Source organism: Phoca vitulina, unplaced genomic scaffold (genome assembly GCF_004348235.1).
Source record: "Phoca vitulina isolate PV1807 unplaced genomic scaffold, GSC_HSeal_1.0 scaffold7, whole genome shotgun sequence".
NCBI classification, from domain to species: Eukaryota; Metazoa; Chordata; class Mammalia; order Carnivora; family Phocidae; genus Phoca; species Phoca vitulina.
This window is the reverse complement of record NW_022589710.1, coordinates 28860441-28992039: the sequence shown is the minus strand read 5'-3', so window position 1 is coordinate 28992039 and position 131599 is coordinate 28860441. Positions and strand designations below refer to the sequence as shown.

General features: G+C 36.6%; 1 protein-coding gene across 6 annotated transcripts; it reads right to left on the bottom strand.

Moving 5' to 3' along the window:
- Positions 1-11466: 11466 nt before the first annotated feature.
- Positions 11467-118653, bottom strand: KTN1 (kinectin 1). 6 transcript variants are annotated; one of them, XM_032405172.1, is made up of 44 exons: positions 118507-118653; positions 82252-82802; positions 78654-78791; positions 77050-77220; positions 75699-75829; positions 70055-70171; positions 67794-67934; positions 63594-63700; positions 62653-62785; positions 61194-61281; positions 58514-58680; positions 58024-58092; positions 56529-56566; positions 55768-55858; positions 55334-55402; positions 54783-54820; positions 54550-54631; positions 53673-53741; positions 48414-48448; positions 47910-48000; positions 47178-47246; positions 46522-46559; positions 45538-45628; positions 45309-45377; positions 44187-44224; positions 43221-43311; positions 43076-43144; positions 42568-42608; positions 40260-40350; positions 38044-38112; positions 36939-36976; positions 34971-35061; positions 32856-32942; positions 29431-29520; positions 24963-25043; positions 24090-24179; positions 23868-23960; positions 22818-22889; positions 22499-22582; positions 22256-22339; positions 19765-19848; positions 18005-18097; positions 17036-17156; positions 11468-11966 (listed from the first exon to the last, which is right to left on the bottom strand). In XM_032405172.1, the coding sequence occupies exons 2-44, from the start codon at positions 82772-82774 to the stop codon at positions 11962-11964; spliced, it is 4077 nt and encodes a 1358-aa protein (XP_032261063.1). In that variant the 5' UTR covers positions 82775-82802; positions 118507-118653; the 3' UTR covers positions 11468-11961. The 6 variants fall into 6 exon arrangements, with proteins under 6 accessions (XP_032261060.1, XP_032261063.1, XP_032261061.1 ...); XM_032405169.1 differs by lacking the exons at positions 45309-45377; positions 118507-118653 and having other exon boundaries at positions 11467-11966; XM_032405170.1 differs by lacking the exons at positions 22256-22339; positions 118507-118653.
- Between the last annotated feature and the right edge of the window lie 12946 nt (positions 118654-131599).

Below are 131599 nucleotides of genomic sequence, written 5' to 3'. Positions count from 1 at the left end.
AAATAAATAAATAAATAAATAAATAAATAAATAAATAAATAAATAAAATCTTGAGGGGAAAAAAGACTCTAAATCAGACTTGTTATTTGAGTAAGCTTATAAAATGTATGTGCACACACATAAGCCCACAGATGTTCAGAGCAATTATAGGCTCATGAGATCTATTTGGGGATGGTGTGGAGTAATTCCTATAGTTGGCTACCAAAAATAGGTCCAGCACCTGAAATGAGCAGATGTCAGGATGAAAAACAGTTTGTTCCTGAGCAAACCCCTTTGACACCATTGGAGTCACCCAGGCAGCCCTCCTAACAAGGGTCAACTTCTGTCTCTACTCCATGACGAGGTCAAGACTTGCCAGGTCTCTTTGCGGTCTTAGGAGGTAATAAGTTGGGGAGAAAGAAAAATGGGAAAGCAGGGACTACAGAAATGCTTTTATCCTGATGCTTCCTTCCTCCTGCTAAAGAAAACACCACCCTTGCCACCTCCAGCATGCAGAGGACTGGAATAATTCCTTTTACAGCACAGTAGGAAGATACTTTAAAAGAACGATGCTCTGGGACTCAAAACATCAGCCACACAACCAAACCCATGCAAGCTTCTCTGCAGTGAGGTTAGCGATCTTATACTCCAGTGCCTAAAAGGGCCAGCAGGAAACTCCATCATGGTCTCAACTCCTTCAAAGCTTCGGGACGGCCCTGCAAGCCCACACCAAGGGCGGACAGAACTGTAACAAACCGAAGACCCACTCTGCAGACCCACCCCCAGGAGCCAGGGTCACTTGGAAATCAGAAACCATCTATTTACACGCAACAAAAGTCTGTTAGATTGAAGTATTCAAGTTACATGTATTGTCCATAATTGGGACATGATAGAGTGTTTATACTCTGCTCTTTCAAGAAGTAAACTTCCAGATTGAGTATGAGATGAAAAGCACTTCCTGTAATACAGAGGCAAGAACTCCCATAAAATTCCTGAGCAGCAGTGTCACGAGCTCCAACACAGTGAAAAGGAAACGGCCAAATCTTGACCAGACCTGGTTTCAATCCTGGTTCTACCTCTTCCTGGTTGGTGGATCTTGGAAATGTTCTTTAATCTCATCAATCCTCAGTTTTCTCATTCTTAAAATGGGCATAATAATAACAACTCACTCTTGCAGGGAAATCAAGAGGATTAGAGGAACATGTAAAATACTGGACCCTCTTAGGCATGCAGTAAGTGGGGCTTTTGTCGTCGTTCCCTTGTAACCTAATCAAAGGCCCCTGGTCCCATCAGCGAGAGCATGGTTGCTCTCCCGCCATTTTGCCCTGCCTGATCACACAGGGTCCTCCACTGCCTCGAGGCTAATGGCCCTCGCACGGTGCCTCTTATGTTATTCTTGCTCTTAGGCTTCATTAATTGTTTCAAAAATCTGTTAGGCACAAGCCTCCCGAGATTCCTACTGTGCCCCAGAATAGCTTACAACGCTTCACATTAAACATGAGCATCCTCCACTCTTCATTTCTTACTCCAGGCCCTCTGGGACATGTTTAAAACAATAATCAAAGCAGCATAACCAGTTGACACAAGTCTTGAATAAAAGCAGGCTCTACCTAATCCCATTCCTCTTGAGCTCATTAAATGACTTTCAGTCCCGCTTTAAATAAAGTCTGTCTTTCCAGCGGCTGAGACCAAGAAGCTGCTGAACATCTTAAAGTCACTGCTAGCTACTTGGGTCCTCCTCCTCATTCCTCCTGAACCCCCACCCTTCCTGCTCATCCTCACCCTCCTCTCTTTCAACACCCTGCCTGCTTTCTTGCTCTCCTGTCACGATGGTGACAACTGATAACATGTATCGCAAACTTACAATGTGCCAGGCACTGTTACAAGCAGTTTACACACGCTGTCATTTGCCTCCTACAACAAACCCACGTGTGCATTCCTATTATCCCTATTTTTCAGACGAGATGACTAAGGCACCCACATGTCTGAGTAACCCAAACCCAATGGGCACTGAAGAGCTCTCAGCCATCTTAGAGCCCTTTCTCTTCCCCAAGCCCTAACCAGGTCCTGTCCCTTCTGCCTCCTGGGTAAGCCCTGTCTCTGTCCTCTCTCTCATCTGCATCATCCTGCTTTAGCTCGGGGTCTCGTTGCCTCTTGCCTGGATTCTTACTGCTCCAACTTCTCCACTGGCCTCACCACCACTAATGTATGTCTCCTTGCCCACACCATCCCCACATGGCCACATCGCTCATTTGGTCCTTCACTCATTTGACAAAATAGTCCTAAGCAGCTATCATGTGCCAGGCATTGTAATAGCTTTGGGGTCATCCAAACGGTAAGATAGTCCCTGACCCCAAGGACATCTCAGTATTGGGAAAGTCAGACAGACAAACCAAAAATAATACTCAGGGATAATGGAAAGGAAGACTGTACAACAGGTAAGGCGGAAATTCAGAGGAAGGACTACTAGGTTCTACCCAGCATTGTGTAACAATTACGATTGATTTTTGCTGCAAATCACTATAGTGGTTTGAACATAGTTGCTGTTTTGTTGTTGTTATTTTTTTTTAAAGATTTTATTTATTTATTTGACAGAGAGAGACACAGCGAGAGCAGGAACACAAGCAGGGGGAGAGGGAGAGGGAGAAGCAGGTTTCCTGCTGAGCAGGGAGCCCAATGCGGGGCTCAATCCCAGGACCCTGGGACCATGACCTGAACTGAAGGCAGACGCTTAACGACTGAGCCACCCAGGCGCCCCTGTTGTTGTTGTTTTAAACATACTCAGAATTCTGTCTGGAGGTGAGAAGTTACAGGGGTAGGTCAGTTTCAAAGATTTGGGGGTTTCTTTTTCCGCTATTTCTTTGGTTTGTCCTACATGCCACAAGATGACTGCTGCATCTCCAGCCATTGTGTCCGTGTTCAAGGCAGGTTAAAGAGAAAAGGCAAAAGGGCTAGATCAGCTCACGTGTTCCTTTTCTTTCTTCTTCTTTTTGACTGAAGTGAGATTTTGCTTTCCTAGAAGCCCCTCCTATAGACTTCTACTTAGGGTTCACAGCCCAGATCTGGGTTACATCACCACCCTTAGCTGCAAGGGAACCTGGAAAAGTGAGTATTTGGCCTTTCAGCCTCTATAGTGGGAGGCAGCAAAGGAGAGGAGGTTGGGTGTAGCTGTTAAGTGGACAGGCCACATGTGCTCAGAAAAGTTTCAGAGTAGAGATTATGCTTGCTATGGTCTGAATGTGTCCTCGCAAAATTCATAAGTTGAAATCTCACCCCCAGGTGATGGTATTAGGAGGTGGGACCTGTAGGAGGTAACGAGGCTATAAGGAAGGAGCCATCATGAATGGGATTGATGCCTTATGAAAGAGGCCCCAGAGAGCTCCCTTGCCCGTCACTTCCACCATGTGGGGACACAATGAGAAATCTGTGACCGGGAAGCTCTCACTCCACCATGCTGGCATGCTGATCTCCAACTTCCAACCTCTAGAACTACGAGAAATAAATTTCTGTCTTCAAGCCACCCAGTGCATGGCATTTTGTTATAGGAGCCCAAACTAAGGTATGTTTAAGCTGAGTCTTGATTCCTAATTCACATTCCAAAAATGAGTGCCATGATGGATGTGCTGGTTCTCATTCAGAAACACTCTAAGAGTGAAACTTTATGGACAGAACTGTCTTATCATCATTATATGTGCCTGCTCAACAATAGGACAGAATGACTTAGATGAAGGTGGAAACACACCTAACATCACCGGTCACCGTCTCTGGTACCCCCTGCTTCAGCCTCTCCTCCCACTCTGCTGCCCCCCACTCTACATTCCCTTCTTTGCCTCTGCCTCCCACTTCAGCCCTTAGTTTACACGTTATGTTCTCCTGAGAGCCATCCCTGACTTGGCTCAGTGGACCTCCCACAGGAGTTTCCATGATTTGTAACCCTGTGGGGCCCCCTGAGCTCTGTGAAGACACCACCAAATCTCTTGTTCTCTGCTGTGTCCCAGCCCCAGACCTTCTAGAAGACTTAGAATAAAAACTTGTTGAATGAATAAAAGTCACACATCTGCCATAAACATATTGTAGCATACCCATATTCACAGGAAGGTGCCTTTATTCCTAGCCAAAAAGCAAACAAGCAAACAAAAAAACACCTGAGAAGTGAAGCCAAGAAGGAATGGCTTAAACTTGATATGGTCCAATACCAAGAAGCTACTTCCTGTTGAGATCTGTAGAAAATCCTAACACTGGAACCAAAATTAGAATAAAACAAACCAATAAGGCTGAGAGATGGTGCTCAAAGGATCTAAATTGGTTTCCAGGCAACAAGGACCCAATTCCCCTGCCTCAGACACACCTCAATGCACATGCCAGCCCCTTGCAAGTGTTTACTATATGAGGCTGATCTAGTTCACCATGGGAGGGAGGAAGATTAACATCACCCAGAGCACTGCACACATGGCATCTCACTTTCCCCACCACAACTCAGGGGTAAATAGCTGTGCTGTATGTGGGACCATGCTATGAGGCTGTTACATGCTGTGGGAACAAAGAAGCCCCAGTGGCTAAACTAAGATGATTTCTTGCCCACCGAGTATGCTTCTGCACAGCTCTCCTCCAAGCACTGAATCTGGGATGTGAGCTCTTTGGTGTGACTCCATCAACCTGATCCTGCATTCCCAGCCATGGAGATCTCTCACCTGCACTTGCATTGAGGGCAAGAGCATCTCTATTCCAACTTGCTGCTTACTTCTTCCTCAACTCGTAGGCAGCTGGTGGTACCTTTAGCTTTTGTCTGCTGAGGTCTTTTCCTCCTTCCGATGGTCCCTCTGGACAGAATCCAAGACTTTCTGGACAGAATCCACTGGCTTTCTCCCTCCTGTGCCTCCTGTCTGGCCCATCGCAGTTATCCACATAAATCTTTCATTCTGAAAAATGTGGGTAATGCAAGCCATTCAGCATAACCACCTCTCCTCTAACCTGCCATCAACGCAACCACCTTTTGGCCTTTAGATTTTCCAGGAGTCATTCCCCAGTCCACTCTTTTCCAAATGCAGAGGATGCATTACAAGCTCTATAGACGGGCCCATTGAAAGCCTTCCCTCTTGACTGAAAATGAAGGAGCCCCTCCGCCCACCATCTATTTCTACCCTTGGTGGAGGTGTGACTCACAGCACAAGTAGAGCAATCTCTGAAAAATCCTCTTAACTTGTTGCTAACTCTGAACCCTTTTATGACATCAGAGTGGACATGGGAATTAAAAGCAGTAGCACCATTTCCCCCATCTTCCATTTTCAGTCCTGCAGATTTCGGAATCTCACCACTTCACACATTTGCTTCCACTTTTTTCAGATTTGGAGCTCTTTGCTAGGCGTGTGTGAGGGACAGGGGTAATGGAACTTAGTTTATCACAAAAGAACTGGAGAGATGATGGACCATAGAGAAAGGGATAAAGTCAATAGGACTTTTGCAACTTTTTTTCAAATGTTGTCAAGGGGCTAAGGCCTCCCTAAGGGCAAATGAACAGGAACAGTGGCATTTAGAGGCCAAGAGATCTAGAATGATGTGGGATTGTATCAGAGGATAGGGTACTGGAGAATAATTACAAGGTTCAAGGTTTGGTTATAGGTATGGAAGAGATGAAGGTCTTTGGAGTTGCAGTCATTTGAATAATGCCCCTCCCCCCAAGACAGCCACATCCTAATCCCCAGAACCTGTGACTATGTGATGTTACATGGCAAGGGGCACCTGCAGTTGGGATTAGGATTTTGAGATGGGAAGATGATCCTGGATTATCCAGGTGGGCCTTCAAAGTACTTACAAGGGGCCCCATAGGAGGAAGGCAAGAAGACCAAAGGAGGAATTAGATGTGACAAGAGAAGCAAGTGTTTGGAATGATAAAAGCAAGGGCTGCTCACCAGCCAAGGAATGCAGGAGGCCCCCAGAAGCCAGAAAAGGCAAGGAAACAGATTCTCCTCGACAGCCTCCAGAAGGAACCGACCCTGCTGACACCTTTCGTCCACTGAAATTGATTTGGTGCTTCTAGCCTCCAGTACTGTAAGACAGTTAAGTTTGTATTGTTTGAAGCCTCTAAGTTTGTGGTAATTTATTGTAGAGCCATAATCAACTCTACAGGAGTCAAGGTCTAAATCTTTATTCCAACTGATTCTTCCTTTAAGGAGAGAAAAATCCTAACAGTCAATATGAAGAATAACATTCATGCACATTCAGGTTTGGAGTAGTGGGGATAGAGAAATTCACCAGATAAACTTGTTTTTCAAAAAAATACTCCTTGTGTGGCATAACCTGGAAATATCAAGAAACACCAAGAAAACCACCAATTATCACTTTACATCGTTTTTTAAGTTTTGGGAGAATTCTGTTTTCAATGTAGTAGGCTGACATGCTGCAATCTCTCTCCACCTCCCCAAATTTGTAGAAATTATAGAAAGGATATAAAAATAATAAATATTTAGCAGTGTTAAAAAACGAGAACTCTTTTGACAAGAAACTGCAAAAGAAAATTAAAAACCAGAATGCATGATTTCCAAGTGTGGTCACCAAACCCACATCAGCATCACTTGAAACTCATTCCAAACTGCAAATTCTTGAGCCCCATCTCAGACCTAATAAACTAGAAACATGGTAGGAATGTATCAATCAACAATCTGAATTTAACAAATAGAAAATATCCATTCTCTGGGGCGCCTGGGTGACTCAGTCGTTAAGCGCCTACCTTCAGCTCAGGTCGTGATCCCAGGGTCCTGGGATCAAGCCCCACATCGGGCTCCCTGCTCAGCGGGGAGTCTGCTTCTCCCTCTCCCTCTCCCATTCCCCCTGCTTGTGTTCTCGCTGTGTCTCTGTCAAATAAATAAATAAAATCTTAAAAAAAAAAAAAAAAAAGAAAGAAAGAAAATATCCATTCTCTTCACTTGGTTGGAATATTTAAAAATACTGACCACTGGCAACCAAGAATTGGAAGAAAATTCACTGTTGCATTTGTTAGAATTTACTAGAGCCATATTGTTTTATTACTTGCACAGCTAGCAAGGAGAGAAACTAGATGCCCAGGGCTGAAAAGCCTGCACAATTTAGATATGGAGATATGGTTATCAACCATATGGTTATCAACACAATCCATCAATGTTAAGTAAGAACGAATTTCCATTTCCTACAACTATTATCTATGGATTACAATACCATGTTTTAGATATTTTGAAATGAATAAACAGAGACTCTGTATTTTGGCAATGAATGAAATCCCAAGAACTCTGTACTGAATAGCTTAGAGAGAACCTGCTCTTAATTCAAAAACTCATGACTTCTTGATTCTTCATAGCAAGAGAATGCATAAATGTAAATAAGACCTTACCCACCTCTTTGACTCTGTTTCCTGTGTTCCTGAGATCACCAGAAAATAAATATTACCCAATTCTTTCTCATTTTCTAACTGAAGAGGATAAGAACTAGCCTGGTAAAGTAATTTGAGATTTCGAATTACTTCATTTAATGAAATCATTTCCTGCCAAAGCTTAGCATTCTTGCTGATAAATCCTCTTTTATTCTAAAGCTAAATGACTTTTTGTTTTTGTTTTTAATTTCTTTCTTCTAACGTCTCCACAAATTCAGGAAATTGGTGTCATACAAGTCATATTCACAGACCAAATGCAGTATTAGGAAACAATACTTAAAAAATCCATGATGTTGGCCACCTGGATGGCTCAGTCAGTTAAGCATCCTTGACTCTTGATTTCTGGTCAGATCGTGATCTCAGGGTCGTGAGGTCAAGCCCCACACTGGGCTCTGCATGTGCACGGAGCCTGCTTGAGATTCTCTCTCCCCCTCTGCCCCTCCCCTTCTTGCTTTCTCTCTCTCAAAAGAAAAAAAGAAATCCATGATGTGAAAAACACACACTCCAATAATCTCTTATCTTAAAGGAAATAAAAATAAATTTACATAAAATTTTCATTAATTGGTGATATTTTAAATGTCCCTTAGAGGAATATACCAAGTAACTTGTGGCATATCCATAGTTAAAAATGAAGAAAATCTCCATGTATAAATTTTAAAGCTAATATTGAGCAAATAAAGCAAATAGTAGAATGATTTATGAAGTTCAAAAACGTGAAATTCATATTATTTCTGGATACACTTATATATGTTAATTGCATAACACCATGAAATTAAATGATAAGCATCCCCTTTGGTGCAGTGGCTACCTCTGGAGAGGGAGGGAAATGGGACCAAGGAGGGGTACACAAGCTATTTAAACTGTACCTTATGTTTTATTTAAAAAAACCTCAAGTAGGACAAAAGGTTAATATTTGATACTGAGAGGATACATAGGTTTTTTTCCATTATTTTCCATGATTTTCTGTATGTTTAAAATACGATTTTTAAAAATTAAGAACTGAAAGACAACAAAATCCCCACATATCAAAATCTGTGGGATGCAAAGAAGTACAGAGAACTTACAGTCTAAAATGAATTAGAAAACAAGAATTGAAAATAAATTTTAGGAACAAGAAGTTGGCAAAGTGCAACAAAATAAACAAAAAAAAAGACTGAAAATGTTTTTATCATTTTTAATTCATTAATAAAGGAATTAAATATAAAACAAAATATAGTAAGAAAGTGCTCACAGAGTTGCCCAGTGTTGGGGAAAAAAACAACACGCTAAGAGCAGCAGCTCTAAAATTTTTGGTCTCAGAAATCCTTTACACTTTCAAAAGCTTTTTTGTTGTTTCTATAATATTCAGTGCAGTAGAAATTGAAACCAAGAAAAATTTTAAATGTTCATTTCTTAAAATAACAACATAATGGAACATGTTTTCATGATATGTAACTTCATTTTCCAAAATAAAACCAACCAAAAGGATGTAGTGAGAAAACTGGCATTACTTTACATGTTTGCAAATTTCTTTACTATCTGGCCTAATGGAAGCCAACTGCTTCTGCGTGCAATCTGCTGTGGTGTGCTGTCTGGGTTGAAGTGTATGAAGAAAATCTGGCCTCTGTACACAGATACATCATTGGAAAACAGAGCAGCATCCATTTCAGACCACTGTGGATATTCTCAGACACAAGAGCAAAACTCAACATGTTGTAATTACAGATTAATTGCCACATGGAGTCTGAAACCCCATCAGTGAGCTTTTGGCACTGTTACACTGAAATCCATTAGAATAGATCTTGTTACAACACATGCATGACTTTGTGAACATTGTGCATTGGTCATTCTCCCCTCCCCGTTGGTTCTCCTCCACCTGAGAAATTTTCTCAGGGCTTCCCGCCTCAACTGGCTCCAGTAGTGGCGTAGGGAGTCACTAGAGACAGAGGACACAGGACTCTCTCTGGACGCTCCTTTCCTCTCTCAGCGATCTGCTTATAACACACTGGGGAAAGGTGGACAGTTGAGGATGGAAGAGACAATTATAAAACTGTCCCAAATTGGAATAGGCCATGTTGTGAACTCCCTGCCACATCAGAAGCAAGAAGATGAATGTGTATTTGGTTGGGATGTTGAGGGAGGGGACACAATAAGAGATTGGACTGAATCCTTAACTTAATAATTTAAAAATTATTTTAATTTTTTGAAAATTCAAACATACGAAGAGGTTGAAAAATAATACGATCACACATTTCTTCTGAGGAACTAATAAGCTATGAAAGAGAATGGCAAAAGAAAGGTGGGATTTCTGTTTGCTTTTTTCAGATGGCAAAGACATGGGTATCTTTATAGACAATAGTCAAGTAAAAAGATTGAGAGATGATGATGATGATGATGATATGGTATCTGGCCTTCAGATCAGTTTTCCAGTGGTTTGCTGAAAGCAGCAAGGCCTGGGGTAGTCCAAATCCTCAGCCAGTCATCACTGTCCATGAGCAGCCTCTTCAGTTTATCTCTACATACTTTAGGACTACTATCTTGTGGGGGCGCCCGGGTGGCTCAGTCGTTAAGCGTCTGCCTTCGGGTCAGGTCATGATCCCGGGGTCCTGGGATCGAGCCCCGCGTCAGGCTCCCTACTCCGCGGGAAGCCTGCTTCTCCCTCTCCCACTCCCCCTGCTTGTGTTCCCTCTCTCGCTGTGTCTCTCTCTGTCAAATAAATAAAATCTTTAAAAAATAATAAATAAAAAAGAAATACTATCTGGTGTACACGGGATGATATGAAAAGGCACCACTTCAGATAATTCTCAAACTACAAAAATGAATTTTATCCATTCATTCATTTCAGTACCTGAGCACAAGTGTCAGGCACTTGCTCAGGGCTGGGGAAAAAGCAAAGAATAGAAGAGAGGATTCCTGCCCTCATGGAGCTACTTTCTGGTGGGAGGAAGAGGTATGACCAAGTATATACTGGAGGCTATAGACATTATAACAAAAATAGGTAGGTGGAGAGGGAGGCAGAGGGGGATACTGGATGGTCAAGAAAGACCTGATGAGAAAGGGGACATTCAAACAGATTTCAAGATGGTGAAGAAGCAAGCCAGGACTGATATCCAAGAGAAGAGAGCTATTTTAAGCAGAAGCATTACTGAAATAGCAAGGAGACCACACTATGGCCTCACAGGCACTTTTATACTCAATAGCACAAGATAGCTTTCAGTGGTTAGTTAGCGTCTGCAAGGTTCAGTGCTTGCATCAAATTATTTAATTAAAAAGAATTCTTAATCTCAGGAAACAATCTGAGGGTTGCTGGAGTGGTGGGGGGGTGGGAGGGATGGGGTGGCTGGGTGATAGACATTGGGGAGGGGATGTGCTATGGTGAGCACTGTGAATTGGGTAAGACTGATGAATCACAGACCTGTACCCCTGAAACAAATAATACATTATATGTTTAAAAGAAAAAAAAAAAAAAGAAGATAGTAGGAAGGGAAAAACGAAGGGGGGGAAATTGGAGGGGGAGACGAACCATGAGAGACTATGGACTATGGGAAACAAACTGAAGGTTCTAGAGGGGAGGGGGGTGGGGGGATGGGTTAGCCTGGGGATGGGTATTGAGGAGGGCACGTACTGAATGGAGCACTGGGTGTTATACGCAAGCAGTGAATCATGGAACACTACATCTAAAACTAATGATGTAATGTATGGTGATTAACATAGTAAAATAAAATTAAGAAAATAAAAATTAAAAAAATGAAGAAAAAACTTTCTTCAACAAAAAATAACATGTGCAAACTGTGTAACACAGTGCCTGACAAGGACACTAAAAAGTCCCCTATCATTGGTTATGAACAGTAAGTGTAAAAGCAGAGCTCTTCCACCTGAAGCTGGAGCAGTGGGTCTGAATGCTAAATTCTTGCCTCCTCCTTTCTGTGGCGCACAGCACTGCTGGACAAAGTTCACACCACACGGAGCCACGCAGAAGACCCAGAACTCCCCTTACAGAAGTCGTATGAGCAACAATACCTATCTTACCTTGTCCAAGAGTTGCAATTAATAACTGTGTTCTAAATTATGTTGATCTGTACGGCTAATGAGATCTGTTAAAGCGCAATGAAAATTAGAGCAAGTTTGAATAATAAGCATCCCTTTATTTGCTGACGCCATTACAAAAAACGGATTACATTAGCAACAAAAAAGTGTTTTCTTGAAGTCAGAGGCAGTTACTCCCCAAAATGTTAAGTAAAACAGTGTACAACATCAGTATTAAAATGTTAAATTTTATATTGTCTTTACCACTTTTGATCTTCTGAACAATTTTATTGAGCAAAATAAGATAAAAGATTACATGTTTATTTTATCTTCAGGAATGTAAAGGTCTAATTATTCAAACAGTTTTTATTATAAAACTAAACTCTGAAGGTGTCTACAGAGTTGGCTTTTTTTTCTCTCTTTAAATCAGTAGTCTAACAAGGATTAGAAAAGACAAAACTCTGTTCAGTGTTTCTGACAAAGTAGAAAGGGTGAAAACATAAATAAGGCTTTAATTTGGCAAAATATAATACAATGCCTTCTGTTATCCTTGAATGAACAGTTTCCCAGTTACTTCACTCTGTAAAAGATCAGAAAGAAAGAAATTCATTTTAAAACAAGAAACAAAAGAAGACATTTGTCAAACACCAAAAATACATATTCTATTTGATCTAGCGTGGCTCTTTCAACTAGGATCAAAGCAATTATACTAATGGTAATCAAAAACAAGAGAGAAATCACAGGATTCAGAAGCTTTTGAGGTGGATTTAAAAATATGAGTGAAAACCTCAAACCAAACAGAATAATGTGGGGATTTAAAAATACTATTAGAAAATTTAAGAGAACATTGGGAATCCATTTTTATTAGTTCTTCTCAAGAAAATATAAAGCTAATAAAGTGGGTAGCACTGAAATTTACAACTCTCCCCCATGAATAAAGTTTCAGACAGAAATTTTCTGAGGTCATGGGAAGCTTTCCAAGTCAGATAAAATGACTATAAGAAATTAAACTTCAAAAGTCATTAGAGAGACTAAAAAGACTTAACCAAATGCAACATATAAATTCTGACTGGATCCTGGTTTGGGAAAAATAGCTAAAAAATACTTGCGGTATACCTAGGGAATTTGAACATGGGTTTAATAATGGATAATTTTATGTAACTACTGGTTTTGTTTTGATGTGATAGTGGTTCTATGGATTTGTAAGAGAATGCTTTTGTTCTTCAGAGATGCATTCCCAAGTGCTTAAGGATAAAATGTCGTATCTGAAAGTCACTTTCAAACGGTTTGACATTAACCAAATACGTATATACATGGAAAGAGATGAAGCAGGTGAAGGATGTGCGAGTGTTGCACTATTCTTTCAACTTTTATGTGTGAACTTTTTCAAAATAAAAAGTCAAGGGGAAAAGAATGAGAAAGTGAAAAAGCAAAGTTATCACTGGCTATCGTGTTCTCTAATTAAGAACAAGATTAACAGTGGATCAGAAAGTGTACACAGCCCACTGGTACAGGACGCTATTGAGTGCTATGTAAACACACCACCGAAAATGAAAGCCTGAGCTACGTGATAGCCAAGTGTAAAGTGTAGAAATAAAAGCTAGTTTTTATCTGGAACACTAATCCTTATACTTCAATACCACTATAAAAGAACATCCTTCTTTCAGAAACGAGAGACAACAACGTCGTAAAAAAACCTATTGGTCACATGGAATAGGGAGAGCAAATACATACAAAACACACACACAAAACTTCACCTCAATTTTTTCTGGATAACATTAAGAGCCTCTCCAACTCACTACTGACAAACAAAATACCAACTTGAGGACAAAGTCAGAATTGAAAACACAAACTATAAGAGGCTGGCAACAAAGGATTAGACAGAATGAGGAGGAAAAAAAGCAGCAAGAAAAAGAGGTCAGGGCACAGAATGCCTGAATTAGAGAAGAAAAGTACTGATTAAGAGTGTATGCATTGGGCAAAGACCACCACAATTTAAATCCCAGCTCACCCAGTTACTAGTTGCATGACCTTGGGCAAACTATAGAACCTCTGTGGGTCTGTTGTAAAATGGAATAAAAAAACAAGTAATACCACCTACCTACCCAATGCCCTGGGTTGTTGTGAAGATTAAGCAAATGACCACAAGTCAGAAGCCTGCTCAAGCTTAGCGGGATACTCGTAAGTGCTGTTAAAATAAACTTCTTCCCTCCATAGGATTCCATAAACTGGTTCCAAGGGAAGAGAACCTGAGTGTTATGGTCTGAATGTTTGTGCCCACCCCTCCAATTCATATATTGAAATTCTAACCCCCCAATGTAATGGCATTTGGAAGTGGGGCCTTTGGAAGACTCCACCATCATGAATGGGACTAGTGTCCTTCTAAAAGGGACCCCAGAGAGCTCCCTTGCCCCTTCTGCCATGCACGGACTGTCAGAAATAAATGTTATTTAAGCCACCCAGTCTATGGCATTTTTGTTATAGCAGCCCAAACAGACTGGAGTAATGAAATCTTCTGATATGGTCAGACATACAGTTTGAAAACTTAGAAGACAAGCAAATATGAAAGAAACGTAAGGAAAAATAGATATCTGGGAACAAAAAAAAGCATACCATCAAGTACTAGTGCTGTTAGTCCAAAGCTTAAAAAAAAAGAAAAAAGTATCTTAATTCATACAAAGGAAGGTAAGAGGTGACAATCTTCTTTTTTTGGGGTGGAGGGATAGGAAATAGATAGGAAGACTTCCAAAAGAAAAGAAAGGTTAAGGTCTTACAAATTAAGGATATAAGATCAATACACATACCCCTACAGCTCAGAGAAATGCTAAGTAATGAATATTTGGATTTAGAATACTAAATAACTGCATATCATCATCCCATTTATGCCTTTTAAAAACTGTTTTTCCCTTATCAAATATGTATAGCATTATTTTAAACAATTCATATGTACTTGTGTACAGAAGTAAGAAGTAAGTTTCCTGACATCAGATATTAGCCTATTACCTACATTTCGATGATTAAACAAGCTATATTTTCAATTTAATCATTAGGCAGTAGTAGGTTTTTTTTGTTTTTTGTTTTTCTCATCCAATACAGGTACTAGTTTTAAAAGAATTCACAAGAGGAGTGCCTGGTTGACTCAGGTGGTTGAATGTCAGACTCTTGAATTCAGCTCAGGTCGTGATCTCAGGGTTGTGAGATGGAGCCCTGCGTCAGGTTCTGCACTGGGCACTGAGCCTGCTTAAGATTCTTGCTCTCCCTCCCCCTCTGTCCCTTCCCACCACCCCACCCCCCTAAAAGGAAATAAATAAATAAATGAATAATTCACAAGAGGGAGAATATATCGAGCAAAAATGATGGCTGAAGTTCAAAACTGCGTAATAAACATTTAAAGGGTACAAAGAAGGCTGTGGGGGCGCCTGGGTGGCTCAGCTGGTTAAGCGACTGCTTAACTGATCCGGGGTCCCTGGATCAAGTCCCACATCGGGCTCCCTGCTCAGAGGGGAGTCTGCTTCTCCTTCTGACCCTCTCCTCTCATGCTCTCTCTCAAATAAATAAATAAAATCTTTAAAAAAAAACAAAAACAAAAAACAAAGAAGGCTGTGGGAACCAAGGAATCTGTAGGGAGGGGTTACCACTGCCAATGCCGGGTAGAACCTATAGAAGAAAGAGTTCTCAAGTGCCTAGCAGACCCTGTCTTCATACAATCCATTCTATCCAACCCATTCTGCCCTTCACATTGCACTGCTGATGCTCAACCACCTTTTCACCTGCCGAACTTGGACTTACATTCATTAGCTGACCAAAGAGTTATCACTTAGGGGAGCTGCCTGCCAAACAACAGTTCAGTTTTAGCTGTGTTGCCAGGATATACATATTTAACAAGTTGCTACAATTTCATAAATCAGGAAGAAAAAATCTGAAAAATAAAAGTGTTATACTGCCAACAATCAGTATAAGTCTCAAATTTAATAGGAAAACGACCAATGTGGAAATAGGTTCCTAAGACTTAATATGAGCATACCACGTGTTTGGGAAGAAAAAGAAATATTAAAGAACACCTTTGAGATGCTGGAGAGATAATACCGACAAGGTTGAAAGGCACAGGGTAATAAGTAATCTTACAATTTTTTAGGCTCTCAGAAATGAAGCCCTTTTCTTATCACACCAAGGCCTATGGACTGACTTCAGCCTATTTAGCATATTTTATAACTACTTTCAGTCTCTTATATTAGAAATTTATACTTTCTTATACTTTCCGTATCAGGAAATCACTAATGACCTCAGCAAAAAGTTTTCATTGGAATGGCATTCTAGAGTACATGGAGCTGTTAATAGCAATTAAAGAAGTAGATATTATGAGAATAGTTTCTCATTTTAAGAATCTCTGTTAAACAGTGATGTAAAAAAAATTAAGGTGGGGGGTGCCTGGGTGGCTCAGTCGTTAAGCGTCTGCCTTCAGCTCAGGTCATGATCCCAGGGTCCTGGGGTTGAGCCCCGCATCGGGCTCTCTGCTCATCAGGAAGCCTGCTTCTCCCTCTTCCATTCCCTCCCCCCACCCCGGCTTGTGTTCCCTCTCTCGCTATCTCTGTCAAAATAAATACAATCTTTAAAAAAAAAAAAATTAAGGTGGTAACCTGAAGGAAGGTTAAAGTAAGACATTAGAGCAGGTTTTCAAGACTGAACAGAAGGAGCATGTGCAGGGAAGAGAATAAGGCTGAAGACATGGGAAAGAGTTACCAGCGACGCAGGAAGCAGATTATTTTCTAATTTAGAGAAGGGAAGTAATGTGGCAGAAGTTTAACTATAGGCAATGGAGAGGTTAGCTTACCAAGGATAAAAGATTAAGGTATAATTATTTTTGCGGACAGGTTAAAAGAATGAGCTGGGTTTGTCTACGAAATCTTGTGGAGCTAACTGACCTGAATAGCATTTTAAAGGAGAGTTTATGCTAAGGCAGACCAGATGACAATCATTCTATAAAAGTGAGATAGAATGCCCCTATAACCAAAATGGTGATCCATCCAACTTTTCCAGGACACCTAATATATCTGGAGGGCAATAAAATTTCATAATATGGTTTGGTTAATGATAGGTTTATTTATCTTCAATTAAGACTCACTTTAGGAGTTAAAAAATGGGATTTCTTTGATTACCTTATAAGCAGACTTAAGTAAAAACTCAGTTTCCCATTTAAAGAAATTGTGATGACTTGATTTTCAATTCAGCATCTACTATCAGTAAAAATATTACAGTCACTTTATTTTACCAAGTCATTAAGAAAAAAAAAAAAAATCACACAGACACTTTACCAGAACTAAGAGCAGGATCAACTAAAGTAGTTGCCCATATTATGCAACAAAACCTAGGTAAACAAGTCATGAGAGAGTCTGTTTTTTAAGATCAAAGGAGGCAAAAACAAAAGGTTTTCCCCCTCCAAGCTGCAAGACCAAAATATGGAAGAAATGGAAATAAAACTCCAAGAAAGCTAAAGCTGTCATCTGCGGGTGCTGAGAGAAAGAAAGAGGGACTACTTCCAAGGAGGGCAATGGGAGCTCCCGTAGTCCTGGTAAACGCCCACTACAAATACACTCACACACACTCTGTCAACTAGCCGTAAACAGACAACAGTACTTCAGTTATTCTTACCTAATACCTGGTAGTGTTCTTTCTCCTTTGTGAGCTGTTGGTTTACTGCCTGAAGCAACTGCTGTAACTGGGTGACAGTCTGATTTAGACTTACAGACATTGTCTCCTTCTCAGAAGACTCCTAAAAAGAAGAGGAAAGTGATAAAAAACAACTCCAAACATAAGGAAAAGGCATTTGCAACCTAAAACAGAAAATATTTTATTGTTTTAAATACAAACATGAAAAATCTTGAAAATGACATAAAAATTAACAAAAACCACATACAGAAACAGTATTTGCTATCTAGTGATGCAAATTAGGTTGCACCAAAGAAAGCTATGTTATGTCACTAGGCCAACAAAGGCAAAAATCTAGAGCCTGTTTAGTAGTTGTAAATCCATTTCTCCTTTCAGAAAAAAAAATCTGCCAGACACCAAAGGACAGCACATTTATAACAGTAAAAGTAAGCTCACATATATTGAGCCCTAAATGTTAGGCAGCACTGTTTTAAGTGCTACGCACTATTCTAAGTGTTTTAGATAGTAACGTATTTATTCCTGTCAACAATCCTTACAGGATTGGTACTATTATCATTGCCTTTCACAGATGGGGCAACCAAAGCACACAGAGGCTAAGGAAAGTTGTCCAAAGTCACACAGCTACTAAGTAGCAGAGTCAGGATTCAAGCACAGGCAATCTAACAAAGTCCACATTCTTCAGCAGTATACCATAATACTTCCAACACAAACATTACAATTAATGTACTATCTTACAAGCTAAAGTGAAAACAAACATTAATAAAAACAGCGCATTTCAGAGATAAAATATCTGGAAGAAAAGATGACCTTCAGTAAGAATGCAACATAACTGATGGAAGTACATTACAAAGGCGTTTTTTTTTAGTCAGAAACAGATCTAGCACATTTTTATTCTTCATGTAATTTACAAGGTAATTAGCCTAGAGATCTGGGGTAAAAGAAAATGCATACCATTTCTGGGGAAACATCACTATTCTCAATAACAGTAGTGTCTCCAGCAGCTTTTACTATTTTTGACTGGATAAGATCCAGCGACTTTTGAGCCTGTAAGGAAAAGCAACATGGTAGCCTCTAAATACTACAATGGAGTATTATGAGAAAAAAAAAAAGAGTGATTTTCTTAACATATTTTTTACAAGATTAAAGCTCATCTCAAAATACAATGGAAAGCCAATCTATTCAGTTTTTTCCTCCAAAATTAAAAGCTTCCTCCTTGACCAGATTAAAAACATATGCTGTTTTAAAAAGTTCAAACAACAGAGAAAAATGTATAAAGAAATTAAAAGAAGAAATAGCCACAGTTGATATTTAGGTTAACATTAGTCTAGATCACGTATCAGCCAAATCTGGCCACAGCCTGTTTTTGTATAGCTCACAAGCTAAGAGTGGTTTTTACATTTTTAAAGGGTTGTGTTAAACACACAAAGAAGGGTATGTGAGAGAAACCATATATGCCCCACAAATCCTAAATAGTGGCTTTGCTCTGACCCTCTTGTCCAGATCCCTCCTGTATACATACAAGTGCTAACAAAAAATTTGGGCAGAAAATTTCATAGAAATGGGCTTTTAAGATACCTGCTATTTTATACTTGCTTGTTTTACGAAGTATTTTGCTAACTTTTTATATCAATAATTATTTATGTACATTTCTAATCAAGTGTTGCACAGTGTTTCTGGTCTACAGATAAGGGGCAGTCACTGTCTTCTACTGTTGCATTAGCAATCATAAATAACATGGCACATCCATATCTTTGAGCACCTGTTTAATATCCTTAATACCTGAGACACGAAACTGCTAGGCTAAAAATGCATGTTTTATATTGTGATCAAGAGGTCAAAAATTAAAATCACCTATCAAAGTAAGTCAGATTGCTCATCCTTGACAATGTATCATGAACCTACTTCTGAAACAAACATCGTGAGTTCACATTTTATCTACTGGTAACAGTAACGCCAAAATAATTTGAAGCAATTCTGGATTCCTACACTTATTTTTTCATCATGCTAAATGTACTCTTAATGGATTCCTAGACTTTTACATAACAATTAGAAGCTGTATCATACAAAACAAAAATATTTCTTTCAACTTTTAAAAAAGTGACATATTTGTTTTGCTAATGACTCCCACAAACACAATCATAGCTCTAAAGCAGCTTTGATAAGCATGTGACTTGCACTATTAAAACTATCTAAAAACAGAATTACAAATAACTTGCCATTGTAATGTAGAGAGTAAGAAATGTAATCTTAAAAACTCCCTATTTATATATGAGATTAAGAAAGTGTATTTCCACAAAGAAATAAATGAAAGGAACAAATTTCTGAAACATCAGAGGTCTACACATTTTGAATCTATAAAAATCAAAAGAAACATACTTTGTAAGCAACTACATAAGAAAATCCCAACAAAACAATACATGGATGTAACCAAATTTTTTAAAAAGAGTACCTTCAATTGCATTTAAAACTTAATCTATACTTTATAAAGCAATTACTTATATAAATGTATTGAAATAATGAAGCAAATTAAGAACAATCGAAAAACAAGCCAAAAAGTTTAGTTCCAAAAATGCAACTGTAAAACAGCTTAAATTTATAAACACGTTAATATGCAAAAAAAAACAAATCCAGAATTAGCAGTATGTTTACTTAAGATTCAAGGCACAACACAGCATGATGATATGGCATCTTCAAGACAAGCAGTGTCTTACCTTATGCAAGTCACCAGCTACCTTCTGTCTTTCACTTTGTTCAGTTCTAAGCTTTGTGAGTGTTTCATTTAACTGTGTCTTTAACTGTAAAAATAAAGGAACACCACAATTAACTTAATTTGCATCCTTCTTTGATTGTGCTGAGACCTCTAGAAGAATGAATGAGAAAGAATGGGATTGCTAACAGTTATTATGCACAGTGGATTAGCCAATATGCTGCACCAGATGTATAGAAAAGCTAAGCAGTGGAGGTTCCCATCTGGAAAGCTAAATATAAGAAAAGCTACAGAAACAAACTAGGGTTCAGAGGAGAAAACTGTAAATGTAAAAATAAAACCATCACATTCCAGTAAAGTGCCTTTTAAAAGTATTACGATTCATAAAGTACTTCATTCATATTTAAATTAAATTAAAAGGCAAGTAGCCAGAAATTTTACTAATTAGTTTTTTAAGGCCTTCTGACCTATACAGTTAAGAGTCAATTGTGTAATATTTTAAAAGACATTGAATGGAAGATTACAAATCCAGTAAAATGAAAACTTCAAAAATTTAAATGTTGATCATCCTTTAAAACATCACTAAAGAAATCAGTGCAAGACCACAAGGGCCTAATTATACAATATGCGATGTCTTTTTTTTTTTAATTTTATTTTATCATGTTCTGTTAAAGCGATGTCTTAAGATACAATTCTCAAGAACCAATTTGTCCAAACAGTTATAAAGTTCTATAAACTCTAGTGCCAATATATAATGCCTCTTCTCATGATAAATGCTCCAATTAAATATGAATGAGGGAAATGGACTACACTGACAATAACTTTATTAAATTCATCAAGTTAATTGATTTTGCCTCACACCGACAGGCATACCATCCCAAACAGTTTCTGGAGATCCAAAAGGGAGAAATATAAGATACTAACCTTTCAAACTGGAGAAGGAATTAGTGAGGGACATTCCATTTGGAAATTTTATTTGGAGAACTCTCTAAATACCCAAATGCTTCAGTTTTTGCTCTTTCACTTAACTCTATTTAGTACATCAGATAATTATTCCTTTGACCCCCAAACATACAATGTATGTATAAGCAAACAAAATTATTTTATCTTAAAATGTGGCAACAGTTATCCTGAGCAAACAAGCAGAAAGACTAAAATAAAGATTACAAATTCAAGGCAAAAATAAGAAACAAGTACCATTTAAAATGGCCCCTTAACAGAAGTAAAGAGGCAAAAATACAAAGAGAACATTAGGCTGAACTCAACCATAATCCTATGGGTTTGATGCTACTGTTGGGGTCAGCTCTGACCAAGCACCAAAGTTAAAAGTAAAATCTCCAACAAACGGAGTTAAAAATGACTTTTTAAAAACACATTACAGGGTGAGGCTTATAGCTTGTAGCTATGGCCTAATCACAGTCCTGATGTGTGCAATATATAAGCAAGCATATGTATAAAACTAGTCACACGTTGCAGTGGCAATGATTCAATTAAATAAAATGAAGATAAGTAAAACCAAAATTTTATTTCAAAAATAAAGAGGGGGGGCTCTATGTGTACTTTTCAAAGAGCCCTCATTCCCATAAATCACTGCCATAATACAGAAGACCAACCACAAACGAATGAGTTAAGAAGTTTTCTTTCTTAGTACACACAGCAGTACTAAGAAAGTTCCAAACTAGGCAGGGTTAACTTGGGGTAAGGAGAAAACTAACTACAATCTTCCTAGAGTTTATTCAGATACTTTCAATTTAGTCATGTGTTGTAACAATTTTTCAGTCATAGAAAGACAAAATGATTGTTTGAAACATACAATGAGCTAGTCATATTTATCTAACAGCTAAGCTTGCCAGGAGGAGTGTAAATTTCCAGAAATTTTAAGAATGGGAATACAGGGTACTCTATGTCATTATAAGGCATTTAGCTAACCTTAGTTATCTTTAAGTTTTAGAATTACTATGCTCTAAATGTTATGCTGATGAGAATTTCACAAGCTTTTTGTTATCTATAATCTATAGAAAGACCAGTTAAATTAAGAAGCTGGAATGAATTATTGCCCTTGAGTGAAGAATACGTATCTTCAACCTTCAATCATCTCCTTCCAGGTTAGAAAATAAGAGGTCCAGTTAACTATCATAACTCTGAGAAGAGAATCTTCACAATTTAGGCTATCTTTATCTATTTGTTTCACTTCTTTATTCACTAAAAATAATACTGTCCAAGGAATTAGGTTTTATAAAGCATGAATTTCTTTCTGGAAAAGAGTTGCAAGCCAAACATGCCATTGTTAGGAGCTAAGAAAAGAAGGATCATCTTAGGAGTCAAGAAAAGAAAGATCATCTTAGGAGTCATCAGAATACGAAGATTATCTTAAACTTACAAAAATGCCAAGCTAAAGATGTTAGCAAGGAGAAAAAGTTTGGATGGTTTCTCCACATGTCAACACAAGTGTTTTCAGAGCCTACTTGATACCCAGTGGAGAACAAGCTTCTTACCAAATTTAGCTCTTCATTCTGTCTTACTGCTTCAGAATATGAATCATCAAGTTTTTTCTGCAATTCAGTCAACAGATCTTTCAGCTGCAATGAAGTTTAGAGTTTAAGATTGATCTCCTTATGATATCCCATGTTTTGTACGCTACTTGGACGCTCTGCCACAAACAACTTACACTGAAATACTTTATCATTATTATAAACTTAATTTAAACTGAGAAGCAAAGTCAAAAAAATTCTGAGTACCTCTCTGACTTCTGTAACATAGGTAGATCGTTCAATTTCTGCCTTCTCTAGTTCCATTTCCAAATGCTCTCGTTCTCTTCTCAGCTAGCAACGCAACAAAGAAAAGTTAAATATAAGAATTCCTTTCATGATGCTCCCCCACAATGGAAAGTTACTACACTTACAAATATAACACAGTATCATCTCAAACACTACCCAAGATATTCTTAAAAGCGTAACAACTGCATCATTAAAGAAATCTTAAAACACAGATCTTAAGACAACGTTTAATGCTAAAAATGAGTCCACAGGTTGTAAGTCAAGAGATGAAATAACATACATTTTCAATGTCTTTATTTTCTCTTCTTAATCGCTCTAGCTCTTGTTCTGAAGATGTGAATGACAACTGCATCTGAAATGTGAAACAACTATATGACCAAGTAAATCAAGAATACAGAGCTTCTATCTTGTAGAATTTTAATCAGACTCTTCAGAGGTTTTGAAATGCATCTCATTTTAAAGCCACACTGAGTTTCAAAAGACCCTGAAAATGAAAGTAAGACATTTAACTTGATTTAAATTGTCGTCAAAACCTATCCCATTGGCATGATATTATATTAAGGCCCAGCTAGAAGTGCTTATTTTTTTTTCTTAACAACCAACTAGTAACTGGCTATATTTAATCCCCAAATGCATTAACATAGAATACCACCAGCAATGCTAAATTCTGCACAGGTTGGCCCAGGAAAACAAGTGAGCAACAGAGGACACTCTTTATTTTCCCTTTATTGTAATATATTTTTATTAAAGTATAATTGGCATATCATATCCTGTTAGTCTTCGGCGTACATTATAGTGATTCCATACTTTCATACATTACAAAATGATCCCCACAGTAAGTCTAGTTACCATTTGTCACCATACAAAGATGACTACCACACAGATGACACTCTTTACCACAGCCAAGTAAATGGGAGAAAAATTAGGACTGCCCAAGAACATTCAAATCACATGAACAGAAGGACTCATTAACTTTTTCTTGAATACTATATCATGGGTCACATATCAACATTGCAAAGCTTGCTCTGAACCCCAAATTCTTTGCCTTATTTTATCGCACAGTAGTTCTACAACTTCCAAAGCATTTTACATTCTAGATCACTACCTTAAATCACACCCTAAACTACTGATTCTCAAACTCGGGTGGGCATTAGAATCAGTTGTGGAAGCTCTTTAAAACACAGACTGCTGTCCCCACAGAGTTTCAGATTCAGAAAATCTTGGGTGGGGCCCAAGAACGAGCATTTCTAACAAGTTTCCAGGTTCCTGATGCTGCTGGATCCAGGGCCCACACTCTTGAGAACTACTTGCTCTATGCTTTTTTAGATACCTGTTTAATAGTCTTCTGTGATTCATCAACTTTAACTTTCCATTTATTTTCTTCTTGTTCCACACTTCTCTGTAGCTTCTGTAAAATTCCTTCCTACGGGCAAAAGTATAGTTGTTTTGAAAAATTCATGTTCTAATGACAAGATAAACTATTTAAGCCACTAAGGAATAAGTTAATAATTTAAAAATAAAACCAAAATGTAGATTAAAAATCATTTCCTACTGTTTCTGCTAGGACGGATTTATATTTTTCACACTCGAGCTGTAACAATGTGTGCATTTCATCAGCTTCTTTCAACTTGTGCTCTAGAACCTACAAAGAATGAAATAAAGAAAAATTCTCTAGTTTTACCAGTTTTGTGTGCTTCAAATTTGTTGCAATATTTAATGGTATGACAAATGGTTTCTAACTGTTTTATAGTGAGACACTACATTTCAACCTTCTTAAGCAGCAATCAAGTTCAATAACCTTTTTGGTCATTCAGTCTTTACTAATAAAAATTCCTGAGTCTGATTACTACAAAATATATTACACAATTTATAATAGGCTTATCACTCTTTAGCAGGATGGTAAAATCAAAGCAGAACCACACGTGAAGTCAAGTCACAACACCTATGCTACACACATATGGAAAAGAGGATTTTATTCATGCCACTTGAGATACAAAAAAATCTTCCAAATTTTAGCAAAGATAAAAACACATCTAGATTCTGAACACTCTTAATGAGGTATCGGGGGATACTTTAGCAAACCAGTCAGTTTCTACCTACCTACCTCAACTGATCTTTACTTTTTAAACCCAGGCTAAAAAGAGAGTAAGAGATAGTTAAATATACAGTTTTAGAAATGATTACGATACAGAGTTAAAGAAATAGCAAACATTAGCTTTGTATACTTATCAAATGCAATGAAGACTTGTAGCATTTCTATCAAAATTTATACAAAATGAAATCACCTTCTTACACTTTCTCAAAAGGTCATTATTATTCTACTCATAATATGCACTTTATCTTTCCAAGCTCTTAAAGACAATTCTGATTTACTTCTTTCTTCCATGTCTGGTTACAACACAGATACTTCATTTCTTGAACTAACCTTAACCTCCTCTGAACCTGAAGTTTCAGCCACACATTCTTTTGCCTTCTTTTCAAATCCACGCAACCATTCACTATAACTCTGTAAAAAAGAAAAGTCAAAATAACCAATTTCCAAAAATATCTAAATGAAATAAGTAAAACATTTGAAACAACCAAATTAGATGACTATGAAAAAAAGCCTACAGACAAACACCACCTTTCTGGAAATTTCAAAGAACATAACTGCTGCATAAATTGTACCTACCCCAGCCTTGAAAATAAACACTGAAAATACACCTCTGTATTACCACCAAAATCACATCTTATTTACCTTGACCAAGGATATCTGCAATTGAACTCTGGACTTATATATAGAGATCTGGGCTCACTTAATTCCAGCCTCTACCACTTACTAGTGCCAGGACGAGTACATTCAATCTTTAAAACAGAGAAAACTGAAAATAAATTACTTTCAAAACTTTTCTCAGGTAAACCATTTCTCAAAAACTAAGTATTCTGAGTTCATAAACTAATAAAGTTCAAATGAAAATACTTTATTCAGAGGATTTCAAACACTATGAAGGTGTTCCAGGGATTCTGAAAATACTTCGAAATAAATACATATAATGAAGTGTTTTTAAAATCATAATGGGAAGTGGTAAGAATATATAAACATTTACTTATTTAAAACCAACAAAGGGACACCTGGGTGGCTCAGTTAAGCATCTGCCTTTGGCTCAGGTCATGATCCCGGGGTCCTGGGATTGAGCCCCACGTCAGGCTCTCTGCTCGGCAGGGAGTCTGCTTCTCCCTCTCCTCACCCCTACCCCTGCTCGTGCTCTCTCTTGCTATCTCTCTCAAATAAATAAAATCTTAATAAATAAATAAATAAAACCAACAAAAACTATTTGTGCTGACAGGTTAGCTGATGCAAACACAAGGCATACATATATATATTTTGGTTTTAGTCATTCTAGATTTTAGAATAAATGATGCTACATTTTTGATGCTCCTTGTCCAAATTTTAAACTCTGATAGAGTATTTGTTAGATACTTAAAAGAGAATAAAAGGAAATTTGATTTAAACCCCTTGGTTTAGTTTACTCCAAGAAAAAAGAACACATGAAATTTCTATTAACTGCTCAAACTTAAAGTTTTAAGTATATGGCTGAATCAGGATTCTCTATACTCCATCAAGTAAGAATAAAAAATAAATATAGCTGGATGCTGAGATCACCCCAAAGTACAAGACCCCATAGTACCAAGTGGTCAAAAAAGCCTATTTTTTAAAATTAATTTATTTATTTTTGAGAGGGTGAGAGAGCCAGTGAGCGAGCAAGCACGTGGGGTGTGGGTAGCAGAGGAAGAGAGTCTTAAGCAGACTCCACACTCAGTGCAGAGCCCAATGCAGTGCTTGTTCTCACGTCCCTGAGATCCTGACCTGAGCCAAAACCAAGAGTCAGACACCTAACGACTGCACCATCGAGGCACCCCAAAAAATGAATTCTCACATTATAAATTTGATCCAAGACTAAACGTATACCATTAAAATTCTACTTAGCTTCAAATACCGGAATTCAATAAAAGTTAAAAGTCAGCTGAAAAGATGATTTAGTTGCTTAAAGTTTCGAAACATTCCTCTAGGTCATATAGTTTAGATCTCTCCTATATTGATTTGCTTAGCAGAAAAGCAAAAGAAAACAGTAAAAAGATTTTACTTCATGTGTAAAATTCCTTTTATATCTACTGACTATATTAACTTAAAAACAAACTTAACATTGTTTTATCATCGTAAATTAAATAGATTATCCTATCCTTCACATTTCAAAAATCTAAAAATGCTACACTTTAGTAGAGTTAATATACTTCTCAAATAACAGACTACCTGCAGAAATATTCAACTTTTAACAAGTGGATGAAAAAAAGCCAAATATCATCAGCCAAGTCTTATGGTGATTTATAAATATTTATAGTGCCAAAAACTGTATGGCTGTTGAGGGTAATATTGCCGTTAAGAATGAGTCTATTACATTAAGAAGAATTTTTCATGCTGGTGATTTTACACAATTTTTTTTATTTAAAGATTTTATTTATTTATTTGACAGAGACAGAGAGAGAGAGGGAACACAAGCAGGGGGAGTGGGAGAGGGAGAAGCAGCAGGGAGCCCGATGTAGGGCTCGATCCCAGGGTCCTGAGCCAAAGGCAAACGCTTAACAACTGAGCCACCCAGGTGCCCAGATTTTACACAATCTGTAAAGAATAGATATTATAATCACTCACTCTCTCGGCTCAATACTGCCAAATAAATAAATCCAATTTTATTTCCATTAATAAAATTATAAAGTAGGAATAAAGAAATAAAAACAGGTCATGGCCACAAAAGAAAAAATATGAAATAAATAGCAACCCCTTTTTCTAGGCTTCATGTAAGACCAGCACTAGAACTAACAGTGTATGCTTAAGTCTGTCCAGTACAAGCTGTCTCATCAGTTGAACCCACAGAGGTAGACATTTACTATAGTGATCAAACCTGAATGTATCCGCAACAGTTACAAAGGAAACTAAAGAACTGTTGCTTCTTGTACAAGTTAAATGTAGACTGTATGTAGATACAATCTGAGAGCAACAGCTAAACTCAGACTACACATAAAACAGACTATTAAATTTACTTATACCACACACCTAGCACCCATAGAAAGAACGGCCGAGAGCTCCTTGGAGAAACAGCTGATTCTAAGTTTGGAGCAGAAAATGTAAATAATAAATCAAAAACATCTTGTTATACCACAAAGCAAAGAAGCTGTGAGAGTTTAGCAGTGCTGTGTCAAAAAGGATTTGATAACCAGCCTAAATAAGTTCCAATGGGCCAAAGAAAGAAAAGCAGACATTTTTAGACCTCATGATAGAAGTGCACAACACCACCATGAAGAAGTCTTGCCCCACTCCATCCTACCTCTAAAGTACTGAACCTGAATCTCATCAGGCCTCTACTGACCACCAATTTATGGGATATAAAAGGTACAGAGAACACACTGACACTACAGGGATGCAGTCAGTTAAATCCAGACTGGGAAATTTCTTATGAAACCATTAGGTTTAAAAAAAAAAAAGGTGGCGGGGGGGGCTGGGTGGCACAGTTGGTTAAGCATCTGACTTGATTTCAACTCAGGTCATGATGTCAGGGTCATGAGATTGAGCATCACATTGGGCTCTGCGCTGGGTATGGAGCCTGTTTAAATTCATTCTCTCCCTCTCCAAAAAAAAAAAGAGGGGGAGAGGGGGATGTTGCTGACATACAGAGGGATCCATGGAATCAAAAGGATTTAAGAGACCGCTTAAACCAATCACATATTGACCTTACCTAGGTCCTGATAACAACAAACTACAGTATGTGGTTATTTCATTAAAACTGAAAATTTATATGACAAAAGGGAGAAATGCATTGACAAAATGTATGAAATTAAGGATTTTTAATGTAATTTTTAAAGGAATCCTTATCTTTTAGAAATACATACTAAAATAATTACGGATGAAATGCTCTGATGTTTGACTTCCTTCAAAATAATCTAGGAAGTGGTAAAACAAGACTGTGTACTGCAGGCTCATTATACTATTCTTTCTACTTCTGAGTGTTTATACAATTTACCATTAAAATAAAATTTTAAAGAAAGACCCTACAACACCATTTTAGCAAACTACATGCACTCTCACTGGCTTTCTCTGCTCTCAAATATTCACTGTAGTAATTCTCTGAATCAAAGCAACTTTTCTCTCTCACTTAACCTTAAGTAAAGCAAGCTGTTCTGTATTATCTTCAAGGCTTTCTTTAAAGAAGTTAACAGGTGACCAAAATCTTGAGCTTTGAAATGAAAGAAGCCTGGTTCAAAGTATTAAACACATTTAATTAAAAAATGAAGTGTTCCTAAAACTAAATGCAATCATTTAAAATTAAGCTCTATTTGGGGCGCCTGGGTGGCTCAGTCAGTTAAGGGTCCAACTCTTGACCTCGGCTCAGGTCTTGATCTCACCATCACTGAGTTTGAGCCCCATGTTGGGCTCCAACCCCAGTGTGGAGCCCACTTAAAAATAAATATATAAATACATGAAATTAAAATAACAAAATTATGCTGTTTTGAATAAAGCTATTAAAAACATAACTGGCCTATTAAACATTAATATTTCTTTCCCAAATGTTTACAATCCTCTAAATAATTTTATATTTATATTATGTAAATTGTTATGTAAATATATTTATATTATGTAAAATTTATAGCATACAACAAAAGTATCAGTTGAATAAACAGAAATGAGTTTTGCACCAAGTTATTTATCTTACCTACTCAAAAGCACCCCATATTAACAACAGAAAAGATTAAGGAATAGATGTACTTCTAAACCAAGTGTAGAATGCAAATGCTGCTTATTCACAACTTCCTTAAGTAATGGTAAAGAGGACTTGTTTAGAGAAATAATGAATCAATCTTACCAAATTCGGAGGAACAGACACCTTTGGAAATAATTTTTTGAGAACTTCTTTAGCTTCTAATTCAATTGCTTCCACATGTTGTTGTCTTTCCTAAAGCAAAAGATGAACCAAGTCAAACTTACAAGATTGTAGAATTAAAAAAAAAAAGTCTTTTAAGCTCTAAGGGAGGAAAAAGTCACAGTATTTTAAAAATTCATCTTAATACTGACAAAAGCTCAAATTTATTTTGAAAATGTTAAAATGCTTCCATAAGAAAAAATCTGCAAAATCTCTAAAGCATCCTAAATAACGTCTCAAGTAAACCAAGGTAGTATCTGATAATACGGACATTTTCCTTGCTGTTAGAAATCAAGTGATTTGCCCTTCTAGAAACAATGCAAAAAACAAACAAGAACAAAAAAATTAAAAGTACACTTCCTAAGCTAAAACTTAAACTACATGCAAAAAAAAAAATCTACCTGGGCAACGTAACTGAGGCTTACTGGCTGGCAAATCTCTATAAAAAAAAATGCATCACTGATGGACTGTAACACCATGGGATTAAAATGGCAACTTTCACATTTCCAGCTTCAAGGTCAAGTGACATTACAAAGAAAAAAAAAAGGCCATCAAAATTTGATGGGTGGTACATATGAGAAAAACAGGAAAGAAAGAGGAAAAACTGATGACAATTAATTCACCAATACCAAGCATCAAGAAGACTAATTCTGACACTTACAGGGACTCTTGTCAGCTGTAAATTTAAAGGTATTACAAATGCATGTCTAAATTTGGTGATTTTAAAACCAACTATGATGGATATCAATTATTAACTCAAAATCATGGTTTGTCAAAATTAGGGTAATGACTTGATCACACGCAAAATAAAAATCTAATAGTCCAACTACCTCTACAAAATTAAAAAAAAACGACACCCAAAAAATGCACATCTAAACCAAGCCAAGAAAAAAACACTTGTGAAGTTCAACAGGTGACAAGAAGGCAAGCGAGCTAGCAACATCTCAACCTTATCTTTCCCGCACCATTTAAATGTGACCTTTGAAATCCATTACTGATTTAAGATGCATACACATCAATTTAGAAAATCTAAACATGAAAATCTAAAATTACACAATAAAAAGCTAGAGATTAATCACATTCTGAACACACACAAAAAAACTTAACTTTATTCAAGATTAGTGGCAGTATTTTACTAGATGTTTTAATGGAGTGTTTTCAGTGATTCAATAAAGTCCACTATTTTTTCAGAAATACACCTAACTGCCTAAGATACATTCATTCAAGGAAAATGATTTACTGCTAATTCAGAATTAATTCACAATTAAGAGGTCATTTTTATCATCTGACCATAGAAGTGGTAGAACAATCACTAAAGAAAAACAGGAAGAGAGCACTGTGCAACAAAGTTTTTTGGAAAACTTTCCAAGGGAAAAAGAATCTAAGTAAAAGAAATGTGCCTAATTTATAACAAGAGGCAGAAAAATGAGAAGTTAATTTTGATTTGCACTAATTTTGCTAAAAAGTTTCCATCTAGTTTGGTAGTTTGGTTGTGGATAGCACTTTCCATTCCACTTTAATACCCAGAAAAGATCTAATATTAAAAATTGCTATTTTTATCTAAGTGTAATATTTATGAAGTATCTTTCATGTGAACCTATCATTTATAGTAGCTCCTCAAGAGTACTTACTACTTTAAAGATAATCTTGAAAAAGCAGTGTATCACCCTCTCTTACATTTTAGATAAAGTTATTGTTACTTATTTCTATCATCTAAAACACTAAAGGAGTTCTACATAGTTCTTTTTCCTCCCAGCATAACTTATGGTTCTGAGTCTATCAACATCACTTTACCCCTAGCCTATCTGAAAACAGTCTAAATTCCATTAAAATAGAGAAAGACTGTAAATTCTATTCTCTCTAGATCATTAGCTATGCAAGAAGCCACCAGGCACTTGGTGCTGAGTTTTGAAATAAGGGTCAATTTTTATACTCATCGCCAAGCATATGATGAAACATGGATAAATTCTAGTTCTCTTTTGGAAACAATCTGCAAGAATGCCTAGAACAGTTGCCTATAATTTCTTGCCGGAATGGCATGATATTAAGTAAGGGATTCGCATTTAATGCAGTCTCATGAACAAAATAAAAGCGACAAAGGCAGGTGTTAACAGTGAAAAATAAGGTAACAGAAACAACCAGAAACTACACCAGAACCCCCCTGCTAATGGAACTGACGGCAACCACTCACAATAAAACAATAATGTCCTACCTACCTGGCCTCGCTTATTCTTTTCCCTGGCCTAGATTTCTCTAGTCCCCAGTATCTGCCACCTGTCTCAAATTTAGGTTTTAGCGAAAATTAAGGCAGGTGAATAGGTACAGAAGTAAATACAAATCTATTACACTAGAGGAAAAATAATGACAATCATTTATTTGATTAAAAAAGCCTTACAGAAACTATTCTACTTAAAAAAAAAAAGGTCCTTCAAATGTCATTAAGACCTACATTTAAAATTCAACAGATTACCATGGTCCACAAAATACTTACAGAATGCTCAACTAAATCACATAATTAACTTTATTAACCCATCTACAAAATTCAATACTCCTGTTCACATTTATTCTTGGTAGAAATTTTCAAAATGCTTGACTGAACCAGCACATTCATTTGTCTCCATCTTTAAAAACAACTCTTCTCAATTGTAAGTCATTAGAGTCTTCGAACCCATGGAACAACTTGAACTCATGGAGAATATCTTTTATTGTTTTGAAGACAGAGGGAGCTATACATATGTTTCAGGAGTACTTTACATACTCAATACTCAGGTCAAGAGAATTATCCCTTCTATTAATATTCCATACTAAACATAACACATGCCTCATTACTGTCCAGCCACTTCAAAACCTAAAGTTTAATTTTAACTCCACCTCTTCTAAGGAAGCACCCAGAATTGATCCCTTCCCTTCCCTGTACTTAACACTTTGATCATTTTCTACCTTGTGTGAGTCATCTTGGTGTGCCCCAAAGAACCTAGGGGAGTTCGTGTACATCTATGTATTCAAATGCGTTTGTTAATTCAGTTAGATTTTGGGGGGCCAGGGTTTTCACCAAAGTGCCCTTAACCAACCCACGAGGCGTACAGTGACAAGAGCTTACTCGGGTAGCATAGGTCTCCTGAGATTCTTCAGCGTAAAGCAGTAATCACCAAAGCTCAAACAATCAGGTAATCATAACAAACTGCATGTTCAAAATTAAAGCTTCAAAGAGTAGATGAAAAAAGCAGAGATGACAGAGATGATAAATGTGGATGATAAGGAGATTTTATATTTAAATTGCAGTAAAATTAAATGCTTTAGTCTGATTCTAAGACAAGCTGCAGATTTTCTCTGTTCAGTGGATTGCTTCTAGGAGTTAGCATTACAACCTTGGAAGTCTTGTTCACTTTGTCCTGCAGCATTTTTTCAGTTGATGCCAATGCTTCCATTGCTTCCCAGTTTTTCTCCCGAAGGTCCTAATCATTTTTAGAAAGAATGATTTCAGTTTATCCATTATTGAAAGATTTTTGCTTTTTTACTTCATCAGTATTTTGCACTGCATTTAAATGCTGGTTACTGCAAAATTATTTCAATGGGAAATATGTATATTAGCAAAAAAATAAAAAGCAATGTTTAGAAGTCTGAATGAGAAAATAAAGATGCCCACTTCCCATGTTTTAGTATACACACCAGATATGCCAGCTATAGAGTAATTACTGTGCACATGTGACAAAGAAGAAAGCATTCAAAAGTAAACACAAACCAAGATAAAAATATGATTTCAGGTACACCAAATATTAAGGGGTTAAGGACAGGGCAAATACACAAGTACTGCAAAAAGCTTTACATGTGATTCTTAATCAGGGCCCATTATCACTCAGACTTTCCAACATTTTTTCCTCTACATAGGTTTTATGGAATTAACGCATTTCCAGTCTACCTAGGAATAACAGAGTCACTCCCTGTGTCTGCCCATCTCTTTCGGCATGGTCAAATGTGTATGCCGTAAAGCAACCTGACATGAATATATGAGCTACTTGATCGAGGCTGAAAACAGGGAGGCTGGAAGGCTAAAAACCACATTCTCTTGGAAGAGAAACAAAGTCATTGGAAACTGAAAGATCTATTTTAACAGCATTTCATTAGCAAATACCAGTAAGGACAATCTGCTATATTTCAGTCTTTCTTCAGATTTAGAAATCTAAAGAGTAGATTAAAAACAAATAAAAAGCCAATAATCACCATCTCCTGAATGCTTACTTATGTGCCCAACACTGAACCTGGTGCTTCCCATAAATTCTCATTAATCTTCCTAACAACCCTAAGAGATGTTTACTCCCATTTTATAGATGGGGAAACCACAGCTGCGGTAGGTTAAGAAATGTGGCCAAATATACACAGCCAGGGTAGGGGCCGAACTAGCATGGACCGACGCCGCAATCGGCTGGCTCTTCTCACACGCCCCAGTGCCTGCAGCAGTGCTGCAGCGTTAGACTCGTTTCACTGTGGCCTCCTCATCTCAGAATCCGGGTGATAAAACACACTGAACATGTCCGCAGGTTCGCCTCAGGTTTTGTGCCAAGCGATGCTGTTAGGAATGTTACACAAACATACAAAGGGCAATTCACATACCTAATTTTGACAAACTCAGGGGTGCAAGTACATGTCAACTTGTTAAATTAACAAATTAATGCAAACTTTGAAAAATTAAACTTGCATTAGAAAACACGTATCAATTTCCTACCAATATACCCTTAAGAGATTTCACTAACATTTTTACCTTGCTCAAGTCTTAGCAATCATACTTTTGTGTGCAAAAATTCCTTCTCTAACAAGAATGTTTGGATTCTACTTACAGGTATCACCTTCTGGTCAGAGAGAATTCGAGGAAATCACCTAAATTCACTATTTGTCTATTCAGTAAAAGTATTAGGACTTGAATTTCTTAGGGCGCTATCCCTTCCCATTCTAGTATAAATGTTCTGAGGCCCCTAACATGCTTAATTACCAAAAATCTGAGCCATCTGTTAGTTTAAAAGAGGAGGTTCCAGAAGGCTCTGAAAAAACTAATTACTAAAAATACTAGGTTTTAATACTGGGTTACTTTTAATCTACAAAAAGGCTAGCCCAGTCAAATTTAAAGGAGATGCCATTGATTTTAAAATACTGAGATGAAAAAATAATTTTTTCAAATAAAAGTTCAACAGAAAATCAGTTGTATTTTAAAAAAATAAAAAATCTGAAGCTGTAATAATTATACTTTCAATATCTAAAATGATAATTAGAAGTATACAAATTAGTCTTTTCATTTATTCATTAAAATATCTGTTCTCCAATAAAATTACTCTAATAATCCTCCCAAAAAAAGGTACACACAAAATAGTACTTTCTTACAAATATTAAGAAAACTACAGTAGAAGTAAATTTTTAAAAAATGGTGAAGCATACTTCATTTCAGTGAAGTAATAAAAAGAAAAGCTTTATTCTGACAAAGATTTGCTTACATTGTTTTTCTTCCTCTGGTGTTCAACAGCCTCCTTCAAAGAATCTAACTCATTCTGAAGAACAGTTATTTCTTTCTCTCTTTCTGAAATTCTAAACCAGAACATGAATACACATAGCAACATTTTAGGTAAACAGTGAACATGGTATTTATTACTACAAAATAAAAACAGCCAGTAGATGATGCTTTGCAAAATGTATTAACTTAAAAGGCAAACTCTTTTAAGCTTAGCTATTAACTGTCACCATAGAAAACCTATTTGTGATGCATTCTTATTTTCAAAAATGACTTTTACAATATGGCATGCTGATATTTGTGCTCAAGAGAAATCATCCCCTTAAGAAGCAGTTCATGAATATATGAACTGCTGCAGTTATAGTTGTTTCTATTTTTATCTGTGGCAGGGAAGTAGCTACTTTCAGAAGAGTGAAAACTGATGTAGACACATTCCCTTCAATATTTTTCCCAAAAGGTAATGAAATCAGTTATGACTTTCTCTAAATGGCTAGCCCACAACAAAAGTATGATATTAATGTGAGGTAGGTATCATTTTCATAACATTCTCAGGATTCAGGTTTTTCTAATTCTAATGCATTAGTTAATTTCCAGAAATGTAGAAAGCAATGGCAAAGATTCACAATTCAATTCTGTTATAGCTGAGAGCAGGTTGGGTAAAAAGTTAAATTACAAACAGCTCTTAAGAATAAGGCTCTCTATATAAGAGGTTGGCAAATTAGGGCTCTGGGCCCAAATCACAGTCTTTTTTGGTCTGGCCCTCGAGCCAAGAGCTGATTTTATGCTTTTAAAGAATTGGGGGAGAAAAAGAGGGGGGGATACAAAACAGAACTCTCTGGCCCACAAAACCTAAAATATTCACTACAGGCCATTTACAGAAAAAGTTTGCTGACCTTTGCTCTGTACAAACTCCAGACTCAATTTACCAGTAAATAATTCTAAACTAGTAAACCAACAACCTTGTAAACGAGTCAAGATAAAAGAATATTTACTTTTTATCACCTAATACACTTAATGTGGTTGACATCTAGAATGCTCAAACATAACCAACTTAGCTGAAATGACCTTAAATATACCCTCTTAGAGAAAAATACAAGCCAACAATGAAAGAAAAATGCTTCAGTAAAAAAAAAGTCTCCTTAAGGGGCACCTGGGTGACTCAGTCAGTTAAGCATCCAACTCTGGGTTTCGGCCCTGATCATGATCTCAGGGTCATGAAATCGAGACCCGCGTCAGGCTCCCTGCTCAGCAGGGAGTCTCTGCTTTTCTCCTTCTATGCCCCTCCTCCTTTTCGAGCTTTCTCTAAAATAAATAAATCTGCACCAAAAAATAGAAAAGTCTCTTTAAAAGAAAGCAATCACAGGAGCGCCTGGTTGGCTCAGTCAGTTAAGCGTCTGACTCTTGATTTCAGCTGAGGTCACGATCTCAGGGCCGTGAGATTGTGCATGGGGGGCTGGACATGGAGACTGCTTGGGACTCCCGCTCCCTCTCCCTCTGTCCCCCTACCCTGTTTCTCAGCTCTCTCTTAAAAAAAAAAAAAAAAAAAGATAAAACTTTTTAAAAAAGCAAGCAACTATAAAGATTGAGATTTGTTTTTTAATGCAGAAGCAGAAACTTATTTGCATCATTCAATTCCACAATGATACCAGAAGGGTAACTAAGATAATTTAAGGTAAATAAGTAAAGCCTTAAATATATATTTTAACTTTATTACATGTTTTCTAAAGTCCTAAAAACCTCAAGATCTCCCTCAACAAACTCCAAATACCATAAAAATGTACAGCAGTTTGGCCAAGGGCACAGCTAAATGCTAGTGACCTATAGTTCAAGAAATCCATATAGAAATAGAAAAATTAGGTGCCATTAGAAGTTACATTAAATTCTTATCTGAGAACTGTTTAGCACATAAAAACAATTACCACTTTTCAAACTGTGAATCAAAATTATTACTTACACTTGTAATAGTTCTTCATGTGGGGGAAAAGATGATGCCTATTAAAAGAGTTAAATGTAATTTCAAAACAAAGTTATTTCTACAAGACTACAAAAAATTAAGCTCTTCCTCAGATATAAATTAACAAAGGTAAAAATACTACATATTCTGTATGCCTGTCACCAAGTAATTTTAATAAAAATATGTATAAATTTATAAAACGTACTGAGTACTAAGTCAAATCTTCCTTGCCACTACATAAATTCTTCATTTAACAAGTATTTATCAATTTCCTACTATGTGTAAAGCACTGAGTTAATGCCCTAAATCTTCCTACTGTACAATTCTTATTTGACTATATTAAGCTTCCAAAAGCCAAAAAAAATACTGTTAAGATGAAATCAAAAGAAAAACTAAGAAAAGTTAACTTGCATGTAAGCAAATTTTACATAATATGTGTAAGTACACAGACCTTCACATATAGTATTTACATTCCTTAATGCCTACAATCTCCCAAAGTGAACTACTATACTATAATCTTCTTGTTGAGAAGAACACATTCTTTGGCCCCTCATAATACTCTCTGGCTTACATATGTTCAGAAAAATCAAACTGTATTTTGGTAACATCTTAAAAAAAAAAAATTACACATTTCCATTTTATTTTTACCAAGCAGAATTATACCTTGAAAAAGTATTTTAAATAGTGGTCAACTATTATTCATAATATTACACATTTCCTAGTTTCTCTCCAATTACTAAATTTGAGGGGGGCGGTGGTGGAAAATATGGTATACATCTACATTTAAACTGACCTCTATAGGATTTTAACTGACTTGCTAAGAAAAGCATTCTGGAGGATGTGAAAACACAGATATATAAAAGAGCTGGAATATAGACAGTAATATTATTTGCATATATCTTATAAATTATAGATTATTTTATCTTGGATATGGCATAGCAAATTGCTTTTTTTTTTTTAAGGACATCTTCTAAACACTTATAAATAAAACAAGATACTTTAGTCTCCATAAAAAGGCAAAATGGTTAAGAATACTTACAGACAGTCACGGGTTATATAACTTTTTACGACATAAATGAAAGGCAAGCTACCTAACAGTACCTACCTGTTGGTAGTTCTGTTGCTTAAGTTGCTCGATTTCAGATTTGAACAATTTGTTTTCATCCTGTACTTCCTATTTAAAAAATTAAACATGAATACCTGCACAGAGATTATTTTCCATATAACCTTTCGAAATATAGCATACAAACCAGGGAAATTCTAAAATAGTTTTTTTAAAGTGATCATTTTAAAAGTAATAAGCCCTATTTTAAAATACAGTATAAAATTAGAATAAATTAATCTTGTCATTTGCAACGAGAGGTAGATGGAACTAGAGAGTATTATGCTAAGCAAAATAAGTCAATTATCACATCATCTCACTGATATGAGGAATTTGAGAAACAAGACAGAGGATCGTAGGGGAAGGGAGGGAAAAATCAAACAAGATGAAACCAGAGAGGGAGACAAACCATAAGACACTCTTAATCTCAGGAAACAAACTGAGGGTTGCTGGAATGGAGGGCGGTGGGAGGGATGGGGTGGGTGGCTGATGGACACTGGGGAGGGTATGTGCTATGGTGAGCGCTGTGAATTGTGTAAGACTGATGAATCACAGACCTGTACCCCTGAAACAAATAATACATTATATGTTAAATATATATAAACAAATAAATAAATAAATTAGAAAAAATTATTCAGTACCAATCTGGGAGTATGTCTCAATGGAAGAAAACAGGATCCAGAAACAAATCCAAATACCTCTAAGAATTTAGTATAGGGTAAGGTTTCAGCTCAGCAGGGCAAGTTCTAAGTGACATTTTGGGCTGAATATTTCTCTGTTAACAGGACTGTCCTGTACACTCTAGCATGTTTAGCAGTATCGATGGCCTCCAACCTCTATATGCACTAGCACCCCTCCACCTGCTGTGACAACCAAATGTCTCCAGACATTGTACCCTGGACAGCAGAACCACTGCAGTAAAGTAGTAATGGATTCTTTAATAATGTGGCTAACCTTTTTTTTCCCCAAGGTTAAAATGTTATTCTCATAACTTACTAAATTACATATGAATAAGACATCAAACAAAAAAGCAAATTATAAACATATCAAAACGTGAAAATATTTTTATAATCATAGAGTAAGAGATACCTTTCATTCCAAGACTTCTCAGGAAATTACTTATATCTGAATACATAAAAGTTTCAAACTTCCAAAAGCAGGGAGGAAAAACACAAATGAAATAAAAAGAAAAATTTAAGAAAACAAATCACTTCTTATGTGACAAAAGGTTAATTTCTATTATGTAAAAAAAAAAAAAAAATTATAATTTGGTAAGAAAAAGACAACCCAGAAGAAAAATGTGGGAAAAATTAAAGGCCAATTAATAGACAAATGAAGTACTTAACTTCTCTCACAATCAATGCAAATTAAAACAATCCAACCATCTTTCAATCATAATACCAAACAAATGTTTTCATCTTTGTCAGTGTTGGGAGAGAATAAAAAGGAAATGGCCCTCTACTGGTGTAAATTTGTTAAAACACTTTTGGAGGGTGATTTGATATTATCTAACAATATTAAAAATGAATCCACTTGGCAGAGAAAGAGAATGTAACAGAACTAACACGTGGAGCCAGAAATGTGAGCAAGAGTGGCTGGAGACAATGCAGCCATCTAAATTTTGCTATCATTTCAAATTAATGTTCTGTAAGTATTTTCAATATTAACAACATGGAGATGAGGAGATAGGGATTTTCAATTTTAACTACCTCTTTTCAAAAAGAAAAAGAAACTGCATAAAACTTTGACCCAAAATTTCACTTCCTGGAATTTTAAATATAGATATACTAGCAAAAGTACTGAAAATGCACACACAAGGATATTCACTGTTGTAATAGGAAGCACAACTCTAAAAAATCTAGGCATCCATAAACTAGGATTGGTTAATATAAATGATGGTAGATGCTACAACAGAATTAAAAAAGCCATTAAAAGTTGAAGACAGAAATGTGTTTATGTGGAAAGCTCTAAAAAAACATTAATAATTGAGGGAGAAAAAGCAAATACAAATTTAAAACAAGTACATACAACATATTTTATGAATGGGCACTTTCCTCAAAAGATACACAAATAATTGATAGTTTTCTGAAGAATGAGACCCAGTATCTGGCTGGGAGGAAAGAGTCTCTATCCTATTTTCTTTTGTGGTAGTTAAAATTGTTTAAAATATGCAAAGACAATAATTCACACAATAATTAATTTTAACTAAATATATTCACCTGTAACAGCTTTGTTTTGCTAGAAAGATCACTCTCCCTCTCTTTTAGTATAGTTTCTATTCTCTTCATTTCATTTTCCTTTTCTTTCAACCTAGAATTTTTATAAAGACCTTATATTTAGTTATACACATAAAAAGGACAACCAGACTTCAATATCACCCCTAAGGAAAAAAAGATAGCAGAAACAATGTCTAACAGCTCTTTCTTCCCAGATTACACCAACTTATAAATTTGTTTTAAAAAAACATTATTTCCAGAATCACTCAACTCAAAGTACATCATAAAACTGCTGCAGTTTATTTCATAGTTAACATTTCTTAAGCAACTATGGCTTTATCTAGGAAGAAAATCTAAAATCTAAAATAAAAAAAATAAAGCCATAATTAGTTGACCCAGGAACTTACAATATGCCCAAGCCTTTGTAAAGCGATGCTACATATAATTTAATCTAGTTCTCCCTACCCAACACAGATTTAAGTCTTTATCTACCTCATGTGAATCGCAATGCCCTTGTCATCCTAAACAGACCTCTAGCATAACACTCAACATTATTAAAATGATCTGTTTATCTATTTCCTCAGGGCATTAGCCATTTCAGTATTGCCGTGCCACAGGGCACAAAACAGATATACTCAGTATCTTTGCTGAATTGGAAGTTATTTTTATCCCACCTTAATGTAGAAAGAACTTCAAAATGTTTATAGGTCTATATGAAAAATGACAAAGAAGCATACACACATACACACACACACACACACACACACACACACACACACAAAAGTTGGGGGGGAAACCCCAGCAAAACTTAAATACATATTGTTAAGTGAAAGAAGCCATTCTGAAAACCTATATTCTGTAGGACTTCAACTATATGACATTCTGGAAAAGACAAAATTATGGAGACAGTAATTATGGAGATCAGTGGCAGCCGGAGACTGGGGGTGGTAGGGGTGGCGGATGGAAGAAGGAAGGGATGAACAGGTAGAGCCAGGAGATTTTTAGGACAGTGAAACTATTTTGTATGATACTGTAATGATGGATACATGTTTTTATACATTCCTCAAAACCCACAGAAGAGTGAACCCTAAGGGAAACTACAGACTTTAGTTACTAACAATATTTAGACACTGGTTCATCAATTGTAATAAAGGTACCACACAAATGCAAGATATAACAAGAGAAACAGGGCGGGGGTGGTGGAAAATAGGAACTCTGTACTTTTCTCTCAATTTTCTGTAAACCTAAAATTGCTCCCCCCACCAAATTCTTTATTTATTTTTTTTCAAAAGATTTTATTTATTTGATACAGAGAGCACACAAGCAGGCGGGGTGGGACAGAAGGAGAGGGTCAAGCCAACTCCCTGCTGAGCAGGGAGCTTGCCGCAGGGCTCCATCCCAGGACCCTGAGGTCACGACCTGAGTTGAAGGCAGACACTTAATCCATTGCGCCACCCAGGGGCCCCTATTAACTTTTTAAAAAAAGAAAACTGTGATGCAGAAATAGATCTAAAATCACATACTTTAATGAATTATATACCTACTACAAATGGGCCAGAAATTGTGTCTCTAAGCTATTAGCAAATGAAACAAAAGTACCTTGATAATTATACAATGCCCCCATGATAAACAATTAGCTGTACAAATGAGAATTTTAGTGTCAAGAATAGAGACATCTCCTTTGTCTTCATAAAGACAATGACCTAATATCCTCAATGTCTTACTTTTAAAGACCCAGTTTCAAAGCGCTACTTCTTAAACATCCATAAAGATTGATGGCATCACAGCAGAATCTCTTAAAAACAATTCTATAGCATGCCAAATAGATGAAGTCCAGGTATCCTTCTCACCACTGGGAACTGATTTAGTTAGCTTAAATTAAGAGAACAGACTTTTTAAGACAAAAATTTTCTAGGATGAACATCTATTAAGACCGATACCTCCTATGCTGATCAGACTCAATATTTTTACTCTTTAGCACAGTAACTGGTATGACAACAGATACTACTCTCCTCAATAATCAAGTTACTTTCTTAGAGATTCAATAATCTTCATCAAGGTTATAACTATGATTATCTTCTGGTTGATGGGTTTGAAGGGCTTGGAAAGGATAAAGTCCCCAGGTATCTGAAAGCACTGAAAGAGACTCTGTTTTATTATACCAAAAGAGACTTATTAGCTTATTTGCCTCTGGACTTTAATTCCTAATTTAATAAGAAATGACTAAAAAGAAACTCATCAGGATATTCAAGTACATTCTGCAAAATAATGAGAAGTTCCTCTTTAAAATGCTAGCTAAAATTATACTTACACAGTCTCAAGTTCTTCAAATCGTGATGCAGAACATGCCTCCTAAGAAACAGATTCACATTTTTAATTCTAACATCAAAAAGATCAGGTACTACAAAGTACGTATACTATATACAAAACACCAATAAAATAAAAACAAAAATAAATAAAAACATAATTATATGTTAAAATTAGGCCATTTATAAAACAAAGATAGAATGAACTTTATTTAACTGTATTTTTTATATCCATTTCTTAAAGGATTACAGATTAATATACCAATTAAACACAGATACTTAAGAGTCAATCTCAAAAAGGACAGGAAATGCTTTTAGGCTTAGGTTGACTAATCAGGCAAAAGACTTGACAAAGATAAAATTTAACTTATTTTATCAACAACACAACTATGGTACAATAATTTTTATGGCAAGTAAACTCAGAGAAGATACTAACTTCTTTATTTTCTAGCATGGTAAAAAAGAGACTCCTCATTTTTTATGTAATATGCTGGTAATCTGTTTATACTATACCTCTTTCAAGTTACGCTGTGCTACCTCCTGAACATGAGCTTTTAAAGATTTGTTTTCTTCTTGAAGATCCTGAAAAAGAATTGGTATGAATTGAATTGATATTCAAGTATAAAAAAGGCGTTTACTTTTGTTTTTAACTTCTCACCTGTAACCATTTCCCTCGATTAGCTAGGTCTTTCTCCTTCTCTTCTAAAACAGTCTTCATGGTATTCAACTGTTCCTCCTTTCCTTTTAATCTGAAAATAAGTTAATAAGAACTATCAGTGAAAATATTACAGAACTATACAAAGCAAAATTACTGGCGACTGGAGAAGTAGATTCTAGGTTGTACTTACAGCCCAAACTGACATAAAATAAACTAAAAAACAAATATTTTAAGTATAAAAGCATACAAGATTTTGCAGATAATAAATTAAGAAGTATAGGACGATTAGGGTGCCTGGGTGGCTCAGTCAGATAAGCGCCTGCCTTCAGCTCAGGTCATGATCCCAGGGTCCTGGGATCTAGCCCCACCGGGAGCCTGCTTCTCTCTCTTCCTCTGCCCCTCCCCCTGCTCATCTTGTGTTTTCTCTCTCTTTCTCTCTGTGTGCTCTTTCTCAAATAAAATCTTAAAAAAAAAAAAAAAAAAAAAGGTATAGGATGATTAAAGAAAAAAGTTCCATCTATCACTGCAGATCCAGATACTGAATAAATTAGGGTAGCCCTACTCTCACCCCGTATCATCCTGTTTAAATCAATACCAGCAAATTTAGATAGCTTATTACCTCTGCTTTGGCTATGAAATATATAGTCAGTTTCACAGTGGCTATTAAAATGGGCAAAGAGCAACATCTCAGTCTGAGGTCATATTCAGATTATAAATTATGAAAAATAAGACTTTCCACTCTATCCCCATTCCCATCAAAAAGCTTAAGTTAAATCCTAATGAAAAACTTAAAACCATAACTTTCTGAGATATAATTTCATATTCCTAAAAATACTACTTGAAATTAAATAAAAAGAAGCTATGATTTTCATTATAACTGTATTTGATTTGTATTTGACTTGTACATACTTGTATTTAACTTGTGGAAAAGAGATATTAAAGGGAAATGAGAGAAATGGTACTTACAAGTTCTGAAGCTCCTGAATTTGAGAAGTAATAGACAACTGAAATACAAAGAAAAAAGCAGAAAAAAAGCAATTTATAATTCATTCGACCTTTAGTTTTATGATAAACTTTAAAATGTGTACACTTCAAATTACAAAGATCCTAGCTGAATTATTCATGCCGAAATGAGGTGTTTGGATTTTGCCTTCTCTTGATTCAAATGACAGTAACAAAATAAAAATATGAATAATAAGTCTAAATAATGTGATAATTCTAAAGTTGTGAAAATTAGAGTATTAACTGTACATATACCTCTCTACTGTATCAGAGCTCTTCTTTCCAGTCTTCAAAGCCATCTATCTACTCAACAGTACTCAACATTGTGCTCCCTTTTTTTTTTTTTTTAAATCATACACAGTAATTCAACAGCAACTTTTACCCCCCACTGTCTTCTCATAGTTCCTTCAGATTTTGGCTTAAATGTCAGTTCCTCAAGAGATTTTCCTAACCTCTCAGTCTATATTAGAGAACTGTGATCTTTTTATCATACCCTGTTTCTTTCAACACATGATCTTAAATCATTAACACAGTGCTTTCACAAGTAGAACGAACTCAGGAAATACTGCTGAATAACTCTGTTGGATGAATGGATGAATCCTCATTTCCATGCAATCTCACTCCTTTTTCAGTGAAGCTTTATCAGATTAAATTCACCAAAACCCATCTATGTCCAGTAATCTCAGCTACCTCTGAAATCCCCCAACAAACTTTGTACTTTGTTCTCTAAACAAAGGTTGAGCAATACATATTCTATCACAAAACATTTTAATCCATGCAATTAAAAAAAAAGTTAAAAAAAGATTTACCAAACTGTTTTGTGTTTAAGTTGGCAAACTAAAATGAAACATTAATACAGAAAACTTTCTAGAAAAGAATCTTTAAAAGTAAAAAAATATATTAAATAAAATATCAAGAACACTTTCTCAAATCAAGCAAAAATAAATAAATAAATAAAAGTACATAACCCAAAATACTTACAGCATACTACTAAAAGTTTTTTCTGAGTAACAAGAAAAAAACCAAATAGCTCATAAATACACATACACTAAGAAATCTGTCATGCTATGGCTCTGGGATTTTTACCTGTTGAGCCTTTTCAAGCTGGGTATTTCCTATTTCTTCTTTTAGAGCCTCTATTTCCTGTTTCAAATCCTTGACAATGACAAAACAGACAAGATTGGACAATGGAAACACAGAAATTGACATAAAATGCAATGTACAGACAAACACATGAAATTAAATGATATTCACTAAAGTTGATAAACAAAAAAGAAAAAAAAAACCCAACACACAGTTTTCTCTCTCCCAATACCTGAATAGTTTTCTCCTTATTAGCAACTTTGAGAACTTCTGCTTCCAGAAGCTCTTCCACAGACTTGATCTTTCCATCCTTTTCATGAATCCTTAGATGAAGAAATGCAGTATTGAACTTTAATAGAAATCATCGATCCACCAAGACATAAAAAAACAGCACCAACAGGGGTCATCCAAATCAACTCTTCCCATTTTAAGTAAAACGGCAACGTATCTTGCAGATAAGAAGGGAAAAAAATACTTAAAGTCTTCCTAGAGGGGTGCCTGGGTGGCTCAGTTGGTTAAGCATACATACCACTCCCGATTTTCGCTTGGGTCATGATCTCAGTGTGCTGAGATCAAGCCCAGCGTCAGGCTCAGCACTAAGTGTGGAGGCTGCTTAAGATTCTCCCTCTCTCTCCCTTTGCCCCTGCCCACCCCCTCTTTAAAAAAAGGGGGGGGGGAAGTATTCCTAAATGAGAATTAATCAGTAAATACCAGATGGCTAAAGTTGATACACACAAAGAGAAGCAGGTGACCTGCTTCGAAAGTGCACAGAGAATGTTAGTAAGACTTGCACCCTGAAGAACACTGGGAAGAATCAAGTTTCTCTCAACAATACTGGCTTCCAGAGTTCTGAAAGCAGTAGCAGAACGTATACACAATATGGCATCAAATTTACAGAGTTCAAGAAGAGGATACATGCTCTCTATATCCAGTATAACCTAGTTGTTTTTTTTAATAGTTCTTACTGTAGAAACAGAAAATTAACAATTTGATGCCATAAGTTAAGAAAATGAATGGAATCAATTACAGAAATAGATGTTTTAGCAATCACACTGCACTAGGAAAGCACAGCTAAATTCCCTTAATCCATCAGTAAAAAATTCTAGAGTGAAGGTTAAACTAACATACAGCTGTTTAAATTGCACAAAACAAGATTTATGAGCACTAAGAAAATGGACCAAAAGAGAAAGACCAGTTTAAAAATGTCATCACTTACACTTTCTTAAGTTCTTCAACTAGAGATGCAAAAGAAACCTGGAAATAGGAAAGTATCCTACTTAGTAATTTGCTCAAAATATAAATGAATTCAGAAATAGAAAAGTATATTATCCTTAAATTTTCCACTATACCAAAATCCAAATGAGAACAGTAAACCCAGGAATTGATTCTTTCTAGGTTTTTTTTTTAATGTTATAATTATGAAAATTAAAAGCACTCTGAAAGTAGCTTTAAGGCTACTGATGGTTAAGTGTAGGCCAAAAGAAAAATCAATAGATACATGTTACAATTAAAAATTCTAACCAGATAAGAAGAAAATACAACTAGGAAATTGCCTATTTCAGACAGCTTCTTCTACTGCTATTTAGAGTCTTTCTTTATATTTGTACACTCAAAACTTTTATCACTTCAGTAAGCAGCAATGACATCCTATCTAAAGTACTCTACCCAGAGCCTGGAATACAGCTATTATTCAATAAATTGCAGCTTCTAGTACTGTTAATCAAGTCCCTAATCATTCACAGATTAAAACTATGATTGACAAATTCCACATTGGTGAAAGGAGGAATAAACAACAGACCTGCTCTATATGAACATAACAGGTCTGTGCATTGTTTAAAAGAGAACAGTTGCAGGATCTACTGAATACATTACCTGATCATTTTGCTTAGCCTTTAAGTCTTGAACTTCTTTCATCAGAGATGAATTTTCTGTTCTTATTGCCTTTTTCAAAGATACAGAAGCACAACAAACTTTTACTTTCTAAAAAATTAGCTATCTTCAAAATATCCTAATTTCTCATTTTTCTTTAGCTGCTTCTTTCCCTCTCTGGAAGGCCCTTGTCACATGTCTACAATTCTGTAACTTCTAGAGATAGCCATTTAATTCATTTATCCCCACAAGTATTTCTACTTATGTTTCCACAACCTTAAGAGCACACAGTATACCACTTGTAAAGTCATTTCTCCCCCTAAACTCAAATACATCTTTAAACATTTCTTGCAGGAACCCTGTCCTAATCAAGTTAGTTAGGACTAATGATAATCACAAAACAGAACTGGAGTCTCTCCTTTCCCTGGCCTCCAATACTATTTCATGAACTTATGAAGTCTGTTAGTTATCATTTGGGCATGGTGGAGGTGTGGAAGCATAAATTACAAACCAAAAAAAAAGTGTCTATTTCATTAAGACAGTGAATGCTACAATCAACTATGCATTTTTGTATTCCTAATAAAATGTTAAATTTAATGGAAAAAGGGTATCATATATTCATTAAATGTGGATAAATAATATTAAGTTTTAAAAGTTATGGGAAAAAAATTACAGTAATCTCCTTCATGTTCACTGACAAACCACAAGGAAAACAAATGTACAAAAATGTTTTACATTCAGTTCCTCCTCTTTTGTGGCCACTTGAATAAGTCCAGTTTCAAGTAGTTCTTCTACAGTCTTCAACTTCTCATCTTTTTCTTGAATACTGAAATCATAAATTTAAAACATATTAACTATTTTTCAAGGTAAATGCTATCACTGCTAAATATTTTCTATCAATCAACTCCTGTGTCCCTCATTTCTTATAAACTTAATTCTAGGAAGGTTTCTGAGGATCTTTGATCATGGTCTAAATGTACTTCTTTACCAATAAGTAAAATGTGTTCAAGTAATACATGCTTATTTAGGCTAGCCTAAATAAATAAAATCATTGCCACACCTAACACCACAAACCTAACATAATCCCAAATCAAACCAATCAACAGCATACCACCTTCTTCCATTATGAAGTACAAAGAGCACTTTAAGAATCTAGGTTAATATAGTTAATAATTCTGTTACCTCAAATTTGGTAGAAATGAGTCATTAAAATATAGTAAGAAAAACTTAAACTCTTACCATTTTTCCATTTGTTCCACAACATCTTTATTAGGCTAAAATAAAAATCACCCAAAAAAAGGAAAAAGTTTAATTTTACTAAGTTTGCATGAGGCAAAACTAGTTTAAAAATATAATTCTATGAAAATTGTTTAAATTAGATCCAAAATTTAGGAAGGTGATCTACACTTGAAGACTGTTAATAATTAAAGAATTATTTAATTCAGAAAACACAAGACAGAAGAGAAGCAGCTACACAAAAGACACAGAAAAAGATAAAGTATACTATGAGCTAGCAAAATGAGTTAGTTTTTAATTGCCATAAAAGAAAAGTTTAAGAATAAAGAAGAGAATTTGCCTTAATTCTATGTCAATTCTGTTCTTCAAATATGAAAAATCCAAGGCTCTAAAGCCTTGAAGATGAGGAAGGAGACTTTGTTCTTTCTTCTTCTAAATTGATTTTTTGACTTTTTAAAAACTAAGGTGTAATATTTATATGGGCAAGTGCAAAATCCTGTATACAAATCAATTAATTTTTAACATGTAGATATTATGTGACCACCACCTAGACCAATATATAGAATGTTTTAAAATTGATTATAAATTGCAGGAGCAACACATGAATATATTCTCTTTGTAAGGCATTAAAACATGACATGTAAGCTGACCCCCACTTTTAACCACTTCCCTTCTAGCATCTCCCCAGAAACACAAAAGTCCCCACTGCTATAATTTATTTTGTATCCAGAAGAGGGGCTTCCTCCTTAGCATTCCCAAGCCTTCAGGCAGCTAAGCAGCCTACCAAAACAGGCTTCGGGTGTTTTGCTTTGAACATTTTGTCTGCCCATCCCATTCCCTACCTGTACTGTCCTAATTTTGCTAGTTTCCTACTTTTCCCCCAATTTTATTATAACCATTTTCACAAATACTATTAATTTTTCCATTGCCAAATCCAAGTCCTAAGACTCCACTTCTTACATATTTCCAAAATTAACCCCCTTTTCTTCAATGCCTTAGGTTAGGCCCTCGGCTTCATTCATCTCAAATATCACAGTACCGCACTATTCTTCTCTCTGCCTGTTGCCTATAAGGAATATTTTGTGAGGGATACAGGAAGAACTTCCCAACGGGAAAAATTTCCCTATCACCAGAAAGGAGACGGAGCTGTCAAAAGTATATTAAGTCAGGTTTATAAACTATGAAAATAAATCATGCAACAAGTTTACAAATCTTTCACCAAGATGGGTTTCTGTCCATCTTTATTTTTGATGATGGCCATCTCATATAAGATTGAACAGGCGCAGTTGGGTGGCTCAGTCAGTTAAGCATTGGACTCTTGATTCCAGATGAGATCATGATCTCAGTCGAGAGATTGAGCCCTGCATCGCGGCTTCACGCTGGGTGTGGAGCCTGCTTGGGATTCTCCCCCACCACCTCTCCCCACTCCCACCCAGCTAACACACACACTCTCTCTTAAAAAAAAAAAAAAAAAAAAGACTTAACAAAAAATTTGTGACTGTGTATGGTGATGAATGTTAACTATTAACCAGACTTATTGTTGTGATCATTTCACATTATCTACACATAAGCCCACCTCAAACTAATGTTTTATGTCAATTACATCTCAATTAAAAAGACAACACTATTAAGTCCAAGTTATCTGCACCTTAATCACTTTTTGTATTATACCTTTAGTCCTACACACTTCTCCCCCACACAAATTCAAATACCTCATTGTTACCAGAGTGATCTAAAATGCTGACAAAACACTTATTCATCCTTGCAATATCTTTCAGGGATTTACCAACATGCTAAATCAAGTTCATGGTCCGTACACAGCATACAAAAGTCCTTCATAATCGGGCCTTAGCCAATCTTTCTCTACTCCTTACACTGCATACTTTGCACTTCTACAACATGCCAGTTAACTCTGAATACACCATTTTGGCCACACACCGCCATGACTTTTAACACTGTATTCCCTTAGCCTGGATTTCCCTTTAGCTGTTGGGCAAGTTTGGCAGGCCCTTCTCTGTGGTACCTCTTCACCCTCACTGTCCTTCAGATAGAATTCATTATCTCTTCCTCTAACCCTGTACGACAGTTCAAAAATTTTATTCATCGTACTTTTCTGTATTACATATCTATCTCCACACTAAATGCTATATTCCTGAAGGCAGGAACCAAGTCTCATTCATCTCTGTAGCTTCAGCATGGAGCACAGCATCTAGCATATACTCAATTCATAAACATGTAAACATGTAATGAAATTAATTTCCTTTAACAAAGTTACAGTTTAACATGTACTGTTGCTCATCACCTTATCAAATATTCAATTGCAAAAAAGTGACCAGCTTAGCATCCATCCAACCTTTTTACTTTATATATTATTGGCCTAACCCAATCCAATTTTGTTCTCCCCAGACGATTTCCAAAACTACATTTTATACAATAATAAATAAATAATAAATTCTTTTGCAATAAAACACAAACAGGCAACAGGGCAAAGAGAAAAAATTTCCTACTCCTATAGTTTTTACTTAATAAAAATCTACTAAAGAATAAAAATGCTGCTCCTTTGCTATAAAAAAAAAAAAAGGATAACTCAGAACCCTGCCTCCCCAGAAGTTTTATTTTATTTTGAATAAATGAGATCCTAGTAACTGATTTATTTGCATCACTGGGATTATCATACAGGCTTATATCCACATGGAGCCTTCCCTTCTTTAATGGATAAACAGGTTATCTTACCTGGTATTTGTTGTCTTTCTGCCTCCTACACCTAAAGAAACAACAACTTGGCACCATCACTGGTTTCTGTTTCAATAACCTCAATCTTTTCCTCCCAGATAAAAATCCATGGAGCAAAAAGACTGATTTTTTTTTTTTTTTTTACGTAACTAAACTGTTTATCTCTCAACTGTCACTTAGAATTCTGACTGCTGGATAGGAAGGGGTTAAAGAAAGGTGGAAATCGAAGAAATTAAGATTATACTAATCTTCATCTCTTCTTTCACTAGTGATAGCAATAAAAATGACCAGAGAAGAAGCCAAAGAGATGGTTCTTTGGTCTGCCGAGAGAGCTAAGTCACAACTATAACCAAAATACACCATCATAGTTACATGCTTTCAAAACTATTTTTAAAAGAGAGAGCTTTAAGAACAAGAAAAATTCTAAGAATTACCAAAGAGCAAATCTTAAATTAGTACCACAAAGTAAGTTTTCCCTAATCAAATTCTTTGAAATAAATTTTAAAAATGTGGCTATAAAATTTTGTTTTGTGGACTGTTCATTAAACTTCCTAAAACTATTCTTCATTAAAACAAAACCTATCTCATGAAAAAAGTTGTTATTTTAACAGAATATCTAAAAGTACATGGAAACCTTAGTAGTAGATAGAAGGCTGATTCAGTTAAGGTAGAAATTAGGGGGTTTTCTTTTTTAATATTAACTTCCACACATACGGGGAATCTTACGTAAGATATTAGAATGGCAATTCTTAAGTCATCATATTCTCTTTAAGGAAAAGAAAAATGTAAGGCTAGTGGTTTTGTTCTTGTCTAATGATGGAGAGTACATTTTTAGTACAGAACTAAAAGATTAAAAGATTCTAAAAGTTAAAAGATTTGTAAAGATTCCTGTTTTTGTTTTTTTTTTAACATGTAATAGTTACCAGCACCTTTAATAGTGGAATTCCAGGACAGAGTCATACATTTCTAGGCATTTGTTTTACCTCCCGTGAAGTTAATTTAAGGAAGTATTTAAAACCTTATACACTGAAATAAGTGTTCCAGAATCTCTATAACCAACTCACAACTCAACATTCTGCTTTTCTGGGTAAGAAGTAACACAACCAAAAATCATCGATCACATTTTACCTCTTCCAAGTCATTAATGTTGCATCTCACACCTGGTATTTTATGTAGCTACTAAAATTTTAAACACTGCCAGCTAAACTGTAACCAGAGACTGTAAAATACATCCAGACTTCAGAGATGATAAATTGAGGGGAAGAATTCTTACAATTGATGAAATGTATTTTATAAGCTATACCACAACAATGAGAAACAAGAATAAGATTTAAGAATAAGACTTAAAAAATTATTTTAGGATTACAGTGGCATGAAGTCATGTCCCCGCACTGCACTAAATATCATCAGTTTAGCATTATCTCCTCTACTGCCTTTTGTTTGCAAGGGTAAACTATATACAAAGTGATAAAGAATACTCAAGGCACTTACTAAATATTCAAGAGGGGGAGGAGAATAAGTAGATTATTTCTTAAACAGATGTTAACAAATACTTCCACAGTATTTGGCACAGCTACTTTACGCCAATTCAATACCTGCACAATGTGAATTTTAAAATAAAAAAGAAAGCATGCATCTGTGAAAGGAAGTGCTATCATTTGCGGTAACTTACATTTCAGCTTCTAATACAAGCTCCCAAATTTAACACTATTAGAAAAACATTCAAAGCTTCTATTTTAATGTGTCATCTAATATCAAGAGCTTCTAGAATATTTTTAAACACTGCAATCTGAAGAGCTCTGTAGGAGAAAAGTCTGAAGTCAACTCTTAGGAACAGCCATAGGATGGACACTGCCTGGGGCTCTAGTTTATGAAGCCATGCTTACTAAGGCTGCTATAGTTTTGATGGCTTACTATAAATATAGAAGAGTCTGATGACAGCAGGGGGTAGAGAGGAGATGAAAAAATAAATATTCCAAGGGAAAGCAATTAAGGTTTAAGATGCCTGCTTAATGCCAATCACCAGGCTAAGCACTACACATAAACGTCCCCATTTAAATCTAACAAGCTTATGATGTAAATAAAATCTCAGTGTGAAAGATTTGGAATGAAAGGTCTCAGAAAGGTTAAGCAATTTGATCAACATCACTACGCTTTTAAGTGCTGGTAGCAGGTTTCAAACCCACTCTTTTTTAAAAAACCATGTTGCCTTAGAAAAAAGGCTCCAAAAGTGAAAGATTTTTATCCTGAGAGCCAAATGTATCAAAATGACTTAAATGCTTTTTATGTATTCTATTGCACTTTTTTTTAAGTGCTTATAAAAAGGAAGTGAGCATTAGCTTCCCCTCAGGGAAGAAAAAATATTTTCCTTAGACACTTGATAAGCACAAGATGAACAGAAATGCAATGAAAAGATACATCCATACTTGAGCAAAACTCCTCAAAATGAACGAGTTGGTTAATATTTAAGAAGAACCAGATCTTTTTAATATTAGATATTTCTGCCTTGTAATTCATGAAAAGCCTTACCTGTTCAGAAACAAGAGTTTGTAGCTTCTGAACTTCTAATTGTAATGCTTTGTTTTGGTCATTTAGAATCTGAAAAAAGAAATCTCAATTTACTGTTTTATTAAGAAAGATAACAAAGCAATCATTTGAATAGGTTAAAAAAAAAAAAAATCAATTCCCCCCAATTCAAACCCATATTATCCCTTCAAGTATTCTTAAAGTGACAGGTGAATTATATACTGATATAACAATGCAAATCTCATGTGGTTTCATTTTTCATTTTCAGTGAATATATTTCCAAAATATAGAAATACAGTACTAGTATAAACTACATGTACAATGACCTCTAAAACAAGTTTCGACTAAGCCCCCCAATTCAGTCATGTGCTTTATCCCAAAACAGTGTTTCACATGTATTTCAAAGAACTGAAACCACTTGTGCCAATGGATTCCGGGAAATTCTGCTTTCTTAAGTGAATATTTACAGGATTCTTATTAAATAAAAGCAAAAAAAAAGAAAAAGAAGAATGCAAGTCTCATACACATGAAGAGATGCACCCCAGCAATAAGACTGCTTTCCAATACTCAAGCTGAGTGGCCGTGACCAGAAGCTAGCACTGCACCGACAATGGAGGCAGTTAAAACCATCACAAACTACCAAATGGAAACTACAGCAAAGACTGAAGCAAAACAAATATCAAAAGTCTATTATAAGAACAGATAAGATAATCTACGCAAAAAGTATATGATAACATTCACTGTCTGTATAAGCCCCAAATAAACTATAGAAACATTGCTTCAGGGTGATTTCATATAAAAAACTAGTATTTCTAGACTCATTTCAACTGAAAACTATAGAAGGTTGTTCTAAGCTCAGTTGACAAGCTTAATCACAAACCTTAAAGTCTTCCATTTTGTTTGAAATTTCACACTGTAGCTGTTCTTCAAGCAATCTTATTTGATCATCCTTAACATGAATACTATGAGAAAAAAAAAATCAATCAAAATAATTCATACAAAGGTTTACATAAATTATATGTACAACTATCAGTTATGAGTACCAATAACTTCTGCAATTATACTTGAATATAAATGTACGAATGGCTCCATGTACAGCAACGCTTTACTCACCTTTTTTGCATCTTTTCCAGTTCATGTGCAGCAGCAGCCTGTGTTTGGAATGGGATGAGAATTAAACCATTTCTTAGGAAGCACTCCAAACTATTCTTTCCCTTATTTTTATATACCGAAAAGCTGTATTTCCATATATTTGAAGTAAAAGTTAAAGCAATATCTACACATTTCTGTAATACATTTTGCTGTCCAGTATTTTGGACTTCTCACTGGTCAAATTTTATCCAAATAAAAGTATATCCTTTTTTGATTAAATGGCAGAAAGCTAAAACAAATCAGCACATTAACAATGTTTTCATGGATTCTTCTGAGATCTTAAATGTGATCAATTCATTTGATCAAACATGAGTTTCAACATGAAAATAGTACTATGTAGGTGGGTTTTGAGTGTCACGGTCAAATAGAAGAGGCTTTCAACAATATGCCATGCAGCCAGACACAAGTAACCATTATATTTACTATGTATATGAATGAAATTAGGGCTTGCAATAGTAAGTATAGACAAGGTCAAATTCTGAAGTAAATGCTCAACAGCAATAAAGATCTACCTGTTCATTTGCCAGGGCCTGTAACTTTTGCACTTCGGCTTTTAACAAGAAATTCATATTCTGTATATCCTAGAATAAGAAGGAAATATTAAAAATATTTAACATAACTGACTTTAAAATTGGTAAAGCATCTCTTCTACCTAAGTAAAGGTCTCAAGGCAAAGGCCTCAAATCACAATTTCTTAAATAGGAAATCATCAATTCCTGTTATTTAGCATATTTCCCAAATTACTGTGAATTACGTCATGTGAGAAAAGCCCTCTGAACTTCTCTTCTTGGAAGGCTAAAGAGGATTTTGTAGTTTAATAAAGAGTAGACACTTTTCAAATGACTTTAGAGTATTTTCCATTCTTCATAGATGGTCATACTGATTACCATATCAGGGTAATTCAATGTTTATAAAATACTGTTGCCATTTATCAGGATTACTGTACCTTAAGTTCCTCCTCTTTACTTGTTAAATGATCATGTTCATTTGCTAAAGAATCTTCAGTCTGTTTTATCTGCTTATCCTTTTCAGCAATCCTTTAACAGGAAATACATTTTTACATATAAACATTTTGAAGTCAAGTCACAAATCAAAGGATTAAAAGCCTTAAATATGCTCATGCTTACTTAAGTAGTTTCTCATGCATCTGCACCCTCCATTTCTGTAGCTCCTTTTAGTTTAGTAATATCTATCACATACATTACTACAACTCCCTAAGATACATACCCCTTTTTTAAAACTTGAGGTCAAAAGAAGTAATTATTTTAAGCTCGCAAACCTGGTAATGCCAAAGCCAGACTTTAGGTCTTCTGAACTCAAGTGAGCCCTGTCTATGCAAATTAAAAAATATACTAAAAACACAACCTTGTTTTGGGTATACCACCATACAGTTGAAATACAGAATAGGTAAAACTACTTACTAGGCACAAAAACTAACTTACTTCCATTAATCTCAAACCACAATTCTCTCTTCCCAATACAAAAAGGCTCCCCAACTCTTTTTATGATGAAGACATAAAAACACAAAATGTGCAATGTTTAGGAACTCAACTCACTGAGGGAGGAGAGCAAAAATTGCTCCAGATCTAGTTAAGAGTATTTTCTGAACAAGTCAGAATATAAAGTAAATCATAAGTGTTGATGGAACAGGTTATCATTTAGTGGTGACTAAGCAATTACAAGAGAAGTGTAGAAAGGCAGGCTTACACTTTATGTAACTCTTCCGCTAGAACTGAAGCGGAGGTCTAAGAAAGAAAAACAGTGTCAACATAAAAGCATTTAAGAAAAAGTCTAAACGTTGTACAATAATCAAACAGAGCTTTAAAAATTAAAAGAAATTAATGTATATCAAGTTGTCAAGGCAGTATCTGGCCCATGATGAGTGTTCAATAAATAGTAGCTATTATTCTGAAAGCAACTTTGATCACCAACAACCAGTATTAGGGAATTACATAGCATAAGACAGTTCAAATGAGAACAAATTGCCAGGCCTGGAAATTATATAACTGACCAAGTACCAAATATACAGGAAAAACACCTACAAAGGCCATGTTTCATCTTTATCTTAGTAACAACTTCCAATAATAAAATGATACAGTTCATGGTTAAGATAACAATTAAGTCATTTGGTAATAACCATGCTCATCTTTACTTTTCAAAAACATACTTATAGCATTCTCTAAGTATTTAATTCCTGGTAAATTTTCTAGAGCTACCTTCTCAGCTAACTTAATATTTCAATTCACTTGGAGTTGATAATTTATATATATATGTACACTGACATACAAACATACTCTTCTATAGTAAAAAATTCTTACCCAATTCATTTTAGACTATAGTTTCTACAAAGAAAACAACTAGAAAAAAATATGTGCAATCTCATAGTTTTGGGAGTTTGAAATTGCCTGAATCTCAAAAACAAGTTTTTAATGTTAAAATTACTTTTTAACATAAAAAAAGCTAGTACTTTTTCTACAATTTTTAGAATTTTAAAGTTGAGGAGCTGAAATTGAAATGAACAGTATGTATATCACAGAAATAAGTACTTACAAGTTTTTTTCTTTTTTCTTAATGTTGTATTATAGATATATACACTTTATATCTATGTTTCACAGCAATGTTGCCAAAGAATAACAGGTCTAACAATACAACTTGCAAAACTCTGGAAGGTATCCCCACTCAGTGAACAGAAGTTTTAAAATGATCTTTTTGCCTACAATCTGAGATTATGTAATAACATATAGTATTACATTATTAACATACTGCTACCACCTGAGTGTATATAAAGTTTTCCCTTATGGTTAGTCAGTATTTACTAAGCATTTTTAATACATAAACCACTATTCCTAACACCATTTGGCCAATTTCTTCTGTTCTGTGTCAAGACTATGCACATTTCTTCCTTCTATGGTAGAAACTCTCTATTAGTTGGATTTGGATTTTTTTCTTGGTGTTTTCCCACAGCACTATACATAATTATCAGAGTGCTTAGCTATCAGAATCATCACTGTTGATTCATGGACTAGTTTCCCAACTACTAATCCAGTGCTTGGCACTCAACAGGCATTCAGGTGATTAATTTAATGGCTAAGAATTATATTATATTATTTATTATATAATGTCATTATTAAATTATATATATTTCATATTATATTATTATAATATACATTAGAAATGACAAGCAATATGAAAGCACAATTACCTGGGCTGCTATCTGGGAATGGAATTGTTGAATCTGAGCTTTCAAAGCCTCGTTCTGCTCCAAAATATCCTTTCATAAGTAACAACCAAAAAGGAGAGGGGGGGAAAGTGTGCTGTTAACAAATATACCAATGTACATGAACAAAATGAGGTACAAACTTCTGTTTATCTTTAAAAAGGCATTCTTAGATTCCAAAGCCATAATTTAAACAACAATGACTAGGGACTCTATTTTGAGAGTTGTTGTAGAAGGTAAAAATTAAGAGTAAGTTGTGTTGCCCCTAATCTAACACAAAGAATTTAAGACTGTGAGGACATCTTTAAGCACATATTCAAACACACCATATTGTGACAACTGCTCAAAAATTAAGTTATAATTATTCATCACCACTCCACAATTAGGATAAGGTAGACTATCCGCTCTCTTCTACAGAGACACATCCAGCCACTGCCTACCTTTATTTTTTAAAAAGAGAGAGAGAATTAGATACCTGAACTTGCATTTGTAAAGATTCTTCTTTGGTCACCCTTTTTTGCTCTGATTCCATTAACTGCATTAGTCTTTGCTCCAACTGTTGTTTTGATACCAAAGTATCTGTGAGCTTACTATGCAGACTCTGTACTTCATTTTCTTTGGCCACGAATTTGCTCTGTAAATCTGTAACAAAACATAGCATTTTACAAAGTTCTCTTCCTTTGCCTGGTTACTACCACTCATCTTTAGCACATGCATTATCTCCTCCAGAAAAAAATTCCTTGAATCTCTCCTCTTCTTCCCCTCCTGCACATGGCTCCCCTGTGCATTCTAGGCTTACCTTTATCATAGAACCTGCCACACTGTACTAATTCTTCTCTTCGCCCAGGAAGTAAGCTTTCTGAAAACAGAAACTGCCTTTTCTCTATATCCAGAGCAGTGTCCAAGGCTTGGTACACAGTACATACTCAAAAATGTGTTAAGTGAATGGTACATGAATGTTTAAAACTATTTTATCATTTCTTGAAAGCATTCTTTATTTCCCCAAAGACACTTTAGTAAGTTATCAAGTGAATCTCTTATAAATTCCCTATACTTTCCTACTTGGAAAACAGAAAAAGATGTTGATGGCTGACAATGTCCTGGTGTAGAATGAAGTACAACTTTTCTGTCTGCTTCTCTTCTTAGCAATGACCCCAAAACAACAAAGAAAATGAGAAACAAACACAAACTATCTTTGATGCAATCAAACTAACTCCAAATCCAGAAATTAAGATAAAATGAATGGAGAGATAATCACTAACTTGGAAGGGAAAGGTGTTCAGGAAATCTGGAAAGGCTCAGGAAATGGCGATACTAGGTATCGTAAGAGCTACCTCTTGGCCCCATAAAATAAACAAGTCCACCACCACTACCACCAAGGAAGAGAGGCAAATATAGGGAAAAAGAGAAAATGCATGTGTGTGCATATTTTAAGATGTTACTGCCATAACAAGACACTAATAACAGAATGAAACACAACTCAAAAAAGAACTCCTTATAATTAAACATAATGGTCATATCCAGGATTAGAACTCAGAAGAGCATAATTATTTCTTTACCAGCAATAGTGGAAGTTAAAACACTGAATTAATGCCTTCAAACTTCTGTGGGAAAAACTATTTATAACCTAGAACTCTCCATCCAACCAAACTACCAATCAAGCATGAAGGTAGAAAAAATAAAAACATTTTCAGATATGCAAAGCCTTAACCAATGTACTTAAAGGCACACTCCCATGGGACTAAAAGATATGCGATTAAATAAGGGAGGAAAGCAAGAAAGATGGTGGTGACAGTATCCAGAACACAGTCTCAGGAAGACAGCTATGGAGCCAACGAGAAAACACACAAGTCTTGGAACAGGAAGACGAAGGACTCCAGAAGGAAAAACTGAAAAGACTCTCCACTACCTCATATGTTGAGAGGTGGGCAGAGGAGAGAGGGTAACAGTTTAACCATAGGTAAAATTTTAAATCATAAAATAAGGATCAAACAACTTAAAAACATAAAGCAATAATTAGCTCAAGAAATTAAACAACATTGTTCATGAGAAGAACTGCAGTTTTAATATTTCTCTTGGCTCAGGACTGAGTTACACTGTCATAATGATGTCAACAATGAATACTGACATGATCAAGAAGTATGCGTAACCATATTGGTAGAATGAGGGGAAGGTGGGAGGAATGGTGTGGGAGTTAAGACCTCATTTCCCCGAAATAAAAGTCAACAGATACCTATTAAGAGATAGCAGTATGTGTACAAATAGTATGTGTATTTAGAAATATGATGGAGAATACCAAAAGCAAAAATGACTGCTTCTGGTGAGAGAGAGGTTTTATGGTTTACAGTTACATAGTTTATAGAGAAATATAGTTTATAGCTCAATTCTTTTGTCAAAATTCATATGTGCTTCATTGATGAAATAAAAAATATAACTTTAAAAAATAAGCTAATGTATCTTAACATAGACATAAACTTTATGTATAAAGAAAAAGGCCTTTAAGTATCTCGGGTATATTTAAATATGGAACCAAAGGGAAATACGGGAATGGAGGGACGGCAGGCATGGGGAATCAGAGGAAACCAAAGATCTAAAAAGCCAAAATTGCATGATCTATCCTACTGTTTGGAACTGTAATTTACTACACTGACTCTTACAGGAGAAAAGGAGTAATGGAGACAAATAATACACACAATACAAGCTCCATTATCTCCCAGATGGAGTCATCAAATTAAGAATAAGTAACGAAACTTAGCATTTAAGTAGACTGTTTTAAGTCAACTATTTGAAATGGTAATGATCTTACTTTCTCTTCACAATACAGAAAGTGAGTCCTTCCTTACAAACAAAAAATAGAGGTAATCAAGGAACCAAAGGACATAACTACAGAAACGAAAACACACAAACTAGGTTCCTATTACCCTATTATAAACTATAATTTTATCTGCAACTTAATGCTTCAGGATAAAGCTAGTAGAGAATTTATTTTAGAAATTCTAAGAAATCTTAAAAAAATAAAGGTACTCCGAAAGTGCAAAAGCTATTTTTATTGGCCTTAACAAAAAGGTCAAATCATACTTTCTTCGTATATAGAGAGGGGAGAAAATTTAACCCAGGACTATATACTAAATTTACATGAATACCTCTCCCCTTACCTTGCTGTGCTGCCTCATGCTCTGCTGTTCTCTTCCTGATATAGCTCTGGACTTCTTCCCACCTTCTCTCAGCTTCTTGTAGCTGAACCTGGAAAAAGGTTAAGTCAGCACAATCACAGGATTTCAAAAAAAAAAAAAGGCATCCTCTTTACTCTTGTCATAAAACTGCTTATTCCATCAGTCTCCTACATTAATAAAATATGCAGATATGCCCAGACTTATACAAAGATATCAGCCACAGTCATTCTACCCTCCAAAATGCAGGATTTACAAAAACCAAATATTTGTGCAGGTAGATCACTATAGCTACTACTATGTATATATCTGACCTATTTAGCTATGATCTGTTTCCCATCTTTATTTTCTGCAGCTGATAGGCTTTCAAAAGACAGGATGGTATCTTTACTGCTAAATCCCAGTAGGAACCTAAAATTCAAATTTTGAGATAGAGCACAACACTTCAATGATGACTATGGTCTTTAGTATCATTTATCTGCTTATCCATATCCATATGGAACTTCCATATTTATAAGTGCCAGCAGTAAACACACCAGCCAAGACAAATTTTGAATAAAAGGACAATTATATCAATCTCCCACAGGGACCCATAAAAACTTCAAGAAAACAAATTGCACTATTTTCCACATTCAATTATTCTCAAAGTCCTTTTAACCCCTACCACTCTGGAACTGGTATTAGGTATGATTCTACCAATGACCCAGGAAGGAATCTAATACACTGGACTTACACAAATTGAACTATAGGTTCAATAAATCCTCTCCCCAGTAAAAAGAGGAAAGGACAATTCTATTCACCATTCTACTCAATGTGCATATGCTGTAAGATGCAAAAGAAACAAATCTATTCCTCTGTAGCCTGAGCAACCCCATGCATCACTTCTCAGCAGGAGCTTCTCATGGTACTAAGTACCATTCTGGTATCTAAAGAAACTGTGATTTTTTTAATACTACGGCTCAAGTGAAAGCTACTGGAGCATTTCTTGGTCTTGTGCTAAAGCAAAGGAAAATCATCTATTCCAATGCTGGAAGAAAAATATGCTCTACTGAACTTACTGAAAAATCCAAGTTATGGATGATAAATAATATTAAAGGTAATTTTTACCACTTGATTTTTGCGTCACACATGTGAACCCTAACCGCCCAAAGAAGAAATTCTGTTTGTATCTGTCCATCAGCAAATTTCATTTTTCCTATCTTCAGTCTTTAACTTCAGACTCAAGCCTATATTCAATTCTCTCATTACTGCACATGCTTCTACACAGGCAGAACACTTAGACTACAGATTCCTTTAAGCCTCAAACTACATTTCTCAAACCTACATACATATTTAGGTCCCTGAACTGAATATCTATATTATTTGTGAAATGATAAAGATAAATAAAAAAATAATAATATCTACATTATTTATGAAATGATAAATAAAGATGGGAATAGATCACCTTCAACTGAGTAACTGCTTGTTCAGCATTCTTCTTTTGGACTTCCTCTTGCTGTAGCTTTCCTGTTTTCTCGGTTAGCTCATTAACCAACCTAGCATAATCCTGGCGTAGTTTATTTAGTTCAGCAGACTGCCTGAAAACAGTAACTGGATTAGGAACCTTCTATTATTACAAACACATAAAAAGAATAAACAAAACATATCTGATATTTGTTTTTCTGAGTAATTCCACTTACAGCCAAGTGAAAAGAAAATGTTTTAAGTGACTACTAATAATGAAGTCTGGTTGACTATAATCTCTGAATCATTCTGGCAACAATTACACAAATTCTAAAATCACCATAATCAAGAAAAATGGATGGCTACATACTCATGAGCATAAGTCAACAGTGTCACCCTCAAACTGGTGTTCTGAAAATCTATTAAAATCAGTCAGAGTGCTTATTCTTGTAAGCATGCGACTAACACTTCTCTAAGGCAGTTTCTCAAAGGAAAGCCCAGAGCCAATTTCATCACCATCACAAGGAATATGTCTTAATATGCAGATTCCTGGGCTCCACCTCAAAGCCACTGAATCATAATCTTTTATGGGTAGGACTCAAGAATACGCTTTTTTAATGAACATGCCAGATGCCCTTCAGAATAATGAAGTTTAAGAACTACTGTTAAAGGGGATAGATGTTTTAAAACTTAAATATTCAGTTTCATAAATGTGTAGACAATGTTGCACTGCTAGCACTAATATTTATCACAGAGTTTAGCTGAAGAGGTTCTTCACATAGCAAGAAAATTGTTTTTGAAAATTCATTTTAGAAACAAAAGTAAAACACAGAAGTCTAACCAAACACTATCAAACACCATTTTGATGGTCCAAGAAAATATTCCGCCATTCAATGAAAATATTCTGCCATTCAATTAAAAATAAAGCATTTGGAAACATACTTGCTTTCTAGCTGGTTTGTAGTGCTGCTGACAGCATCTCTCAGTATGCCATTCTCCTGCTTCAAGTGAGCTATCTCTGCCTCCATCTGCTCACGAACTTGCTGGAACTGAAAGTATTTCACAAACATAAGATTTTTAGAAACAAAGACTGCCAAAATGAACTTAAAAGAAACTTTATTATAATGAGAATGTAAAAAGAATCAAAAGAATGAAGTTTGGACCATCTTTCTCAAATAAATATAAACAAATTTAAAGGATGAATTACATTTTTATTGTGGTGAATGCAAAGTAAATACAAGCTGCCACAACATTCAAGAATGCAAGTAGATACTAGCTGCTATCATACTGGAAATGTAAAATAAATACAAATAGAAACGCTGTTTTAGAAATAAAAGACTTAGAATTTCTTTCCTACCCAACAGACTCCTACAGAATAACCCTATCTTGATCCTGTATCAATTTCATGTCAGCAGTTTTCAATGAAAGATTTGTAATCAAAGTTTAAAAACTGAAAATATGTTTAACACATTTATATTAAGTTACAAACTGAGCTATAACCAAATAGATGGCAAATTCATCACACAAAAATCTACTCACTAAAATATTCTGGCCTTTTAATTCTTATCTCAGAATTACAGAACCAAGAGAAAGAATACTGAATCTCATATTCCCATAAGGATAGGTCTCATTTTAGAATGTGGAATAATCTTAATAATTTTAAGAAAACCTATTCAACTGAGAGAAATTAAAGGATATATATCTATTTTTCAGAGAACAAATCACATAGAACCTATATCCTGGCTTCTATAAAAGAAAAAGAAAAAATAAATCACCTTCCACCCTTAATAAGAGTACTACAAATACTTGACTAATTTCCAAATTAATATAAGTAGCAATTAAGGAAAAGAAAAAAATCACTTGAGACTAGGAAAATCAGTTCTTCAATAACCCATTTATTAATGGGAAAAAAATATATCAAATGGCTGGGGGTTGGAAAGATAGAGGATTGGGTCAAATGAAAGCACAAAGCAGTGGAAACTGTAAGAACCTGACAACAGATTCATTCACTTCTTCTCTGCTATTAGTGTTTTTCTGTGGAAAACACTGGGACTTTGATAGCAGTGAAGAAGAATTTAAAACTTTTCAGCATGAGACTAGCAATGTGATCAAAATAATATCTTAGAAACAAATATCTGATACTATTTACATGGTAGAATGGAAATGAGAGACTGAAAAGCCACTATAATTATGCCAGTATGAAATAATAAACTGAGGTGATGTCTAAGAACTGAATGCAAGAGTACCTTGAAATAAAGTATCTTAAAGATTTCAGAAAAAAACTGTAAACTGAGCAAGAGAGAGAAGGCAAAGTATTCAAGCATAAGGATAATAATGCCTCAGATGTTGGAAAATAAGAACTTAATCAAAAGCAAGAGTTTGATTTTAGACATATGTTAAATTAGAGGTGATGACGAGAGCTTCCAAATTGAAGCATCAGCTAGCAATGGAAATAATTCAAAAAATCACTGGCCCAAGAAGACATGAACAGACATTTTTCCAAAGAAGACATCCAAATGGCCAACAGACACATGAAAAAGTGCTCAACATCACTCGGCATCAGGGAAATCCAAACCAAAACCTCAATGAGATACCACCTCACACCAGTCAGAATGGCTAAAAGTAACAAGTCAGGAAACGACAGATGTTGGCAAGGATGCGGAGAAAGGGGAACCCTCCTACACTGTTGGTGGGAATGCAAGCTGGTGCAGCCACTCTGGAAAACAGTATGGAGGTTCCTCAAAAAGTTGAAAATAGAGCTACCCTATGGCCCAGCAATTGCACTACTGGGTATTTACCCCAAAGATACAAATGTAGTGATCTAAAGGGGTACGTGAACCCCAATGTTTATAACAGCAATGTCCACAATAGCCAAACTATGGAAAGTGCCTAGATGTCCATCAACTGATGAATGGATAAAGAAGATGTGGTGTGTATATATATATATATATATATACACACACACACACACACAATGGAATATTACACAGCCATCAAAAAAAAAAAACAACGAACTCTTGCCATTTGCAACGATGTGGATGGAACTAGAGGGTATTATGCTAAGCGAAATAAGTCAATCAGAGGAAGACAAGTATCATTGTCTCACTGATACAAGGAATTGTTAATCTCAGGAAACAAACTGAGGGTTGCTGGAGTGGTGGGGGGTGGGAGGGATGGGGTGGCTGGGTGATGAACATTGGGGAGGGTATGTGCTATGGTGAGCACTGTGAATTATATAAGACTGATGAATCACAGACCTGCACCCCTGAAAAAAAACCCTTTTTTTAAAAAAAAAGAAGAAGAAGAAGAAGAAGATAGTAGGAAGGGAAAAATGAAGGGGGGAAGGGGAGGGGGAGACGAGCCATGAGAGACTACGGACTCTGAGGAACAAACTGAGGGTTTTAGAGGGAAGGGGGTAGGGGAATGGGTTAGCCCAGTGATGGGTACTAAGGAGGGCACGTACTGAATGGAGCACTGGGTGTTATACGCAAACAAGGAATCATGGAACACTACATCAAAAACTAATGATGTAACGTATGGTGACTAACATAATAAAAAAAAAAAATCACTGGCCCAGAAAGCTCAAATAGGGGGAATATTAGACACCCACTAGGTAAGCCGACCCAAACCATGTTCTTCATCAATGATAAAAATGGTATTTCAATCTTAGAGAAAGAGAACAAACCAACCAACCACTGGTTCAGACTTAACTGGAATCATGGAAACAAGTAGTATGTAGAAAAGACAGTAAGAACTGAACCTTCTGAAACGCTCAAAGAAGAGAGGTAAAAGTAAGCCAAGAGACAGGTCACTTAGGCCAAAACCTTAGAAGTCATCCTTCATTATCAGCTCTCTCTTGCTCTCTCCTCCACTCCATCACCAACCCCCATCTACTAACTCTTTCTTCTGGATCACTCAAACTCAACCCCTCACTGTCAACATCTGATTTTAGGCCCTTGTTCTAGGACGTGGATTCCTGCAAAAGCCTTGCAATTATCTTGTTCCACTCTCCACACTGCTACCAGAGTAATAACTAAAAATACTAATATAATCACACTGCTGAGTTGCTTAACTCCTTTAATGGCTCCCCAGTCTTCAGGTATATAAGGCCCTTTAAGACAGGGCCTCTATTTACATCTCTAGATCTTTTCCTCATTCTAGCCCTGATTTCCAAACACAACTCCTACTGCATTTCTCATGAACTGTTATCACTGGGCAATCTCTATCAGAAACACCTGGGATGCACTCATTAAAAAGCTACATCCTGGGCCCCAAAATAGACCCACTGAACAATAATCACCTCTAGGGATGGGACTAAGGAATCACACCAAGTAATAACCCAGTACCCATTTCTTCACTCTCTTACCTGATAATGCCTAATTGTTTTAAAACATTCAACACAGTTTGCATATCATTTCTAACAAGACTTCCCTATAATCCTCATCTTCCCTACTCCCCAACCCAATGGTTCTGAAGCACCCACTGCTTACCTCTACAGTAATCCCCCCCTTATCCACAGGTAATACCTTCCAAAGACCCCCAAGTAGATGCCTGAAACTGCAGAGTACTAAACCATGGGTATACTATGTCTTTTCCCTATACATATGTACATACATACTTATCACAAAGTTTAATTTATAAATTAGGCACAGTTAAGAGATTAATAACTAAAAATAGAACTACAATATACTGTCATCAAAGTTACATGAAGTGATTTCTCTCTCTCAAAACATATTATACTGAATTCACCCTTCTCGTGATGATGCGAGATAATAAATGCCTACGTGATGAGATGGGAGATAATGACACAGGCACTGTGACACAGTGTTAGGCTACTACTGACCTTCTGACAATATGTCAGAAGAATCATCTGCTTCCAGGCCACGGCTGACCATGGGTAACTGAAACCACCGAAAGTGAAATGGGGATAAGGCAGGACTACTATATTGTAATGGAGTATTTACTTGTCAGCTTCCAGCCTCTGCCTCATCCCCCCCTCGAAAAGGTGCTCACTTACAGACAGGGAGCCAATTTAGCCAATGTACCATCGCCCAGCACACAGCCTTACACATATCAGGCACTTAAAGTCTGCTAATTAATGAATGCAAAATTTCATTTTGTTTTCAAAAAATGAAAAGATACCTTCATCTGCATCTGCTGAGTCTCTTGATAACTAACATGCATTTTGTTTTGAAATACATTATGTTCCTTTTCTAATGTTCCAATCCGATCCTTCATCCTTGCTATAACCACATTGCTTCTTTCTTTCTCTGACATCATTTCCTAGAAGAATAAACCAGAAAAAAAATTATGAAAACCTACTAAAAAAAATAAGTACCATAAGATTATAATAAAAAAACATTTTTAGCATCAGTAAAAATGATGTAAGACAATCATGAATTCTGAAATAAGTACATGCTTGAGGTCAAAGGTTTAAAAAAGAAATTGTCTCTGCATCTTACCTGCATCCACCTGCACCAATTACTTTCATAAACACTTTGCTGTTCTGTTTATTCTTATTCCAAATGCACTTTCTGGTCTGAGTTAAAGAGCTGAACCTAGAATAAATCCTACAGTCTAACTTGATTATAAGAAAGAATAGTTTTAAGGCAAAACAATTAGTTTTCTATTATTTGCAGGTACTAGCTTTTAGGGTTTAGAAAAGGCCTAAAAAAATAACCTAGCAGAGAAAAAAAGAAGTCTCTTCCCTGAGAGAAAAGAAAAAGACATGTTCATGGCAGAATGGAAGATTGGAATAAGGGAAAGTAAAAAATCAGAACTCCAAGTTTTATTATCTTCCCAAGTCAAATCTTAAAAGGGTGATTTCATTTTATATTGCAACTATCATGAACTCCTAGAGCAAATATTATCGAAGTAAAAGAGAGCCAACCAACTTTAAAGTTACCTGCAGGCATGATCAGTTTATACCCCCTCATCTAAGACACTGAAAAAACTTAAAACTTTTTTTTTTAAGTGAGTATATGCACACATGCGGGGGCTGGGGGGTGGGAATGGGACAGAGCAAGAGGGAGAAAGAGAATCTTAAGTAGGCTCCACGTCCAGTGTGGGACACAACACTCAATCTCACAACTCTGAGATCATGACCTGAGCCAAAATGAAGAGTCGGACGCTTAACTGAATGAGCCACCGAGGCACCCTCAAAATTTATAACTTTTATGTACTTGATGGTTTCCTCCCAGAAGAGTTTACATACATCTGCAAAGTGTTATACTGATGTATATAATACACTTAGGAAGAAGTACACACATCTTAAGTATATAGCTCAATGAATTACTATGAAGTGGATACCTTTTTAATTTTTAAAATTATAGTCAGAAAACCATAGCCACATAAAACTACACTAAAGTGTGTAATCGTAAGGCAACATGCTTATTTTAGTAACAACTTTGATTAATCTTAATCTGACCAAGTTTTTCCATTAACTTTTATTTACTTCAAATTCACATAAAAGGTTTTATATTCAAATGAGGCCATCCTCATAATGTCATCAAGTAGCTTCATGAATGATAAAAAACCTCATTTACTGTATTTAATTCCTAAAAGGAGAAACAAGTACCCCAAGAAGAATAAGACCACATTTTCCATAGAATTTCAATTACGTTCTCAGTCTACATAATTTTTTTGGAGATATAATTGACATAGAACATTATAGAAGTTTCAGGTATACAACATGGCTCAATATTTATATATATTGCAAAATGATCACCATAATAAGTCTAGTTAACATCACCACTATAATTACAATTTTTTTTTCTCATGATGAGAACTTTTAAGATATACTTTCTTAGCAACTTTCAAATATATAACACAGTATTACTAACTATAGTTACCATGCTGTACATTATATCCCCAGGACTGATTTATTTTCTAATTAGAAATTTTTATCATTTAACATGATTTTTACATAATTTTTTAAAGGTTTTTTGTTTGTTTTTACCTCTCAGAGTAAAATTTCCGGGGTTTGAAGAACTTCATTGATTAAAAATTATAAATATCACAAGACCCTTTATAAATAAAATTACCTATTAAGAGTTCCACATTTATCTTATTGGATTTAAACAAGATCACACCTAGTTCTGTCCTTCCTTAGAGACTAATTCTAGGTCAGATCCAAGTGAAACATGCCCCCAATGCCCAAATGCTTCTGTTATTTGAAATTAATATATTTAGGAGCACTGTTATTTTAAATTCAACTGTAATTCAATTATAGGCTATAACATGAAAAAGTGAGGCACCACCACCACAATTCTATAAGAAAGTGACTTTTACTGGGTATAAATTTGCTATACAAATAATTAAATCTGTAATTACAGACAATTTCTGAAATCCTTCACTGCTTCTGATTCAGAACATATATCCCTTAAATACAAGAATGTCTTCACCTGAGTTAACTGCTTACACCGATCCTTAATAGCAGCAGCATCTTCCTTCACAGCAGCAAGTAACTTGTCTTTTTCTTGAAGCTGATGTACAAGTGCAGTCAATTCTCCTTTACTTGACTACAATTGGGAAATCAATACAGAATTAGTAAGAGTTAACATGAGCTAATGAAAATTATGAAAATGAAATATCTAATATCAAGTGTTCTTACCAATGCAGAGTTCACAATTATATATAAAGTAGAATCATGGCCAAGTACTAGTCAGTGAAATATCATTCATGAAAGTCACTGTATCATTCTATATTCTGATGCATACAATAGGACACATATCAACCAATAAATAAATTTTTTACAAAGAATTCTAAGACTCCAGTTTCAAACCCAGAGTCAAGATAGCAATCTCCTTCTCCTCCTCCTAAAAAGATCAAAAGAGGAATATGAAACCAAAATGCAAACAACCAAAATGAAACAATCATCTGTAATATCAAAACATAACATCAGAAAAGACTGCCAAAAGTAGTGGAGATCAAATACAAGTGCTTGACAACCCTGTCAAAATATACTAGACTATAGAAGTACCCCAGTGCCTAGTTCTCTGAAATTAACCGGCATATCCTGAAAGGAAAAACTAACAATCTTCCACTTGACATCAGGAACAAAGAAGGTAGGAATCTTCTTGGAAGGAAAGCTCAAGAAGCAAGAAAGAAGAAATCATACCAACTTTACAAAGAGAGCAGCTAGTTAGGAAGAGTCGAGAGAAATTCTCTATAGTGAGACTCCACAGTGAAGTCTTTTTTTTTTTTTTTAAGATTTTATTTATTTATTTGGCAGAGAGAGAGAGCGAGAGAGCACAAGCAAGGGAAGCAGCAGAGGGAGAGGGAGAAGCAGAGTCCCCACTGAGCAGGGAGCCCGATGCAGGACTTGATCCCAGGACCCTGGGATCATGACCTGAGTCGAAGGCAGGCATTTAACCGACTGAGCCACCCAGGTGCCCCATAAGAGTGAAGTCTTTTATCTGGGAAGATGGAAAGGCTAAAAGAACTTCTCACACACAGCTTGAGGAAAACAGCAGTTAGCCTTGGTCCTTTCATTATCAATCTCCAGGCACAGAGTTGATCTAAGAGGAACACCCTCGCTAAAAGAGTGCTGATTAAAGAGAAAACAGGGTCGTGGTGCCTAGGTGGCTCAATAGGGTAAGCATCTGTCTTTAGCTCAGGTCATGATCCCAGGGTCCGGGGATCCAGCCCCACATTGTGCTCCCTGCTCAGCAGGGGGCCCGCTTCTCCCTCTGAACTCTTTGTCAAATAAATAAATAAAATCTTTGGGGAAAGAAAAAGAAAAGAAAACAGGGTCTATGCAAGACACATGAAAAAAGGAAGGAAAATAACAAAAATAAATGACAAGTGAAGAAAAATCACCAAAAAAGGATTGTAAAACAACAGACAAAATTGTGTTAAAAAATATCGCCATGATTTTTAAAAATCTTACAGCAGTCATTTCTGGAAAAACAAGAGCAAAGAACAGAGCTCACGAGAAAAGATAAGCTCAAAGAAAAGACCAGAGAAGGAGATGAAATATGAGCTGGCAAAACCCGAAGTGGAAGTAAAAGTAACACCACCTCAGAAATACAATCCAGTTAGAAGCAGAGAACAGAAAAAGACACACTGCTGAACTACAGTAAGAAACAGAGAGTCCAGGATGGAGAAAAGTAATTAAGAAAGAGAAATAAACCAAAAGCTTTTTTTTTTTTTTTAGGATTAAAATGTGAAAGATAAAGACAATAGGCAAAGATTTAGTATATGCGTAATCGATACCCATTATTTCAATTATGCTAAAGGACAAATCTCATGATTGAAAAGACATGCTTTATCCAAAGAAATACTGAGGGAGGACGCAGGAGTCAAGGCCAAAACCATATTAAATTTACTGAACTTAAAAGAAGCTGAATCCCTTGATGTTTGTACAGTAGGGTGGACACTGGAAAAGTCCAATAAATAATAAATACTTGGGTAGATTGCCCAAAAGATGTTTTTATTCTGAGAGTGTGGTCTGACAAAAATACATGAAAAGAGTGCAAAATTCAGTGTGGTCTCAGACCTCTATCCAGCTATATAAGCAGGGAATGGTAAAGCAAGCATGAAAACTTCTCAAGAAAGTGAAACCCAGAAATATTATACCCCACCAAATTATCATTCAAATATAATAACAAAAAAGCATTTTAAGGAAATATAGTTCCTATGAGCCCTTCTTGAAGAAATTCCAGGAAAAATAACTTTAGCCAACCAAGAGATGAATACAGAGACTACGGCAAAAGAACGGTTATCAAGCTTTAAACCCACCATTCACCTGTAAAATTATGACTAAAACAAACATGAAAATTACAGTCACGAAATATTAAATATTCTAAGTATCTGATAAACAAATGCTATAATTAACAAAAGCTGAGAGGCAAAAAGGAGAAAGTGTAGGAAAAAATTTAAGTAGGCAGACTTCCTCTTGTTATATAGCATAGAGTCAAGAGTTAATAAAGTTGAAAAAAATCATATAATTGAGGCAAGTATATTTAAAGGCCAACACTAAGAAATTAATAATCAATTAAAATATCAAATATATTCTTACTAATAATTACATTAACAGTTAACATTTTTGAGCAATTACTGTATGCTAGGAACTCTGAGCACCTACTGTATATGATTTCATTTAACTTTCAAAACCTGATTATCATTCCCATTTGGGAAATAAGGAAACTGAGGCACTGGGGTTAAGTCACTTACCTAAGGCCAAATAAATCTCAATGTGGCAGAACTCAGATTTGAATCCAGGAAATCTGACTCTAGAACCCAGTATATTAACCTAGGTCTAATATAAAACACAAATGGCTTATAGTTTAAAGATAAAGGCACATGCGTGCACACATGCACACAATATAAAATCTCCTCTTCAACTACGCAACCCCTTTAGTGTTTATTCTCCTCTTCCCACCTAAGGTTATTCAAACTGGACACACTGTCACCTTTCCTATTTATTCAATACTTACTTACAGTCCAATACTCCAATGAAACTGCTTTCACTGAGGATATCAAATCCAAATTTTCCATCCTAATCCTCCTTAATCTCTCTAAAGCATGTCATTGTTGCCTTTTCCCCTCACCCCTGAACTCTCTACCCTCCTTAAGCATCTGTGATTCCACTGTCTCCTGGTGTTGCTCCTCCTCTTCAGGATCCTTTTGTGGTGGCTTTCCCCGCCCTTTAAATGTTGGTGTTTCTCTGGGCTCATTCTTGAACTTTCTTAGCACTCCCCACATCCTCTCTGGTCTAATACACATTTACCATGTGTATTGGTGATAGAAGATTACTTTCCTAAGTCACACCCTAAGTGATCTTTTTTCAACTCCAGAGAAACATATATTCAACTGTGAAATGAATATACCCACTTAAATGATCCAAAGGATGCCTAAAACAACCTCCTAAAAATTTTCACAATCCTCTACTCTCTCCTCCTCAGCAAAGTGTTCATAAATACCGCTGTCACCACAATCTATCCAGTTACTCAAGAGCAAAAACAAGCATTCATTCTAGACTCTTCTTCAGCTACCGTATCTAAGTGGTCAGCAAGTTCTCTAACTCCTGTATCTACATCCTATGTTGGTGCTCCTGCACTGATCTTCACCCTTACCTGGAGCAATCTTTATTAGGTGTGGGGATTTATTTATACCTGGAACCTTGCCATCTATTAAAAGGTCTGACCAAGACAGTTTCTATGACAGGAAAAGGGGAAACTAAACTTACTTTTGCAGATACAGAGGACCTACCAAAGATACTGAGTCCCTGCAGATGAGAACAGATCCACTCCATGAGAAACCCAGAACAATAAAATTTTAAAAGAAAGCCCAGTTCCAAAGATGGAGAAAAATGTGAAGTTGCAAAATACTCTATTTCAAAACACTATCTTTAAGAGTACCCGGCTTCCTCCTTGGCCTGCCTAAAACAGCTATCAAGGGGAGGTTCATTTACCACCTAGTCTCTAGAGTTCAAAGCTATCCCTCAGACAATAAAATAATTACTCTTGCCCGCATAAATCACGACCAACATCCTCAGAGGAGGACACTTAAAGCAATTATTTTCAATTTTAAAAAGCAGTAATTTCAAACATCAGGCATAGTAACTTCAACTGGAGGCTTTTCCTTTATCCCCACAAATAACTAAGAACACTTTTAAGATACACACTTACCCAATTAAAGTAAACCAAAGTGCAAATTCTTCAATTAAGAATTTCAAGAAAGCTTCTTGCAACAGAATAATCTGATTTTGTATCCAAAGTCACACGCAGTTACCACACGTACCCTGATTAACCCTGGAATACCTTGTTTACTCTGGGCCATTGCTGGCACCATGTGGAGACCGTCCAACAAGCATACTACATTATAAAATGCCAGAGTGGTAAAACACATTGTCAACAGATCCTCGGAAGTATCGACAGACTTAATATGCTATGATAAATTCTATGACAAGAAAGTCCACATAGTTAGGAGAAAGAATAGCATATGAACAATTTAGACTGGGAATTCAATTAGCCTTATATGAGGAAATGATACAGACACATCAACTAGGAGACTACTGGAGGTAATCAGGTGAGGGGGATGGCTTGGACTGAAGAAAAAATGGAAGCCACTCGTGGTTTTAAAGCAGGTGAGTGGTTAGGTGTGTGTGCGTTAGTGTGTGTATGTGTGTGTTAAGAATAATAACAATTAAGTCCAGCATCTAATATTGACTATCAGATACCATGTCATCTTATCGCACACAAGTAACATCTGAAAACGTGTCACCTTTCCCAGTATGACATAGTATACATGATAATATAGTCAGCATGACCCATGAGAAATTAAATTTTAACTCCATGGATTGTCTTTTGTTCTGGCGGGGAGGGGCTGGTGTTTTGTTTGTTTTTTGTTTTGTTTTGGGTTTTGTTTTGTTTTTTTTACAAATTTTAGTCAGTCACAGCAGTTAACTCTACCATACAAATCACTTATTTTAGAAGGATGATCTCTCTCTCTCTCACATACACACACACGCACACACACACACAGATTCCCAGGTTCTTTGAAGTGTGCTATATTGAGTCACAGAAACATTCCATATAGTCTATCCAGAAATCACCTGACTTCCAAGCAGAGCAAAGCAAGGTTAAGTGCCAAATGTCCTATAAATCATCTTATTATAAGCACTTCACTTTTGTCAAAATATCAGATGACTCAGACACCTGACTAAATAAGTGTATTGATTAGTATGGATATAAGAAATAACTTCTGAAGCCATTCCAGAATTAAATGTGACTATGTGCTTTGGAATATGAATAATGGTAACGTGATTTTATTCCTCTAGCAAAAATCTTGTTCAGTGAACTTTTTTCTTTTTTTTTGAGAGTGCGGGCAGGGAAGGAGGGGTAGAGGAAGAAAGAGATTCTCAAGCAAGCTCCACGCCCAGCACGGGGCCTGACATGTGGCTTGATCTTACAACCCCAAGATCATAACCTGAGCAAAAATCAAGAGTTGGACACCTAACCAGCTGAGACACTCAGGTGCTCCTTGTTTGATGAACTTCTAATCACTGTTCCCAAATATGCCCATAATCAAAAATATGCTTACCCTCTTTAAAGCATCCTGTATCACACCAGACTTCTCCTTTAGCAGGTCTACAACACAAAGGGCCTCATCTTCAGAAAACATCATAGTCTTCAAGGACAGAAGAAAATCTTTAAATTTCACTTCAGCATTTTCTTTAAAAAAAATAAAGAGTTGGCATTTAAGAAACACAAGTAATAACTTCAGCAAAGGTAAGCATCAAGAATTCTTGACCCAAAAAGTCAATAACCAAGAGAAAACAGATTTACATTTCAGGTCAAACAACAAAAATGTTCCAGTCAAGAGAGAAAAAAGTGTTCATCATCTTTAATATACTATGGAATAATTACATTAACTAAAAACTTGGTCAAATTGCGGAATACTTTAAAGTGCCAGTATGCCCTCACTTTAAAAACATTCAAATGTCTAGAATGCTAGTATCTATACCAGATATGGTCACAAATCTTCTCATTCAACCTTAATACTCATGATATATAAATCAAATTTTACAGATGAAAAAATAAGCACAAAGATAATTATAAAAAGGAAATCTGATTTTATAAATATCAAATAAATACAAACAATCTTGACATTTAAAAAAAAATCCATGCATCGGGGTGCCTGGGTGGCTCAGTCGTTAAGCGTCTGCCTTCTGCTCAGGTCATGATCTCAGAGTCCTGGGATCGAGCCCCGTATCGGGCTCCCTACTCAGCAGGAGGCTGCTTCTCCCTCTCCCACTCCCCCTGCTTGTGTTCCCTCTCTCGCTGTGTGTCTCTCTCTCAAATAAATAAATAAAATCTTTTTAAAAAAATAAATAAAAATTAAAAAATTGATGCATCAAGCATCCCAATTCACCCAATTTCCCCGGGGGGCTTCTTAATATCAAGCACAAACTTCCTCTTCTTAAAAAGTAACTGCAATCCATTAGACCCAAAGAAGTCTAATAATTCAGTAACATGTCAGTTTAAAAAATCAGATGTGTGCATGCATGAGGACAAGGGGTATATGGGAATTCTCTGTACTTTCCACTCAATTATGCTGTGAAGCTACCGCTGCTTTTAAAAAAAAAAAAAAGTAATAATAAAAGGTGGTTGTGAATTAGCATAGAAACCTCACAAGAGACAACAGTCAAAGAGAAAAAAAAGAAAAACACCAGACAGCAAAATAACTGTGAGATCTCGGGCAAGTCAAATTCAAGGGTCTAGCTCTACAGAACTTAGCAGACTGGACTAGAAAACTACCAATAAACCTTTCACTACAAAGATTCTATTATTCTTTTACAACTCATTGTTTCTATGACAAAATTTACTTGACTCCACCAGAACTCAAAAATGTGTTTCTTCAATACAACAAACGGTTGCATGCCATGTGTTACCTTTGTCAGTTTCAGTCTTCAATTTTTTAGCCCCCGTTTTCTGGATTCCTTCTACTTGGTCAGGTTTAATTAGATCAATAACCTCTCTCTTATCCAACACAGGATTTGAATCAGCATTATCCATCAAAGGAATATAAGTAGTTGCGTGAATAAGGGGTTCATCTACCAAGACTGCAATTTAAATTCAACAAAATTATAATTACTCAGGGCTTTATATAATGGAGTAATTAATAACAAGCACACACATTGAAATTTAATGATAAATGCAGTTATTTTCAAATATCTAACACCAACTTGGCTTTAAATTCCTATTTTATCACTTAACAAGTCAAACCACTCTAATTAAAGCAGTACCAGTTCAACAGTATTTTACAGTACATCACTTAACTAAAAGTGTGTTGGCCTATCTCCTCTTTAATAGTATCTGAAGATTTCTTCTACATTCTTTACATTTTAGTCATTTTCTTCCTGTTTTAACTAAAAATCCATTCACATTTAATTGGTGCCCAAGGAAAACTATTAATCTGTATTTATGCTGGTACTTTACTGAATTCTTACTGCAAATGCTAGTTTTTTAATTGAGCCACTTTATAGGTACAAAAATCAGTCATTGTTCCTTGCAGATATCATCTCATTTCTAAAAGTTACGCCTGTAATTTCCATGGCACATCTTACTAAAATGGTTAAAATTTGCAAAACAACATTAAGAGTGGAGGTAGGAAGCCTCCTTACACTTTGTTCCCAATTTTAATGGGAAGAACTTTAAGAGTTTGAACACTAAAGTCTGATGTCTGCTGACTAGAGACATAAATTTCCACACACATATGGAAATCTCTCTTCTTTTTTAAAAAAACTTTTGGGCATATATAGTTTTTTTATTTAAAATTTTAATAAATATTTAAGATCATCAAATATTTGTGGGTAATACTTTTCTATACCTAGTTCCTAGATATGTCATAATTTTAATACAAATAACAGAATTTCATCTTTTCCCTCTCCAATTGTACTATTTTCTAGCACTAGTTGACACCACAGCCCAATATTATTTGAATATTACCATTTAATCTACATTCATTTCATAACTGCTTTCCCTAGACAATTCTGAACATATAAAAATTGCTCCATCACTGTTAACTGGATGCTTCTGATATATACATACAAACTATGCTGAGGAAATAATTGGGAATATAGGGTAATGACAGATCTAGCCAATGCTGCTTTTCTCCAGCAAAATCTTTAAGTGATATTTAAAAGTACAAATGTTTCAGGAATACTTTTCTTCTATAATTTGTGTGCTATTTACATTACTTCCAAAACTCAGTTAAGAATGAGAATATTTAATAAATGCTTTGTCCTTTTTAAATTTCAGATAAACTTCTTCATCACAAACTTAGACCATGGCCACCTGTCAAAGCACTGCGAAACCCCAAGGCTCAAGATATCCCTGGACTTGTATTAGCATTAACAGTTGTTATAGTTATAGTATACATTAAGCTGAGAATTAAAGAGCATATGAGGTCTCTAGGGCCCTTGTCCTAGTATTAGTATTTTTAAAATACATTTCTAGAATTAGTATTTATAAAATACGTATCTACACATTTCACCGTTTTCTGCCTTTTGCTTCTTTGAAGAAACTTTCTTCTTTCCTGATCCACTTTCTTGTTTAGTCTCTTGATGGAGGGGTAATGATTCTTGCTTTTTTGAAGGTGCCAGAAGAGTTTCCACCTTTTTATCCTGATCATCTTTATTGAAAATAAATGAAAAGTCATCATAGTAAACACAGCAGAAGATTCAATTACTAATGAATAATGCCCAGAATGCTTTACCTTCAAATTTTTAAACTCTCTAAAAACACCATTCCAGCTTTCTTACTCTGTTACACCTGTTTTTAACTTCATCAAGATTTCTAAGTACTTGCTCCTTCTTTTACATCCCATTTCTCAGCTACTCTTAATCTACATAGCCTATGGGCATTTTCAAATCTCTACCATCTTAAAAAATAAAACCCTTCCCACCACTGTAATTCCTAGCTTCCCACACCCATTTCCTTCTTATATTGACAAAAGAATGATCTGTACTTCCTTTTCTACCACCAACTAAGTGATACCTGATTTTTATCTCCTCCATTATATTCATGAAAGGATTTACACAGCAACCTAGTGTCCCAAATGCTATGTTCTACCAATATCCTTTAATTCTTCTTTAACTTCTATTTTGCATTCCATACTACTGGATCTCTACCTCCTAAAATTCTCTCATCTTCATAAGTGAAATAAGACAGTCACAAAAGGACAAATAATGTATGATTTCACTTATATGAAGTACCTAGAGTAGTCAAATTCACAGAAACAGAAAGCAGAATCGTGGTTGCCAGGGGCTGGGGTAGAGGGGAAAGGGGAATTACTGGTTAATGGGTACAGAGTTTCTGTTGGGAGAGATGAAAAAGTTATTGAGACAACTTGGTGTTGATGGTTGCACAAGAATGTAAATGTACTTAATGCCACAGAACTATACACTTAAAAATGGTAAATTGTGGTTATTGTTTATTTTACCACAATAAATATGATTGAAAATTCTCTATCAGCTCCCATAATTCTTTCTTACACTTGAAATATTCCTTTTCAGACTCTTTTGTGAGCTATTCCTACAGAATACCTCATATGCTGGCATTCCTCAGGGTAGAGTCTTTAATTTAAATGATTTCCTTGGATGCTCTTATCTACACCCATAACTTCAATTACTACTGTCATGCTTAAGGCTTCTGAATTTGTATTCTAGCCTTACCTCTCTGCGCTTACATATCCTATTGCATCCTAAATTGCTCCCTATGTAAGTGGCCCCCCATAGGAACCTGAAACAACCTGAATGCATTCTCCTCTCCATATACATCCACTCTCTCTCCAATATTCCCAATCTTAGTGCTACCAACCATCTACCAATCAGGAGTTGGCAAACTTTTTCTGTAAAGGGCCAAACATTACATAGGTTAGGTTCTGCAGACCACAAAGACTCTGTCAAAACTATTCATCTGTTGTTGCAGTATGAAAGCCAGCCATAGACAGAGGTTAATGAATGAGTGTGGCTGCATTCAAAAAAACTTTATTTATGGACAAAGAGGTTTGAATTTCATATAATTTCTACATTTAGCAAAATATTATTCTTCTTTGAATTTTTTTCAAATCATTTAAAATGTAACAACTATTCTTGACTCATGGGCCACAAAAAACAGGAAGCAGGCCAGATTTGGCTCAAAGATTTTAGTATGCCAACCCTGAAAAACTTAGAACTTGGTAATTAGCTTTGATCCTGCGTTCTCCTAATCCACCATACCTTATCTAATAAGATTAGTTATGTCGTTTTTACTTTGTAGACCTCTAATCTACTTTCTTTTCTTTTTTTTTTTTCCAAAGTAGGTTCCATGCCCAATGTGGGGCTTGGACGCAGGACCCTGAGATCAGGAGTTGGATGCTCTACCGACTGAGCCAGCTAGGCAACCTTCTAATCTATTTTTTATTTCTTCTGCCACCACCATATCAATCCTCCAATTTAATTGTGGAAAATAACCTCTTAACTAGTCTATCTACATCAAACATTGCCCCATAAAACTTGTCCTCAAGTTCTGCCAAAGACACGGTTCAAAAATATAAATGTGACCATGTAAACTGACCTGCTTGAAAATCTCTGACAATGGCTAAGCTATAGCATCCCATCTCCTTAACACTATATACAAAAACCATCATCATCTAGATCCTGCAAAGCTTTTCATCTTTGTGTCCTACCACTCACAACCTCACATTTCATGGTTCAACAATACACTATATTCTTCTTTGTGCCTTTCCACATGATATTCTGCCAGTATGGAATGAGATCCACTAGTTGCTTGGGTGAAGTGACTCATTCTGGAAGACCTCAGCCACTGCCTCCCTGTAAAGCTCTTCATCCCTGGTCCCCATAAGTAGTAGTCCTTTAGGCTTCTTGCATTTCTTCTATACTTCATACATCTCTTATGCAAGTTACGATTTATTACTGGCTTACATGTCCTTCTCCCCCACTAAGGTGGAGAACAGAGGTGCTTACTCTTATTTCTCTAGTACCATGCCTTGATCATAGCTGGCAAACAAATATCTAAGATCCAATATAACTAATTTAAGACTCCAAAAGACACACAAACAACTTAATGGTAAACACAAGTCCTTTCATACAAACTGTTTGCAGTTTCACACATCATGACACCACTTCTTATGTGCTTTCCATTACATCTGTTTGTTTTGTCTTGTTTTTTAAGTAGGCTCCACAGCCAGCGTGGAGCCCAACGTGGACTCAAACTCACAACCCTGAGATCAAGACCTGAGCTGACATCAAGAGTCGGACGCTCAACCCACTGAGCCACTCAGGTATCCTTCCATTATATCTATTAACCCCTCTCCCTTACCACCCAAAAAACTAGCTAGTATTTATGTAGCCTCTAAGATTAATTTCAGGCACTACGTCCTCTAAGTGATCCACCTTAGAACTACTACACTGGTTTAGACATACCAAGATCATTATTCTAAACATTTTATAAGAGGGGCACCTGGTGGCTCAGTTGCGACTCTTGACCTCAGGGTCTTGAGTTCAAGCCCCATGATGGGGATGAAGGCTACTTAATTAAAATATATATATATATATATTACAATAGACATTTTATGAAAACTATGTTCATGTGTCTACAGCTTAAAAATGCACTATTTTCATCTCTGTAGTACTAGTACCTAGTATAATGCCTAGTAAAAAAAAAAAAAAAAGCTACATGATAAATGTTTGCAAAATTAATCAAAGGCAAAAAACAGTATCTATCTTTTCATCTTTAATTCCTGTCACACTGATTAGAAAGTATTGGTTGAAATAAATTAAGTTTCTAACTGCTGATATTTACACGTCCTTAGTGGTTTTAGTAAAACAGATTTTATATATTTCCATTTAATGTCTTTTCTATATTTCTAATATAAAGTTTAGTTTTAAATGCTGTTTTATGATCAATACTAATTATTTTATCAGCAATTAACGTTAATGAAAGCAAACATACAGTAGAAATGACAATGTTCTTGGTTTCTAACTTAGTCTCTAATACAGTGTACACACCTAACAAGCTATCTAAATTTCAAGCTCTAAAGTTATTAAAGCAAATACAATCATACAATATAGTTGAATAGATTACAATACCGCTTCCATTTTTAGACTTCTTCTGTCCTGGTTTCTTCTTTGAGGCGGCTGCTTCGGAGGGGGGGGTGGGCTGTTTAGTAACTGGGACAGGTTCTACTTTTTTGCCTGGAATCTTTGACACATCACTTTCTTTGGTGACCTGTTCTTCTACTACAGGCTTGTGTTTCTTTTCTTTCTTCTTTCTTTCTCTGACACTACTTGAAGTTTCAACCACATTCAGTGGAACAGGTACAACTTGCTCATCTTCTACAACCAAGGCATCAGATAATTTAAAGTCCCGGGGTACACTCTCAGAATCAGATTCATGGAGGTTCCCATTCTGGATTTCTTTCTTTTTATTCTTTTTCTTTTCTGCCTTCTTTTTATCTGTTTTGGTAGGAATAAGCTTTTGTTCTCTTTTCTGCTTTGCAAGAACTTCATCATATAATGTTTCTTTCATGAAAAGCCAGAAGAAGAGGAAAATTACTGTAATAACTACTGAAGGAATAAGGACAATAAAATATGTTGACTCATAAAACTCCATGGTGCTCTTGTTAGTGATCCTATAAAACCTAAATGGGGGGGGGGGGAGAAAACAACCTTGAGTCAGTATTGTAAAATTAAACACGCAAATTTCTGCTCTTTCAAGTAGTATTTCAGATCTAACTTGATGTACAAATCTCAGCAGGTTAATCGCTTAAATCACACAATTATTTTGCCATCTACAATTCAAATACACTATGAAAGAGAAATGTGTGGCAATAACTAAAAAGAGTGTAACACATCCTTCTATTTTTAAATCATGTGAAAAGATCCTCATGGGAGGGGGACGCCTGGGTGGCTCAGTCGGTTAAGCGTCTGCCTTCAGCTCAGGTCATGATCCCAGGGTCCTGGGATCGAGTCCCGCGTCGGGCTCCCTGCTCGGCAGGAAGCCTGCTTCTCCCTCTCCCACACCGCCTGCTTGTATTCCCTCTCTCGCTGTCTCTCTCTCTCTCTCTCTCTGTCAAATGGATAAATAAAATCTTTAAAAAAAAAATTAAAAATAAATAAATAAAAAGATCCTCATGGGAGGAAAAGACCTAGACATCCATTACTTTTTTCCCCCAAATATCAACTTTTGACATTTTATTAGTATTTACCTTTCTTCCTTTTACTACACGTTAATTAATAGAACTATATGTGGAAATAGAGGCATTAACTATTACTGAAACACTGGGTATTCATTAAAAGTATCATACTTTTAATTGGGGGGAAAAAAAAGGTGGTTCATTCCTTCATTTAGAGCCTTAAGCCCATTCACAAACTCCTAGCACCTTCATTTCAGGGACTAACAGCCTCATGATGTAATGGGATACATCACAAATACAGAAATATAATAAAGTCAAAATCAAAATGTTAGGCTGTATCATTTGGTATCAATATAAATTACAAATTAGATGATTTTCTCCATTTTTTTTCATGGTATCCCTTACTGCAAACAAAGTATATACTGCAAAAACAAAGCTGGCCATCCTAATCTTTCCCAAATGCTAAAAGATAAAAGAGGCCTTGCCTCATCAATAGAGTAAGTCTTACTTTTAGATTAACCCAAAAGTTACAGAAAATAAAGGTATGCTGTGATTATCCAGATCTGCCTTGAATATAGACACTACAATCCCTCATCTGAAGGGTAGTTACAGCTAAAATTAAACCTCAAAGTAAGAATGACTCTGATGTTTAGACTCTAGCTATCCTTATACCTATGAATATGTATAAACCACATAAATATGGTTTATAATCTTGTAACTCTTATCAAATTTATTGTGGAAAAAGGCAAGGTACTGAATGCAGATGAAATTAAGCCCATGGACATGCTTAAGATAAAGCTACTTAAATTCAGCTTTTGTACTTTTAATGTATAAATAAGTGAATCTGAGAATTTTTAAGTTTTTAAATTATCCATCTGAAGTCTCAAAAGCAGTTAATGATTAGAGAAACAAAATTCCACCTAAACAGAGGAATCATTCTAAGATTTTAGAGACCTTAGAAAACATCAGCTTTAAAGTTGAATAAATCTGAGTTTCATGAATATAAGACTTCACCAGAACCATTTTAATAGGACTCCACAATTTTCCAAGACAAAATAGAGCTATTCACAGTGGTCTCTATTAACTGCCAAGACAGACAGACCTAGAAATCTTATATTGATAACATAATAAACTTAAGCAAATTATTTAGTTTGTCTTTCAATTTGCTTATATCTTATTTTAAAATGTGGGTACTTTTTTCAAGTTACACCAGCAATGACCAGAAGTCTGAAAATAGCCAGAAATGGAACCTGAAAACAAAACTGTTTATTAGGCACACTCTTGATCTTTATGATTAAAACAGCATTTGTAGGGACGCGTGGGTAGCTCAGTTGGTTAAGCCTGAGCCTGCCTTTGACTCGGGTCATGATCTCAGGGTCCTGGGATCGAGTCCCGCATCGGGCTCCTTGCTTAGTGGGGAGCCTGCTTCTCCCTCTGCCTGCCGCTCCCCCTGTTTGTGTGCTGTTAAATAAATCAAATCTACAACCAAATCTACAATCAAATCTAACCAAATCCAATCAAATAAAATAGCATTTGTTAACATTTCATACTTCCATAAGCAATTTTTAATGGTATTAACACAACCCTAGACTTACTTAGACAAGGTTTTAACAAGCTGAAGGGGAACAGGAATCACACGCTAACAAAATACTAAAAGAAATTTTATACAGAATTGTTCTTCCCTGATAATTCATGAACTCTCCAGGTCTTTAATCGATTAGAAATATTTTACTGTGTCTCTGAGTGTTACTGGTCAACCAGAAATGCTTTCAAGGAGCAGCGACCATGTTCTATTTTTGGTTTTTTGTTTGTTTTAACATTACCACCCATAGGCTACACATAGCCTGTCCAATTTAGCTGGGGAGTTGAGAGGAGAAAAAGGACAAGTCAGTACTCCGATTTTTAATTTGGGGAAGAAAAGATGCAGAGGCACTTAGCAACAGCCATAGATGCGGAAACAAAAAAGGTCAAGTCAAAGCCAGAATGACCTTGATGAAAAGCAAACTGCAGCCATGTGCAGCCTAGGCCTAAGGAAAGCAAGCAGAGCAAGAAGCCCAAACGTTCAAGGAAAAGAGAAGCCATGAGACCACAAGAACTCTGAAACACACATTCCTCAAATGTTCTGATGATTTTCTGATTTCCTTTTCCAGGTCCCATATAAGCCTGGAAGAATCATGATTCCCACTTTTGGATTTTCGGTAGATTCCCTCCACCCAATTCAATTCACCTTCTCTTGAACTTGCTTTCCACATCTACAGGAGCCTAACCAGAACACCGAGACAAATTTAAAGTCAAGAAAATGCTTGCCTTTCTTTAATCCAATAATCCTGATTCTTTAACCCAAGACATTTGCAAGGAAAAGCACATATAAAGATGTTCACAGCAACATTACACATAATACGAAAAACTGAGAGAGACATAAAACATCCAACATCAGAATGGGTTCAATTAGCAAATATCAACTCAATAAAATATTGCCATTAAAACTGTAAATACTTAAAACAAGATTTTTGTCAAATTCAATAAAGCTAAATAGTCAAAATCATAATTTTACTTGTATGACCAAGACATTTTATGTATAATAGGATATATCAAGATGATTTTTTAAAGAGTTGTGCCAGAATCATGGGTATAGTCTCACCTGCCTTACTATTTTAGTTTTATACTTTTTTGTTTAAAGAAATCCATAAAAATGTTTAATTCTTTGCTTATTTTAAAAAATGGCAGGGGCACCTGGGTGGCTCAGTCGTTAAGCGTCTGCCTTCGGCTCAGGTCATGATCCCAGGGTCCTGGGATCGAGCCCCACATTGGGCTCCCTGCTCAGCGGGAAGCCTGCTTCTCCCTCTCCCACTCCCACTGCTTGTGTTCCCTCTCTGTCAAATAAATAAATAAAATCTTAAAAAAATATAAAAAATAAAAATAAAAAATGGCAAATAAGTACTATAATATCAATCATAAACTAATAAAAAATAAAAATAATAAGAAACTTCACATTATATACAGAGGTAGAAGAGTAATATAAGGAGAGGGATGCCTGGGTGACTCAGTAAGTTGAGTGCCTCTTGGATTTGGCTCAGGTCATGATCTCAGGGTCATGAGATCAAGCAGCACAGGGCTCTGTGCTCAGCAGGGACTCTGCATGAGATCCTCTCCCTCTCTCTACCCTCCCTCAAGTGCGTGCACCCACACATTCTCTCTTTCAAATAAATAAATCTTAAAACAAAAAAAAGTAATTTAAGGACAGAAAAGAGCTAAAATTTCATTTCACTGGGAATGAAATCCAGAAAAATACAGAGAAGAGCAAAGGCAGGAAGAGATTTTAGGTGGGGGCAGGGGAAGACAATGGAAAAATAAAAGGAAGGGGTAGGAGAAGTTGAGACAAAGTTAATTTAGCTCAGGATGATAGGAATCAAGTTGCTAAAATTTTCTCAGTCCACAATATGCAACTCAATGTAATGTTTGTTGAATTGATAAAACATGGAGAGACAAGTAGCAACTCAGGTTTTGAGATGACAGCAAAATTCACCAACATTAATAATTTCTCCCCTATTATTCCCTTTGTAATATTAATGAACTTCGAACCTAATCATACCTTAAGCCTTAACAGATTCCAATCTGAATGTAATTAACAGCCAGTGGTGGACAAGTAAAGCAGGAATGAGATATCCATGGGATAATAAGAAATGGAGCTCAAACTATTCTCAAACCATATTCCATACCAGTGGCTTTAATATTTTTAGACTTAAATCCTTCAAAAAACTGATCAAAGACCAATCCACTTCCTCAAAACAAAAATGTAGGGACGCCTGGGTGGCTCAGTTTGGTTAAGCGTCTGCCTTCGGCTCAGGTCATGATCCCAAGGTTCTGGGATCGAGTCCCACATGGGGCTCCTTGCTCCGCGGGGAGCCTGCTTCCCCCTCCACCTGCCGCTCCCCCTGCTTGTGCTCTCTCTCTCTGACAAGTAAAATCTTAAAAAAAAAAAGTGTAACATGCTAAGGTGTACAGAAGGTTTCTGGACTCCCTAAAGGGTATACCTGAATCCCACATTTAAAATCCTGCTCTAGAAAAAGAGATGAGAGTTTTCATCCCAACTGTACCAATAAAGGACTTAAAAATTTTTTTAGAAAGTTAACAGAATGGAGAAACAATATATAAAATTCTGTTTCATCTGAGTATGTAGAATTCTGAGTTTCATCTGAGTATGTATTATGAATGCTAATCAAATAATTTTAAGATTCCACTTACTGGTCTTCTTATAACTTATTTTGTTCATGCAAAAATTGAGCTGCTTACTCAGTTAAATCTTGAAAACTTCTCAGAAGACCCAACAACCTTTTTATATTAATGATGTAAAACCTAAAATTTTAAATTATATAAAAATAAAATCTAGGAGCAATTATTACAATTTCAACCAAACCGCTTAATCAAAAAAGATAAAACTATATACATAATAATAGATTCACTGTTTATAACGGTAAAGCAATGAAATTATCTAAGTGTGGAACATCTACAGAAACATCGCACATTTAAACATCACACCATTTGGGATGCCTGGGTGGCACAGTCCATTGAGCATCAGACTCTTGTTTCTGCTCAGGTCATGATCTCGGGGTGGTGAGATCGAGCCCGGCTCCAAGCTCAGCTCAGAGTCTGCTTGAGACTCTCCCTCTCCCTCTGCCCCTCCCCCTAGCATTCTTGCCCTCTCTCTCTCTCAAACAAATCTTTTTTTAAAAATCACACCATTTAAAATAACTAAGACAGTGTAATGCAGCAAAATACAATAACAAAAAGCTAAAACTTATGTTGAGCACAATTATATACATATAGATATAACCTGAGATTATACAGAAAAATGAGAATCATTTTTTAGAGTGAGATCACAAGTATTTTTAATGTACAGATGACCCTTGAACAACACAGTTTTCAACTGTGTAGGTCCACTTACAAGCAATTTTTCAATACATAAACTTTCACTATCGATAAATATAACACAGTGCTGTAAATGTATTTTCTCTTCCTTATGATTATCTTAATATTTTCTTTTCTTCAGCTTACTTTACTGTAAGAATACAATATATAATCATATATTACATGAAATACGTTAACTGTTATCAGGAAGACTTCCAGTCAACAATAGGCTATTAGTAGTTAAAATCTGGGAGCAGTCAAGTTAAATGTGGATTTTCGACTGCCTCTAACGCCTGCATAACTGTTCAACTTTTTAAATTCTGCTACATTAAAACAGAAATTTAAATAACCATCCTGAATGCATATTACACTCTTAAAGGTTTAAGTAAACACAAATAAAAAGGAATTGGTTACATGTTCTAAGAAGGGAAAACTAAAACAATTTAATAAGTATACTATTGAACTTCAAGTAAAGATTTTAAATTCTACTTTCTTCCTACCATAGCATTTCAGTTACTCATTTCTGCCATCATTTTCTTTAAACTAAAAAGATTTAAAGCAAAGAGCATCCAAAACAACCCTAATTTTATCAATTCTTCTGTTGATAAGTTGATAAAATTGATAAAGTTATGTTAACTGGGATGACTCAAAGAACTATCAGGAAAAATATAACAAAATTTAGACTAAAATCCAAACTGAAAGTCAATTTTTTTCCACTGATGTACACCAAACATACTAGTAAACAGGCACATTTGTAAAAAAGCAATAGAGGGAAAGGTAGTTTTCAACCCAGGAATACTAAATTTCATAAAAGTTCCTATATAAATCAATACTGCCTGCACAACTAAATGAACACATCTTTAAAATATATAGAGACACACAGAGTAGCTTACAGGAGCTTTATTCAATATACAACATAGCTACAATTTTGTAAGTGGCTGTGAAGCCTAAACTGAAAGCTCTTATTACAGGTTCTTTGTAAAAATACTGTTCATAAGTAAAAAAGAGATCTATCTGTAACCTGATCGCACTGAATCTAAATAGTCTGCATTCCAAACATGCCACTACTCAGACCATGTTTCCCTTCCTTTAAATCCATGATAACATCTTACGTTTTTAAAATTCAAGTATAACAAACAAGTTAATCTTTTTATGAAAAATGGCTTATGGAAAGCACAGTGATAAAAAGTCTATTATTGGTGGACAAGTATCATTTAATCAGATTTCCATTCCACAACAGAAGTATCTATAATATTTTCTGAACTCTTCTTGCTAAAATGTAAGAGTAGGCATTGTGTTGGTGCTAACCTTTCCAATACAGTATGCATGTTACAGTCCAGATATATCCTAAGCCAAAATAAATTTTAAGACCAATGAATAGCAGTATAATAAAGCACTAAAATGAAATTGAGAGTCTTGACTTTTGGTCTCTATTCTGCCTTGGCTCCAGGGGTCTTTTCTTACAAAGCTCTTAAGGTCCAAAAAACCCACATGATCTTGGAATACCAAGCCAAAAAATTTAAGTGGCCCCAAGATGGTGGTGCCCACAGTGCCTGTAGCTAAAAGTAAATGCACACCCTCTCTGGTAGAATGCTCTCTCAAGCAAGGCTCCTCAAGATACCCAAAGACCGGGGCGCCTGGGTGGCTCAGTTGGTTAAGCGACTGCCTTCGGCTCAGGTCATGATCCTGGAGTCCCGGGATCGAGTCCCACATCAGGCTTCCTGCTCAGCAGGGAGTCTCCTGCCCCCCCGGCCCCCCCCCCCCCCCATCCCCCCTGTCTCCCATTGTCCCTCCCGAAAAAAAAAAAAATCTTAAAAAAAAAAAAAAAAAAAAAAATACCCAAAGACCGTCATCCAGATAGGAGTTCATAATCCAAAATGACAGAACACAAGATAAGCCACCATGAGCAACAGGCAACAAAAACAAAGTAAGGAATTAGATCCCTAAAAATTTAAGATACTGGAACCAATAGATTATAACATGCACACATAAATAAGAGGGAATTGGAAAAATAAGCAAAGAACTGAAACTATCAAAAGTAACTGGGTAGATATGAATCAACTAGAACATCTACAAATAAAAATATAATTAAAGTTTTAAATCCAACAGATACATAAAACATAGATACAAGGAAGCCAATTAAAATTACTATTTCACTAGGCCAAATTAAGTCAATGCAGACAGGGACACTTGGGTGGAACAACTAACAGGGACAAAGCAACTCTTAGGAGACTAACACACTCTTCATTTCTAGCTTGGAAGAGTCCATAAATGATAAAATCACTTGCCAAGATCAAGATTCATGTCTGGGAGTTTTAGATATGATTTTGAAGAATTTATAAAGCACAACCAGCTAGAGAAGATCAGCAGTCAATTGAGACAAAATCAGCAGTAAGAAGCTACCACAGGTTCTAAATCAAGAAACCAAAACGTCATTTTTCAAAAAAATTTCTATTTCACCTCCTCCCTACTATCAAATCTAAAAAACTTCGCCTTGTCCTTTGTATGAAATCTTCACTTATCCTTCAAATCCCAGTTCAAATCATACCTATGAAAATATCTTTTTAACTACAGTCTTCCACAATAGGCTGTCATTCATTCATACAGTTACTTAGCACCAATTTTATGTCAGCACTGTTTTCTAGGGTTTTCTGAATAAAAAAAAAAAGCCACAATCCCTGCCCTTTTATGGCCATCTAATTATACTAAAGGGAAGACAGGCCAGCAATTAATTTACAGTAAAGGAGACAGGAAAATACATGGCATATTCAAGCAAGAACAGTAAGGACAGTGTAATTCAAGTATAATAAACAAGATAAAAAGTAGAAGATGGAAGTTAAAGAGATCATTTGAAGGTGGCAGGGGCAGTGAAACAGATCATGTAGTTTCTTAAAGGCAACTGTAAGGACTATGGCTTGGACTCTGAGTAATATAGGAAACTTGTGGAAGGTTCTGAGTAGAAAAGGATGTAGGGGAAGCTGAAAACAGGGAAAACTGTTAAGAGATGAATGAAATAACCAAAGCAAGAGATGACTGATTAGAGCAAGTTGGTGGCATGGGGGCTATTAAGAAGTTGTCAAATTATATACACTCTGAAGGCAGAGACAAGATGATTTGCTGAGGACTAAAATGTGGGGTGTGAGAGAACAAGCAAAGACAAAGTCAACTCCAAAGATTTCAGACTACACCAAAAACAACAGAATTGCCCTTTACTGAGATGAGGGAAATGTGGAAAGGACATGATTGGGGTTGAAGATCAGGAGACAGGTTTTAAACAGGTGGAGATGTCCAGGAGACAGTTAAACAAAAGAGTGAGTGACAGGTGAGACATGCAAGCTGGAGATACAAATTTAGGAGTATTCAGCACATGAATTATACCTAAAGCCAATTAACGAAAATCAAGAGCATACTACCCTGGTGGCTAAATGTATAGTGTATGAAGGAGGAGAGATGGATCAAATTTATCAAATGGCGTTGGTAATAAAGTACAATGAAAACTACAAAGTGACTGTTGGATTTAGCAACACAGACAATCAGTGGTGATTTTGGCTAAAGCAGTAGAGTAGTTGTGATCAAAACCTGACTGAAATGAATCCAAAAGTGAGAAGGATGCCAGCAAGTGTGAACAACTCTTCGGAGGAGTTTCTACGAAGAGATGAGAAAAATGAAATGGAAGCTAGAAGGAAATATGAGCTTGAGAGTGTGATTTTTAAAAATAGAAGAAATTACAGCATTAGTTAATATGCTGACAAAGATGATGCAGTAGAAAGGGAAAAATTGATGATGCAGGAGAATGAAGGGCAACGTTTTCAAAGGGCAAGAATAGGATCTGGTGTACAAGTAGAGAGAGTGGCCTTAGGTGGAAGCACAAACTTCTGTAAAAACAGAAGGAAGAGTATATAGGAACCGACACAGGCAAGGAGGTAGATATGATATCGAAGTTTGTGAAAACTCTCTTCCTCAATGCTACCATTTTCTTAATGGTAAACAATTATTAGTCCAGAGTAAGGGTAAAAATGATGGTATTGGAGGTCCTATCGAACACACTATAATTATATTGTTAATTTTTTATTCTTTATAAATTGACTGTCCAGTTAAATTTAAAAATGTGAATGGAGAATGCAGGATGCTTTAGCAGTGTTGCACAAATTGATTTGCTGACTTTAAATGAATTCATGATCTTGCTGAGGAAGTTAAACACACAGTATCAATAAATCAGAGCATAAAAACCAAACCTGAGTCTCCATGTGGTTCTACTCTTCCAGCTCAAGTACCATTCCTACAGCTAGTCCCCCTTCTCCTAACTCTCCATGTACACAGTCACAGAATTCTATGACATAGGAGACAAGTCTAACAATTAAAGGGAGGCAGCAATATACTGCAGTGTGATACAGATAAAAGGACAATAATAGAACTCAAAATCTAAAACAGAACCAAATAGATAAATATTTAGTTTACTATATGTTATTTCAAGTCAATAAAGGAAAGGCTGGATCATTTACAACAAATGAAGACATCAAAGTTTTAAACATTAAGAAAATGTATAAAGTATAAAAAAAACAAGAAAAAAAAGACCTTATTTTGTAGAGTTGTACATGGTTAAAAGTTTACAAGTGTATTACATCTGTAGTAAGAATTTTTTAAAAACTTGATTCTACAAATCAGTAAGAAAAAGACACCAATGAGAAAAACCGAAGCCATTAGCCACTTCCTGAAACGGCCATCAAAATATAAAAACTCATCTAAATTTCCATTGTCTAGTCAGATGCTACACCAAAAGCATAATGGCCCCAGAGTTCACAGTAAAACTATAAATTTATCTTTTAGAATAAGAGGAAAAAAATTCAAAGATTTAACTAAAAGATAATCTAGTAAATGAAACAGGGTTGCCTGACATGGGAATTCCATTTACAACAGCTTTTCTAAAATTAACTTTATAGACTACACTGAAATCTCAAAGCTGTGGTGCAATTTCTCCTTTTAAACTGCAACACACAGTTATTTCTGTGACTTAGACCTTATTAACACACCTCTTATTTCAAGCAATACCCATTCTAAAGTACTGCTACTCCAATCTGAAACAAATCCAACTAATGCCAGAGATGAGTAATAAAATTTAATTTCTCCATTAGGTATCATGTCACAATATATGATGAAACTTCTATATTTTATTTAGCCAAACTTACTTCTTTTTCTTTAATACAAGAATAGATAAATCAGTTTGAACAGCTTCTTCAAGAAATTAAAAAGGATCTGCATAGCTGGTAGGTGCTGCAAGTTAAACCAGTATCTTTCAGACTTCTGCTTAACCATCAAGCCCAAACTAGTCCACTTTCTTAGGAAACAACATTGCATAACACCTCCATAGGGGGTAATCTGGTTAAAAGTTTATTCTGTAAAGAAATCTAACTTTTGATAAACGAATCAAAAACTTTAACACCAAAAGCACACTTTAAATACACAGTATTTCAAGTAGGTTCCACGCCCAGCATGGAACCCAATGCAGGGCTTGAACTCACAACCCCTTGAGCTGAGATCGAGAGTCACTCAACCAACTGAGCCACCCAGGCGCCCCTAAATACTCAGTATTTCAAATCAATACAGTTTCCAAAGACAAGAACATAAATCATCAAAACTGCTCAAAAATTAACATTAGGACATAAAATTCATATCAACAATTTTACTGTAAAACAGTTATACCATATACAGAAGACTTCCTTCCCCTACCATCTACAATCTTGACCTACCTTCACTTTTTCACAAGATTTTGGGGTTAGAAAACGCCATCTAGTTAGCCATTCAAAGACTGGACCCAGCTGAATGGTCAGTGAGTCTCTGAAAACCTGGGAGGAGCACTTCCCATAAGCCCCTTTTATGGCTTTAGAAAGCTGCTAGAACATTTTTCCTAGTTTTGATCCAAAATCTTATCTCCCTATAACTTCTTCCCATGGTCCTACTCCTGCCTAACCTCACCATATAGGTCATCCAATCCCACTACCAAAAAGTAGTTCTAGTAACTGATGTCTGGTATCAATTCAATTTACCAGTAAACAGAAAACCTACTTCAAAACCTGTCATCCCTTAGAAAAGCCTGACTAGAGTGTTAAAGTTGCACTTAAGAGTTATTTTATCAGCCTGTTATGTTCATCACTTTAGGTCACTCAACAATGAAACTACTAAAATGATAAAATGTTATATTTATTCTTGCCTATTCCCAGGAAAGACATAATACTAAAAAACATCATTTCACAAACCAAACATGAAATGCAAATGATGAGACAAGAATGTCAAATACTATCCAAAAAGACTGAGGGAACTATTGAAAAAGCTTCACTTAGGAAACAAGAACTTTTAAAACTTACCCAAGAACAGCCAAATAAACACAGAAGAAACAGACCAAATACATATGAAAACTTTAGTATATAATTGACGGGCCATTTCAAATCAATACACAGAAAATATAGGTTATTTAATAAGCAGTACTGACAAATCTGACAGCCATTTTCAGGGGAAACTAAGCCCCTACACCTCAATAATATATGGATCAAAGTTTTAAAGGATAAAAAGTTAAACCATGAAGAACTAGAAGACACAAGTGTGTATCTTTGCATTTTAAAATAATCCTGTTTGGGGGCGCCTGGGTGGCTCAGTCGTTAAGCATCTGCCTTCCGCTCCGGTCATGATCCCAGGGTCCTGGGATAGAGCCCCACATTGGGCTCCCTGCTCCGTGGGAAGCCTGCTTCTCCCTCTCCCACTCCCACCCCTGCTTGTGTTCCCTCTCTCACTGTGTCTCCCTCTGTCAAATAAATAAATAAAATCTTTATAAATACATAAACAAAAAAATTAATTAAATAATCCTGTTTTGAAAAAGGCTTTTCTGTGTCTCAAGTAAAACCAAGCACCATAAAGGAGGAGACTGAGAAATCGGACTAGAAAACATTAAAGATTTTTACAGCAAAAGTGACTAAATCCCAAAAAATGACCAAGGTCTGACTGCCTTCACTTACAAATACCACTTAAAATGTGAGAAAAAGATAAACCCAAAGGACATGTTTAGAAGGTTCTCAAGGGAAAAAAAGATATACAATAAATGTATTTTTTAAAAATGCAACCTCAGGGGCGCCTGGGTGGCTCAGTTGTTGGGCATCTGCCTTTGGCTCAGGTCATGATCCCAGGGTTCTGGGATCCAGCCCCACATACGGCTCCCTGCTCTGCGGGAAGCCTGCTTCTCCCTCTCCCACTCCCCTGCTTGCATTCCCTCTCTTGCTGTGTCTCTGTCAAATAAATAAATAAAACCTTTAAAAATAAATAAATATAAAAATAAAAATGCAACCTCAGTCACATTAAGGAAATGCAAATTTCTACTTAAGTTGGCAGGGCAGGAAAATGTGAAAATGAGGAATCACAAAGGGGTACAAGGAAATTTTGGAGGTGATGCATGTATGTTCATTATGATTGTAGTGGTTTCAGCAATGTACACGTCAAAATTTATCATATTGCAGACTTTAAATATTTGCAGTTTATTGTGTGTGTTATACCTTGATAAAGCTGCCTAAAAAAATTAGGCATGGGCCAGGAAGTACGAAAACCAGTATTCTCATTTAGTGTTAATTTGATTATAAATAGTGCAATCTCCTTAGAAATTTGGAAAAATCATACAGTATAAAAATAGTGAATACTCTTCGACAGAGAAAATTCCTTCTCTAGAAAAACTACTAGATATCCATATTCTATAGATAAAATCACACAAGTACGAAGATACACCCAAGAGTGTTCACTTAGCAATGTAACTCTGTAAAAACTAAAAAGAACTGTATGTCCAGCATTAGGGAAATGACTAAATAAGCCTGTAGTAGAGTTTCACATGTAATATGGTAAGATATTAAAAGAAATACTGTACATAAATCAAACACACAAAGTAAGTTGCAGAGTGGTATAGAGAGAAAATTACCTTTTACATGACAGAGTCATGCTCATACATGCTTAGAAAACTCCTAGGACACATCAGAAACCATTAACTCTATGGTAATTTCTGGGTACTTTTCTTGGTAACTTTTCGCTTTTTATCCTCCAGAATGTTTATATTTTCCCATCATGCACACATTACTTTTATAACATAATTTATGTTTTTAAATTATGAGTTAAATTATGACTTAAAAACCAAATTGAGGAATCCATGTCTAGCATTATGAGCAAAAACTCTTCCAATTAAATATAACAAAAATTGTTTTGCTCTAAAACAGGCAAGTCTTCTGGTACTCAAGGGAAATCCTAAGGAAGGGGGAAAATCAAATAGGAAATGAAAGTGTTAATGGCCATTTGAGGCAAAGACAGAAAACACTGAGCTGCAGTTGGGGAAGTGGAAGTGAGATAGGTATTAAAACTGAGACTTTCAAGGGTTCCACAGTCAGCAAAGGCTAAATTAAGAGGAAGAAATTCCCATATTTACACAAGGAAAAGAGAAAGCTTGTCCCACTTTTCCTACCATTCAAAAGCGAACAAAGTTCATAAAGATTTTATAACCATGGGTTGAGATTTGCATCCACAGTCTCTGCCAGCCCAGCACACTCCCACCCCTTCACAATCAAAAATAACACAGAAATGGTGCCAACGTCCTGAAATCCTCTGGAAAAAAATTCCTTCTACCCAGTCAAGCCTGCACAGTACAGTATTTACACTCCTGCTGAAGGTGAACTTACAAACAGGGATTATATCTCCAAGAATTCCAAAGAGAATAATGTAAGTATAAAAAAAAAAAAACTTTCATTTGGTAGAAGCATAAAAGAAATCACATATAAGAAAAAGAATTAAAAACTCCTAACAAAGACCACAAAGATTAGAAAGAACTGAAGAAATTGTGTGTGAGCATCCTTACATACATACACATACAGACACACAGACTTTTAAAACTAAATAGACTGATAATGGTAACTAAAGAATTATAAAACAGAAAGATCTGATCAAAACTGACAATGCAGCACAAACGAATACACTAGAGAAAACATGAAAGAAAAACTAATAGACACGAAGGAAAGAATGAGAAAAGGTCCAGAAGGTCAAACGGAAATTCAAGGAGAGAAAAGAACCAAGGAATGTAGTATCTGATGAGATAATAACTGAGAATTTTCAAAAACTATTGAAAGATAAGAACCTTCCAATTCTAGAAGGGCAATAAAATCTAAACAGAATAAACATATTAAATATAGACATAGGAAAACAATATAACAAAAGATGCAATGGTCTTAAATCTATAAAGAAATTAAATTAGACTTACATATTACTCAGCAACAGAAGCCAAAGAATAATGGATTAAAATCTTCATAGAAAAAATTACTATTAACACAAAATTCCAGATCCAGCTAAACAATGGAATATCTAGTTTTCAGAAGCAGAAAAAACTGTCAGCTATGTGTACAAACAAAACCAACTGCTAATGTTAGCAAACAATTAAAAATACTTGATGTGATATTTAATAATCCAAAATGTAGTTTTTAAAATGATCAATACTTCCTATCAGAATATGATTAAGAATATTACAAAACTCTTTCATTACATTAGGGATTACAGCTGACCTTTTTCCTAATAAACTTCCAGGGAGAAAATGCTAGCAAACAAGTTTCCCTTTCTGGCCCCTCAAAGTGTTCAGAGCTTCCAAATACAAAACCATATAAAATTAAAACAAAACTATACAGTATTTTACAACCAAGTGCACCAAACAGTAAAAGCCTGATTATTTTTTCTAAGACAATATAATCTATTCTTCAGTCTACATTTCAATTTCTATACTTCCACAGTCTGTATTTCAATTTTTTAATGTCACTCCACAAATTTCTACCTCTTCTGCTTAAGAGAAAGTAAAGATATAAAGTCTACACAAACAGCAAAATTGTGAATAGCAAAATCTTACACATATCCAAACTGCAAACATATAAACTGATGGAACTAAAAAAGGGCAAGGCAACTACTTATATGTTTTCATTTTCATATTTTTCTGGAACATCACTTACATAATTATTAACCTAAACTGAAGTTAAACAATCTTTAAAAAATTAAGAATATTTTCCCATTCCCATTCACTGAACTGAAGCAGCATTTGCTTTTACATTCACAATCTTATATAGTCACCTTTCTCTGAAATTGTGCCTTGAGAACTACAGTTTAAAAAAACATTCACTTAAGATTTCTACTTACTTACTACAAGGTTTACTTTATACTATTGAAAGTTTAACACATCAAATGAGTGACATTCCTACTGATCTGTGCGTTCTCTCCCACCTACTGTTTGTAAGCCCAACATGGTGCTCAACGCATAGCACTGTCAAACAGTAAATGACTAAAAGGCAACCAGCATAAATCTGGAAAGAAAAGGTTTACTTCATGACACAAATAATTTCAAAACATAAGTAACTTTATACAGGTAGTCCTTATGAGTCCCTCCCTTTGGATTTTCTTTCAAAATAAACCTTCATAAATATTATACACATTAATCCTGTGTTCACTAGTACTCTGAAAAACAAAAATCAAGGACCTTTTATGACAACATGGACTTCATTATAATGTTCTTGAAGCTACAAAGGAATATATAACAGAAAGTTAAAAATTAAAAAGTCCAGCTAAAACTACCATAAACTGGAAGTGCAACTTTTACATTTTAACAAATATTTAAACCTACAACAGCCAAAAAAAAGCCCAAGTTTTGTTTTTGGTTTTTGTTTTGTTTTGTTTTGCTGTTGATGCTATTCTTTTGACTCCCAATAAACAGCCTACACAAAAAACAGTGAGAAAAGTTACCTTACTAAGAACAATCTCCAAGAAAAAGTCAAGTCTCTGAGATTTCACCAACTGAATTTCCACACTCAAAGTTGCTTTATAAGTTATCTAGTTAACATAATCGAAGCTTTGAATACAGTGAACCTTCAAAATTGTGATTACCAAGACTTCCTTCCAGACAAGAGAAATATTTAAGAACTTCAAAGGTGATCAGATATCAGAAATCAGATATCAGAAATCTAAAATATAGCCACAAGAAAACAATCCCATTCATAATAGCACCAGAAACACTACTCAATAAACATAACCAGGAATTGAAAAATGTGTACACTGAAAGGTGTAAGACAATGAAAGAATTAAAAAAGATACAGATAAACGCAAAGATATCTATTGTTAAAATGTCCATACTGGGGGCGCCTGGGTGGCTCAGTAGGTTAGTTAAGTGTCTGCCTTCAGCTCAGGTCATGATCCTAAGGGTCCTGGGATCAAACTGCATAGGGCTCCTTGCTCAGTAGGGAGCCTGCTTTTCCCTCTCCCTCTGCCTGCTGCTCTCCCTGCTTGTGCGCACATGTGCGCACTCTCTCTCAAATAAATAAAATCTTTAAAAAATTTTTTAAAAAAAAGTCCATACTGCCCTAAGCCTTACAGCTATAGACTAAATGCAATCTCTATCAAAATTCTAATGGCACATCTTATAAAATAGAAAAAACAATCCTAAATTTCATATGGAACCACGAAAGACCCTAAATAGCCAAAGCAATCTTGAGAGAGAACAAAGCTGGAGGCATCATACTTCCTAATTCAAACTATACTCCAAAGCTACAGTAATCAAAACAGTGTGGTAGTAGAATAAAAACAGACACATGAAGCAATGGAACAGAATCAAGAGCCCAGATATGAGCTCACACATATCTGGTCACCTAATATTTGACAAGGGAGCTAAGAATATTCAATCGTGAAAAGATGGTCTCTTCAATAAATAGTGCAGAGAAAACTGGATATTCACATGTAAAAGAATGAAACTGAACCCCTATATTATAATACTCACAAAAATTAATTCAAAATGAATTAAAGATTTAAATGTAAAACTCCTAGAAAAAAACATAAGGACAAAGCTCCTTGACATTGGTGTTGACAGTGATATTTGGATAGGACACCAAAAGCACAAGCAACCAACGCAAAGACTACATCAAACTAAAAAACTTCTGCACAGCAAAAGAAACCATCAGCAAAATGAAAAAGCAACCTACAGAATGGGACAAAAATATCTGTAAACTACATATCAAGTAAGGGGTTAATATCCAAATTTTATAACAACTCAATAGCACAAAAAACAAAAAACAATGACAAAAAAAAAATTATTTAAAAAATGGGCAAAGGATCTGAATGGACATTTTTCCAAAGAAGATACAAATGGCCAACAGATACATGAAAAGGTGGCTCAATATCACTACTCATTAGGAAAATGAAAATCAAAACCACAATGGTGTATCACCTTACACCTGTCAGGATGGCTATTATCAAAAAGACCAGATAACAAATGCTGGCAAGGACATGAAAAGAATACTTGGTGCACTGTTGGTGGAAATGTAAATTGGTACAGCCACTGTGGAAAATATAGAGGTTCCTCTAACACTTCTGGGTGTATATCCAATGGAAATGAAATCACTACCTCAAAGAGATATCTACACTGCCATGTTCATTGCTGCTTTATTTACAATAGCCAAGATATGGAAACAACCTAAATGTCTGCTGACAGATGAATGGATAAAGAAAATGTACACACACACACACACACACACACACACAGAGGAATATTATTCAGCCATAAAACATAAGGAAATCCTACCATTTGCAACAACATGGATGGACCTTGAGGGCATTACGCTAAGTGAAATAAGGGAGACAAAGAAAGACAAATACTATTAACATCTCACCTATATGTGGAATCTTAAAAAAAAAAAAAAAAATCCAAACTCGAAGACACAGAAAGTAGACTGGTGTTTACAAAGAGAGGGCGGGAGAATTGGTGAAGATGGTCAAAGGGTAGAAGCTTCCAAGTTGGAGATCTAATATACAACATGGTGACTAGAGTTAACAATACTCTATTACATACTTGGAAGTTGCTAACACAGTAAATCTTAAAAGTTCTCACCACACACACACAAAAAAACTATATGAGGTGATGGATATGTTTACTAACCTTATTGTGGTAACCATTTGACAAAATATACATATATCCAATCATTACACTGAACATCTTAAATTTACATAACATGATGTCAATTACATCTCCATAATGCTGGAAAAAGTAAAATCTAGCCACAAGAAGAGACTCCTATCCTATGGCTATCCTGTTCTGTAGACTGTGCTTAGAAACCATGTTTACACAACAACCATGCAAAGATAGATACCGCCTTCAAAAGACAGTACACAGCTGCCACAATCCTACATTTCAAGATCCATGAAAGATTTGTTTTATTAGAAGATGCCTGAAGAGTTTAAAAAAAAAAAAAAAGTAAAAGCTGTCATGTACTGAAAATAGCAGGAAGTAGTGACACTAAAATTGGTAAATTCATTGTGGATAAATCCAGACAATATCACTAAAAAATTTACGTGTATAAAAAGTCATTCACTATAAACAAGTCATTCCAATACCCCTTTTTTTATACACAAAATGCTTACTAAATCAGGAAAACTCAATACACATTATAGAATGTCTGATTTTAGCAGAACAGTTGATAAAGTAGACAAGCTACCCTTGGAGACAAAATAGGTAAATACTGAACATGGCTGAATAGTAGTATAAATCAGTTAAACGTTAAAAGGTTAAATGATCATATCGCAAAGTTGCCAATTAATGGTTTAGAAAGTGTCTTAATCACGTTATCAAAAGAGTCTGTTCTTTGTCTGAACTTACTAACATTATAATCAATTTCTTGGATAATAAGACTTGCCAGTTTATAATGATGTGAACATAAGAATATCTCAAAAGAGGAAAACAAAGGATAAACCAACTAAATAATATTTCATAAAAGATTTTTAGGGATGCCTGGGTGGCTCAGTTGGTTAAGTGTCTGACTCTTGATTTCCGCTCAGGTCATGACTTCCGCTCAGGTCATGACCTCATTGTGGTGAGGATGGTCCAGCCGCCATCAGGCTCCATGCTCAGCAGGGGGCCTGCTTGAGATTCTCTCTCCCCCTCTGCACCCCTGCTGCCCCCCGCTCGCTTGCTCTCTCTCTAAAATAAATAAATCTTAATTTAAAAAAAAAAAGACTTTTTATCCTTTGCCACCAAATACTTTCAGTTCCTTTTCTAACAATGGTTTTTCTTTTTTTTTTTTTGGTATTAGTGATTGTTCACCTAAAACACACACAAAATATTTTATAATGAAATTTTAACATTATGATTTCAGCTAAAGACACACTCAAAAATTTATTCAACATAATGGTTTCCAGTTATATATAGGTATCCATGTACTACACACAACTGGATGAACCCAGAACATTTTGCTTTGTATACATATCAAGAGGAATGCAGAGCTATCATCTCCTACAATTCTTCAGTCTTTTCTGCCTGTGTTCTATTTCCACAGTTTAAAGGACTTCTGTTTGGCCTTTCTTCCCCCAAAGGTGCTTATCTGTGCCATAATTTGACTTTTAAGTGCAGATAAAATGCAAGATAACCCTTGTTAAGTGTCTGCCTTCGGCTCAGGTCATGATCTCAGGGTCCTGAGATCGAGCCCGGCACAGGGCTCCCTGCTCAGCGGGAAGCCTGCTTCTCCCTCTCCCTCTGCCTGTTGCTTGTGTTCCCTCTCTCGCGGTCTCTGTCAAATAGATAAATAAAATCTTAAAAAAAAAAAATGCAAGATAACCTTGAGCATCAAAAAGGCTGATATGAGTGAAGAAAATGGTACAAAAAGAATAAACTTTCCAAAGAGTAAACACCCCACCAACCACCACCACCATCACCAAGTTTTCTCTTCCACTTTTGGCAAGTACAATATACTTTTATCAATTACACTTTACATTCAAAGTATATTTATTTTCAAATTGTTTACATTTACATACACTCATCTTCATTGCTAAATTATTTTCTTATGTGTGAAGTTGGTCAGTTGCAATAGAAAACAGCATAATTTCCCATTAAAATTAATGGAGGGGCGCCTAGGTGGCTCAGTCGGTAAAGTGTCTACCTTCGGCTCAGGTCATGATCCTGGGTCCTGGGATCAAGTCCTGCAATAGGCTCTCTGCTCTCCCTCTCCCGCTCCTACTCTCCCCAGCTCTCCCTCTCCCCAACACCCCTCTCCGGCTCTGCCTCTGCCCACCACTTGTGCTCTCTCTCTCTCAAATAAAATCTTTTAAAAAAATTTTTTTTTAATTAATGGAAATACGTTTTCATGTAATGGCTTTTCACTTATTAGCAGCAGGGGTTTCAAGAATGAATTCAAGACATTAAAGGATACGTACATTTGATTCTGAGTTTGAGGCAACAAACAAGAGTTAAGACAGCAAGGGATACCAGTTCTACCTTGAAAAGAAAAAATTATAGAGCCTCAGACTAACAAAGGATACCTACACTCCAAAATAGACTAAAGCAGCATAGGACGAGTGATATCAACTAGCAGGAACAAGAATCACACACTTCAAGGCTTATGGATTTTAACTGATTGCAATCATAACAAATTAGCGTGATACTAAAATCAGATTTGTTCTATAGAGTTGAAAAACACCCAACAAGATTAAAAAAAGGCAGAGTTGCACAAAGGAAGAGAACAGATAACAGAACTAGAGCAGTCAGGATACTGTGAACTGAGCATCAAAAAAACAAATTAGGATCATAATAGGTAAAAATGAAGATGAAGACTTCCAATAAGGATGGTTCTATTCCAAACATTTAAAATGATAGATAAAACATAAAAAGAGATTAACAAAGATATGGCTGAACTCAAAACTAAAATACCTCTACCTGAGTCAGTAAAAATCCAAAACAGTAACCAATACCTAAATGCAGTATAGGAAAGAAAGAATGGAGAAGATGTCCAGATACTGGCTCTACAGCAGGCAAAAAGTCAGAAATTCAGCTCCTACAGGTAACAGCAACAGAACTGAACCAGATTCACTACTTGACACCAAGGGGTAGGAATGGGAATAGAATTTGCACAGGTTGTGGGGACAGGGAGGAGGAGGAGAAAGTGGGAAGGAGAGGAGAGGAGAGGAAGAGAAAGGAGATGAAAAATAATCAGGCTGCAAACCTATTACCTAGAGTTACAGCTTTATAAAAGCTCTGAACCTGGAAAGGAAAGAGGACAAAACATCTAGTCTTACAGCAAATTTTAAATTAACAACTCCTTAGTATCAAGTATGAAGCCAGTATTCACATCAATCCAACTGCTTTGTAAATATCTTTTCAGTTATTCTTTGTTGACTGATTCATTTATCATCTTCGTTTCTTTTTATTATTCAGTTTAGCATTCTTAGAATTTGGGGTTGGGGTTGGAAACCAGTTGGTCCTGTAGGGATTCCCAGTATGAATTCTGTTGATGGCATCTTCATAGTATTTAACAAGTTTTTTGTCCTTTTATTTCCTATAAATTGGTAAATTTAAAGGCTACATCAGGGGGCACTTGGGTGGCGCAGTTGGTTAAGCGACCGACTCTTGGCTTCAGCTCAAGTCCTCATCTCAGGGTCATGAGATCGAGCCCCGCATCAGGCTCTGTGCTCAGCGTGAGTCTGATTAACTCTCTCTCTCTCTCTCTGCTCCTTCTCTTCTCTGCTCTATCTCAAATAAATAGATCTTTAAAAAAAATAAAGGCTACATCAGATTCAGGATTATGACTTCTGTTAATGACTATGGCACAGATAGCGTGGCATACTTCTAAAAGTATGTATCTAATGTCCAGATGTCTCCCCCTTTGTAGTGACAATAGCAGCTACTGGTGATCTTTGCCTAGACATTATTAAGAGATACAAAATGGCGGTATTCTATTATTCTTTCTTGACTAGGTAAAATACATCTATAGAAATTTCTCTCCTGATCTACTTGGTTACCCTGAGACACAAATCATATGAGTAGGACAAATGTTTATTTTTCTTTATTCACTAGTTGTCAAAATAACAAACTGGTCCAATAGCAACTAATTAAAGGGTTTTTGTTTTTTTTTTTAATGTTTTAGTATCTTGAATTCACAGGTTAAACATGTGATTGGTCTCAATTCATTAATTACTATCTATTGATGTTCAAATTCCCCCCTTTTTGGCCAATGGGATATTATTCAGGATGGCTCCTGGGTTGTTTTGACACTACCCTCAGTTTTGGGCCTCTCTATTACTTCGGAAATGTTCTAGGCTGTGGCAAACAGACTCTAGAGTGGTCCCCTGGCCCCTGCCTCATGGTGTTCTCACCCTTGTGCAATCTCCTCCTATTAAGCATGAGTGAGACCTGTGACTTGCTTCTAATCAATAAAGTAGGGCAAAGGTGACAGGATCTAAGTGATTACATATACATGGTTACATTACCTAAGACTGTAACCCATGTTACTAGGACATGCTTTCTCTCCCTCAATGGCTTTGAAGAAGCAAGCTGCCATGTTGTAAGCTGCATATGGAGAGGGCCATATGGCAAGGAGGTAAGAACGGCGTCCTAGACAACAACCAGCAAGAAACTGAGGCTTTCACTTGAGCAACCTTCAAGGATCCGAAAGCTACCAACAACCACATGAACTTGTAAGCAGCTCTTCCCCCAGCTAAGCTTAAGATGGGGCCCCAGCCTTGGTCAACACGGTAATAGCAGCTCTGTTAAACACTGTAAACCCAGTTAAGCAGAGGACCCAGTTAAGCAAACTCCTGACCCACAGAAACCATAGTATAATAAATGTGTGTTGTTTTAAATGTGTGTTGTTTCTAACCTTGCAGTAATATTGTAACACAGAAATTAATCATTAATTTGTAGGTTCGTCTCATACAATTCCTGTCTTAGAAAATGCCCATTCTACGCACTAGTTTACTTTTATTGTGAAAGGTATTTAAAGACCACAGTATAGGCACCAGGAGTGTTTTTTTGCTACTGGGTTGATCATTGTTTCTAGGTCTTTTGGGCTAGAAAATGCGTACATTTTAAACAAGCTAAATTATGGCATGACTCATACAAATTTAGTACTATGGGATTTTTACTTAATTTCACTGACCTTAACACTACATCAGTTTTCAACAATGCTAAAAATCTCAGTTTTCAGTAATACCAACGTAATCATTCATTTCATTTAGCCCGCAATGCACACATTACTCAGTACTGGAATAACAATGTACACATTACTACCAAAATTATGATTATAATAGTTGAAGATTTGTTTTCCTTTTTTGCCATTCCTCCTCTGCTCTCTTCCTAGGGTATATTCTAATTGGGATATACAGTCAAGTTACCATGTTTTAAAGTCACGTGGCATAGGTCACTCTGGTGTCCACCAAGTGAATACAAGTAAAATTCAGTGGTTTCATTTTACTTTTGATTCTTAGGGATTTTTAAATTTTTGTTTAATAATTATGTAAAATATTTAAATGGCTCCAAAGTCAAGTCTTCACAAAAAGGAAAATTCAAAGCATAGATATACCCTGTGCTTTTCTACACTATGCTTCTCTCCCCCATAAGTAGCGATCATTTTTCAGACTTCATTCTACTTTTAATAAGAGCAATATATAGGGGCGCCTGGGTGGCTCAGTCGTTAAGCATCTGCCTTCGGCTCAGGTCATGATCCCAGGGTCCTGAGATCAAGCTTCACTCAGCGGGAAGCCTGCTTCTCCCTCTCCCACTCCCCCTGCTTGTGTTCCCTCCCTCGCTGTGTCTCTGTCAAATAAATAAAATCTTTAAAAAAATTAAATTAAAAAAAAAATAAGAGCAATATATATAATCATCTCCTTAGCACATGACTGCATATTAAAAACACCTATCCACTTTGTTTTTTGGGGGTTTTTTTTGTTTCTTTGTTTGTTTGTTTTTACTGTGTCTAGAGGCACCGTGGGCCTGGTAGAAACTAAATAACTTGAACGAGGGGCACAAGGGGTTAGCACTGATGGAAAAAAGTTTTAAAAAATCTCCACTCAAAATAAGCCTAACAAACCAAAAATGGAAGAAATGATGGGGGGGGCACTAATAAAAAAATTAATTAACACCAAATGATATTAGTTTTACAAAATAGTCTTCACAAAGATTTTTAAATTTGAACATGATGAAGATGTCAGAGAGGTAAGAGACTCCTTTTTTAAAGTAGCAAAAAGATTATAGAACAAAAACAGAAAGAACTGAAATAGACAGGTCTATATGAAAAAGCAACTCCAAATCTAAGAAATGAAAACTGTAGACTCAACAGACAAAATAAAGTCTGAGTAGAGTAGTATTGGTAAACTGCTACATAGTACTGAAATCTAGTATGAGGCATAGAAAAATAGAGAAAAAAACTGAAAAAACAATTAAGATACAAAGACCCCAACTTTCTCTTTCAAAAGAGAAATGAAAATAATAGAAGTCATATTTAAAGAGCTAAGAATTTTCCTAACTTGAAGATCAGATTCCTCACAGTGTATGTATTCTCTTAGTACTAGCTGGATACACAGAAGTTTGTCCACACAATGCACTGTGGTGAAATGGCAAAATATCAAGCACAAAGAGCTGCTACTTAAGGAAGTAATTAACCAGACTGCTTCACAACAAATGTCCTTAACTTAAGGAAACCACATGCAAACACTGGCATCACTAAAATGTTTACAGATCTCTTATAAAGTCACATGGGATGAATGGAGACTTCAAAGTTAGCTATACCTTAAACTTTATCCATACTTTAACATTCTTACATAATTATTTTCTTACGACTCTATAAAAGCAGGCTGTGGACAGTGCGTAAAAACTAGTAACTCGGGCGCCTGGGTGTCTCAGTCGTTAAGCGTCTGCCTTCGGCTCAGGTCATGATCCCAGAGTCCTGGGATCGAGCCCTCCATCGGGCTCCCTGCTTGGTGGGAAGCCTGCTTCTCCCTCTCCTACTCCCCCCGCTTGTGTTCCCTCTCTCTCTCTCTGTCAAATAAATAAAATCTTAAAAAAAAAAACTAGTAACTCAAAGACTTATTTCAAAGCATCTAGTAAATTCACACATTTTAGCCTTAAAAAACAAGCAAATACTAAGCAATAAAATTTTAGGGAAAAGAAAACAGTAGCATAAAAGAGAAAAAACAAAAGTCAATTACAGGCAAAGAATTGTGAAAGACAACATAAAAGAACACCTAAGAATATCTTTAGAACCTTGAAGTAGGGAAGGATTCCTTAAGACACAAAGTATAAATCGTAAAAGGAAAATACGGATAAATTCAATTAAATTAAAATTTTTAACTTTTACTAAGACAATATATAAGACAAACACACACAAAAAAAGAAGCCACAAAATGGGAGAAGACATTTGTGATACTAATCAGCAAAGAATATTCAGAACATATACAGAACTCCTCTTACTCAAAAAGAAAAACAACCCAACAGAAAAATAAACCACCATTCCAGAGAAAAGGGGATAAAATGGCCAGCACCATTAGAAAAGATGTTTCCTCTCAGAAAGCAGAAATGCAAACCTACAAGGTATCATTTCATTAGGGTATCTTACTTTAGTATTCACCATTTATCAAGTATAGGCAAGAATGTGAGCCATCACATGTATATATTAGTGAGGGGAATAAACTGGTACAACTACACTGCAAAACGTTTTGGCACTACCTAATAAAGCTGAAAATGCACCCCTCCTACAATTCAGCAATCCCACTCCTAGTGTGAACAGGAGCTCCAAAACAATATGCTCAAACTGCGAATCTCAGCTCATTAGTGGGTAGCAAAAATCAACTTAGTGGGTCTTAATCACTATTCTTATTTTTAATGAAATGGACTAGCACCACATAGGTATTTTTTTTTAACAAATTTTTTTTGTTATAGATGTGGCACATCTGATAATGTACTGAGTCTCATAATGTAAAATTTATTACGGTAAGTAGTAACAAAAATGTTTTTTAAAACACTATCCTGGAGATACTTATGTATGCAAGTGTACCAATAGACCTATGCAGGGTACAAACAGCATCATTTTTTATAATAGCAAAAGAAAAGTGGAAACAACCTAAATGCCTATGAACAGGTAATAAAGTGAAAAATATTCATACAACGAAATTCCATTCAGCAGTGAAAGTGAATGAATTAGAGCTATATATAACATGGTGAAAGAATATCAGGACCATAAAGCTGAGGGTAAAAAGTTGCAAATAAACTCATTTATAAAGTTAACTGTTAACTGTAATTTTAAGTTTAAATTGGATCCTTTGTAAAAGTGACTTAGTTCTTTTGTTCCTTTGGTGGTTGGGGGTGGGGGAGGGCCCAAAAAATTGCATTTAGTTTTAACCTGAACAAAGTCTTTCTGAACTTGAAATTTTTGGAGCACTTTTTAAGTAAAATACAGAAGGATCTCATTTATAAAGTTCAAAACAAAACAAAAAGTTCAAAAACAAACAGAAAAAAATATTTTAGGTATATAAATATATGTGGCAAAACTACAAGAAAAGCAAATATCATGGTTACTTCTGGCGGGGAAGAGCACATAAAGAAATTAAAAGTTAGGATAATGTTCTTGAACTGGGGATTAGGTACAAGGCTGTTCACTATATCCTTACTCTTTATCTTACATATATCTTATATACTATTTTTATGTACTTAATTTTAAAAGAAAAAAATTTTAAATAAAGTTGAATGAAAGGTACACAGATATTTGGTACAAGGGTATTTCTTTTATATTTAATCTTTAAATTGTACAGACACATTCTATATTCTCTTGTACACATGAATCATTCAGTATTTGCTTTATTTGAGAGAGAGAGAGCCCGCACAAGTAGGGGGAGTGGTAGGGAAGGGGGATAGAAAGAAGCAGACTCCTTGCTGAGCAGGGAGCCAGATACGGGGCTCAAAACCAGAACCCTGGGATCGTGACCTGAGCTGAAGGCAGACACTCAACTGACTGAACCACCCAGGAGCCCCTCAATATTTGTTTCAACTTTCAATAAAATAAAAAGATGACAAGTACAAAGAGGTAAATGTAAATTTAAAACTAACAAGCAAACAGGCATATACTTCCCCGCTTCTTAAATTTATACAATTATGACAGTGCTGAATACCTCTAGAAAGTTATACTTTGAAACAAATTCCGCCCCCCAAAAATAAAAGCAAATACTTCAAAATATAAAATAAGAAATTTCTAAAATCTTTACCAAAAATACCCAGGATTTTCTTGACCTAGCACAAAGCTACCTTAAGAAATCAGATAAAGTAACTCAAAGTAATAACTAAAACTCCTTACACAAAAAGTAGTGTTGTTATTTTAGGGGCACCTGGCTGGCTCAGTCGGTGAACTGACTGACTCTTTAATCTCGGGGTTGTGAGTTCAAGCCCCGCGTTGGGTGTAGAGATTACTAAATAAATAAATAAATAAATAAAATCTTTTTAAAAAGTAGTATGTTATTTTAAATGCTGCTGGGACATTTTGCTTAAATAAAACTGAAAGAGTATGGAATGTAATTATTCAATTCATGCCAGATAAATAATGCTAGACAAGCAGACAAGAATTCAGCCTTGCTCATTTTACATTTATTTTATATTTATAAAGTATTTCTTTCCTCCCCTACCCCTATCAGACAAGGTAAATGCATGGGTTATATTTTACATAATTCCAAGGCTATTCTTAAATGTGTATTTTACTTAAAAAGTGCTCCAAAAATTTCAAGTTCAGAAAGACTTTGTTCAGGTTAAAACTAAATGCAATTTTTGGGGCCCTCCCCCACCCCCAACCACCAAAGGAACAAAAGAACTAAGTCACTTTTACAAAGGATCCAATTTAAACTTAAAATTACAGTTAACATCTAGGTCAAACTGAAAGTGATTTAAGAAATTACTCCCATTCATCAGAACAGTGTACCAACCACAAGCATTATACACCAGAGTATCTGAAACTGTACCCAGAAATGAAGAGTACCAAATGATATGACAAGCTTGAGAAATTCGCATCACAGAAATCGTAACCGTCAGTCAACCTCAGAAATTGTTATGAAAACTGTAAAAAAATTATAGAGCAAATTTCAAATAAACATGACTTCCCAATAAACTAAGTAAGTACAGGTCAGAAGCAACATAAATGAATTCAACCTGTGTGTGGATATTAAAAATGTAAGGAAACATTTTAAATGTTCAGCAACATAGCATTCAGAACACTTGGGAGCTTTCAATGTACAGCTTAGCTTATTCAAGTTTATTTCAAAGACTAGATCTAAACACATGTAATCACTAAATTATGTACACATTTTACTCAGTACACTTACATTACTGATGAACAAAGTTAACTGGTACTATGCACAGATAAATTTTCGTGTATTTAATACACGAATTCCGAAATTTGTGTATTAAATAGCTTTCCATTCTGCTCCCAAGAGTAACCCTGAAACCCTTACTCTGGAAGTCTCGTTTTACATGGCATTTCATGTAAATCAACTAGCCTTGCTAACAGAGAAGACTGGCACAAATGATAAGCAGAAGGCTCAGTTGAGTCCTAATCATGTTCAGTTAAGCAACTCATTCATTCATTGAAATGAACACCACCTACCAGAGATACAGTTCAGTGGTAAACAAGACAAAGTTGCCACTTCATAGTGCTTATGTTCTTATAGGTGAGGCAGCTATCAAGCAATATAAAGAAGCATATACTATAATGATAGGTAGTAGTAACTGATCAATGAAGAAAAATAAGGCTAGGACAAAGAATAGAGTATTTTAGGCAGGGTGATAAGGGTTGGCCTTTCTGATATAGCCACTGAGCGATGCCTACAAGATCACATGGCAGTAACTCATAATACACATTCACAGGAACTGAAACTGAAAAAACTTCTTAAAATCTAGAATGATCATAGTCTACCTATTTTCTACATAAAACATTTTATAGCATTTGATTTTAAGTTGCTTTTACTATTTTCTCCACTCAAAAAATTGCAAGTTCTCAAATTTAAGTCACTGACGTTAAGAGCCAATCCTCTAACTCTGGGAGAAAAAAATCTGTATAACATTAATGTAGCTTTCTAACACCTAATAGAAAATTGCACACGGACAGTGCCTTATTTTTATTATTTTTTTTAAGTAATCTCTACACCCAACGTGGGGCTTGAACTCACGTCCCCAAGATCAAGAGTGGCACACTCCACCAACTGGGCCATCCAGGCACTCCTTTATTTATTTATTTGTTTGTTTATAGAAAGCATACTTAAAAAAACAGCTCAATGAGTGAGGATGGACTCTAGAGTCAGAATGCCTCAGTTCACATTCAGGTTCCTCCTCTTACTTGCTGCTCTTTGACAAATTATTTAACCTGTCTCCCTAGTTTCCACCAAATAGTACCTATCTCATAAAACTGTTTGAAAGGATTAAATATGGTACTGTACATAAAGTGTTTACAGAGACTTACAGCAAATAAGCACTCTAATAATTAGCTATCACTTATGTAGCAACTAGTAAGATAATACAAGCAAGGCAAATGAGCCTTAGGCAGGTTAAGGTTAAGTAAGATAGTTAAGTTCACACATACGGTAAGTGGTACTAACTAGCAAGACCAAACTTAAGCTCTTCAGAGTCCCTACCATGCTTTTTCTATTACACCATACATTATATAAAGTACTGAGAAAAAAGAAACTTGCATAAAATCTTTAAGTTATTAAAGTTTAAGACCTGTAGGTCTCCTAAGTGCTGACTTCCAGCTTATTACACCAGGCCAGACTGTTTCCCTGGCGACTTAAATGACTCAGGTGCAAAAATAAGTAATAACTGTCCCACATTTTCCAGTGAGAATGCAGCATAACATCAGGTCTCTTGATAGACAATTACTGAAAATCATGTAAGTTCTGATAACAACTATTCATAACTGTTACTAACCAGTCAAAATAAAGAAATGTGGATAAAGGACATTTTCCTCCAGTAATGGTAAGCAGCTAGGATCCTATAGCCCCCATGAAACCTATTCAATATGGAAGCTATCTTAAAGGACCTCTCTCACTGGAGTAAATGACATTTCTCCCCTTGGTAAAAATACATGGGCTAGTGTCTACAGAAAGCTAAATGTTTCTGGCAAGCAGTCTACTCTCCTATAGACTCATTTATTTCTATAAATTCATTAAACAGGAGAATAAAAACAGAAGCTATTATTTCTATAAAAACTAAGTTACATCCTTTGGAAGGCCTTAATGAATGAATGGAAAATCTAGAATGATTTTTAACTTGGAAAGTTTCCCAGTGCCTATATTTTCATTCCGTTTTAAAGAAACCAATACTAGAAACCATAGGCAATGCTTTTAGGGTATAATTTATAGAAAAGAGATCAGTAACTCCTACTCAAAGACAAGAGATTGATCCAAATAAAAAGACAGACAAAAATAAATGTTTTAAGTTAAAACAAAACACTTAAGGTACACAGATATTTGAGTTCTTGTTTTAACCAACTTTTTAAGTTACCTCACCAATGGTCCTAATCGCACAGGGAAGGTCCAGAAGATCTCCACAACACTCTAACATCACTACCTCCCAACAAGGGGTTCCCAAAGGCCTCCTGCAACTTTTCTTCTGTTCTCTGTTCCTAGGAAAGGAGCAAACTGAAAACTCCATATGTTCAAGAATGAGGTATCCATCACAGTAAGAAACTGCAGGATAAGGATTTAATTCACTTATAATGAACAGATATTTAATAAATCTTTATTGAATACCTGCCCGAGACCCTTAGGATCCATCAATAAACAAAACAGACAAAAAGTCCTGCCTAAACAGAGGTTACATTATAGTGTGTGTTGGGGGCAGAGAGGAGAGACAATGAACACAATCAACAAGGAAATTATATACTATGTTGGAAGGTGGCAAATGCCGTGGAGAAAACAGAGCAGGATACAAGACTCATTAAGTAGGGGAGTGCAGCTTTATGTTTTTCTTAAGATTCATTTATTTATTTATCTGAGAGAGAAAGGGAGCGGGAGAGAGGGAGAGAGAAGCTCGAGCGGACTCCCCAACTAAGCTTGGAGCCCACTAGAGGCGGCATCACCACCCTGAGATGAGGACCCGAGCCAAAACCAAGAGGTGAACTTTTTTTTAAAGATTTTATTTATTTGACAGCGAGATAGAGAGCACAAGTAGGCTGAGCAGCAGGCAGAGGGAAAGGGAGAAGCAGGCTCTCTGCTGAGCAGGGAGCCCGATGCGGGGCTTGATCCCAGGACCCAAGATCATGACCTGAGCCGAAGGCAGCCGCTTAACCGACTGAGCCACGCAGGTGCCCCAAGAGTCTTAACCGACTGAGCCACCCAGACGCCCCAAGGGAATGCAGCTTTAAATAAAGCAGTAAGACAGACCTTTTGAAAAACATTTGAAGGACAAAGATTTGAAGGAGACTAGAGAGTTGGCCATGCTGATATCTTAGGGAAAACGTGATCCAAGGAGGGACAACAGTCATTTAAAGGCCTTCAGACAGCAAGTGGGGCTGGAGAGAAATAAGCAGGGAGCAGAGTAGTAGCTAACTTGCAAGTTAAAGGAGAATGGGAAGAGTAGATTCTGTAAGGCACTGCAGGCCATAGGGACTTTGGCCTTTACTCTGCACAAGAGAAGTCATTTACAGTGTTTTGAGAAGTGATAGAATCTGTTTGCTGAGTTGAAAAAGACCACAGGGAGCTAGGGAAGAAGCAGGAAGGCCAGTCAGGAGGCTGATCGCAGAAATCTATGCTAAAGATAAAATGGCTTGGGCCCACCTAGCGAGCAATACAGGTGGTAAGAAGTGACTTGATTCTGGATATATTTCCAAGATAAGATAGAGCCAAGAATGCCAAGTGTAAAAGAAAAAGAGAGAAGTCAGGAATGACTCCAACTTTTCTTTTGCCTGAATGTTGGATGGAGCTGCCATCAAATGAGATGGAGCAGACTGCACCTGAGGCAGTTTTAAAGAGAAAAATGGAAGTTCACTATGACTACTTCACCTACAAGTGGAAATGCAGAACAGGTTGTATAGAGTACAGAAGGAAAGCCTGGGCTGGAGATATAAATATGGAAGCCATCAGCATATAGGTATTTATGACATTGGATGAGATCACCAGGGGAGTATAAAAAGAAAAGTGAACCAAGAACTGAGCATTTCTACTTCAAGAGTAGAGGATGAATCATAAGGCAGAAAGAGCAAAGCAATTAGTGAGGAGTGAAACCCAAAAAGCAATGTCCTGGAAGGAGGGGGGAGTATAAACAAATTAATTTAAATTCTACTTAGTATACAAATCACTTTGTTGAAACCAGATTTAAGTTGAAAGTTCTTAATCCACTTGTAGTAGTTAAGGTGATATGTAAAATATTAAATCACAACATTTTCAAAAGGAGTGGAACAGTTCTTAAATTCCTAGGAATACTCTATCTCCCACTGGAGTCTCTACTAAAACTAGTCATTTTGCCTATTTTATCTTTTGAACATTAAAGCCTAAACTATGGGCGGGGGCGGGGGGGGGGGGGGACCTAAATGGTTTGCACTCCTCTTTCTTTCAAACACCAAAAAATATTTAAACAGCAAGTGAACAGCCTAGCATGCAAACAATTATAAATTGTCATTACTTTTCTTTTTCTAGAGCTCAGATACAGCAGGTTAAGTTAATCAAACTCCTCAGTTCATAGTACTTAAGATTTTTCCCGTTTAATTCTGTTTATAGAAAAAGTAGCTTATACTCTTATCTAAACCAATGTTTTCCCTTTGATTTGCACATAAACTACATTTTTAAGATCAGAACATCCAAAATCATGTTCACAAAAACTGAAAGAGAAAGCAATAAAACCCAACTCTATTTATGCATAAGAGTAATCAATGTTATTTATAAAGAACCAGTTACTTGCTTCTAACCTCTAAGTATACTCTGGATTTACCTTCAAAATAATTAAAAACATAAACAGTACAAGAACAAGCAGCTTATAAGATGTTATCCTCAAATATTTAAATGTTCCTGCAAAGCATGATCTCTCTACATTTCTTTATTACATATTAGAGGTCAGATCCCTAAAAAACCCAAAATCTTCCCTGGAAACATTAAATTTACTAACAATTTAAATTTTTACAAAGTATTATGAGATCTTTTAGATTAAAATTTTCTTTGCTATACAAAAATTATAATAAACATTCAATTAAAAATACATCTTCCATAACTTTTCAAGTAAAATTCAATTTTTACTTCAATAACAGTAACAATCTAACATGAGTCATTTAGAAGTTAAGCCTCAAAAAAAGCCTTCACTTCTTAGGCCCTTTAGAAAAGCCATATTGACTTCTATTTAACATCTAATTATTAAAATGTTTTCCCTACTGAAAGTAGATTAAGGCCTACAAACTGGAAGGAGACTTGGGGTGAGACCCAAGAAAACACTTGCATCATCAAGCAGAAGAGACACTGATGCTAAGGGATGATACAGAAAAAACTAAATTGGGAACAAAATCATAAATTCATGGTTCTCCACAAAAAAATGTTGACTCTGAGTCATCAAGAAAAGGTTAAATAATACTCGATATCCTTTATAACTTTAAAGTGCTTAATACATTTAAGGGGTGCCTGGGTGGCTCAGTCGTTAGGCGTCTGCCTTCGGCTCAGGTCATGATCCCAGGGTCCTGGGATCGAGCCCCACATCGGGCTCGCTGCTCGGCGGGAAGCCTGCTTCTCCTTCTCCCACTCCCCCTGCTTGTGTTCCCTCTCTCGCTGTGCCTCTCTCTGTCAAATAAATAAATAAAATATTTAAAAAAAAAAAAAAAAGTGCTTAATACATTTAAGAAAATTTTTCATTAGGCTTTCTTATATTTTAAGTTTCAGTATGAGTCTCAGAAAGGTAAACAGAACACCTCATTCTCCAAGCATACCTGACAGATAACTGTTATGACTGCTCATGCTGCAAAATTAGAAAAGTCATTTCTAATTCAATGTTACAGAGGGGAATGAATTTTTCTTAGAACCTACCAACAATAAGCCCAGCTTTTTCTTGTTAGACCCTAAGCTAAAGGTAGAGGGGGGCAGCTTGTTTATCAGAGAACACAGTAAATATGAAAGTCTATATAGCAATGCCCGTCCACCCCAAATACAAATCAACTCCAGAGTACTCAATGTTGTTCTTGGGAAGATCATCCCAGTCTTGTTAGCAACCGTTTTAGCCAAGCTGGAGACAGTGTTGCCAGCTGCCGGCTAGGCGAGGTAGAGAGAACAAGTGCAACCTAATTTAGCAAGAACTCAAACTTTAAATCAATTCCTACGCAATTCAAAGTGTTTCGTACACACCAAGGTATTTATCTATAGCAGGGTACGGGTGTCTAAAATTTTCAGGACTTTCCACAAAGCATCTCAAAAAACCTCACAACTTTAAACAGGTAGCTCTTTGGGCAGTGCAAATTCACACGTCTGCTAAGGAATCCTTCTCTGATACAGGCCCAAATACGAATTTCGATTCCTCCTTCCTCCCGGGAGAAGGAATGGCTAAAATTAAACAGCCCGCTCTTTAACCTCATCAAGCTGCAGCTGGACGAGGTTAGGATGCCGCTCCCCGCGTGGGAAGCTGCCCGTCTCCCGTGCACACATGCTCCTTCACGACAAACGTGCGGGGCTGCACATCCCACACCAGGTGTCTGATTACCGAACGACTTTTCTAGGCTGCCGGTTTGGTTTTCGGCCGAGCTCCCCAACGCCAAAAATCTCATTGTTGGGAACCGAAGGGGGGAGGGGGAATCACTAAGGAAGACACACCCCTCGGGGAGAGGAAGGGATAACTTCCCCCGTCTCGAGGGCGGTCCACACATTTTTCCAAACTCCCCTCACGCCGCTTTCCCAGCCCCAACCGCCCCCCACCGCGACCCGGGGACACGCACACGGCGGTAGGAGGGGGCACTGGGAAGGGGGCCAGCGCCGGTTCCCTAAGTATCCGGAGGGACAGCGAGAACTGAAATTCCAGCATGGCGTAAGCATGGCCCAGCTCCGGCCCAGGGACGCCGCCGGAGACGGGCTCCCTCTGTCCATCGGCCGAGGAGGCGGTAATCCGCCTTCCTCCTGGGGGCCCTCAGGCCCAGCTAAAAATAGGCGCCTCGGTCACCCCAGGGCCCTCTCCGGCCAACCTCGCACCGGGAGACGTCCCCAGGGAACTACCCGGCCGCGCTCGCAGGCGTCGCGGCGAAGCCCGGGTCGGGCCCTGGGCGGCGCGGCGAGGCCAAGCCGCCCCTCGGAGCCCGCCCGCCGTGACGGCCCGGCTCAGGCGGGAGCCCCGCCGTGGCGACCCGGCGCCCGAGGCCTAGCCGGCGGGCGGCGACAAGCAGCGGGCGGTGTCCGGGCCCCGGGGCCGCGCCCCCCGTCCGGCGCGGCCCTCCCTCCCGCCCTGGGACACCGTGACTGGCACAGTCCTCCCCCCCCCGCGGTCCCCGCGGCCGGCCCGGCGCAGGCTGCTCACCCTTATCCAGCGCAGCCGGGGAAGGAGACCGGGAAGACGCGGCGGCACGGGCACTACAGCCCGGGCCGCCCGCTCCGAGGCGCCGCCGCCGCCGCCGCAGTTGCTCAGGTGCCGTCGCGCCGCCCGGCAGGAAACGGGCGGCTTCGGGGCGGGGCGGCCCCCGGCACGTCCCGGCGTCTGGGCCGGCGGTGCCCGGGGACCGGCCCCTTAAAGGGACAGGCGCCCGCCGCCTCGGCTCCCCCGCGCGCGGGTCCTCGGGCTCCGGTAAGCCCCAGCGTGGGGCTGGCTCGGGATTCCGGGGCTTTCCTCTCGAGGCAACGTCCCGCAGCTAGATGGGAGGTGGGAGGTGGGAGCACAGGGTTTGGCGGCTCAGCGGAATTCCCTTCATTCATTAGCCCTGCTCTCGTTCTCTCTCCCTCTCCCTCCTTTCCCCAAAGCTGGTTTCGTCTTGCGTGGCCCTCCCACTGAAGAACCACCTGGCCCCCCACACTGGATGATTTTTTTTTTTTTTAAACCTTAACCAAATGGTACTCGATTTCACCCTGTCTGTCCCAAATTTCTTCCCAGAAAACACTGGAAAACGAAATCTTCCGCTCCTCTGTCTCCAGAGTTTCTCTGAATTCTCCTTCGGGTAACCCCAGCTTCAAGCGGAGAGAGAAATTTAAAACCGACCCAAACAAATTGTGTGCAAATATTATGAAGCTGTTGTGTCTGACAGCTGGTGGCCATTCATTAAGCCGGAGTAAATAACAAGAAGCTGCAGCGGAAAGGAGAGGTTGGCCCGAATCCCTGCTTATTAGTTTGCTCTTTGCTGAGAGGATAGCAGCGATCTTCCCTAGTCTACTGGCAAAGGAGATGTGCTGATTATCATTACTTATTGCTCATCAGTCTCTTGCAAAATGCCAGGCACTGCCCAGAACACACACAAACACCCCAATCTCTCTTGAAACGTTATGGGAACTCAAAATGATTTAAACGCTTTTAGAGTGTGGACCGAGATAAATAAAATTAAGGACTCTTCACTAACTCCTCCCCCTACATCCTGACCAAGAGGGAATAGGAGCAATCTTTAAAGAATGAACATCAGAACAGTTCCTACACCAACAGAGAATTTCCTGTATATGGGCTGGCTAAAAAACGCACTGTACATTTGAATTCTAGTTATTTTTGCCTAAGCTTTCTAGAGCACCTCCAAAATACAAATGAAAAATGAACAAGTATGTGTTAGCCTGAGATGTTGAGAATTCTGCCAGTCTCCAGCCACTATATCCTCCAAAGATGCATTCTGTCTTATTTTAACTCCAGAAGTGTCCTCTTTTTCCTTTTTCAGTAGGGTAACTCAGTCTCTCAGCTGCTCCAATGCCCCCAAAGCAATCTATCTCTAAACCACTGGCTGTCTCCTGAGTGTGTGCCAAAGGATCCAGCTTTATTGAAGAGTGAAGCCATTAGACCCAATACAAAGGGGGAAGTGCATCATTTGTATAATGCAGTTTAAGGACTCTTGATTAGGTTACAAACAGCCACCTAATTCCCTCTGGTTAGTACTAAAGCACGTTTTAGGCTAGAATAAAAATTTCTATAATTTTCCTGACTTCAGTAAAACCTCAGTGTCATTTTAGAGAGAGTAATATTTAAGTACATTTGTACATAAAACAGTAAGTGGAGTTTGGGGACATGTTTACCCTAAATATACTAAGTTTTACAGTCAGAGCATGCTAATTTTTGTGTTCTACAGTTTGAAACAAAGAAGCATAAATGTATCAGCTATTTCGATTTTTCTGGGTGATTGAACTTTGACTTTTTAAAAGGAAAGTGGTTAGTTGCTTCATTTTTATAAGCTTCCTATTTATTCACATCTTAACGAAAAGACTAACTAGAATTGTTATTCATGGTAAGCCCTATTAGGAATTAAGACCTGTCCTCTAAGTTTTGAAATATAGTGTGGTATAATTAACTATAACTAACGCGTATAATTAACCTAAAATATAATTAATCTTGGTTGCTGCTTACTACCTTCCAAAGCTACTGAGACAGCAACTAACCTGCTAAAAAGGATTAGCATCTGAGGTATCTCTAACTGTAACAACTAAGAAATTAAATTTGATTGAAAATTGTTAAGTGTAACACTATTACTTAAAGAGTACTCATCTTTTTTTTAATTTAACAAAGTGCAACTTACTGGAGCGTGTCTTCCAATAATAATTCTCTCTGTTCTGAATTTTGGAAAAGTTTTAAAGACAGTACACATCTCTCCAGCGCAGAGAGAGAAAGCTGGCTATTCCTGTTTTGGCTAGGGAAGATTTCCCAGAAGTGGTGAGTTATGTAGAGATCTGAGTAATATGTGAATAACAGATTACATCTCCTACTCCACCAGATCAGGGATGGCAGAGATGAAAGTATAATGAAGCGATTTACAGAACTAAAACTAAAGGGCAGATTCCAGGTATACCTTCTCCTCCCAAGTAATGAAAAGTGTAAGTACATAGGAACATCTGCAGCTGCAGATCTACAAGTAATCAGCTATTCCAACGAAGTATCTGGCACATAACTGTGCTTATTCGAAATCTGCATTGTACCTCTTTGACATGTAGTCGCTTCAAGCATATGGTATTCAAGTGCTTTCGTGACAAATTATTGCCACTCTTTGCATGGAGAGGTAGGGTCTGTGTCCCCTACTCTTGAACCTGGGCAGGATCTGTGACTGCTGTGACCAATAGGATATGTTAGAAGTAAATATCCCAAGTTCTGGGCCCAGGCTCTAAGAGACAGGCCGCTCCACTTCCTGTCCCTTGGAACAATTGATCTTAGAGCCTTGAGCTACTATGTGAGAAGTCCAACTGTCTTGCTAGAGAGACCATGTGGGGAGGTCCTGAGACTACATGGGAAGGAAGAGAGACCCACCTGGACCTAGCTTTCTAACTGTACCTACCACTGTGCCAAATATATGAATGAAGGCTTCTAGAACCCCAGATAGCACCAAGTGGCCTTACTTAATGCCACATGAAGGAGAAGAATCCACCCAGCCAAGGCCCAATTGAATTTCTGACCCCATATAATTTTTATGATTTTTAAGTGGTTTGTTAATCAATAATAGATAAGCAGAACAATCTTCCTTCCACTTCTAAATAGCTGCAAGAAATATTAGAGTCTCATATAAGCAGAAGGGAGTTCCGACTTTACCCATATAACCCCAAGACTTCACTGGGGACTTTCGAGGGAAACTTGGGCAGGAATGGGTAGTGACGTAAAGCTACTTTGTAGCATTATTTAATGTTAAAACCACTTTCATGTCTCGCATCTTCAAAGGCTTGTCCAGTGATTGAAAACTGGTGGATTAAATGAGGAAAGACGAACCAGTATTGATTGTGCCTATGCACTGTGAAGGTATTTAATGTACACTAGTTCACACAATTACCAAAACCACCCTATAATATAGTACAAGGCTTACACTGAGTAACTAACTCAAGGACACAGAACTCAAAAACCAGCACCTAAACCCAGACTCCAATTCTCATGCATGTCCCACTGCACTATATTAACTCCCAAGGTATAAACCCTTAGATACACAAACGTTTAAAACATAAGTTTTCATTTATATATAGGTTTCACTTACTCATGATATCTTTTCTGTCATTAGCATAAATAATGAGCACACATATAACATTCAACTAAATCAGCAATATGAAAATGGCTACCAGCCACCATCCTGTAAACTCTAACAGAATTCAGTATTGAAATGGAAAAAGAAAAGTCTCTTCAATAAATCGTGCTGGGAAAATTGGACAGCCACATGCCGAAGAATGAAACTGGACCATTCTCTTACACCATGCACAAAGATAAACTCAAAATGGATCAAAGACCTAAATGTGAGACAGGAATCCATCAAAATCTTAGAGGAGAACATAGGCAGCAACCTCTTCGGCCTCAGCCACAGCAACTTCTTGCTAGACACGTCTCCAAAGGCAAAGGAAACAAAAGCAAAAATGAACTATTGGGACTTCATCAAGATAAAATCTTCTGCACCGCAAAATAGTCAACAAAACTAAAAGGCAACATACAGAATGGGAGAAGATATTTGCAAATGACATTATCAGGTAAAGGGCTAGTATTCAAGATCTACAAAGAACTTATCCAACTCAACACCCAAAAAAAAAATAATCCAGTCAAAAAATGGGCAGAAGACACAGACATTTCTCCAAAGAAGACATACAAATGGCCAACAGACACATGAAAAATGCTCAACATCACTTGTCATCGGGGAAATTCAAATCAAAACCACACCAGTCAGAATGGCTAAAATTAACAAGACAGGAAACAACAAATGTGGGCAAGGATGTGACGAAAGGGGAGCCCTCTTACACTGTTGGTGGGAATGCAAGCTGGTACAGCCACTCTGGAAAACAGTATAGAGGTCCCTCAAGAAGTTAAAAATAGAGCTACCCTACAACCTAGCAATTGCACTACTGGGTATTTACCCCAAAGATACAGATGTAGTGAAACGAAGGGGCACCTGCACCCCAATGTATATAACAGCAGTGTCCACGATAGCCAAACTATGGAAGGAGACGATATGTCCGTGGACAGAAGAATGGATAAAGAAGATGTGGTATATATATATACAATGGAATATTACTCAACCATCAGAAAAGATGAATATTTAACATTTACATCGACATGGGTAGAACTGGAGGGTATTATGCTAAGCAAAATAAATCAATTGGAGAAAGACAATTATCATATGGTTTCACTCATATGTGGAATATAAGAAACAGTGCAGAGGACCATAAGGAAAGGGAGGGAAAACTGAATGGGAAGAAATCAGAGAGGGAGACAAACCATGAGACTCTTAACTATGGGAAACAAACTGAGGGTTGCTGAAGAGGAGTTGGGTGGGGAAATGGGATAATTGGGTAATGGGCATTAAGGAGAACATATGATATGATGAGCACTGGATGTTATACGCAACTGATGAATTGTTGAACACTACATCTGAAACCAGTGATGGACCATGTGTTGGCTAATTGAATTTAAATTTTAAAAAAAGAAAGAAAAAAGAATTCAGTATTGAAAAATGTACACTGTGTCCAAGTATATGTAGTAACTGGAAGAAACAACCTTTAAATTTAAAGCCTCTTTAATTCTTTTTTTTTTAAAGATTTTATTTATTTATTTGACAGAGAGAGAGAGAGAGAGAGGGAACACAAACAGGGGGAGTGGGAGAGGGAGAAGCAGGCTTCCCACTGAGCAGGGAGCCCGATGTGGGGCTCGATCCCAGGATCCTGGGATCCTGACCTGAGCCTAAGGCAGACGCTTGACGACTGAGCCACCCAGGCGCCCCAACCTCTTTAATTGTTGATTCCATGATTTTATATACTTCCTTATAAGAATTTTTGTCAAATATTGAATTTGCAGTCACAGAACCTGGTTTTGCTCTCTAGCTGTGTGACTTAGGACAAGTCACTTCACCTCTCAGAGTTTTCATTTCCTCCCTGATTACAGAGGATAAGAGTACTTAGCTCTAAGAGTTAGTGTGAGAATTAAATGAGATCATGTGGGTTGTTTTTTTTTTAAGTAATCTCTACACCCAACTTGGGTCTTGAACTCACGACCCCAAGATCAAGAGTCACATGCTCTACTGACCAAGCCAGCCAGGTGCACTGAGATCATGTATTTTTAAATATTTTGAAACACAATAATAATATAACTATTATTATAGACTAACCACCTTATGACAGGTTCTTACTCAATATAAATATTAAATAAGGTATTGTTTAAATTATATCTGAATTATAACTGTGGTATCATGTACTTTTTATATACTGCTTATAATTGCTAAATCTAACAACAGTTGAGTGAGATGTAATTATGCCCATTTTATGGTTGAGAAAGTAGGCTCAGAAAGTCAAGTAACCTGCCTAGGCCAAATGGCTATTAGTGGCAAAGCTGAATCTGAAACTCCCAAATCCAAGTTTCTTCCACTCTACCCTTGACATGCCAACAGGCTAGTGGATAAATTGCTTTTGCTTGTACAGCATAAAAAAAAGAGAGCTGACATCTCTCCTGTCACCTCAGGCCAAACCACTCCTACCCCTACCAGATAGGTAGAAATCATTCTTATCTCTAAAAACATTACATAAAATTCAACATCCTTCCTCAAACAGCTACTTCAGTGTTAAAATGTTTAGTGTCCCCTGCCCCCCCCGCCACTGTGTAATCTTTCTGTTAGTCTAACCTCCATCTTGGACACCTTTTTAATTACACATTCATTGTTAAAATACACTTGGCAAAGAAAAATAAATAAATAGAAAGAAATGAAAAAAAAAATTATTACCTATAGACCTACCTCAAGAGGTAACATTTTTAAATTTCTTCCGTTTTTAAAAATCTGTGCACATTTTTATCATAAGTATGATTGTAAATGCCAAATGAAGTAACATGCAAAAATTTTAGGTAATGTCCTGTTTTTTATCATCTATTTTTTCTGACTTTAACTCAGGAAGTTGGCAGGACTGCTACATATTAAAGAGACAGAACAAAGAAATGTGATAAAGTTATCCTTGATTGGATCATCATGCAAAAAATATTATTGAAAGACATTTGGGGTACAATTTGGGGTTATCTGAATATGGAGTGAGTATTGGATAATATTAGAGGACTATTGTTAATTTTCTCATGTGTAACAATATATGTGGTTGCAATAAGTAACTATGTCTGATCCCTTTCCAGAAACACCTGTTGAAGTATTTAGGTGAAAAATCATGATGTCTATAACATACTTTCAAATGATTCCCCAAAACTATATATGGATAAAGGAAATATGAGAAAATGTCAACAACTGTTGAGTCTAAGAGGTAGGCATGCAGGTGTACACTACACTGTTTTTCAACTTTTCTGTGTGTTTGCAATTTTTCCTCAATAAAATGCTGAAGAAAAAAATCCAAAAGAAACATATGGTTGTTACAGAAAATTTGCAGAAAACAGAAAAATGTAAGGACAAAAATCAGTGTGGTTTTAAACCTTTTCTTGTACCTTCTTTGATGGTCTCATTTCTTTATAAGTACTTGAGTTTAGGAAAATCACCCTCACAATGTTCTCCTTTCTCTAATCCAGTTACTACACGGTCTTACTTTCCAGTTCTTGCCTCATTTTTGGGGTCCTCTCTTAACATTTTCATGGCACTCTTTAATAGTGGATGCTACATTTTTATTAATCAGAGACCTAAATAATGCTCAGGGTCGAAGAAGATTAATTCTTCATTCTTGAGTCTTCACAGGACAGGTGTCATTTGTTTAGTAGGTTAGATCTGTTCATTAGTATTAGCTATCCAATAAGGCCTAAAGAAAAAAATGTGGTCAACATGCAGGCTGCTTAGTGTCACATAAAAACAAAACAAAATAAAACTCTCTTTCACACTATTGCCTACAAGCTTCATTCTAACCAGCCATGCTGCAGGGATGAACCATGGCCTAAGGAGTCAGGCAAGAGAACATGGATATTTCAGCATAAACCATCACCACTACTGCCCAAATAATTCTTAAGAGTGTGACCTGGGGAGGGCAGATCAAATCAAACCAAATCAGCAATATTTGCAACATGCACAGCATCACATTAGATTTTTAAATGTAAAATGTGCATCTAAAAAATTGTGTCCTCCAGGGGCACCTGGGTGGCACACTCAGTTAAGTGTCCAAGTGTCCAGTGCTCAGGGGGGAGAGGCAGAGGGAAAGGGGGAAGCAGACTCCTCACTGAGCAGGAAGCACAATGCGGGACTCAATCCCAGGACCCCGGGATCATGACCTGAGCCGAAGGCAGACGCTTAACCGACTGAGCCACTCGGGTACCCTTGTTTTGGAAATTTTGTATTTATGAGACAAAGAAAACATATTGTAAACTCCATTACAAATCATCATTCTGTGATGGCTGTAGAATAATTCCTCTGGATACGTACTCTCATAACACAGAACTCTGGATGTCAGCCCTCCTAGCCTCCTCAGGGACCTCACTTAATCAGGATTACCCTTTCTGTCTGTATCTTCACTCTTTCCCTCTCTGTCAGCCATTCATGCATCAGGGCTCTCTCCACTCAAATGGAGGGAGAAGAGGAGTTCCTTCAAACTCTAGACCACCCCATCTACCCCATCCCTTGCAAAGCCAGGTTTTTGATTGGTTGGTTGATTGCTTGGTTAAGAAGCAACTTACTTGACTGTATTCTCACTACCCATTCACTTATTCCTCATACTACCGTAAACTCCTCCTGCAACCACAGCTGGATTCTGAAACACTTGTCATCAATGATCTCTCCACTGCTAACCCCTCTTTGTCACTTGACACCACTGATTACTTCTGGAAATGCTTCTCTTTCCTTGACTAGAGGGACCATAACTACATGGTTCTTCTGTCTTCTCTTCTCCTTCTCTGTAGCCTGAAGCTCCTTCTCAGTCTCCTCTTGAGTTTCTCTTCTCTGTCACTTTTGTGTTGGTGTCCCTCAGGGTTCCAGCCTTGTCCCTTTATTCTCTCACTTTGCAGTTCCTCCCTTGTCTTATATTATAATCTGTGTTCCCAAGCGAGGGCCAAGTTGGTGCATTTTTGCAACCCCTACCACTAAGGAAAAGGCAACTGTATTAGTCCACATTCTCCAGAGAAATAGAACCAATAGGTTATAATATATATTGAGAGAGAGAAAGAGAGAGAGATTTATCTTAAGGAACTGGTGATTCCTTAACTCATGTGATTCTGGAAACTGGCAAATCCAAAATCTTACAGGTGGGCAGGTAGGATGGAGACTCAGAGAAGAGCCAATGTTGCAGTTCAAGTCCCAAGGCAGTCTACTGGCAGAATTTCTTTTCTTCCAGGGAGGTCAGGCTTTCTCTAGTAAGACCTTCAACTGATTAGGTGAGGCTCACCACATTAGGAAGGATAATCAGCTTTACCCTAAATCTCCTGATTTGTATGTTAATTCCATCTAAAAACTATTTTCATAGAATCATCTAGAATAATATTTGACCAAATATTTGGATACTGTGGCTTAGTCAAGTTGATACCCAAAAGTAACCATCATGGGTATCTTTGGACTCTGAGGGCAATAGATACCACATTTGGGTCTGCTACTCTAACTAATTTACTGAGTGATTTAGTTTGCTAACTTCGAGTGGGGCCCAGAACAAGAAAGAACTCTGTCCAGGGCTTTTGTGTCCTATCATAATTTGAAACTTATGACTCAGCAGATTCAATAATGCTGGGGGTATCCACAGGAGATGAGAAAACTGTATATGGCGTCCGGCAAGTCTCAGTAGAAGAATCAGAGTGCAGACATCTAGGTTTGGGGATATATTGAATGCTACTGTGCCCTAATCGAGTTCAAGTACCCAACCATGAAACTATACCAAGTGACCAGGTGACCTGAGCTGCCCATTATAAATGATGTAATCCAACCCATCAACCCATTTTGGGTGTGGGAAAGGATGTTCATCATCAAAAAGATATGGCTTATGTAAGATCTAGCTTGAGCAGGTTCTGAAAGCACAAATGAGTTACACAAACATGCTATCTACACCGGAGCCACTTCTCCTTCACTCACACCTATGGTCTCATACGAAATTCCACTTGATCAAGGAAGCAAAAATTTGAGCCTGGTTTAGAGATGCAACTACACAATATGTGGGCACCAGCTGAAAGTCAACTGCTGCAGAATCATAATCCCATTCAAGGGTGGCCCTGAAAGACAATAGGGAGGATAAATCTTCCCAGTGGGCAGAAAGTCAAGCCATCCATTTGGTGTTCACTTTGCCTGAAAGGAGAGATGCTTATATATTTAGGTCTACACAGATTCATGGGCTGGAGGTTAGTGACCTAGAAGGTGCAAGATTGAAGAACTGAGAACAAGGAGTTTTGGGAAAGAATCATGTGGATATGTCCACTTAATAATCGACATAGAATGTAAGGACATTTCTTTTCCATGTGAATGCTCATCTAGGGTATAAGATTGCAATTCTCTATAATCAGGGGAGCAAGAAGAGCCAGTATGGGTATGCCAACCTCTTCCCTTGGTCACCCTGCAATTTATTAAATGAGCTCGTGAATAAAACAGCCATAGTAAGCAGGGATGGAGGTTATGCAAGGGTTCAAGCATGTGGACTTCTCACCGAGACTAATCTAGCTACCACCACTGCTAAGTGCCCAGCCTACCACCCAGCAGAAAACTACACTGAACCCTGGTACACAGCACCACACCATGGGTGGAACAGCAGCCGTCAGATAGCAGGTTGATTTTTACTAAACACCTTCCATCATGAAGGGAGCAGTGACTGGCCCTCACTGGAATAGACACTCATTCTAGATGGGGATTTACCTCCCCTGCAGGCAATGCTTCTGCCATCACCACCATCTGTGTATTTACTGAATGCCTATTCACTGTCACAGAATCCCACACAATATTGTACTGACAAAAGAACTCATTTCACAGCAAAAAGAGTGAGGCAATGGGCTAAGACCCAAGGGATTTGCTAGAAGTGGCTAACATTATAGAATCGTTGGAATGGCTATCAAAGACCCTGTTTTGGTGACAAATGAGAGACAAAGACAATGCCTTGCAACATGAGGGTGCTCTTCTACAAAGTGCAGTATATGCTCCAAATCAGCTGCCAAGATGTATGGCTCCTTTTTTTTTTTTTTTTTTTTACCCCACAGATTATATAGGTGCAGAAACCAAGGGGAAGACAGGAGAGTAGCCTTTCTTGTTATTAGACCTCATCATCTACTTAACAGTTTTGCTTCTGCTCTCGTCAGGTTTAGAGGTCTTAGTTCCCAAAGGGGGAAGGTTTCTCCCAGGAGACATACCATGGTTCAGTTTGAACTGAAAATTGAGGTTTCCATCAGGCCATTTTGTGTTTTCTCAAGCCACTGAACAAGAGGAGGGATATACTCTACTGACTGTGTGATGGATCTGTACCAAGGGTATCTGGCCTCTTCTTAGTTCTCTTACAACTGCTGTAACCAGCTTGTACAAAATAGCCTGAGGTTTTCTCAACTTTATCAAAGTCTCCCATTCCAGAAAACTCTGCAGTCCTAGACAAACTGGGGCAGTTGGTTACCCAAATAACTTGCTTGAGACATTGTAGGCATTCAGTAAAATTGCTTTAGGGTGGATCTTGTTTATATCAGACTAAATCCATCACTACCCTCCCAAAATAGATTTTTTTTTTTTAAATAGGCTCTGTACCCAGCATGGAGCCCAATGTGGGGCTTGAACTCATGGCCCTGAGATCAAGACCTGAGCTGAGATCAAGAGTTGGACACTTAACTGAGTCACCCAGGTGCCCCCAAAATATATCTTTAATGACACCCAAACTTATTTTGCATCCTAGGGAGAAATGTTTGATGGTAACATTGGCTTGCCCCTTCTTTCGCTCACTTCTCACAATTATCTTCAGTGGCTTACATGCCTTTGAGGACAGAGATATGCTTTCTTGGCAAGTTGAAGAGAAAGCCTTGGAAGTCACATGCTTCAGCTCAGTTATGCTCTTCACTCATATTTTCCCATGTTTTCTAGGGCATGGATGTTATCTTTTTTGGTGAATTCTCATAAATCCAATTTTTTCAGCACTAGGGAAAATTTATGTTAGATATGGAAGAAACCATAGAAATCATCTCATCCAAACCCAGCATTTCATGTTCATTTACAACACTGTTATTTAAACTTCTTTATTTTTGTTTTAGTTTATGATTTGTCATGTTCACAAAGCATTCATTTCCTTAAGTGACCAAAAATTATACTTGTACATTTAATCCAGTGAGTAATTTATTTTTTTGCATGTAAAATGATTGTGAGCTCTGACTTTCAAAACCTAGAAAAAGCTCAGTGTTCTTTAGCATCTCATCAAAAATCACTACTCAATGAGGGTTTGTTGACGAGGGACCCTGGTCTTCTAAGGATTGCACATCGGTCTCATTTTCTATTGTGTCTGGGTAATGACATCAGTGATTGTCAAAAGATCTGTTTGCAGATGGACTTGGCTTATAGCACCAATCACAGAGTAGAACTCAAGATTAAGATGGATTTCATTCAGGTCAGCAATAACTAAGGTAAAACAATACCCTCCCACAAAACCTCCATTGGTGCTACTCTCCACCAAATAATGGGGTAAACAGATTATTAGTTTTGTGTTATGTTCTTATGAATCAGTTTTAATATTCCAATGACAACAATAAAGAAGAGCAGAATTTGCAGGAACGACAAACTGAATTTAAACAATGACCAAGAAATATTCATCATGCTTAGAAACTCATGCAAGGGTTTATCAGAGTCCACTTGCTATGATATTACCCGGAAAGGAGATTCCGACTGTCAGCTAAAAGCCACAGAAAAGGATTTTTTTAAACCATATTTTTCCTTCTTTGACTTTAAAATTCATTGTTTTATTACTTTATTTCCTCATTTTGAGTGCATTGGGACTGTTATGGGAGATCTGAATTCCCGCTGGTGTGGGAAATTGAAAAAAACCAAGATGACAGGAGTAGGAGGGTCAACAGCACCAAACTCCTTTCAGCTCCTAGCCTGACAGTAGAGGATACAATGTCAAGATTAGTAAAAAGCCCAGATCCAAGCATTAAGAATGCCCCACTAAGAAGTTCTATAAATACTTTTGTCAAAAGTTATTTAATACTGGGAAAAGAGAAATCATGGATATCTCTGAAAGAAAAAAAACGTTTTGGGTGCTTGGGTGGCTCAGTGGGTTAAGCGTCTGCCTTCGGCTCAGGTCATGATCCCAGGGTCCTGGGATCAAGTCCTGCATCAGGCTCTCTGCTCAGGGGGGAGTCTGCTTCTCCCTCTGCCCCTCTCCCCACTCATGTGCACGCTCTCTCACTCACTCACTCACTTTCTCTCTCTTAAGTAAATAAATAATATCTTTAAAAAAAAAAAGAAAAGAAAGTTTTGATTAAAAGGAGTTCAAATCAGCAGCTGAAGCCTTACACAACAGCTTCTGGTTTGAATGATCTGTCAACTCTTTCCTCGTTTCTTCTCATAAATCCTGTAGTTACTCTGGTCTCATCAAGCTGTAGGAGGGTACTGTGAGAGGCAAACAATTCTGAAAGG

Excerpts from the sequence above, each read along its gene's own strand:
- KTN1 (XM_032405172.1), bottom strand. The coding sequence starts at position 82,774 with ATGGAGTTTTATGAGTCAACATATTTTATTGTCCTTATTCCTTCAGTA. Across the intron at positions 48,001-48,413 it reads GTGGAACAAATGGAAAAATG|TATTCAAGAAAAAGATGAGA; the intron begins GTAAGAGTTTAA and ends TTATGATTTCAG. Across the intron at positions 32,943-34,970 it reads ACCAGAGGAAGAAAAACAAT|GACCTTCGGGAGAAAAACTG; the intron begins GTAAGCAAATCT and ends AAAAATGATTAG.